General features: G+C 40.3%; 1 protein-coding gene across 2 annotated transcripts; it reads right to left on the reverse strand.

Moving 5' to 3' along the window:
• Positions 1 to 6930: 6930 nt before the first annotated feature.
• On the reverse strand, positions 6931 to 82851 carry LOC124599029 (GDP-mannose 4,6 dehydratase). 2 transcript variants are annotated; one of them, XM_047136043.1, is made up of 7 exons: positions 82582 to 82851; positions 51317 to 51559; positions 51035 to 51227; positions 50701 to 50933; positions 49995 to 50210; positions 27929 to 27997; positions 6931 to 7126 (listed from the first exon to the last, which is right to left on the reverse strand). In XM_047136043.1, the coding sequence occupies exons 1-7, from the start codon at positions 82651 to 82653 to the stop codon at positions 7064 to 7066; spliced, it is 1089 nt and encodes a 362-aa protein (XP_046991999.1). In that variant the 5' UTR covers positions 82654 to 82851; the 3' UTR covers positions 6931 to 7063. The 2 variants fall into 2 exon arrangements, with proteins under 2 accessions (XP_046991999.1, XP_046992000.1); XM_047136044.1 differs by having other exon boundaries at positions 82712 to 82836.
• Between the last annotated feature and the right edge of the window lie 61328 nt (positions 82852 to 144179).

Here is a 144179-nt window from a genome sequence, read left to right on the forward strand (position 1 = left end):
GGATAATTATCTAAAATTGTTCTGGTGTTAAGCACCCGATGGTCACCGCAGAGGCAGAAAGTGTCATCTTTCTTAGGCACCAAATGAATGGGTGACGACCAATTACTAGAAGAAGGGTGAATAGTCTTACTGTCTAAAATTTCCTGAATAATCGCTTTGGCATATTTAAGTTCTCCCATGTTTAAACGCCTAGCCTTTGTGCACCCCGTAGACCTTCCATGGTATTGATTCTGTGAACAGTACCATTGTTGATTGCAAACACTGACAGGGATGATGGACCCGCACCCAATTAAGTATGACTGACCTGTAATGTACACGCTTCTTTGTCGCCAGCCGGTGAAACAGCAGAAGTGACAGTGATTCCCTGATAGTCCTTGACGTGGAGCTCAGTGGGGTACTCGGTGGTGTCAAGAACACAGCTTCTGTTCGGCAGTAGAAAAGTCACGCAGTGTCGACAGCAGGTATGAGGAGGTGGTGCGGGGGCTGAGGGCATGGCTGTGTGTGACAGCTGGGCAACCTGCTTACGAGCAACCGTGAGCTTGGCTTCTATCGTGATGATGCAGAAGCGAATGGCTTTGTTGTTGTCCCAAAGCGCATCGTTGTGTAATTTAAGAGAGAGCACTGTAACGGCGGCGTCAGCTAGCTTGCACAATAGAGTGGCTCTCTCAGATGGGAGGGAAGAAATATTGGAACCGGCGGTATAGTCTACCGAGTTAAAGATTAGTGTACCTCATTGTAGGTTAGGTGAAAGAGCATGGGCTGAGAGAAAATCTACCCCGAGCATGGTTTCATCCACATTGGCAACAACAAAAGTCCATTGTAAGGGAGTGTTAATGTCCAGCAGTCTAAGACAAATTGGTTATGCCATGAGATTGGATCAAGGAATGAATGGTGGCTCGAAGTGGGGGGCAAGGTTGACACCCAAATTTACTACCTGTGGACAAAGGCATGGCACTGACCTCGGTTCCCATGTTGCTTAGGAATGAAAGGCAAGACAGTGCATTTTTCACGTACAAGCGTCCTGTAGCATGAGGTGAAGAAGTATTAAGAGACATACGTCTGTGTGATGCAGTGCGGCCCGTAGCACCTGAGCGGGGTCACGCTATTAGTTTGGAGTTCTGCAGCGTAACTGGCTCGGATGCAGTAGCGGTGTAGCACTTCATGAGACTGTCAGTAGCGCGAAGCACGCAGCATGGTAGACATGGCTGGCTTGACCATGGTCGAGAAATCAATGAGTCCGGTGTTCGTCGGAGTAACGTCAACAGGCGTAGAATGGACCGGCGCAGAAGAGTCAACTGCAGTTGACTGATGTGCGGAAAACAATGGAGTACAGTTTCCGAGCCCCTCCCCTACAGGTGTATTAAAATTGTTAAAATCACCTAACGTTTGCGGAACACATGTGGCAGACATGGCAGGAACACTCAATTTGTACCGCCCCTGACCCAGGTGGAAAGTTCACACTGGCACTTGGGAAACTTACAAACAGAGTCACTAGTGTTTGAGCACATTGTGTTGACCGTTGCTGAGCACTCTGAGCATGTGGAAAGTTCACATTCGACGTAAAAAATTCACATGTGAAGTTCTGTGCACAAAAAATGTTCTGTTGTAGTAGAGGGGTGTTGGGGGCGCACGACAGCAAGGTCTTCAGCGCCCGTGCAGTATCATAGTGAGACGGGTGTCAAGAAAAGAAACCCTCAGAACATTGACATAAAATGGAACATAAAACACGGGGAACAATCATTGAAAAAATGTGCTCACCCACACCGAAGCGTGGGATGAAGCAGGGCGTCAGCAGTAAAACATGGACAACACAGGAAGAAAATGGTAGAGGGAGCTAAAACAATGTAGCAGATGGAAGTGGCTGGCTGACCGCAAGGAAAAAAAGGGGAGGAGTCAGCCACTCTGCAACACACTAAAACCTCCAGCCTAAAAGTTTAGGCCAGAGTCCAGACACATCACAGAACTTAAAAACCCTAGACACACACGTCTCATCGTCAGCTAAAACACAAGGCAGATCCCCATCAACTTGTGCTTCTGCCCTTGCATCACGGTATAAAAGGCAGTCTGTTAAAATGTGCCGGACAGAGATGTGCACACCACAAGCGTCACAAAACGGAGGATCCTCCCGCCGTAATAAATAGCTATGCGTCACAGGACAGTGCCCAATCCGCAGACGTGTGAGGGCCACCTCTTCCCGCCTGAGCAACCGGCAGGAGGAACGCCACGGCCGAGTGGTTGACTTTACCGACCGCAGTTTATTGGCCGACACCGCCAGCCATTCGTCCTCCCACAACTCCATGCACTTCCTGTGGAGTGCAGCGATGACTGACTGCAAGGGGATAGGACACTGGACCACATCATGCTCTCTGCAGGCCTCCTTGGCAGCCCGATCAGCCTGTTCATTGCCCCATATGCCGACATGACCAGGCACCCAGCAGAAGGATACCTCTTTACCCCGCTGTTGGAGCAAGTACAGTTGGCTATGTATCAGCTGGACCATCTCTTCAGTCGGGTACAGGTTCTGCAGCGATTGTAAGGCACTAAGAGAATCGGAGCAGAGAAGAAATCGATCGCCCCCCGAACACGATGCATCTGCTCCAGTGCCGTCAGGATCGCGTGGAGCTCCGCTGCGAAAACGGTATATTCAGCAGGGAGGCGAATCCGGGCAACATGGTCAGGGAACACCACAGAACAGCCAAGGAAATTCTCCTGTTTGGAGCCATCAGTGTAAACCACAGTGAAACCGTGATGCACATCTAAAATGTTAAAAAAAAGTGACTGGAATGTAAAATCTGGCGTGCCATCCTTCTTAAAACGAGTCAAATCTAAAATAAGTTTGGGTCTCCGGAGGAGCCAAGGTGGAGATCTGCTCCAACCACGACGTAAAACACGAAGACCAGCCATAGACATTGCAGCGAGGCAATCCCGTGCGCGAATCCCATAGGGCTGCGTCGCACGTTGCCGGTTATGAAATAACCGTGCCAGAGGAGGCTGAGCAACGGTATGGTATGCAGGTGTGTACGGTGTGGACAAAGTTTTATACGCCCGGCGTACCGTAAGTAGCCGTCGCCGCATATGAAGTGGCGGTTCACCAGCCTCTGCACAGAGGCTTGGTATGGGGCTAGTTCGGAATGCCCCAGTGGCCAACCGCAGCCCTTCATGGTGGACAACGTCCAAAATCTTTAAGTACGAAGGCCTCGCAGACCCATACACCGTGCACCCATAATCGAGCCGAGATCGCACAAACGCCCTGTAAAACTGGAGCAGACAAGTCCTGTCAGCTCCCCATGTACTGTGGCTAAGACATTTTAAAATGCTTAAAGCCTGAAGCGACCGCCGTTTCAGGTCTTTAAGATGAGGTAACCACGTGAGCCTCGAGTCAAAAATGAGCCCCAGAAATCTCACCGTGTCTTTAAAAGAAAGAATAGTGTCCCTCAAGCGCAACTCAGGAAAGGTTAAAATCGAACGAGAACGGTTAAAAAGAACACATACAGACTTCTCGGTGGAAAACTTAAATCCACTCTTCAGCGCCCAGTCATCCAAACGCCTAATCGTAAGTTGCAACTGACGAGTTGTCGTTGCAAGGCTTGAAGAAGAGCAGAACAAAGAGAAATCATCCACAAACAAAGAACACTGGACAGGACTTTTCACCATGGACGTAATGCGATTAATAGCGATGGCAAACAGAGTCACACTTAAAACGCTACCCTGAGGGACACCGTTCTCCTGCTCAAAGCGATCAGACAGGACGTCACCAATTCGGTATCTAAAATATCGTGGCGAGAGGAAAGACTGAATAAAAAGAGGAAGACAACCACGAAAACCCCATTCGTGAAGCTGCTCCAGGATGAGACGCCGCCAAGTGGTATCGTAGGCCTTATCAATGTCGAAAAATACACCTATAAGGTGATGACGGCGTAGGAAAGCTTGTTGGATAGCCGCCTCCAGGAGGGCAAGGTTATCGAAGGTGGAACGAAACCTCCTGAAACCACACTGATAGCGACTAAGTAGTTGCCGGGATTCTAACATCCAGACAAGGCGGCGGTTGACCATCCGCTCCAAGGTCTTCCCTATGCAACTAGTGAGGGCAATACTACGGTAGCTACTTGGGCTCGAGCGGTCTTTCCCAGGTTTTAAAAAAGGGATTAAAACTGCCTCACGCCACGCGTCAGGAAAGTGACCCGACGCCCAAATGGCATTAAAAAGTGCGAGGAGGATTTCTTTGTTGCGCATTGTGAGGTGCCATAGCATACTGTAATGGATCCTGTCGTGACCAGGGAAAGTGTCACGAGCTCCAGACAATGCAGAATCCAGCTCCCACATAGAAAAAGGGCAGTTGTAAACTTCATGAGAGGTGGGCTGGAAGTTCAGACTACACCTCTCAGCAACCACTCTATGGCGCTGGAAACCTGGATCCTGACTGGTTGTGGCAGTAACTGTCGCAAAATATGCTGCCATAGTCTGGGCAATGTCTCGCGGATCTGTGTGGAGAGTGCCGTTATTCATTACAGCAGCTATGGGGCACCTCCCTCCTCTGCCAGAAATTCTCCTAATGGTCTCCCACACAATGGAACTTTTGGTGGAACGATTAATGGTGTTCAGGAACTTTTGCCACGACCTCTTCTTGCTCTCACGAATAATGCGGCGACATCTTGCCCTCGCCACCCGAAAGGCTGCAAGATTCTCAGCAGTCGGCCGACACTTGAACCGCCGCAGAGCCGCACGCCTGGTCCTGATTGCAGAGCGGCATTCGTCACTCCAATGTTCTGTTGGTATGGGACACTCCCACATGACTGCTGACTCATGTACGATAACGAGAAGTTATTGTTTGTGCCTGATGCCGGCACACGTGGCTGTGGGAATGTAGAAGCACTGTCCTGTTGAGCCGGTATGTTCAGAAACTGTGTCAAACTATTGTGAATACAAGGTGGATAATTGGAAAATGATGCCGAAGCATCCGTTGGAAAACCTAGTTGGCAAGTGTGCGGTGTAGTGGGTGGCAAGCAATCCATTGTGTGCTGCTTGACGGAACAAAAGTTTGTTATAGCACTTGCGAATAAATTCGGGGTCACCAGTATGGGTTTCATGTTGCAGGATTGCTGGATCCAATGATGTACACTGTACAACTTGTAATACACACTATTTTACACATTTTGTTGATTCTGGTACACACGCATTTAGTGTATCGCGTGCAACCACAGACTGCTCACAAAGAGCTTGAAAGACAAAGATGTTATATGTGACTTGGTCAGTAGTCGCCACAACTGCAATGAGCAATGTAATCATGTTGACATTGTGTTCCATGTGAACACATCCCCATTTGGCATCATGTGATGTGATATGACATGGTGCGGCATAAAAAGTGAACTGACTCAAAACTCCAAATGAAAGAGATACTAGTCACAAAGATAATTATTGATCTACAACATATTTATTGTGGAATGATCTGACAAACACATATCGTACATCAACTCAGTATATGGTATTACCATATGCACTCTGTTAATACTGACCACAAACTTCACATATGTATGTTTTGCTAACATCTATCAAAATACAACACAGAAATTTTTCTTGTCAGGGTATCATTATTGAACAAACAGTGCAAGATGTCAATGTAAAAGAAAAAAAAAAAAAAAAAGGATGGAAAAGATTTATCACATGAGAAAAAATAACAGGCATTCAATGCTGGTCATTATTTACTAAAAAGACAGACAGCAAGAGAGAGAGAGAGAGAGAGAGAGAGAGAGTCTGACAAATATACAAATTAATATTACAATTGGCATTAACATAATGTAAAAATACCGCTTGCAAGAAATTTTACTTTCACAGCTCCTGCAGAAGATGTCAACTTGTAAATGAAGAAACCCAGGCCTTCCCCGAACGTGAACCCACAAATCCATGGTAATTATTTTCCAATGTGTGTGGCATACAAGTCAATAATCTGATAGTGAAGTAAGAAAAACTAGAAATTTCTAAAACAGTTCAGGAAAAAAAACAGCTTCTAGTCAGAATACCTTAAGCATATTCACATTCAATAACAAGCAGGAATGTCAGGCCTAGGTACAAATGGTTACATTGCCTTGTACACACCAGTCATTATATCTAAGTCCCATAAGGAAATCACTCTTCCAAATGATCATAAACTTCAGTAGCAGTTACCTGACCACCTGCTTATGAAACCTATGAATATTAATTAATGAATTTTTGAGTTCAGCCAAGTTATATGTGGATATATATCAGAATTCTGTGTAAGTAACCAAGGGGAATGGGTACTGAAACTGGTTTTGTAACCAAAACCATTACCATTATATTCTAATCAGAATCATTACAACTACCATAAACAATTTCCTTTCACATTTATAATTCTCTATTGTCCTTCTGTGCACGAAAGTCCATTTTCACAAATGAGGAACAAAGTTTACAAGGTTTTAGAACTTTCTTCTTTCATTATTTTAAAACTATGTAGCCTAATGTGGCTGAACTGGCATTATCTCAAAGGAACATGATGATTATGAAGATTAAATGAACAGGTCCTATTTTAATACCTGAAAAATTTATAGAAAAAGTAATTTTCAAAATGAAAAAATCATGAGATATTATTTTAGGTTGTCAATTGTTTAGTGTGTGATCATAAGATGGTGTCCAGAATAGTAGGTATTTCTGATTGTTCAATGAAGACAGTTCACCTAGTGCAAGGACACCTTTAACTTAGTGAACAAAACACACCACTTACACATGGTGGTTAAGAGTGTTTTCCTGCATCACACAGATATACAATGTATGTGCTAGCAATATAATCCAAGGAATATTTACGGATCAGGAGAAGTGGAAGACAAAATGTAGCTTTGTAATGCTATTGTCTGCATTAAATGTAAAAATAAATGGCACTCAAATGTTTTCCCATGATCAATATTAAATACAGAACTGTTGGTCTTGGCCAATGGTGCTGGAAGATGTGTATTACAAAATATACACAAACAAGCTCTCACTTTTCTTTCAAAAAAAGTGAGTGACATAGGCAGATTACTTAAGGTGCACAACTGTTGAGCTGATTCAAAATTTATGCAGCAGGATTTTTCTTCATCAGCTCTATGTCTGCCTCCATCATATCCTTAACAAGTTCCTATAAAACAAAATACATTTATTAATCATAATGACACTGATTTATATTTAAATGTAGTTGTGTATGGCATACATTTTCCTAAAAATGAGGAAACTTTGTTTATGCAGCAATCCAACCATTTTTAGCACATTGTACTATGTATAGAAGAAACTGGATACAGCAAAGCAACACATCTAAGTCAATACATTGGTTTATTTTGTCCTAGTGGATAAAACCTATACATCACATAGAATAATGTACACAGCATTTAAGTGCACAGAATCACTTTTATTTCTCACGGCACTAAATACACATTTGTCAACAATAAAGGATACCTACACACCAAGAAACAAAGAGAGAGAACTGTGTACCAAAAGCAACATCAGTTATGCCCACGTAGCCCCTTTCCCCAACAATGTGGAGCACCTTGAATGTACAGGAATTGAAACTTAATTTGCCGGCCAGCTTTTGTGCAGACTGCTGGCTGCAATGTTGCTGCAGATGTTGGCTGGGTGATGTTATAGCTTGCTAGCTGATGGAGTGTATGATAGCTGCAGATGGAGTGGGTGGTAACTGCAAGTGAGGACATCAGAGTTGTCTCCTGGAGTCGTGAGGTTTGAAGCATTGGTGTGTTGTCTGGTAAGTATGACGGTACACAATCCACATTGGTTTGACTCACTCAATAAGAGACCCCTGTAACATTGCCATTCTACAAGATCTCCATGGTGTGGCCTCCTAGCCACATTATCAGAAAGGGGCTGGTGTACAATTGCTGGAGTTACGATCTGATGAGATCGGTGCATAGTATGACACGAATACAGTCGTCCAAAGCTTTGAGGATGAAAACAGGGTGTTCGCCTAGCAAGAACAGGCAGTCATTGGATCTTGACTACACAGTCTCAGAGCTGTTCCACCACCTGAGACAGTTCTGCTGGGGATGGCATTGGTATAAGTGCGAGACAGTGTGCCAGAATCCGTAGCAGTTCTCAATACACCATTTCTGCTAACGATGCTCTGATGTTAGCTTGTATGCCACGTAAAGACTAAAAGGACCAACGGAAGGGCCTCCGTCCATTTCTCATGGTGGTACATGAGAGCTGTCTTTAGGGACAGATGCCACCTGTCTGCATCCTGTTGCTGGCAGATAGTAGCTTTTCATATGATATTGGGAACTGCACAATTTGGGAAAGTCTAAAAACAAAACAAATGCGTCGAACTGTACCAAGTGGTCCAGCACTTGTTGCTTGACCATCTCGGAAAAAATTGATATTCGCTGGGTGAATTCCTTTATGTTTGGTGGATTCGAAACTATTTTTAAAGAATTTTTATTGGTTATCATTTCGAAATAGTGGCCGTTTTTGTTTCAGGCCACAAGCATTCTTTTGAATTTACAAGCACCTATGGTTTTTGACTTATTTGGAAATGGGTTGCCCTAGACTTTCAAAGAAGAAGCAGTTCATTCAGCATACAATGGACTATAAATTAAAACTATGATCACTTATCTGAATGTATTCCTTAATACATTTTAAGTGGCTCAATGTTGTTGGTTCCAAATCAAAAAAACTCAATTTTTGAATAGTATTTTTCCAAAGAAGGAATAATTGCTCAGCCTTAATATTTTTCATGCTATTACACTACACAGTCCCCCCATGAACCATGGACCTTGCCGTTGGTGGGGAGGCTTGCGTGCCTCAACGATACAGATAGCCGTACCGTAGGTGAAACCACAACGGAGGGGTATCTGTTGAGGGGCCAGACAAACGTGTGGTTCCTGAAGAGGGGCAGCAGCCTTTTCAGTAGTTGCAGGGGCAACAGTCTGGATGATTGACTGATCTGGGCTTGTAACATCAACCAAAACAGCCTTGCTGTTGTGGTACTGTGAACAGCTGAAAACAAGGGGAAACTACAGCCATAATTTTTCCTGAGGGCTTGCAGCTTCACTGTATGGTTAAATGATGATGGCGTCCTCTTGGGTAAAATATTCCGGAGGTAAAATAGTCCCCCATTCAGATCTCCGGGCGCGGACTACTCAAGAGGACATCGTTATCAGGAGAAAGAAAACTGGCATTCTACGGGTCGGAGCGTGGAATGTCAGATCCCTTAATCGGGCAGGTAGGTTAGAAAATTTAAAAAGGGAAATGGATAGGTTAAAATTAGATATAGTGGGAATTTGTGAAGTTCAGTGGCAGGAGGAACAAGACTTCTGGTCAGGTGAATACAGGGTTATAAATACAAAATCAAATAGGGGTAATGCAGGAGTAGGTTTAATAATGAATAAAAAAATAGGAGTGCAGGTAAGCTACTACAAACAGCATAGTAAACGTATTATTGTGGCCAAGATAGACACAAAGCCCACGCCTACTACAGTAGTACAAGTTTATATGCAAACTAGCTCTGAAGATGACGAAGAAATTGAAGAAATGTATGATGAGATAAAAGAAATTATTCAGGTAGTGAAGGGACACGAAAATTTAATAGTCATGGGTGACTGGAATTCGAGAGTAGGAAAAAGGAGAGAAGGAAACATAGTAGGTGAATATGGATTGGGGCTAAGAAATGAAAGAGGAAGCCGTCTGTTAGAATTTTGCACAGAGCATATCTTAATCATAGCTAACACTTGGTTCAAGAATCATAAAAGAAGGTTGTATACATGGAAGAATCCAGGAGATACTAAAAGGTATCAGATAGATTATATAATGGTAAGACAGAGATTTAGGAACCAGGTTTTAAATTGTAGGACATTTCCAGGGGCAGATGTGGACTCTGACCACAATCTATTGGTTATGAACTGTAGATTAAAACTGAAGAAATTGCAAAAAGGTGGGAATTTAAGGAGATGGGACCTGGGTAAACTGACTAAACCAGAGGTTGTACAGAGTTTCAGGGAGAGCATAAGGGAACAATTGACAGGAATGGGGGAAAGAAATACAGTAGAAGACGAATGGGTAGCTCTGAGGGATGAAGTAGTGAAGGCAGCAGAGATTCAAGCAGGTAAAAAGACGAGGGCTAGTAGAAATCCTTGGGTAACAGAAGAAATATTGAATTTAATTGATGAAAGGAGAAAATATAAAAATGCGGTAAATGAAGCAGGCAAAAAGGAATACAAACGTCTCAAAAATGACATCGACAGGAAGTGCAAAATGGCTAAGCAGGCATGGCTGGAGGACAAATGTAAGGATGTGGAGGCTTATCTCACTAGGGGTAAGATAGATACAGCCTACAGGAAAATTAAAGAGACCTTTGGAGAAAAGAGAGCCACTTGTATGAATATCAAGAGCTCAGATGAAAACCCAGTTCTAAGCAAAGAGGGGAAAGCAGAAAGGTGGAAGGGGTATATAGAGGGTCTATACAAGGGCGATGTACTTGAGGACAATATTATGGAAATGGAAGAGGATGTAGATGAAGATGAAATGGGAGATACGATACCGCGTGAAGAGTTTGACGGAGCACTGAAAGACCTGAGTCGAAACAAAACCCCGGGAGTAGACAGCATTCCATTAGAACTACTGACGGCCTTGGGAGAGCCAGTCCTGACAAAACTCTACCATCTGGTGAGCAAGATGTATGAGACAGGCAAAATACCCTCAGACTTCAAGAAGAATATAATAATTCAAATCCCAAAGAAAGCAGGTGTTGACAGATGTGAAAATTACCGAACTATCAGTTTAATAAGTCACAGCTGCAAAATACTAACACGAATTATTTACAGACGAATGGAAAAAACTGGTAGAAGCCGACCTCGGGGAAGATCAGTTTGGATTCCATAGAAATGTTGGAACACGTGAGGCAATACTGACCTTACGACTTATCTTAGAAGAAAGATTAAGGAAAGGCAAACCTATATTTCTAGCATTTGTAGACTTAGAGAAACCTTTTGACAATGTTGACTGGAATACTCTCTATCAAATTCTAAAGGTGGCGGGGGTAAAATACAGGGAGCGAAAGGCTATTTACAATTTGTACAGGAACCAGATGGCAGTTATAAGAGTCGAGGGGCATGAAAGGGAAGCAGTGGTTGGGAAGGGAGTGAGACAGGGTTGTAGCCTCTCCCCCATGTTATTCAATCTGTATATTGAGCAAGCAGTAAAGGAAACAAAAGAAAAATTTGGAGTAGGTATTAAAATCCTGGAAGAAGAAATAAAAACTTTGAGGTTCGCCGATGACATTGTAATTCTGTCAGAGACAGCAAAGGACTTGGAAGAGCAGTTGAATGGAATGGACAGTGTCTTGAAAGGAGGATATAAGATGAACATCAACAAAAGCAAAACAAGGATAATGGAATGTAGTCGAATTAAGTCGGGTGAGCTGAGGGAATTAGATTAGGAAATGAGACACTTAAAGTAGTAAAGGAGTTTTGCTATTTGGGGAGCAAAATAACTGATGATGGTCGAAGTAGAGAGGATATAAAATGTAGACTGGCAATGGCAAAGAAAGTGTTTCTGAAGAAGAGAAATTTGTTAACATCGAGTATAGATTTAAGTGTCGGGAAGTCGTTTCTGAAAGTATTTGTATGGAGTGTAGCCATGTATGGAAGTGAAACATGGACAATAAATAGTTTGGACAAGAAGAGAATAGAAGCTTTCTAAATGTGGTGCTACAGAAGAATGTTGGAGATTAGGTGGGTAGATCACGTAACTAATGAGGAGGTATTAAATAGGATTGGGGAGAAGAGACGTTTGTGGCACAACTTGACTAGAAGAAGGGATTGGTTGGTAGGACATGTCCTGAGGCATCAAGGGATCACAAATTTAGCATTGGAGGGCAGCGTGGAGGGTAAAAATCGTAGAGGGAGACCAAGAGATGAATACACTAAGCAGATTCTGAAGGTACTGGGAGATGAAGGAGCTTGCACAGGATAGATTGGCATGGAGAGCTACATCAAACCAGTCTCAGGACTGAAGACCACAACAAGAACAACAACAACACATTAAATAGTATAGTTACTTTTTATAGCTTATCAATGATGAGAAGCTTATACTTGAAAAACACACTATTTTAAAAAACAGATTTTTTTTAAATTTTTTCATTCTTTGGCCTGCAATATCTTTGTCAAGGGACCACACAAAAATCCAAAAATTATGCACTTAATAGACTTCAGTATAAATTAATAGACTTTAGTGTAAGTTTCAACTTTGAGATTCAATGGGAAGTTACAAAAAAATTACAAATATGAGTCAAAAATACATTTCTTAATGTCTGCAATATCTGGACTAATGGATAAAGTGTATCAGCGACATAATTTAAAGATATCTGTAAGCACCTCTTTTTAAAGTGAGCCATCGTGTTATATTACCTTGTTCTCACCTTATTTGATTTTACTACGTTGTTCAGTACATTTTTTACAAGTATCAGAACTTTATCCTTTTCAACTTTTTTTAAACAAGATCCTTGCCCAGTGGGTGGTAAAATGTAACATGCATATCTTGATTTTGACAATCAATATTATCAACTTTGGTGATCCAGCAATGTTCACCACAATTACAAGCTACTATGTCTATATTTTGAAGTGTCATTGGTACAAGTTTTTCACATTTAAGAAGTTCATTATCGAGGGATGCTGATATGAACTTACACTTGAGCAAGTTGTGTGACTGAGGTATAAAACAATGAACAGATTGGGTTCCTTTAATCTAAAGATAAGTGTTGAATTTTTCCTCCACGACATCGATGTACAGTTGTTGCCTTTCCCCACATTTTATAACAACGTAGGTAATCCCTTTCACCTGTTCTTGAACATTTCTTGAGTTGTCAAGATGTGATTCTCATAGGTCCACTGCAAATAAGCTTTTGTGACAGCTCACTTTGTTGTACCCCCAATGCCATCACATCCATTCTCCCCATGACACGATGCAACAAAGCGCCATTCTGCATTATGTCCATGGTCTTCCTTCGAAAGGAGATTTGCAACACCATCAGAAGAGTAGATCAGTTTGTGGAAGGATTGTGCTGTTTTATGTAGTTTGTTAATTGCTGCTGAAAAGTGTGCACAGCTATTCAAGGTAGCCACTTATGACAAAAAATCTGTGACACTCTAGTTTAGCTTGATCTTTATAACAGAACACAAATGGATGAAATGTGGCCTGTTTGTCTACCCAGTAGTGCCCCTGTACTTCATCTTGAACATAAAAGGAATGGTTTTCAGAAAAGTCGGCAAGAATTAAGCATTCATCACCTGCTAAGGTTTGCTTTTTGTCTTTCAGAAATTTACCCTGAGCTTTGGCAATAAAATGAGGCATTTCAGGTTTTCAAGGTTAGCTACCAGCACTTCAAAAACTACTACTCATGGCTTTGTAATTGTCACCGTTTCCATTCTATATTGTCACATATCAAATCGTCGTCTTCTGATTTTTCAAGCATGCCAAGTAAAGCTTGTTTGCCTGGACAGTCTTGACATTTTCCCATGATCAAACAATTGGAGCTGTTGATATTGCAAACTTTAATGTCCAACGTATTTATAGTCAACTCCTAAGACTGACCCCATCTATCATCAACTGTATGATGATTGTCTATTTAAAGGACTAAACTAGTGGGTCATCAGTCCCTCGTTATCATGAGAGAAACATGTCAAAAGTGAAAGAAAGGGTGACTTGGCTGCTCAAACTATATAAGCAAATCAAACAGTTTAAAAGGGCATGGCAGTAGTTGTACCACAATAGGTAAAAGAAAAGAGATAACCCAGGCAGCATCTTGCATAAAGGGGAGGGGAGGGGGGCGGGGCTAAAGGCACAACAGAGTAAGGGGGAAAGAAAGTAATCTGTGGTCACTTGGTGGGTACATGCCACAGGAGAGGGAGGGAGTGGAGGGGGGGAGGCTCTCACCCCACAACCACTCTGGAATTAGAAGAGTCGTATAGGTAAAAGAAAATCCACTCTCCTCAGGAAATGCAACACTCTGGTTATGGCTGTCACATCATCTGCAAGCATCTGAGGTAGTGTGGTAGGAAAGCCAAGAGTGTACCGCGGATTGGCCAGCAGGGCACACTCAACAACAATATGTGCTATCATCAGTGGACTATCACAGCTGCAGTGAAGAGTCTCATGTGGCCAATGCATAGTCAGCACAACACAATGGCATCTTTTGGAGACACCTGGAAAGACGTGTGTCACACTTTAGTGGACCCTTTAATTGCTCTCAACTTGTTATGGGCCATAGTAGCCTGCCATTCCAATTCTCGGATCCTCAAAATATGCACCAAAGTTGTAATTTTAAGTCTGGGCCAGGTATCCCAATGTCAAGTTGACCTCCCGTAATTGTGTCTCTAACCTGGAATGCCTATGTGGCTCATTGTCCACATGCAGGTCACAGTTTTTCCAGAGCTGTAGAGGTCAGCTGTAGGTCCTGTATGTTTGCAACTACAAGATTTTTAAGATAGCACAGGGTTATGGATTTTAAGCAACTCACTGAATCGCTACAGGTCAGAAAGTTCGTCATGGTCTAAGAGTTGACATACTGCAAAGCCTGAGAGATGGCAACCAACTCTACAGTGTATAAATTGCAGGCACCCAGCATAGTGTGCTTCTCATGTCCCCTAGCATGTGCAAAGACATAACTGACCCCGTCGTTGACTTTCGATCCATCTGTGTACATGCGTACCGAATTAGAATAATTGTGGTAGATTGAAAGAAACAAGTGTCAGGAGTATAGGACCAGCATCCCTCTTGGGGCCACAAAAGAAGTCCATCTGTATCACAGGACAGGGGATGTCAAGAGGGATCTCTAGGAACACAGGCTAACAGAGGCTGTTGTGCTTCTCATGTCCCCTAGCATGTGCAAAGACATAACTGACCCCGTCGTTGACTTTCGATCCATCTGTGTACATGCGTACCGAATTAGAATAATTGTGGTAGATTGAAAGAAACAAGTGTCAGGAGTATAGGACCAGCATCCCTCTTGGGGCCACAAAAGAAGTCCATCTGTATCACAGGACAGGGGATGTCAAGAGGGATCTCTAGGAACACAGGCTAACAGAGGCTGTTGGAGGTCCTTCAGTAGAATATAGAGTCGGATCCCAGCTGGTCATCCCAGTTTTGGACAATTCACAAACAGTCTGAACTGCTGGTTGTAAAACAGAATTGATTGACATGGGTGGGTAGGCATCTGACAGATTGCGACTGCAGAACTTGCCAGAAGCTGCTGTCATCTAACCGATCAGGAGCTGTCAACAGGACTCGTACGGAAAGCCCCAGTTGCCAACTGTATGCCAGGGTTGTGAACAGAGTCCAACAGATTCAGTACCGATGGTGCTGCCAACTCATAGTCTACACATCCATAGTCCAAGTGGGATAAAATCAGGGCTGTACAAAATCCCAGAAGAACTGTGCAGTATGCGTCACATGAGGAGTAACTAAGAAAACCGGGAGCATTCAGCTCCTTTATGCGAGTTAGCTGCCTTGAGCTGGCAGATATGCAGCAGCCAAGATAGTTTGTGGTCAAATAAAATATCTAAGAGCTTGAAAGTTTCAACAACTTCAAGTAACTGGTCATCTAGATAAATTTCTGCGTGTAGGTGCACAGTCCACAGTCAACAAAAAATGCATAACTCTTGATTTTGCAGGGGAAAATTGATAGCTGTGATTCAGGGCCCAGTCCCGGATTCTCCAGACAGCTCCCTGAAGCAGGCATTCAGTGGTGTGCAGTGATGCAGAGGCGTAGTACAGGCAAAGGTCATCCACATACAGTAATGGAGAGACTTTGGGGCCCATTGCATTTACGATACCACTGATGGCGATAGCGAATAGCATCACACTCAGAACCAATTGCTGAGGGACTCCCGTTTCCTTTAAATAATGGTTGCTTAAAGCTGAACCTATCCAGATCTGAAAAAAATGGGGAGATATGGAAACTCTGGATAACAATGGGTGAACTGCACTGGAAACCAGACTGGTGCAGTGTACTGTAGTATGCCTTCTGTGGGTCAAAGAACACAGCAATCAGGTGTTGGCGATGCACAGAAGCATTGTGCACTGCAGGTTCCAAAAAAACCAGGTATCTGGTTGGTTGGTTGGAAAAAACTACGTGGTCATCAGTCCCTCCGACCTCAGATTAACTAAAACCGGTAAAATCCCACATTAAAAGAGGGAGCTACAACATCCATAAAATGATAACTATTGACAGGGAAGGAAGGAAAAGGACAGAAGATGAGGTGAGGGAAAGAAAGTGACTAATGATAGGGGCATGAAGGAAGAAGCACAGGAAACGAGAGATGCTCAGGACATAACAGACCCCAAGAGGAAAGGAGTGGGAAGGCCAGGGTGAACCACCAAGCCCAGTTAAAGCCAATCCAGTCGGGGTGAAGGGGGGGAGCATGAACACCTGCCATCCCCTCCACTCGCCGATAAGGTGGAAGGCCCCTCCCTTCAATAAAGCGATAAAAACCCCCATCACAAATAAAATGTAAAACGAGATCTGCCACTGAGGCATCATCAGCCAACACCAGGAGTAGCAATTCTGGAAAGCTAAAAGTCCATCATAAGGTGGCTAAGTTGGGGCAGTCCAATAAGATGTGAGCCACAGTCAACATCAATCCACAACAGCAAGGGGGATCCTCACGACGGAGGAGATAACCGTGAGTCAAAAAAGTATGGCCGATGTGGAGCCAGCAGAGGACAACATAAGCCTTACGAGAGACCCGTAAGGAGGACTGCCATGGAGTTGTAATACCTTTAATTGCCCTGAGCTCGTTCGGCAAAGAAAGAGTGCTCCATTCTGCATCCCAAAGGCCCAAAACCTGATGACGTAATGCCGAGCGAAGGTCTATCTCTGGAATGCCAATAGCAAGAGATGGCCTGTTAGTAGCTAATTTAGCCAGTCAATTGGCAAGTTCGTTGCCATGAATCCCAACATGGCCCGGGGTCCAAATGAAAACCACCAAGCATCCACGTTGAGAGAGAAGAGAAAGGGAGGCCTGGATAGCGATGACTAATGGGTGGCGAGGGAAGCACTGGCCGATATCGTGCAAACTGCTCAATGAGTCACTACAGATAGTGAAGGATAGTCCTGAGCAGGAGCGGATATGGTCCTGTGCGTGCAAGATGGCTACCAATTCTGCAATAAAAGCACTACAGCCATCTGGCAAGGAGCAAAGTTCTGTGCATCGCACATAGGTGTAAGCAACACCAGTGCGGCCATCAACCATGGAGCCATCAGTATAGATCACTTCTGAACCCTGAAAGGAACTGAGGAGACAGGAGAACTGGTGGCGAAGAGCCATCGGAGGGACAAAATCCTTTGAATCGATTGAGAGATTAAGACAGAGTTGCGGCCGAGAGACGCACCATGGAGGGGTGTGTGTGTGAGCGGGGAAGAGGGGTGGTAAAGGCAATTGCTGGAGCTCAGAAAAGAGTGACTGAATGCAGACAGCCATGGTAAGCCCACATCATGGCCGCCGCTGTGGCAGGGTGATCTCCGTGTCTGGATAAAGGAGACCATAATTAGGGTGCTTTGGGCTGCAGCGAATGCGGAGCGCATAAGATATCAGCTGTTGCTGGCACAAAACTCACAGTGGCGGAATCCAAACCCCTGCGAGAAAGTTAAGTACGGGGCTAGCCCAGAAGGCACCAGTCGCAAGTCACACCCCTCAGTGGTGGATCGGATCTAGTATCTGCAGTGTCGAAGGTGATGCAGAACCACAGACAGGACTTCCATAGTCGAAACGAGACTAGACCTGCGCTTGATACAATCGCAGGAGAACATAGTGGTCTGCACCCCAGGCGGTATTGCACAGACACCTCAGAACAATGAGATGGGACCAGCAAGTCCTCTTCAGCCGGCAAAGGTGTGGGAGCCATGTCAACCGGGCATCAAAGACCAGACCCAAGAAGCGATGGGTGACCACCACCGCGAGGAGCTGGCCATTGAGGAACAGTTCCAGATAGGGATGGACTGTATAGCGATGGCAGAAATGCATGACACAAGTCTTGACGCTGAAAACTGAAAGCCATGGGAGAGACTCCATGAGTGGGCCTGACAGATTGCCTCCTGTAGACGACATTCTGCAGCGCCCATTACAGAGGAGGCGAGGTAGATACAAAAATCATCAGCATACAAAGAAGGGGACACTGTCGGCCCAACAGCTGTCACTAGACCATTAATGGCTATGAGAAAGAGAGGGACACTCAGCACGGAACCCTGTGGAACCCCATTTTCTTGCCAATGGGGAGAGCTGTAGGAGGAGCCAACCTGGACCCGAAAAGAGCAACAAGAAAGAAAATTACAGATAAAAACGAGCAGAGCACCACAAAGGCCCAATTCGTGGAGGGTCGTGAGGATGTGGTGGCACCAGGTGGTGTCACAGGCTTTATGTATATCAAAGAAGACTGCAAGGAGATGTTGCCGATGGGCAAAAGCCGACCGGATAGCAGACTCTAGGTGTACCAAGTTATCCATCGCAGAGCGGCCACAGCGAAAACCACTTTGATTCGATGACAAAAGGTCGCAGGATTCAAGGATCCAAAACAGCCGCCAACTCATCATGCGTTCAAGGAGCTTGCAGAGGGTGTTAGTAAGTCTAATTGGACGGTAGCTATCCAACTGAAGAGGCGGCTTCCATGGCTTCAACACCGGAACAACAATGCTTTCCTGCCACTGGGCAGGAAATACACCCTCAACCCACAGACAGTTGAAGAAGGTCAATATATGATGGTGGCCAGCCACCGATAAGCGTTGGAGCATTTGATTATGTATCCGATCCAGTCCAGGAGCTGTGTCAGGACAAAGGGCGAGGGTGCTGGCAAATTCCCACTCGCTAAATGGGGCATTATATGGTTCTGAGCAACGAGAAACACTCTTTCAGGAGAAGAAACGTGGGTGGATGCTGAGCCGATGCCGAAGCGTGAGCAAAGTGTTGAGAAAGATTTTCTGGCACAAAGTCCAGATTGGTAATGACAACACCATTCACAGAAATTCCTGCAACCCCGGTGGGAGGACGGTGGCCAAAAATTCGCCGGAGTTTCGCCCTGACTTGTGAAGAGGGGGTGTGGTGTCCTATGGCAGCTACATATCGTTCCCAGCAAATCCGTTTCTGAAATTTGATTAGGTAGCGGGTTCAGGTGCGGAGTCGCTTAAAGACCAGAAGAAGAGCAGTAGAAGGGTGCCGCCTGAAGTGTTGAAGAGCACGGTGGCAGTCTTTTATGACCGCAGCAATTTCCAGAGTCCACCAAGGGACCATCTTCCAGCAGGGGTAACCTGAAGAAGAAGAAGAAGAAGAAGAAGAAGGGATTGCTGAAACAGCTGCTGAAAGGATGGAGGCAGTCAAGGTCTGAGTAGATTTATCAACACTGTCATGTGGCTATACAGGGGGAATGGGAGCAGCGGAGAAGGCACCCCAATCAGCCTTAGATAGGGCCCACCTGGGAAGGTGACGGAGCGAGAGACACTGAAGGAAGGTCAAAACAATTAGGTAATGGTCGCTGTCCGATAAGTCATCATGGACACCCCATTCAATGGAGGGAAGAAGGCCGGATTGCAGATGGAGAGGTCAGTGGTTGAGAAAGTGCCGTGCGCCACACTAAAGTGTGTGGGAGCACCTGTGTTTAGTAAACAAAGGTCAAGCCCTGCCAGAACAGCTTCAACTGTCCTGCCCAGGGCAGTAGTCATATGACTACCCCAAAGAGGGTTCTGAGCATTAAAGCCCCTAATAACAGGAAGGGATTAGTTGAAGAAGGGTGGTGAGGGCATGGGATGTGGGCAGCTTGTCAGGTGGGAGGTAAAGATTACAGACTGTGACTGGAGTGGCCAGATGGACATTGAAAGCAATGGCTTCCAGAGTGGTATGGAGGGGAACCCATTTACTAACAATGTCCTTGCGGACCATGGTGCAAACACCACCAGAAGCCCGCAAGGGGCCAATTCTGTTCAGACAGGAAGCGTGGAACCCACGAAGGGTCGGTGAGTAAGAATTGACAAAATGGGTCTCCTGGAGCGCAATACAAGCGGCAGAGTAGAAGGAAAGAAGAGGCTGCAACTCCGGAACGTGACGCAAATATCAAATACAATTCCACTGGAGGATTCTCAAGCCAGAGTCCAAAGTGGAAGTGATTGTACCAGAGTCGGTCATGCCACCGAGTCACTATCAGTCACCGATAAGGATGGGGTAATATACATATAGGTGGGGTCAGACACCGTTGGTTCATTGACTGTAGGAGAGGAAGGCCGCACCTCAGGGGGTACCACAGAGGCCTTGCCCTTGTTTCTGCTTCTTCTCTTGGGAAGGAAGAGAAGGGCAGACTTCACCGAGGGCAGGCATGGAATTACACCAGGCATCTTGGCGCCCACCAGCCACGGATCACACTGCCGATGTAGAGCAGTAGATCGTCTTTCAGGGGGGTGCTGGGAAGAGGAGTCCTGGGAGGGAGCTCCAGTACCGGTGGCTGCCGAACGAGGGGAGCACTTCTCCGGTGCAGGAGGGGGAGCAGCACCCGAAGGGGTGGGTATGGGTACTGAGGGGGAGGGGAGTGGAAGAGGGTGGAGGGGGAGGGGGGTGGGAAGAGCAGGGGAGGAGGAGGAGGCTGAAGGCATGGGGTGAATGGGGTGGGGCTGGGAAGAGGAGGGGGTAGGAGGGGCAATGGACATAATTGAAGCAAAAGTAGAGGTCACAGACACGGGATGGAGCCGGTCATATTTTTTACGAGCCTCAGTGAAGGTGACTAATGAGGAGGTATTGAATAGGATTGGGGAGTAGGGAAGTTTGTGGCACAACTTGACTAGAAGAAGGGATCGGTTGGTAGGACATGTTTTGAGGCATCAAGGGATCACAAATTTAGCATTGGAGAGCAGCGTGGAGGGTAAAAATCGTAGAGGGAGATCAAGAGATCAATACACTAAGCAGATTCAGAAGGATGTAGGTTGCAGGGGGTACTGTGAGATGAAGAAGCTTGCACAGGATAGAGTAGCATGGAGAGCTGCATCAAACCAGTCTCAGGACTGAAGACCACAACAACAACAACAACAACAACAAGTGTAGGTGAGCCGATCTAAGGTTCTGGACTCTTGGATTCTTCTGCCTTTCACAAACACTGGGCATGTAGGCGAGTGTGGAGAATGCTGTCCATTACAATTTACACACATTGGTGGGGGAGCACAGGCACTCCCCTCATGGAGGGGTGCCCACAGTTGCCACAGAAGGGATCAGTGGTGCAGCGGGAAGACATTTGTCCAAACCTTAAGCATTTAAAGCATCTCATCGGTGGTGGAATATAAGGTTTTACATCACACCGATACACCATCACCTTGACCTTCTCAGGGAGGACATCCCCCTTGAAGGCCGGGATAAAGGCACCTGTAGCGATGCGATTGTTTGGAGGGCCTCGCTGCACATAGCACGGAGCTCCTCGTCAGTTTGCAGAACAAGATCTCAGTGGAAAATAATGCCCTGTACTGAGTTCAAAGATTGGTGGGGCATGACAGAGATTGGGACGTCACTGAGATGGTTACACGCACGCAGGGCATCAGATTGGGCAGCACAAGATGTCTTGATGAGCAATGCACTGGACCGCATTTTACTCATCGATTCAACTTCGCCATACTTATCTTCAATTGTCCCCACGAAAAACAAAGGCTCAGTCATGGGAAAACTACCGCCATCCGTCCTGGTACAAACAAGGTACCAAGGGAAAGATTTCAACCTAAGCCGGCGAGTTTGCCCCTCCTCCCAGGGGGTGGCCAGGGAGGGAAAGCCGAAGGATCAGAAGAAGGAGTGTCACGTCTGCTACCACTCTTAGAGATGGCCACAGAATGACCAGGATGGTAAAGCTTTTGTCACTTCACGTGCATGGCATCCGCCCTAGTACCACCCACTATGATCAGGGGCTCGCCCCGTGGGCACCACCCAGTCACAACGAGGGCCGTCTGGCACAGCGTCCATTGCCAGGACTTCTGGTGCCCCAAAACAATGAGCATCGACTCCTGGGCATACATGAGGCGTTAACAGCTCAGGTACTAGCAGAGTGATTCCTGTGGTTTCAGGGGGCTCAGCCAAGTGGGTACTAAACAGCCCCACCATACGGACTGGCAACCGTGCTGGTGACCAAGCAGGAGGGGGGGGGGGGGGGGGGGGCAGGGTGCAAAGAGAAGGGGAGGGGAGGGGTAGAGGAACCTGCACCATGGAAGCTGGGTAGGGAGATCATCCGCAAATGGCTCACACTGAACGGAAAATTTTTGGAAATGGAGGTCAAACCCCAAGGGGACCACAAATGCCGAAAAGGAGATGGAAACAGCAAACTAAACAATAGCACAGACCAAAAAAAGCCAGGAGGATAGCCAGGTGGACATAAAGAAGTCCACTAAGAGGGAAAAGTGGGGGCAGGGACAAAGGAGCAAGGAGAGGGAGGAAGAGGAACAGGGATGGGATGGTAACGCAGCCTTCAAACAAAGGAAAGGAGACTGCAATAGCTCAGGGCCCCGTGCACGCCACACACATACCCACAAAAGGACTGTGGGACCCCGGAGGGGAAAGGGGGGGGGGGGCAGGTATCTGTGGTGTGGACTAGACAGCCCGAAGGCCACTTTGTGATCATAATATATGCCATCTGGCTTAAAGACACCAACAAAGACAGCAGTTGACCATTTGTTCGAATAGCTTACACAGCCCATTCGTTAGGGAGATTGGCTAGTAGTTAGTTAAAATATATGCGTCGTTTACCGGTTTCAGGACAGGAATAAAAATACCTTCCCGCTGCTGAAAGGGAAATACTCCCTCCTGCCAAATGCGAATAAAAAGCCAGAAGATGTGTTTCATGCTGTTGGCACGAAGATGTTTGAGCATTTGGTTGTGGATTTTGTCAGGTCCAGGGATCAAAGCACTGCAAAGCTCTTATTCATTAAAATGTGCATGGAAAGACAGTGGGTGGCACTCAATAAGGTGTTTCTGGGCCAGGAAATGAGGACGGTAATTACTGCAAGCGGACACCTCAGTGAAGTGTCCCACAAAACATTCGGCAAGTACCATAGGGTCAGTGCAGATGTTGTCATTGACACGGATGCCAGGAACCACCGTGGGTGGTGGATGGCCACAAATGCAGGACAGTTTAGTCCATACTTGGGACGATGGAATGTGGAATCGCATAGTTGAGGCATACTGCTCACATTCCTGCTTCCTTTTTTTTTTTTTTTTTTTTTTTTTTTTTTTTTTTTTTTTTTTTTTTTTTTAAATCATTTTCACGTGGAGTCTCTCGAATGCTATTACATTATCCATAGAAGGATGGTGCTCATGCTGTTGAAGCACCCTGCGGCATTCCCTGATAGCTGTGGCTATGTCTTCAGACCACCATAGCACCGGCAGTCATCAAGATGAACCGGAGGAGTAGGTTATCATTGCTGCTGCAGCATGAGTAATAGTATCAATAGTATTCTGTAACAATGTCGATATCCATCACACAAATAGCTGTCCGCCCCCGGTAGCTGAGTGGTTAGCGTGACAGACTGTCAATCCTAAGGGCCCGGGTTCGATTCCCGGCTGGGTGGGAGATTTTTCTCCGCTCAGGGACTGGGTGTTGTGTTGTCCTAATCATCATCATTTCATCCCCATCGACGCGCAAGTTGCCGAAGTGGCGTCAAATTCAAAGACTTGCACCACGCGAACGGTCTACCGAACGGGAGGCCCTAGACTCAAGACATTACTATACACAAATAGCTGCAAAAGTGGCTGCAGAGGAGAAAGCCTGCCAATCAGCTTTCTGAAGCGACCATCGTGGAGCATCTTTTAGATGTCTGTGAGTGGAGAGGACGAGAACAATAGGAAAATGGTCGCTGTCACAAAGATTGTGGTGCACCACTGAATCAGGGGTAAGATAGTCAGACTGCAACCTGCAAGATCAATAGCTGAAAATGTTCCATGAGCCACACTGAAATGGGTTGCAGCTCCAGTGTTGAAAAGGCAAACGTCCAATTCTGAAAGGAGGTGCTCTAATACTCAGCCTCTGTGAGACTGTGTCGCCACCCCACAGAGGATTATGGGCATTAAAGTCTCCTAGTAAGAGGAAGGGAGCAGGCAGCTGTGTCAGTAACTCTAACAGCTGTCGGTAATGGAAAGGTCCATCTGGGGGTAGATAAACATTACATATTGTCATCCAAACTGACAGTGCAGTGGTAAGGAGCACCAGCTCACTGAAAATATCAGAGTGTATGAAGGTCCAGACACCACCGAACACTCTCTGAACATTAATGTAATTGGTACAGTAGGGCTGGTTGTTTTTTTGAGCAGGGAGATGTGTTGCTGTAAACTGTGTTTCTTGATACGCTATGCCAATTATAGAGTAAGTAGCGATTGAATGACAGAGTTCGGTAAAACAGCAATAGTAGTAATTACAGTTCCATTGAAGGAGCTCAGTTCCATTGAATGAGCTTTGGTGCCAGGTCTGAGAAAGTGTCAAATGGAAAATATGGATGTGATTACCTTCCTACCAGGTCATGGTCCACCTGACTGCGTGCAATCCGTCATCCATGTGCACAGGCTCGACTGCTGCAGGGTTGGAGCAGAACATCCAAAGCCTCAGAAAGTAGTTTACCTTTCTGGTTATCCTTCTTATGCTTTTGAAACTTCAATTTCTGTGATGATTTCCCCACTTTATCTTCTAGGAATGAAGAGAACTGTACTTTTCTTTGGCCTGCAGCTTGTGGCTGCTGGTCCTTGTCTTGAGAGGGGGCATGTTGACAAATGTCCTTGTCCCTGATGCCAGAGGATGACTGGCATCTCTGGCTGCACCGACAGTGTGAGGATGAAGGAGCTGATGCTCTCTCCTCCACCTAGAGGGCAGGCTGTGGAATAAGAACAGGGCCTTGAGGTGTCATTGCATGAAGTGTGGACTGTGACATTACAGTCGCAAAATTGGAGACCATAATTAGTCAGATGAAGTCTTTAAAACTTTTTCCTTGCATATCGATAAGACAGGCGGTCAAGCATTTTAGACTCCTGAAATTTCTTCTCCCTCTTGAACACTAAGCATTGCAGTGAACAAGGGGGATCCAGTTCTGGACAGTTGACACATTGAGGGGGTTGGTCACAAGGGATGCCCTCGTGGAGCGCCCATCCACATGCTCTACAGATAGCCTCATTAGCACAGTTGAAGCACATGTGTCTGAACCTTTGGCACTTAAAACATCTCATTGGAGGAGGAAAATAAGGTCTGAAATGACACCTACAAACCATGACTTCGACCTTCTCAGGCAACATGTTGCCAGTTAAGGCTAGGATAAAAGCTCCAGTGTCTGCTTTGTTATCCTTGAATACCTCCTGCAAGTGGAGAACAAAACTGACTCCACACTGCGCCAAATTAGTAAGCAGCTCTTCATCAGTTAACACCATGATTTCTATTGAGCTTGTTATGGGAAGAAATGACTGGTATATCTCCTAACTTGACACAGGCCTGAAGCATGTGTGATGTTTTGGTCAGCAAAAGATCCATTTCTCATCCTTTCTATTGCTCCAACCTCCTCAAACCGATCTTCACTATTTTCAACAAAAAACATTGGCTTCATTGAAGCGAAAGAGCCACTGTCAGTGTGGGAACAAACCAAGATCTCGGCAAACTGTCCATTTCCATTTCTCCTTGCCCAGCTCTCGTCTTGAGGCATGGACAATGACAGAAATGCCATTGGATTGTAAGCTTCTACATTAAAATCACTGTTCCTGATTAACGAGATGGCTGTGTTGGCATGGCCACCATTAAGTTCAATACTTTTTCATTGCGGATCATGTGCCCCGATGCCACTCACTCCGATCAGAGGCTCTCCCCCTGAGTACCACCTTGCCAAGGCAAAGGCCACCTGGCAGAGTAGCCATTGGCTGAAGTCCCAGTACCCCAAATTGGACAGGCAGTTACTTCTTGGCTAACACATGGAGGTCACAGCTCAGGCATTGGCAGTGCGATCCCTGCATTGTGAAGGTGCTACCAACAAGAGGGTACATGACAATCCCACCACGATGGACTTGCTACCATGCTGGATTTTGGATGCAGAGGTAGATCCATTTGACTGGTAAATGCAAAAGGTAACAGCACACAATGGAGAGGTAGTGCACCACATTAAGGCGCCTTTCACCAAATGGCCTCCACTTCTGTAAAATTTGGAAAGTGGAGGTCGAATCCAAAAAAGTGACCAGAATACAAAAATCCAACGTGTGTGAGGGGGAAAAAGCATTTTAAAAAAGTGAAAAGAGCAAAAACCTTCAAAAGTCCAAAAACAGTCACCCTCGACAACACGAGGAGAATCATCAACTTTACATTCTGATGATACAAACACCATGGGTGGCAGATGCCGCTACAACAACTTGTAAAATTTCGACCTTTCAATTTTAATGTCAGGGTTTTCTTTTTTGAATTCAGTGAATAGTTCATTTAAATTACAGAATATTAAGCTTTTGTTTCTCTAAACCTAGTACCATTTTCTTTCACACAAATACTAATCTTTTTCGCCAGGCATCAAACAATTGTTATTGTCATCTTCATAAAACCTAATAATCTTTTCAATCCTCATATACATTCTCTGTCTATTCCATTTTCTGCTTGTGACATAAGCATATGTACCTCAGCTATTGTCATCAGTTTTGCTTTCCTGTCAGTTCTGACAAGAACAACTCTGTCACTGAACTGTTCACAGTAGCTCACTCTCTGAACCATCTTCTTATTTGTAACTAATACCACTATTGTTATACCATTTTGTGCTACTGTTGATATTACCCTATATTCAACTGACCAGAAAATACTTATCTTCTTTCAATTTCACCTCAATGACTCCCCATTATATCTAAAACCAGCCTTTGAATTTCCTTTTCAGATTTTCTAGTTTTCCTACAACATTCAAATTTATGATATTCCACACTCTTATTCATATAATGTTATTCTTTTATTTGTTAATCAGTCTTTTTCTCATGGTTACCTCCTCCTTCGCAGTACCCTCCTGGAGGTCCGAATGCGGGACAAATCCAGCATATTTTTCCCAATGGAGAAATCATTATGACACTTTTTCAATTACAGGCCACATGTCCTGTGTATACACCTTTTGTTCTTTAATGCAGTTGTTTCCATTACCTACTGCAACCTCAAGCCATTGAACATTATTGATTTTTGTGCCTTTCAGAACAGTTTCCCACCCAAGGGCAAAAAAGTGACTCAAATTTGTGTCTTCTCCTTCACCCTCTTTGAAAAAGTTGTTGGCAGAATGAAGGTGACTCCTTGTATCAAAAGTCTCCAGCTGCCATCGCTTATACAAACATAAGAAAGTTTGCACTGGAGGGACCCATTCTGGTCTCTTGCATTACATTCCTGACATATTTGTATCATGTCTTCAAATGAGAAATAACATAAGCAAAATTAAGTTAATCTGAGAGTCTGGTCAGGTCAAAAATATTTAGAAATTCTGGCCCAATATACTTAGAAAGCCATATTTGTTCAAACTGAACAAGTACATGATTTCAGGTGTGAATCTTAAACAAGGTATGTCAAGAAAAATGTGGAGGGCCTTCACTATCTCTTCCATACCTGCTGGGACACTAATAACAGAAACAACATTTTTAAAAGAATGATTTTATATATTTCATCACATTTCAGTCTACCCTTTCCACAAGTAAAGATATTAGAAAGGACTAGACTACAACGAAGACTGCATGAACTGTATGTTAGGGAGGAAGGAAAATGCTTTGGTAGGAAAGCAATCAGTCTTTTTTACATGATGTGTTAACTGTAATCATTGCTTATGTAGCAAATGTTAAAATGTACCTGGGAAAATCAAACTTTTTATATAAATTATGGCTCACAAAAAAGGTATTTTAGGAATGTTTTCATTGTAACATATAACTATGACAATATGTAAATTTAACAGCTTTAACCTTACTTTGAAAGTGACTTTTGGCTTCCAACCAAATTTCTCTCGAGCTTTACTAGGGTCACCAAGGAGTAAATCCTGTAGGGAAGAACACAAAACACATCTAAAAGTGTTTAGTTTCAAAGTTTTAATGCACTTCTAAATTAGGACAATATCAGGTATATTTAATAAAATGACAAAACAAAACAATATGTCATAAAGATGATATACTACTTCTCGAAGTAACTTAATCTGTGAAAGGAAACTGATCATCACTTGCCAAGCAAAACAATTCACCATTAACATACAGAAAATAAAGCTGTCATCAAATGGGAGGTTGGCTTAAAGATCATAGCTCTTCAAATATAATAAAAGAAATAATTTGTTATGCATCCAGATTTAGATTAATTTGTAAGTGTTTCAATTATTACACTAAAATTTCAACAAATTTATTTCCACAAAATATTTCATGGTGCCACAGAAAAGTTATTCTTAACCAAAATGTGTGTAAAAGTTTTGATGCTCATATATCTGACAAACTGGAGCTTGGTCTGACAAAGATGCCATTCCCATAATGGCAAATAACATATAGTAATCTGGCTAATTACTGATAATATAAATGGTAATGTGAAATCTCTACATTTCAGTTACTTTCATCTTGATGGAGAGTAAATAATAAATATCCATATTTATAGGAAACTATTACACACTGAAACAAATTGCAAAGGTAGAGCAGACAGAAAAATAGTTAACAAAATTCTGCTTCTAAGACAAAATTTTTATTTTCAGGATACAAAAATGAAAAGAAAAAGTTGTTTGAAAAATATGAATGGTGGTGCAGCTAAGATCAAAGCCTGTTTGGGTCATACAGTCTGGAAGGTGAAATCAAGCCTCATCACTCATAAAAATACACTGTATAATAAAGTTCACCAGCCACAATATTTTTAAAGCTTCTCACAATACTTAACTCTCATTTCTTTATCAAATGGAAGTAATGTCTTTCAGATGAAAGAACTGAAGTACAGAAGGATAAGATGTATGTTTAACACCTGACAGTAGTGAAATCTGCCTGATAAGACATTTCTGCAGTAGCAGTAATTTTCTGCAAAATGTTTGCAACCATTTCTAGAGTTTGAAATGAAGATTTACAGTGACACTTAGAATTAGACACATTGCCTCTGGACCACCATTTTGTTATCACTTTCATGCAACAACTAAGGCTCTGATAATTAACCACACCTCCCCCATTATAAGCAGGAAATAGTAAATACACAGCATGATGCTTACAGAGTGGGGCCACTTAGTCTTACAATAAGGAACAGAGCACGTAGCCCAGGGCATCTTGAGTGACATGCAAGGGAACAAAATCAAAAATCTGTTTTATCCTCTTATTTGTATATATATTTGCAACTCATCAACACTAGAGCTTGTACACCACATATAAAAAAATTATACCAAATGACAAAATTTTGTGCTTCTGTGGCCAAAACCAGTTCAAACTATCACAGAGTTCTTCCATTTTGAATTAATTTAAAGTGGGATTCTTTGTTCTGTTGCTGCTGCTGCTGCTGCTGCTGTTGTTGTTGTCTTCAGTACAAACGGTTTGATGCAGCTCACCTGAATCAGTACAGCCTCATCAGTTATTAGATCTACCCATCTAGTCTCATCCTGCCTTAGCACCACATTTCAAAAGCTTCTATTGTCTTCTATAAGGCAGGGGGAGCTCTGGAAGTGTAGAGAAATCCATCCTCCTAGGGGAAAAATCCTGAGAGCAAATCCTGCTAGCCCAGGAGCAGAAACCTGCGCAGTGCCAGTAATGTCACCAGGGGGCATTTATAAATACCAAAAATCTTACAACCATGCCCCAGAAAAGGATGGAAGCTAGACAGGTTAGTTAAGACATCAGCACATAGAATGTTAGAGGTCTGTCAAAATTGCAGTGTCAGAGTTTGAGGAATATCAAGTAGTTGTCTCGGCATTACAAGAAGCTACATGGTGTCGAGAAGGAATATTACAAGAGAATAAAGCAGTAATTTTTTATGGAGGCTGCAGAGAGAATGGAAGGCATGAACATGGAACAGCATTTGTAGTGAGTGACTGTTTGTTAATCAAAGTGAAGAGTTTCAGTGCAAACAGCAAGACTATGTCATGTCTCACTATAGTAGTAGAAATCAGTATAAAGGCATGGTACCACAAAGGCAATAGTACAAAAGCTGAACCACACATGTATCGGATTTGCTATGAAAGTAGTAGATACATATAAGACAAACAATCAAGACAGAATTACATAGTTTCTTTCATAACATGAGTAACTGCATAAGGCATCTGCATTTCCTGGTTGGAAATTGGTATAAAGGCACCCACTGTCCTGTTGTGTTACTGCACTGTTAGCACTTTGTCCAATCTTTCTTCTTGCTAATTATCTCAGCAATTCTATTTGGCATTGATTTTGTTAGAGTCGGTGATGCTTGCAGCAAAATTGTCAGCCTCTCTTTTTGTGTTGTTCTTTTCAGCTCATATACGACCTCAAATTGACTTCCATTGCGATAACACACCTTACTGGTATTCCACAAAGGTTTTGCATGTGGTTCAAATCCAGGCTACGTGCAGGACAGGCCAAGACATCGATATCTTTATCTTCAAACCAGAAACATACACAGATGCCTTATCTTGATAAAACATTAGACTTTCGTCCCCTAAGTCCTCATACATTCTAATCAACTCTGTCTATAGCATCTTATCGTATGTGTCAGAGATGATTCTAGTGTTCAGCCACGGAACTTGTGAATTACTCTATCATAGGAGGCTGCCCAAATCATAACATTTCCACCATCAAAATTTCTTTGACTTCTTACCTGCTGCTCTGTTCTCAGATCATGCCAATAATATTGAAATCCATTCTGACCACCTAAATTAAACTACTTCTCATCACTAAAGATCACTTTATCTCAATGTGAAGTTCATGATGCATGTTTTTCAATACACTCTATTCCAGCCTATTTACGTTTGGGTGTTAGAGTGGGTTTCCGCAGTCATTTGTTGAATGCAAGATGTTTGTCATGAGACAAAATTAGTCATACACATTTGGCAGTTAGTGGCAACATTAAGTCGGTAACAAGTTGAGAAGAATATCAGTTTGTGGCCCTTGCTTTATGCAAAAGTAACCCTTTCTATGCTTCAGATAATTTTCTACTCTGCCCATATTTTCTGTTCTGTCCATATAATGACACCAATCTAACGAAATTATCAATCACTGTACTTGAACAGCTCAACTTCTTGGCAATTTGATGATTAGAAAGTCCTATTTCATTTTACATACCGATTTTTGCTTTTACATCACATGGTAATTGTTTTTCGAATGGCACTGTCACAATTGTGATTTACCCACACACAATATACACTGTCACTAAAGGTGTCTTTTTTTCTATCTGCAGTAAAAGATACATACACATACTAACACCACACAGTCAGAGTCAACTGCCTTCATACTCAGTTCCACCCTCTACCACATGAATCACTGATGTCTTGTTATATAATATACTACTGACATTGTAGTGCTCCGAGAATTTCTGCGTAAATTCTAGAATCACTCGGCCTTCTACCATCTCGAACACATGATACTTTAAATATAAGTGTGAGAGAGCCTGTCTACTGTGAGTCGACTGTCTGTCTGCGCAGGTCCAAAGTGTGTAATAAGAAGACCATAGATATGGCGGTCAAACGGCACCAACAAGTGTTTACTGGTTGCGCCATGGAAGCCTTAGTGAAAGAACAAGGAGTGTTTGTGTATTCTGTGCTGTTTTATAACTTTGACTGTTGTAGTGGAAAAAAAAAGAACAGTTCAAATATTGTTGATTATTGTTCATTTTGGACATGGAGAGAATAAGATGTGTGTTCAGATTCAGAATGAGAATGGACTTGGGTTTTAAGCCAACCTTTTCTTATGTGTAAATGAACTCTGTTTTTTTAACCTTTGGACATGCGAAGAGACTTACTTGATAGTGTTTGTTGATGTGGTGAATGAGTTTTGTAAAAGTTTGATGTTCAAATATATGTCATGAAATGAAGCAAAAGAAACTGGGTACATCTGCTTATTTTTGTAAGTAGAAAGAGTCTTCAGAAATTCCTGTTCCTAGCAGATATACTTCAGAGAAGAAGAGAAAAGGGAGTTGCAGCAGCAAGCTAACCAGCAAGGAACATTGGCTTACCATCTCAAGTAGGTCGTGTCATTAAAGAAGTGGGAGTTTACACACATACTTCACCACTTTAAGTCATCCAATGTGTTAGAACGTGGTGACCTGTGTGAAAGGACAGAAGAAAACAGGAATTCTGAACTGAAAACAAGATAAGAAGATATCAGGTGTTGTCACAGCAACTGAGCATAACAAGACAAAAGAACAAATTCACAGAATTGGATTCAGTCTGAAGCAGATAATGTTGACAAAAAATCTGCCAGTTAAGACCAAACTTAAAAGTCTGAAAGGGTAGTATTGGTGGTGTTATATGGGACAAAAAAGAGAAGAAAATTAAGGGAACCTGCTGATCTTTGAATGGAAAACCATGAGAAAGATCTATGGACCTATCTGCAAAGAGAACACCTGAAGATGAGGAAAGAACCAGAAACTGTATGACAGCAGAAGGGCCTTCAGCAGATGGGTGTGCATTAGCACTGGATCCAAAGTGCATTAGATCATCTATGGATGAACCTAAAATTTCAAAGAGTGTAACCTAGTCAATATTGTCAAAGTTTTCTCCAGATTTACAAATGCTATAAACATAGGTTTGCCATTCTTTTCATTGCATATACCTACATTTCCTTCCTGAGGTCAATTTCCACCAATTTTTCCATTCATCTGTAAGCAATTTATGCCAGTATATTGCATTCGTGAATTATTAAACAGCCTTCTTTGGAATTTTAATTATTCTCTTGTTCTATCACCATTTATTTTCTTGCACTTCTTTTCAGTCTTTAAATAAAATGTATGACATATTCGTGTGATTCATTTATATGCTTGAAATGAGAACAGAGTAGTACACTGGAGATGAAGAGAGATTTGTGAAAACAGTAATGATACACTTAGAATATTATATTTATTTATAACGGAAACATATTCCTTAAATGAGCATGTGATCATTATGTATTTTTGTAAGTAAAATACTATATTACAATCAGTTCATTGCTGCTGGTCTCAATTTTTCTTTCATATACTGACATCTTAGGGACACTTTCATTCATTTGTGTTTACCATGTCCTTGCTTCTTTTCACATGCAGTTATCCAATATCTGATGAAGGGACTGGGTCACATGTGAAATGCTGACACTTAACAATTCATGATGAATGAAAGCAATCATCACAGGGTCTCAGCTTGGACATTAATTATCTGTTGATATCAGATTCCTGTAATAAAATAGTTGTATCCACTCATATAATTTCCAAATCATTCTTGAATCAGAAACATCAAACGAACAAAAGATCCAGTACAAATTGAATGAATAATCAGACAGACAGAAAGAGAGAGAGAGAGAGAGAGAGAGAGAGAGAGAGAGAGAGAGAGAGAGAGGATGAATAGCATGAAGGAGTACGTCAAAATACACTAAATGGATAAAGGAAATATATGCGTCACACCCACAAATGATAGCCGATTTTGACAATATGCTCAAACGAGGAGAGAGTGGTGTTTGGAATCAGAAGAATTCTAAGCCCTTCAAAGAACACAATGTAGAATATATTAAAGCCATTGTATTCTGTCATACGGCGTATTTTTTACAAATAAAATATTTACAACTGCACCTGAATTATCCAGTATCTGAGACTCCGGAGAAAACAGTGAAGACATGTTTTCCTTCATGAAAGATAGATGGTCTTTTTATGGGGAAATGTTATACTATTAGATAAAGCCTAAATTGTGATTATTATGCTACAAAAAAGGGAAACCACAGTACAAGCACAACCCATTACCTGCATTTTCAAAGATATGCAATTTTAATTTTACATCCAGTATTGTCACCTGTTAGTAGTATGCAGAAGCAGTAAAGCCTTAGCACATCTAAATGCGCATTTTCTCTCACCTTTGTCAAGATGTATTTTGTCAGTTCATGACAGTAAAGATGTGAAGTTGTACTGGACAGGGTCTGTATTTAAAATGTCAGGTAAAAGGAAAGATAGTATACCTGTCGAGGGAAAGGTGTGTACGAAGGTCATATTCATTAGAAACAATTTTAGAAGTTTTGGATCACTGTGACAGAAATGAGGGTATTGTTGACATCCAGAGAGCTCTGGGATGTAGTAAATCTTCTGTGCAAACTATTTGTGAGCATGCAGAATCAATTCATAAAACTTCAATTGGCTTCAGTGACAGTACAGTGATCAAATCTTGCTCAGAGGCAATGGAAAGAATATAAAAAATCTAAACCCTTGGATTGAGCACCACAACAAACAGCACAAGCATCTCTCTAGATCTACTATTCAAATTAAAGCTTGTATGCAGATTTAATGAAAGAAGAATACGACCCAGCACCTTTCTTGGGCAGCTCAGATTGGTTTGATCACTTCAAGCATCATTTTTGATTTCACAACTTTAAAATGAGAAGAGGTGGCTGCAGCAGTTAAGGTTGGAGCTGAGGAAATTATGAAGAGGTTCAAAGAAACTAACAGAAAAAGACTATATGGCAAAGTAGGTTTTCAACCTTGGTGAAACAAACTTATTTTAGAAACAAACACCTAGCCGCACTCATTTCTATACAAGACGAAACAGGACCTGTATTTGTGGCTTCCAAGGACTGTTGCACCCTTCTTTTCACTGGAAATGCTGCATCGGATTACAAATTAAAACCCGTTACAACCTATCACTCTCAAAATCCTAGCGCACTATACTACTGTGATAAGAGCAGGCTGGAATGAGAAAGGTTGGATGACATCTGTTATTTTCAGTGACTATTTGTTAATGAACAGAAAATTGAAGACCTACTGTGAGAAAGAAAAAAATCCTTTCAAAATTCTTCTCCTCCTTGATAATGTTCACAGCCACTCACTTTCCATTACTGGTTCAAATAAAAACAATGAAGTCCAGTTTCTGTCATCAAACACTACATCTGTCCTGCAATCCATGGACCTGGGAGTTACTTCTACATTCATTTCACATCACCGTTTCAACGAGAGAAATTGGAGACTTAGCACGGGCAGATTGGATTCATTAATGTTGATGAAGAGGATGTGCGTGACCGCCTCAGTTCTCTATTTGAGGATCTGAGCAAGGAAGATTTGATACGTTTTTCTTCATGGGTCATACACAACTGTTACTCATTGTCAACAATAAAATCTGCTACAGTTGTAAAAATTATTTCTTTCTAAAATGGAAAGCGCTACCAGGTTTTAGGACATATGTCCCATCATTAGGTGCATCTGCAGAATTTTTAAAAGAACAACAATACCTGTATACATGGTTAAAATAGTAAATCTAAAGAGAACCAGCAGAAATACTTTTAAAAAACCCTAGACACACATTAAAATGTAAGTCCACAAAGGCTGCCTAACTAAGGTTAAAACAGATTACAATATATAAAAATGGTGCATCCCTGGTACATGACATGCAAGAAGAGAATATCATCTTCAATCCTAGGTCTGCCAGAAACCCTCTTACAGAGGACGACCTACATAAAAGGATAAAGGTTCCCATTGGAGGAGCAGAAGAGTGGAAACCATTGTTAGATGGAATAAAATATATAAAGAACTCAAGGTAGCTTTCAGTGAAAATTAAGAAGGAACAGAAGTCAAAGAATGTTAGCCTGTTAGAAAGCTGACCAATAACTAAGAGACTTGTGGAGGCCTTCAGAATGATCAATGCTCCAATGACAATTTTTGAAGAACATGATCCTGAAGATGTAAGGAATACAATAGTGAAGCACAAAGTTGTACATTAACTTAAATGTTATAAAGAGTTGTAACGTAAACTGGCAGTGAAGACTACAAGACTGATGAACATTTCTTTACAAAATGAATGCCAAGCACCTAGTGAGAGCACTTTACCTACAAAGGATTTGAATGTACGGAAATTTGACATGGAAACTGAACTGGCTATAGCACCCATAGACTCTTCCCATGTACATGAAAAACAGCCCATTTAGGACATAGGTGGACTTAATGGAAGTGATTGTAGTGTATTGCTGTGTGTCTGACTATTAAATATTTAAGTGTATAAATCTTGTATTAAAATGTGTTTCAGAAATGTTTATTTTTGGTAAACTCTTCTATTTCAAACTTAATAAGTGGATAGATGACAACCTAATCCCATATTTTATATACAAAATGACTCTCAATTTACATAAATTCAGTGGGCACAGCAATTCTGCGTAACGTAATTATCTTTTACAAAGAGATTTACCTGTACAAGCCTGCCATAAAAAGCCTTAATATAATACAGAAAAAGTTAGTTTACTTCATATTCCACATAAACCAACATTTAATAATTATTAAATTGTCGTATATTACTTACATACATTAACAAACAAGATTAGAGTTCTTTAATGCATGATAAACTTTCGTGGACTGAATATTAATGAAGGGACAAACATGTTTACCACACTTAAGCTTGAGCTTGTAAACATTAGCAGATGGTGCAAGATTACACTGTACCATTAACAAGATGGCTGGGCAGAGCTTTCTGCAAATAAGTACAGAGTAAACAGATATGTTTTGAGACTCATGTTCTGATAAAAAGAATTCTACACAGTGAAGTTAATATTTGCCATAAGATGGCTTGTTCATGACACCTTAATAACTCTCAAATTGTTGAAAATTTTTTCTTCTCTGGCAACTGGGTTATAAGGCAAGATGGCATTGACACTTTTTAATACAAAATTCTTTGGTAATATTATTTTCCTACTACAGGTACAAAAAGTGTTAGAAAGCTACTTCCAAATGACGTCAACATGATGGTATGGTTATAATAGAGGGAAACATTCCACGTAGGAAATATATATCTAAAAACAAAGATGATGTGACTTACCAAATGAAAGTGCTGGTTGGTCTTTAAATATGTCTGCTTGTGTCTGTATGTGTGGATGGATATGTGCGTGTGTGCGAGTGTATACCTGTCCTTTTTTCCCCCTAAGGTAAGTCTTTCCGCTCCCGGGATTGGAATGACTCCTTACCCTCTCCTCTAAAACCCACTTCCTTTCGTCTTCCCCTCTCCTTCCCTCTTTCCTGATGAGGCAACAGTTTGTTGCGAAAGCTTGAATTTTTTGTGTGTATGTTTGTGTTTCTGTCGACCTGCCAACATGATGGTATGTTTTATTACCAATGATGACATTCTGTGTAGTTTCTAAGAAAACATGCTACAATGCTAATAGGAGCTTCATTTTATTCAGGATACAACAAAAAGTTTCTTAACCAATGAAAGACATATGACAACATAATGGCCATGTTTCACGACAACAGATTATCTAGAACAACCTAAGTTTTCAATCCGTTGTTAATATCTATACCAACATTTGAAGCTAACTTCGAAATACTTATTATACAGTAACCTTTGTCATAAACTATTATAATGCAGCAGCACAAATATTGAAAACAGTTCCTGATTTTCTCTCTTTTTAATACCTTGCTGGTTTTATGACAAAGAGGAACATTCCTCTGTGTAAAGTGTATGATCTTTTATATTTACGGTAGGAACAATGATTTAAAGTTGTATATGTGGTGAAAATAATGACTGGAAGAACGCATCAACACACTCATTAAGAACAGAATTCTGTCAAGCGAAGTAACATATAAAAAATGGAAAACTGTTTCATGCAGCTGTTAATATTTTGTTCTTCACTGGAGCATAGCGACTATCTAATCAATTTGCGTGTCAACTGAGTGATGCAGTTAATAACAGCGAACAACATATACAAAATTCAGAGCTAATGCACACGTCCTGGTGGGTAATGAATATTGTGATGAAAGTACTTTGAAATCTATGCCACAACAGTGTGTGCGTAAACACCAACCTAACAATAATGACATCATACAATTTTATGAGACATTTAGAGAGAGTTTCAATAAACATTTTCAGACCTGAAAGGAGACACAACCACTGAATGCCTTTTTTGTGCTTAGTATGTTCAGCAATTTAGACATAACAGCAATGACAAATGGTTGTTCTGACCATGATGTTCAAACTCCAAACCAAACAATCCAAAGTTAGGTATAGTTCACAAAAGAAAAATGTTACAACAGAACCATAAACAACAATTCAGTTGCTGTGTTTTGAGAAAACACTGCAGATATAACTCTGAGACAAGGTTTACCAAACTATGCACAACATTTAAATACATTTTGAAAATTTTTATACCATTTTGAATCGGTTCTACTAAATAAATAAGAATGAAAATTATATGCAAACCTGGCCAATGGATAAGTCTTCAGGATAGAAAATACATAAGGAAAATCTGGGTTTACCACTTCATTGACAGTTCGGTCTCAGCATAAGCTAAGGTTGAGGTTCTCACAGGAACCATCCCAGCAATTAACTTCAACATTTTAGATTTTAGGAAAACTACAGAAAATCTAGATCTGGATGGCCTGATGGTTCTGCCCTTTCAAATGGAAGTACTGTGTAGATAATTCAGAGTAAAAACTGCAATCAACAGGTGAAACTTCATTATCATCAGTATTGTAAAATCCTATAGTATTTTATTTAAAAATTTGAAACATTTACTTTCCATACACGAATAAAACACCAAAAAGAAAAAAAGAGAAGAAAGGGAGGGGGGGGGGGGGGGGGGGGAACAAAACCCATGAGGTGAATGAGAGTGAGCTTGTATACAGCAGTAACTGAGGCAGAAATGACAACAAATTGTCATCATTTGCCACTATATTCGATGATTACTTACTGACAGTTGTAACAAATATTGAACCAACTAATAAACAACAAAATGAAAGACACATTAGATTTACTTCAACAGTCACTATATACACCACTGATAGAAATTTTGTTTAAAAAGAAACACACATAAGGAGAGTAAAGAAATAATATGTTTGTTAATAACTACAAATTCTTCTGACAAAGACAATGTTTCTAGCAAAGCATTAAAATCTTATGCTGATTTGATGTGACCACCCTAAAGCAATCTTTGTTATTAGTCAATGGCAATGTTCATTTCTGACGGGCTTAACTACACCATAGTAACACGCTACTACAAAAGTGGAGGTGAGCAAGTCACCCTCCAATTACACTGACATTTGAATCCATCCAGTCTTTTCCTACCAGAACGTGGCCTAAAACAGAAAACTGTTTCAATTTTCTGCATACAATTTGTAAGTTGCATCCAACTTTGCCTTCCATAACTGATTCTCAAAAGCGAAGCCATACGTGAAATCACAAACGACAGTCTGGCACAGCTAAAAAAGATGTTTATCCTCTTGGTACTTTCCGCATCTTGGCAAGGCCCTTTACTTTGAGAACAATAAAAATTCTATTCAATAAACTAAAACGTTAAGGCATCATAGGTATCACTCTCCCAAAAAGTTAACTTCAAAACAAATAGCAGATGGTCATAAGAACAAAATGAACTACACAATTAAAGCCAAATTCAACAAGTGAAAAGCATAAAGTATTCAGTCCAAAATGCTTTGGTACTGAAGCTGCTACTATTCTTCACCTATGTAAATTGCCGTCCAATGACTTTAAACAACTATGCAAGATGTATAATATCTGCTGATTTCACAAGCATATTGTTGATGATCCCAAACAGAACCACCCCAGACAAAAAACTTATGGTAACTGAATAGAGCTGCAACAACAGGTTTTCATTAGAATGGTAACAGTGCAAAGTCAAAAAATAAAAATGCTAAAATACATTAATTAAAAAATATTACAATGATCATATTATCTGTATTACAGTTCCAAGCTGAACCACTTGACCTAGTCATACAGGAGAGTGAAATGTGTCCTGGATATGACCTGCTTTGTTGTTACTTCACAACAACATTTGATTGAAATCTAACTGGCTCTATTTATATAGCATACATACACTCCTTCCGAGCCCAGTGCACATACTTTTAGCAGTCTCCATATTTGCCGAGAGAGACCATTGCTCTTTTGGAAGGTATGTCCAGCAGAAAAGTTTGCTTCCATAACTCCTCTCATTTGTGTTGTGAATCAAACCCACTCATACAAAGATCCACTGAGGTTCTAATACATGCTTTTCAGAACCAAAGTGTCTGAGGAGTGGCTCTATCTAGGATTTCATGTACTGGAAGTAGTTGGCCTGATATTTTCCTGAACTGTTGTACCAATTTTTTTCATCTTCTAAAGAGAGGAGGAGCAATATGCATGACTGTTGGAAGGTGGAACATACACGTGGACTGAGTACAGCTTGTGATGATTTCGACTGTTGAGTTCAGATAGGTGTCAAGTGTTTGTATACGCCTGCCGTGCAGCCACACAGGTGCTGCACACCTTGCTGTTTTGTGGACAATATCTAAAGCTGAGCAGCACAAGCTGTTTGCAATTGTTATCACAGAGTCTATAAGATGACTTTCCTTATGGATACCAACTAAAATGTTGATAAGACATTGATTGAAGATCAAAGACCTATACAGAATAACTTCCATACATTTTGTGGTAAAGTGCGTGTCATTTATGTTGGCGGCCGAGTTTAGGTTAGTTCTGCGCATCTGACGTCACAAAACACAGTCAGCCAATGAACAGAGAACGACGTTGCCAGATCTCGACTGCAGTGCAGAGCACGGACGAGTGTCTTCAGTTTTAGAAATGTTCAGTCATAAATAAAGTAATAGAACAAAAGCAACATCTTGATAGAAGGCTTTCTTTGATAGAAAGTTTGGAAAAAGCATCTTTTATACCAATTGCTTCATATTCTATTAATTAATTAAACCAAACAAGCAATAAGACTCCTAAATCAGGCGATAACAAGGAAAGGTGTTTGTATCAATCTCACGAACCGCTTTTTCGCAATAAAGAACAGCGGTAATTGTTTATTTCCTATTGTACTTCGACGAAGTGTGAGTAATTCATAGTCATACCAACAGTATTTGTCAGTATTTTGCGTGACATGTTAAAGCACTCATGAAGTTACGTTATGAGACGAGCTATGTTAGCGTAATGGTGAAGGTGTTTGGCTACTAAGCAAAAGGCTATGAGTTCAAGCCTTGTGCAGTGCTTAATATTTTCTTTATTTAAAAACAATATCGAAGTGTCTTACTTCACGAATTTTATTCGTTTGTATGCAATTTTTTTGTAATTTCTAGTGCTTTGTCTCTCCATTTACCCTTTCACTGCTGCAGACACGTGCTCCCTGCATTCTGCGCTGTGCGCGATTTTGTCATCACTGCACTGCTCGCCTGTGCAGACACACGGTGTTCCCACTGCTTTGACACATTTATCATTCGATTTCACAAAACCTATTTGGCCCAAAAATTATATTTTTACACATCTTCTTGACCGATACCTTCCCCCCATAAATGACTTAATTTTGTTTCGATGTTCAACGCAGTTATTGTGCAGCATTAAATGTAATAAACCATTGCACGAAATTTTGAAGAGTTTGCAGAGGTAAAAGTCCATAGCGTATACTTTCCGTATAGTCGATTTTAGTTGCCACAATGTTGAGAATGAAATGTTAACAAGATACCTATATTTCATATAAAATTTACTGTATAACAATATCTCATTTAATTTAAGTACCACATAGGTGTCGTATGTAATATTGAGAAATATTCCGTCTTTCGTGACTGTAATAAGAGTTTTATTTACACAGAGCATGTTTGGCTTTATTTTAAAGCACTTCAATCAATGAAAGGTATAGCACATACACAATGGTACTTATGTTCTCTTTCTTGTTTTTGTTCCACAGTCGCAGTTTTACCAATGGTATTGAAATATATTCCTCTTCTACAACTGTAATAAGCGACTTATTTAGACCAGACGCGTTTCTCTCTTTTGAAGCATCTCCAGTGGACAGTATTTTGTCTCCTCCATCGCCAAGTCACCTTTCATAGTTTTGTGCTGCGGTAACAGAATATTCAACGTTTGTGTCGGCTGAACAGTGTTTTAGCAAATAAATGCTGTCTGTGTGTGCCACACACAAAAATTATATTTGACATAGCTCAGAGCACTTCACTGATAGATGGTATATTCAAGTCCTAATGTTTTTGCAAGTCCACAGTTTTGTTTAATGTATTTTGTCTACCTCCTTTTGATTGATTGAAGTGCTTTAAAATAAAGCCAAACGTGCCCAGTGTAAATAAAACTTTTGTTACAGTCGCGAAAGATGGAATATTTCTCAATATTACATACGACACCTATGTGGTACTTAAATTAAATGAGATATTGTTATACAGTGAACTTATATGAAATTTAGGTATCTTGTCCACATTTCATTCTTAACATTGTGGCAACTAAAATCGACTATACGGAAAGTATACGCTACGGACTTTTACCTCTGCAAACTCTTCAAAATTTCTTGCAATGGTTTACTATATTTAATGCTGCACAATAACTGCATTGAACATCAAAACAAAATTAAGTCATTTATGGGTGGAAGGTATCAGTCAAGAAGATGTGTAAAAATATAATTTTTGGGCCAAATAGTTTTTGTGGAATCGAATGATATGAGTGTCCAAGCATTGGAAAACACCATGTGTCTGCACAGGCGAGCAGTGCAGTAACAAAATCGCGCACAGCGCGGAATGCAGGCACGTCTCTGTAGCAGCGAAAGGGTTAATGCGGCCGTGGTGGCTTTACTTCATGAACTGCTCCCCTAAACGTAAGCTTGCGAACTATGCTATACTATGGCGCTGCTTCTCTTGGCGCGTGCGTCGTGTGCAACTGGCAACGCAGCAATCTCCCGCGTCTGGGCGGGCATGCGCGAGCCGCCAAGATAAAAGAATTGAACTATATGATAATGTTAAGAAAAGTATCTTAGAAATTCAGTGGTTAGTAAGTCCACTTGCTATTAAATAAAATGAAATGTTTACGTTCCCAGAGTTCAGAGATCACCACTTAATAATGTTTTCACGGGCTCTTCTATACACGTCATCTGCCTGCTATGTCCATGTTGTCAGCTTAGTCAAACTGTACTGTTGTGGTTTCTGGCCTGTCAGCAACTTACATGTACAGAATGGAGCTTAGAGGCAAGCCTTTCTTCAAATGTCTCACTTTTCCGTTATCGTTGCACACAATCTCTTGAAATAGTATGATGATCAATTTTCAAAAACAGTAAAAAGCAGCAATCAGTCATCGTTTCCATTCTAGATTTATTAGAGCAGATCCAGATTTAAGTAAGTAACTAGCAATTATCAAAACAGTATTTTGGATTTGTTATACATGCTATAGTACATCTACACCTGTTGTTCCGGCTCTTGCCACGGTTAATTAAAGACAAAGGAATAGGTCAGGAAGTTACTGACCAGTTCTACTCCAGAGTGAATGCTACGAATTCTTGAAAAGGGAAGCCAATTTGATGACGTATGTTGACCAGCATATGATTCAATAACTGGGCCAATACCTTATTCGATATAATGTGCAAAAATCTTTAGTCCATGGTTACACATTGCACCATATGGTGCCATTAGATCTACCATGCTGACAATGTTTCAAGGCCTGCTTAAAATTTCCCTTTCATTTAGATGGCAACACACATCTTTGGAGCTATTTCTCACATGGCAGCCAGCTTCGTCAGCTCGATATGATAACAGTACGTTCACTGATCTTCTCATTTATTCTTGCTATAAATACTTTTTCCCAGAATTTATAGCATTCCTTCTGGAGTAGAACTGCTCAATAACTTTGTGCCCTATTCCTTTGCTTTCCAGGCTTAAGACAGCTAAGATCTTTGTCTTTCCAAATAAGTTAGAAATTGGGTCACTATTACACATATCAGAGAAGAAATTAGCAATTAATCTCATTTTACGGGAATCAGTATTAATGTGAAATTCCATATTCTGTCAACTCATGAAGCTTTATTAGTCCTCATTTATTTTCATACCTTGATGCTCTACTTCATTAGAAAGCAGAAATGCTTCAAAAAAACTTACTTTTGAAGTTACTCAACTTGTGTTTTACCTCTATGGGTTCATGAAAGATTTGCCTACATGTAAAACTCCTTGGAGTTTGTCAATACATGAACAAAATTATCTAGAAGCTCAGTTCAGAATGTTATACTTATAAGTATTCCTCATAGTGCTGGCATAAAGATCAGGGCACTGACTTACACGCATGATTTCATTCCCTGATTTATGGAATTATTGACTGGGATAGTGCAGGTGAAGTATAGAAAGTATTTATTCAGTTAAAATGAGTAGTAAGAGGATTGTGTGATGTAGATGACTGTATTTGAAGATAAAAATAAGTTTCAGTGCAATTGTGATTTACACAATCACAATACATGGTTCAAAAATAGGTTCAATGCAGATAGTTCTCCCTCACTTACAGATCATAGTGGGGTTCTATACTTCAGCAGAAAGTTCATCAACAAGGTCCCATTGGAAAAACCAAGGACTGGATAATACCTAAAAGTCTAAAAACTTTTAAAATGTGCTTTATTAATTTAACTATCCACACTCAATCGCTGAGGATCTTGTTATATGGTATACATGAAACTATATTCACCGTTACAAGCATCATTAGTGGGTTTTTTGATAAATATCAATGAGGTCATAAAAATATTACATTAGCAATGAGACATAAACAGCAATTACTTAATATTTAGCAAGGAAATCAGCAGCTGTTTGAATGCAGTGCATTGTTAACATATCTTGCAAGTTTAGTTTCTAACACCAGCTTCTCTTTTGTTAATGAATACATAGACTAAAGATCCTCCTTCACAATGGGCCTTACAGAACACAGTGAGTGAATGAATGAATGAATGAATGAATGAACCAAAGTCATTACAATGACATGTCTTCACATATTCTTCACTGTAAAAATGAAGTCCTTTTACACAAACAGTTTTCCACTGACATAAACAAATACACTCATTCTCTCTCTCTCTCTCTCTCTCTCTCTCTCTCTCTCTCTCTCTCTCACTCTCTCTAAACAACCTTTCCGGACCACAATCCAAGATTAAAAAAAAGACCCACCATGAAGGAATTATCCAAATGGGACAGAAATCAATAGATGTGATGCACATGTATGCACAGACAAATGAATCCAAGATTAAAAAAAAGACCCACCATGAAGGAATTATCCAAATGGGACAGAAATCAATAGATGTGATGCACATGTATGCACAGACAAATGATTACAATTTCAGAAAAATTCGACGATTTGTTAAAGAGAAAGAGTTCCACAAATTGAGCAAGTCAATAATGTGTTGACCCACCTCTGGGCCTTATGCAAGAAGTTATCCAGCTTGGCACTGACTGATAAAATTGTTGGATATCCTCCTGAGGGATATCATGCTAAATTATTTCCAGTTGGTGCTTTATATCAACAAAATCCCTGCCCATAATACTCCAAATGATCTCAATTGAGGAGAGATCCAGAGGCCTTGCTGGCCGAGGTAGGGATTGACAAGCAGTAGAAACTCTCACCATGTACAGGAGGGTATTATTTTACTGAAATGTAAGCCCAGGATGGCTTCCCATGAAGCGCAACTAAAGGGACGAAGAATATTGTTGACATACTGCTGTGCTGCAAGGATGTGGATGACAATCGAAAGGGTCCTGCTATGAAAAGAAATTGCACCCTGGACTATCACTCTTGGTTGTCATCCCTGGAATTTCACTAACTGGAATACAATTGTCTTCAGTGGTGTCCCATTTTGATCTTAGCCCCCACAACCACCGAAGACATGTCTGGAGATGCTCCAAGCAGTGGTAGCTTACCAAACTGTCAATACAGCTAGACAACCACGAGTGATGGTCTAGGATAACATTTCTTCTTAGCAGGACCTCTTTGGTTGTCATCTGTGGCATCTTTACGGCCTTTACGGTACAGTGGTATGTCAACAATATTCTATGCCCTTCTTTGTTTGTAAGCTACCCTGGGCATACATTTCAGCCCATCCACACATGGTGAGAGTTTCTACCAATGGCTTTTGTTCTTAGCTAACTATGTTGGCCAACAAGGTCACTGGATCTCTCCCCAACTGAAAACGTTTGGAGCATTATGGGGAGGGTCCTCCAATCATCTCAGAATTCTGACAATTTAATGCGCCAACTGGACAGCAGTTGTCACGATATCCTCCAGGAGGACATCTTCCAGCTCTATTAATCAATGCCAAGTCAAATAACTGCTTCGATATGGGCCAGAAGTGGACTAACACATTATTGACTTGCTCAATTTGTGGAGCTCTTTTTCTTGAATAAATCACGCAGTTTTCTGTAATTGTAATCGTCTATTTGTATGTACATGTACACCACTTCAACCAGTTTCCATCATCGCATTCAGATAGTTCCTTCGTAGTGCACCTCATTTTTTAGTGTACTTTAACAAAAATAGCTACAATGCTCGAAATTGCCTGTTACTTTGTCAATGGTAGGACTGTGGGGTTATTTCTTAACCAAAATAATTTTGTATTTTTGCAGAGACGGATTTGTGCTAAGCATCAGATATCGAAATATAAACTAGGTCAACAAATTTAATGGTCTTTTACATCTACCATTCCTCCAATCGTGAAAGTGAAGTAGGAGGAGTTAGGCGATACGTATTAAAAAGTCTGTATGAAAGGAAGGCTGTGAGAGCACTACATAACTTGACCAACTCTTCGAACTGTATGAAATTTTTTTGGTATCTGGCAATACATAACTGAGCAAAAACAGAAGCGTCATGTACCTTCATTTATTCACATAAATATTGTAGCTTCATTTTGTTTTTGTATTGGCTGCACTCCTGTTTCCTAAAACGCTGTTAGGGAACCAAAGTCTTTCAGCTATGCTGCTCAGATCTGCATTTATGTGATCATTTTGCTTCTTTAGATGAGTGTTCAACTTTACATTTCTGAGCATAAAGAAGCAGCTGCCACTCTTTACAGAATGCTGAAATCTTGTTAGGGTCCAATTTTATATCAGTCTGTTATAAATAAGTTTTGCATTTACAAAAGTCTAAATTTACGGCTGTACAGCAGGAACACCATCATACACACTACGCTAATGTTCATTCTCCACCCACAATAACATCTCGAGTTCTGCATGTTATCATATCCAGTATGAAATCAGGATAATGTACAGTCTCAGTATTTTGTCTAGTGGGTTAAAACAATACAGAATGAAAACTTTACCAAATGTTACAGCCATGAACTATTGGAATCGTTGAATCCAATACTCCATTCTTGTCGCTTATTGGCTAACCTCTTCATTCCCGCATAACTGCTAAATTCCACATTGTTGTTGATCTGATTTATGTTCTCATATGTAGGCCTGTCTCTGCAATTCATTCATTCACTATCGCTTCAAATATAGTTTCAGCAATGACTCATGACACAAAATGTGCCCAAACATTGATTCATTCTTTATTAGGCACTTTTATGTTTACCTTCAGTAGGATGTTTTCCTACCTTATCCAACCAGGTCAATTGATCTTCAACAGACTCCTGTAGCAACAAATTTCAAATGCTTCACATTGTATCATTTCTGTGCTCCTCACTGATTGTTCTATTTTTTTACACTCTGGTCACAACCCACACAAAGTTTTCCATGAATCTTTTGCTGGAATCAAGTTTATATTTTTTGAGGCAGCTGCTTCTTTTAACAGAAAGATTTATGTAATATCTATTTTACTGTCAAGATAGCACAACTTGTCCACTTCTTTAAAATTTAACCATCCTGTCTGTTCACCTACTGTAGTTTTGTCTCCTTCCCCCCCCCCCCCCCCCCATGCCTGTATTACAGTCCCAACTAGAACATCTTTTGGGTCATTAAGCACCAGACTCAATTCCTATTCACTTTTGGGGACCATTGTTATGTCATCAGCAAACTGTAACATGCTGATCTTCTGTCTGTGACAGACAATTCCCAATTAAAGATAATCCTTCCCTTTCTTCACTGCTTATAAAAAAAAAAAAAAAAGAAATATCAGTGATGGCAGTGAGCAACTCTGGCACAATTTTCATTATTTTTGGTTCTTGTACCATTGCAGTGTCTTTCACATAAAGCTTTTAGAAACAAGTATTTAATCTCCTCAATCGTCTTCTTCTGCATGTACTTACTTTTCATTGGTCTAACTTCTTCTGAAACGTTGTGATTTCTTTTGTCACAGATGGCTTTGGTCATCAAGCAGCCGTTATAGTTCACCACAATGAGTAAGTTGATCATCACTGGGTGATCAGGGCAATCTGTATTTTTAGTTTCTTCAACTTGTCTAGGTTCTAATGTTGCTGTTTCTTCTTCAACATCTCAAATTTCAACTGACATTTCATTAGCACTAAGTAAAGGTCAGCATTATAAGCACTTGACAGCTCTTGCAGACTATCCAGAATTTTTGTTTTACTAAAATACAGTCAATCTGAAGTCTTTGTTGACTGCCAGGCATGTATACTACCTACTGAACGGGTTCTTGAAACGTGTATTTGCAGTGACTAATTGATGGGCAGCACAGCAGTTTGACAAGAGTGAGGAGGCAAGAAGCTGTGTTAGGTCAGATGAAACAAATGAAAGAAACAGGGAGGTTGGGAGTGGAAGGAAGGCTAATGTCTGGAACAGAGAGGAGGGGGGGGGGGGGGGCGGAGGGGCATAGAATGTGGCACCAGAAATCCCTCCCTGACAAAGGTGGAGGATGTTAAATGGGTCACAAAATGATGATGTGATGGAGTAGGTTTGGGGGAGATCAGATAGAACAATAGAACAGAGGATGAGGGAGACAGTGGAGAGAACAGTGTAGGTGCAGATTAATGAAGTGAATATTGAGATATGAGGACATGAGTGTAGGTGGGTGTGGGAGATGGACTAGCAAAGATTGAAGCCAGGGAAACACAGAATGTGTTGTAAGGACAATTCTTATCCATGCAATTCAGATAAGCTGCCATTAGTGGAGAAAGAGAGTGATGATTCAGACAGAGTAGGTTCTGAAGCAGTTGTTGCAACTTATCACATGCTCAGTAACAAACTCTGCTACACGGTTATCAACTTTGCTCTTGGTTACAGCCTGACAAGGCCATTTGTTTGGTTGGACAGCTGGATTGTGTCCACATAGCAGGCTGTGCAAAGGTTACTGTTGCTGACAATAAAAGTAAATATCAGCTAAACCACATTTTACACAATCACAATACAGGCTTTTTTTCCTTTGTAGATTTGCCTCCTTGTCTAGGATATAGGGCGGAATTGTCCTCTGCTGCAAACACTTTCAAAAAGCTCTCACATAGGATGAAGCAAGAAATTGGGAATCCCAATCAATTCAAAAGAAAATTTAAAAAAATGTCTCAATCAGTCCTAAATTGAAGGAATATAAATTTTTGTTAGTTATATGGTAAGCTGATACCTTCATTGTAAAGCTGCATGACAAGTAGTAGTTTATAGTAAATAGGCGTCTTTGTTTACAAGAGTATACAAGTTAACTATTTTCTTTCAAAAACCACCAATGTAATCAAGTAAATATTAAGCTACAAACATGTAAGCAGCAGCTATTTAATATAAATAGGGAAGTAGCAGTTGCACTGAAAGTAGTAACTCTCCATTTTACTAGGTGAAATTTATGGGCATAAGAATATAGTATTAAGTTGTATCGCATAGTTCAATGTTAATGCAGCATAGAGATTAAATTTTTATGATTCACTTGTCTTTTTTTAATGTATGCCTGAAGCTTCTCTCTTGATGGAATCTACAGAACAGAATGAGTGAGTAAGTTAATGCAGTGTTGCTATATGACTGAATGACTTCCATAGATAGTCTTGCCTCTGTTGAGGTAAGTTGTACTTGTGATGGGACTGAAATATGATGTGCTAGCTGGGGTGCATAGGACAGGTCTTGCACTTGAGAGAGGGATACGGCAAATGTGGCATGGGGGGGGGGGGGGTTCAAATCACATAAGAATGGTCTAGGATATTTCACTGACTAGGAATGGTGGGAAGGATGTCCCATATTTCAGGTAACAATGAAAGGAAGTCAAAGTATTGGTGGAAATGTTAAAAATGCAACATTCAAAAGTGTTGACTTACCACTTCTGTAGGGCGGAAGTATTTTGGATTAACTTTCACTCTTATAACACCAGTGTCCTTCTCGCGGCCTACTTCATTTTCTCCTTTTCCTTCCCAAACAATTTCTTTACCAACATGATTGAAAGCAGCTTCTACAAATTCTCTGACACTGTGTGTCTCCCCAGTAGCAATTACATAGTCCTCAGGTTCATTTTGTTGTAACATAAGCCACATAGCCTGTAAAAAGGGTCAAACACAGAAATATAATGAACTGTGTAAAAATGAAAGACTATTAACACACTTCTTAAATCAATACAAGTTCCTCTCATTACAAAGAGTTGCAACAAATCAGTAAGATTTAAGTCAAATGCATCCTACAAACTCAAGGAAAATTTGTATACTATTACAGCACCCATTAGACACATTTTAAATTTTTGCAACAATTCTCAGTAGGTATATATGGCAACTGGGAGGAAGGAACTATAAGGAAGAGGAAACACAACCAACTTGCACACTGGATGAGAAGAGATTGTTTACCGATGGGTGCTGTGGAACGAATGGCGAACAGAGGAAGAAGATACAAGATGGTGGATAGTATAAGGATAGAAAGCAATTATGAGAAAACTAAGAGGGTAGCAAATGACAGGACTGCAAGGAGAGCTGCATGTGAAGACCCACCCTAGGGCAGAAGACTGATGGTGATCTGGCAACTAACTGTAAAGCTTACCTCCACATAATCTTTCGCATGGCCCCAATCTCTCTTTGAATCAAGATTTCCCAGTTCAACACACTCCATCTGCCCAAGATGAATTTTTGCAACTGAACGTGTAATTTTTCTTGTCACAAAATTTTCACCTCTTCTCGGGCTCTCATGATTGAACAATATGCCATTACATGCAAACATTTTATAAGCTTCCCTGTAGTTCACAACAATCCAGTAGCCATACAGCTTAGCACATGCTGGGAACATAAGATGACATCAGCTGACATTGTTGAGCTAAGGATTTACATCAAATATCACACTAGAAATTGTGGAAAACACAAACCACTCTAGAACTTACCATATGGAGATCTAGGATAAAAAGGTGTTGTTTCTTTTTGTGGAATTTCATGTACCTTTCCATACAGTTCTGAAGTTGAAGCCTGATAAAACCTGACAGCCTTTTCTAACCCACATGTCCGGATTGCATCAAGAAGACGCAATGTTCCTAAAGCATCAACTTCAGCTGTGTACTCACTCAGATCAAATGAGACCTGGAGAAAAAAAAACAAGTCTGTAAGCTCATTAAAAAAGCACATACATGTTCTCAATTCACAACACACAGTTTGTATTAGTAAAGTACCTTCACATGACTCTGTGCAGCTAGGTTATAGATTTCACTTGGTCTCACAGAACTAATTATTTTCACAAGGCAACTGCTATCAGTCATATCTCCATAATGTAATTTCATTTTTCCTTGTTTGTGAGATTTTGGATCCGCATACAAATGTTGTATTCGGGCAGTATTGAATGTACTTGCCCGACGAATAATCCCATGTACTTCATAATTCTTGGCAAGCAGAAATTCAGCAAGGTATGACCCATCCTACAAATAAAACAATCCTTAATAACTATGAATAAAATGGAATATGAAGAGCATCAGAATTTTATATAATAATAAGGGATCACAAATACAGGGTGACCTGGAGGAATTCAGTATTCAGGGATATGAAATGTTTTTGCAAACTGCAAATATGATATTACATTAGCTGCATGGTTTATTAGAGACACATGAAAATTTGTGCCGGACCAGGATCTGAACCCAGATTTCCCACTTATTGTGAAGAGTTGTCTTAATCATTTTGATTATTCGTGCACACTTTTTAACTGGTCCAAGCTTCCATGTGTCATAGTATCTACATTCCACAATGCTCTCCTGCACTAGGAGAGAGAATGTTTTTCTTGTCAGTAAGCCTTGCTTTTGCATGAAATACAGTTAGTGCAGTATCTGTATTTAACAGTGCAGGTCTAGTTCAATGCATGTCTGAAGGACATTTGAATCGAACTATACAGACACTGCACTAACTGTACTCACGGATATGACAGAAACAACTGAGTGAAGCAAAAAAGGCTACTAATCATAGCCTCTAAAATGCATACCTTAGGAACTATGAGAACTACCACATCTTCAGTTCTGTGAAACCTCTCGTACTTCAAGCTCTTTGCTTTCCATATTTTGGGCAGAGATAGTAAGGTACAAACCAAGAAAACATGGGCTCTAAAATGGATATGTTAAGAGTTGTCAGCACTTGTTCAGTAGAAGAGGTGTGCTTCACAGTAGCAAAGATGAACAAGTGCTCTGAGCTCGTAAGATGATATGCATTTTTGAGTTGATGTTTATTGGCCTTTTCTGCTTTGATTGATCTTTCCTGTCTTACCTCTGAATATTGACCACAATTCATGGGACACCCTGTATAATCTCTAATAAATACACCACCTGATCGAAAGTATCCAGACACTCATTTTTGGACATACCATTTGCCTTTATGATAGTTTGAACTCTGCTGATGGAACTGTCAAGGAGGTGTCTCAATGCCTTTGGGGGCATGCAGACCATTCTTCCTCAAGAGCCAAAGCCAGAGAATGTAGTGCTGTTGGGCACTGGGATCTGGAGCAAAGTAGACATTCTTACTTACCTGTGTTCCATTGCATTCAGATCAGGACACTGGGCAGGCCAATCAATTCAAGAATGTTATTCTCTGCGAACCATTGCCTCACAGATGCTGTTTTATGACAAGGTGCATTTACAAGCTGATACAAACAAACATCATCTCTGAACTTTTACTCAGTGGTAAACAATACACAGTGCTGCAAAATGTGTTCCTATCCTTCCACATTTTGCATCCTTAAGTACAGTAAGGGGGTCACACCCTACCCACAAAAAGCACCCTCATACCATAACACTACCTCAATCTTATCTCACTGGCAGCACTACATGTTATGCAAGTCAAAATTCTCCACGCAAACACCAACTCCAAATCCTTCCATTGGATTGCCATATGGTACAGCATGATTCATCACTTCAGACCACTCATTTCCGATGATCCTCTGTTCAGTGGCACTGCTCTTTACACTTCCTAAGTAACGCTTAGGACTGACTACAGAAATGTGTGGCTTATTAGAAGCTGGTAGAGTATTATCGTACACCATTCTTTTTAATTCCCTATGCACAGTCACTATACTATCTGCACTGCTGGTAATACTTTGGACCTCATGAATGATTCATTCTCTTGATTTCATGTGATTTTTTACAACCATCCCTCACAATGCACAACAGGACCTCCCCATCAGTATGTAAGATCTATCTGGTCTTGGTTTAGCTGTGGTTGTTCCTTTGTGCTTCCATGACACAATTATATCACCAAAAGTCAACTTGGATAGTTTTAGAAGGATTGAAATGCCCCTGATGGATTTGATACTCATGTAACGTCCAGTCACTGAGCTCTCCTGACCAACATATTCTGCTGTTACTGCTTCTCTACTGACAACACAATACCCCCTGCCTCCTTTTACACTGCCAGGTTCAGCTTTCATAACATCTTGAGGTCAATTCCCCATTGCACAATTGTGTCTTGACACTTTCGATCAGATTGAGTATAAACTAAATATTTTCTTTTAGTAGTGGCTTATGCAGCATAATTTACTTTTGTAATGGCTACAGCAGACATCATCCCTTCCTCCAACTTAATAATCAAGCGAAAACTTGAATCAAAAATTATGAAATATAACAACTATTCACTGAGATCCAGAATGGGCTATAATTATTGTATTACAATGCAGCTTTGTAGATGTGCTAATGCATTAATGCAGAACAGATTTATGCTGGAAAACAAATTAGTTTCAATTTGGCCACCAGGTGCAGATCTGGCACTGTACACTGCTTGTTTGATGGTATGACATCCACAGTCATTTTACAAGCCATAATCTGTGTGAACAGTACATGTGCCAACAAGAGAGACCACGTGCTGTTGGTGAAACTGTTTTATGTGAACTGCAGCAATTGCAGCACTACATTGAGAGAGAATCTCCAGCTGAAAGGTCTGAGGAGAGACCCAATGCCTCAAATGGGTTAAAGAAGATTATAATGAAATTTGAAAACACAAGTGAGCTTGGTGTGGCACCTGGAAGAGGAAGATGTCCTATCCTGCTGGAAGTTATTGACGAGGTTGCTGTTGCTGTAACTGGCCATGCAGCATGTAGCCTGGGTAGTGCTAGTGCTTGTGCAGTGGTCACAAGATTTGTTCACCCCATGATCAACAGTACGGAAATTTTTTGAGTTCCATATTACACCGGTACCCATACAAGATCCAAACAAACTGAAACCTCATGATCAGTAGCAATACTCTTAAATTTGCTCTTTGGTTTTGGCACAGATCAGAGTTGATAACATGTGGCTGGGCAACATTCTGCAGAATGACCAGCCACATTTTACTCTGTAGGATGCAGTGCATACATAGAACTGCCAAATCTGAGGTATTGTCAAACCACGTGTTAAGCAAGAAGAGCCACTGCACTCACCATATGTCACTGTCCTTCTTTGAAGACATTACACCAACAGGGCCGGTCATTATACCATAATGTCTGCATGTCATTGGGACCTTCTTGTATAGCATGTCATTCCCGCTTTGGAAGAGTGCAGCTCTGTGGAAACCACTATTTTCATGCAACACCTCATGTTGCTCACCCACTGAAAGATCTGCTTAATGCCACCTTCCATAAAAACGTTATGTCCAGAGATTTTTTAGATGCATGGCCTCCCAGATCACCTGATCTCAATCCATGTGACTTTTGGTTCTGGGGATAGCTAAAAGAACATGTTTACCAGGCCAGTATACAGGAAAATGTTGCTTGGATTCCACCAGAACTGCTGTGAGCAACAGTCGATCACATCATTTTATGAATGCAGCATTTCACTGATATCTCTGGTGCTCATATTGAACAAATTGTATAAGCAGTGGTTAATAATGAAATCAACATTTTGCCTTTCTCACTGCCTTCTACCTATGTCTTGTTCCTAATCCATTACATTTGGAAACATTTCTGTACGTCTGTCCCGCATTCACAATGCCATATCTGCAGCTGGTGTCCAAAACTGGAATTATTTTTTCCAGCATAAATCTGTTCTGCTTTAACACAGAATACCTATGAAGTTTCACTGTCATGTGATGATCATATCCCATACTGAGCCTCTGTGAGTAGCTCCACCTCAATTATAACCAACCGGTACGAGAAAAAACATAAATTTATGTGACTGCTATTAGTACAAACTAAATTAGAAATAAGCTACAACCAAATCTTCACAAGGCATTATTAGGCATCAGAAAATCAAAGATTAGAACCCTTAATTTTTGAATAGATTGCCCATCAGCTATAATGATTCTTTTCACTTTAAAACATCTCATATCATATATATATTACATCCTTAACATTTTTCTTTGCATACTAGAAATAAATCTCTTTTTATATTGCATAAAACCTGAGGAGATGTACACAAAGGCAAGCTGCATATAAAGAACTACCTGAATGCTGTTTGCAGTGTGAGTCATCAGCAACTGACTCATAGATGGGCCTACTACCCAGTAGTGCACAGTTTTCACTTTCACTTTAATGAAAATACCAATGCTTCCTGATTATACTCCACAAGAAATCAGAAGTATTGAAAAGTTATTGTGATGTTTGATCAATTAATCACTGCCCACAAGTCAGAAATTGGTGAAAACTGGACCCAAGGTTCACAAACGTTAGTTGATCGTATTCTAACTATGCTTCATAGTCAGTAGGTTGCAGATCAGTTAATCAGAGAGGTAAAAGGGTGGATTCAAGCATTCTCATGACTGTGGTGTGTTCTTAAAACATTTTGGTGACATCATGGTGCACTGTTGTACTGAGGGTACAAGCTGACTGCAGCATAACACACAAGACGGTAAAAAAAAATGGAATAACAATGCCGTGGGCGGAGCTTGTGTAGTATGCATTTCTGCTGCTAGGGGTGAATAGCGAAACTCACCCCCAGTTCAGTGCCACTTGTGTTGTTGACCTGGCTTATGGTGTTCATCTATAGTGACTGTTATTGCTAGGGCTGTTTTGTTCTTGTTTTGTTTTTATGATGGCAGATTTAAGTGAACAACAGGCAGCTGTGAAATTTTCTTTTCTATTCGGTAAAAATGCTGCTGCAACTATTTTAATGTTGAAAATACCTTACCAAGATGACACTATGGGAAAAACTCAAGTGTACAGTGGTTTGCTCGCTATAAAAATGGCGACATGTCAACTGATGACAAACATCATTCTGGACATCCATCAACTGCCTGAATCGACAAACATATTGAAAAAAATTCAAGAGCTTGTGCTCACAGACCATCAACAGAAAATTGACCAACTGCCAGAGATTGTACAACAGTGTTCGTCAAAAAATACCCAATTGGTGCCAGACAGGAGAGCAGTTCTTCCACCATGACAATGCACCTGTACACACAGCCATCTCTGTTTGACAGTTTTTAGCTAAAAATAGCACAGTTCCGCCGCCCCGTGCACCTCACTCACTTGAACTGGCTCCGTGCGACTTTTTCTTATTTCCGCACATCAAAGGGAGCATGAAAGGACACCGATTTGACAACACTGAAGAAGTCAAGAAAAAAACAAGGATGGAGCTGTCAGCCATCTCTAAAGATGGCTACAAAAAAAAGTTTCAAGCAGTGGGATAAATGTATTAATTGTAATGGAGAGTATTTTGAAGGGGATAAGGTTGTGTGTTTGTTTTGTTTTAGTGCACAAAAACAACTAGTGTCATACATGCCCATGTCAAAATTGTAAAACATGAAGACAAAGAGAGGAATTAAAAATGACTACATGCCAATCACAATCGGCGGAAGAGAAGGCAGCTAAAAACAGGGAGATGGAGAAAGGTCTATAAAATACACCATACAGAAACGGAGGTCCAGAACAAGAAAATAAATGGCCTTCGCCATATTGCTACGATGGATAAAAAGTACAACGCGGTCAACAGCCTATGTGTCGTTCGCTAAAACTGCCGATAACTCAGACGGCAAACACAAATGGGAATGTAACTGATTAAAAAAATGGCATCCCATAAGGAAATAGTGGACAGTCAAAAGTTGGGTGCAATGTGCACGAAGTAGTGGGGGAGCACCACTCAACAAGTGGCAATGGCTAAAGAGACTGTGCCCAATACACAACCTAGTTAAAATGATCTCCCCATGCCCAGAGGGTTGAGAGGAGGTAATCCAAGCTGCTGGGAGAGGCCTAATAACCCGGAGCTTGTTCCCACAAAGGGAGGACCAGTGGTGATACCAAAGTGACACCACCTGCTGACAGACAGCAACATGGAGATCATTGGAGGGAATATAAGAACTAGTGGACTGAGGTATGAGGACTGCAGCCTTGGTAGCAACATCAATGGCCTCGTTTCCTGTCAAACTAACGTGACCGTGACCAGGAACCTACATAAATATCACAGTGGTTCCATCAAGAGTGAGCAAGTGACATCTTTCCTGGACCCATTGCACTAAGGAATGAATGAAGTGCAGCACACAGAGGCTTTGAAAGGTGCTGAGAGAGTCTGAGAGAAGATGACACAATTGAAAAGCCCATGCCACCAGATGTACTGCATGGCCTGATACAGAGCGAAGAGCTCTGCTGTAAATACTGAGCAGTTTTCTGGAAGCCAATACAAAAAATGTTGGCACCAATGAGGAAGGCACACCCAACACCATGGTCAGTCTGCAAGCCATTGGTGTACACAAAGTTTATCGCGAAATTCCATGTGAAGGTCATGAAAGTGAAAGCAATAGAGAAAGGCTAGAGTAGGGTCCTTAGGAAGTGAATGGAGGCCAACATTAACACAGGCCACTGAACAAAGCCAAGGTGGTGCAGAGTGCGTGAAGTTAAGCTGCCGGAGCAAGAGCCAAAAGCGAACTCCAGGAGGTAACAGAGCAGAGGGATGTGCCCCATACTGGCGATCAAAGGAGTCATTGAAGAAGGAGGCATAGGATGGGTGGCCACACGTGGCAGACGGCATGCATATCTGCTGAGGAGAGAGTCATGGCAGTAGGACAGAGGTAGTTCGGCAGCTTCTGCAACAAATTCTCAACCGAGCTAGTGTAAAAGGTGCTAGCAGCCAAACGGATGCCACCAAGGTGGATAGTATTGAGAAGGCGTAAGAGGGACTGAAGTGCAGATGCATAAACAAAACATCCATAGTCGAGTTTTGAACAGACAAGGAACCAGTACAAATGGAAGAGGGTGGTTCGACCTGCACCGCGGGAAGTACCATTGAGGACATGTGGGACACTGAGGGACAGCATACAGCGCTCTGCCAGGTAAGACGTGGGAGGACCAAGAAATTTTCCTATCGAGCATGAGCTCCATAAATTTCAGTTTCAACAAACAAAAGAGCGACAGGACCAAGATGTAAGGACAGTGGAAGAAACAAATTGCGCCACCAGAAATTTATACAAACAGTTTTGTCAGTGGAAAAATGACAGCCATTGTCAATGCTCCCTGAGTAGCTGGAGAGAGGCCATTAGAGGGTTAATGGCAATAGCACAGAGGACGATGCTCAGGTCGCAACCATGAGGCATACCGTTTTCCTAGATAAAGGTGTCCAACAAGGCAGATCTCACATGCTCCATGAAAACTCGGTCTTTTAAAAATTCTTGAAGGAAGCAGGGCAGGCAGCCATGGAAGCTCCACTTGTGGAGAGTATCGAGAATACCAGTCCTTCGGCAGGTGTAGTAGGCTCTCTCCAAATCGAAAAATGCAGCCACAGTCTGGGATTTCCACAGAAAACCATTCATGACAAGGGTGGACAAAGTGATAAGGTTTTCAACTGCAGAATGGAGCACTCGAAATCCACACTGTGCAGTAGTTAGTAAATTGCAAGACTCAAGCCACCATACCAAATGGGCATGAATAAAACAGTCCATCACCTTGCAAACACAGCTGGTAAGAGCAATGGGGCGGTAACTAGAAGGAAAGTGTTTGTCCTTACCAGGCTTAGGTATGGGTATGACAGTGGCTTCACACCAGCATCTGGAAAACAGGCCCTCTGCCCAGAAGTGGTTGTAGCTATTAAAAAGAAAGTGCTTGCTCACAAGAGAAAGGTGCTGTAACATCTGAATGTGAGCACTGTATGTCCCTGGGGTGGAGGATCGGGACGAAGTGAGAGCCTGATCTAGCTCCCTCATAGTAAAGGCAGCATTGTAGCACTCGTGGTTCTATTCCGAGAAGAGAAGGGTATTGCCGAGCCTCCTCCAGTTGTTTCCGATGGAGGAAGGTAGGGTGATAGTATGAGGAGCTCAAAATCTCCACAAAATGCCACCCCAAGGTGTTGTAGATAGCAATAGGGTCTGCAACTGTCAGGGCAGAAATTGGGAAATGGATTTTGGTCCCAGAGAGCTGTCGGATGTTGGCCCACATGATGGAAAAAGCAGTGGAACTGTTAAAAGATCTAGTGCATGAAAGGCAGCTAGCTTTTTTGCTATCCTGAAGAATGTGATGACACTGCGCACGCATCTGTTTATAATGAATGCAGTTTGCCATCATAGGATGATGGTTAAAAATGCGGAGAGCATGTCTCCGCACGGGATTTGTGTCACGGCATGCCTCAGTCCACCAAGGGACCAGTACAGCACGGTAAAGAGGAATTACAAGGAATGGAAGAGTATGTGGCAGTAAGGATAACATTTGTAAGATATTCCACCTAGTCATCACAACTGGGAAAATGTTCGCTGAAGGTCGCCAGGGAGAGTAAAGCCTCCAGTCAGCCTTAGTAAGCTGCCATTTGGGTGTGTATGGATGATTTGAGGCGAGGGGCATTCAACATTAAGGTCATCAGTGCCCTGGCAAGAAGGCAGCAAGCCAATCTCATGGGTGGGGATGAATGCTGTCCCCACATGTGGAGCAGTTGGTAATGTAGTAAAGTCTGCCATCCTTCCCCACCAATTTAGGGATGTGGCCTGACAGTTCACAAATTTCATCACTCTTTTAACATTGGAATCAGTATCTGCAAGAGTGATGGGCAAATCTCAACTGAGACTGAGGTCCACTCTAATATCAATATATATATGACACACGTTGCCAAAATATGCTGAACTGAAAATGACACACCACAAACTTCACAAAGTGTGGCATTCTCCCAATGAAGGAGGAAGCCATGTGTTAAGGGGCTATGTCCAATGCAGAACCTCCATCCAGCAGTGAGACTGACAAAGTCCGCCATGCCTATGTGGTCAATTTGAGCGGCCGCAGTTTGTTTTCTGTCACCTACAACCATTCAGTCTCACACTGACGCATGATGCGTCTGTCAGAAAATGAGATGATGGTGTGCAACAGGATGGGACATTGATGGACAGCATCACACCGACATGCTTCCTTGGTGGCTTTGTCAGCCATGCTATTTCCCTGTATCCCAATGTGGCTAGGTACCCAGTGAAAGATCACCACGTTGCCATGGTGTTTGAGCCGCTGTAAGGAGTCAGGGTTGAGCTGAATCATCTGGCCTACTGGATACACTTGGTGGTGTGCTTGCAGTGCACTACACGAATCAGAACAGGCAAGATACCTTGTACAGTGATGTTTCTGAATCCTCTACAGTGCCATCATAATGCCATGTAATTCCGCATCATAACTTGTAAATTGTTCAGGAAGATGATGATGGTCATGATGATGGTTTGTGGGGCACTCAACATTGTGGTCACCAGTGCCAATACAAGTTCCCAATCTTTCCAGTTCAAAGTGTTCCAGAAGACACACTGTAAAAGAATTATCAGGGAAAAAGCAGAACAACTGAGGACATTCTCTTGCAGGGATCCATCTGTGTAAGCAATGATAAAACTGTGGTATGTACTTAAAATGGACAAAAACAAAGTTGTAAAAACATAATCTGGAGTACAAGTTTTCTTGTACTGTGTCAAGCTTAAAATCACTTTGGGCCTCTGAAGACACCAAGGCTGTATATTTTGATGCCTGATAGATCCGGATCCTCAAGACAGCCTGTAGCAAATATCCCATATGGCTTGGTCACATGGGACTGATCCAAAGGTGGGTTGAACCACTGCATTAAATGCCAATGACTGAGGTGATGCTGAGATTTTCAGTGCCTTATGAGCCAAAAGGATATGTCACTGAATCCAGAGTGGTGGTTCACCAGCCTCTGAAGACAGACTTGGAATTGGGCTGGCCTGAAACACTCCAGTCGATATCCAAATGCCCTCATGGTGGACAGCGTCTACCATCTCTAAGTACATTAAGGCTGATCCATAGACCACACTACCATAATCTATGCATGATTGAACAAATGCTCTGTAAAACTGCAGGGGGTTGGGCCTGTCAGCTCCCCATGTTTTTCTGCTAAGGCATTTCAAAATATTCAATGACGGGAAGCCCTTTGTTCATAGGTATTTCAGGTGTGGGAACCAAGTCAATTTTGAGGTAAATAATAAACACAAAAAAATGGACAGTTTCTCGAAAACGTAAAATATTGTCCTCCATTGTGAGCACTCATTGGTTAAAACTTTGACAAGCACAGCTGAAATTGACACATGTAGTCTTCTCGGGTGAGAACCAAAAACCAATTGTCCTGGCCCAGGTTTCCAGCCTCCTAATGGTCAGCTGTAGCTGCCTTGTCGCCGTTCTAAGATCAGAGGAAGAGTAGAAGATTGCGAGACATTGCCAATGTGACATCGAAAATGTCAGCCCTTAAGAAAGGACTGGATAAGAAGTGGCAGTCATCGACATAGTCCCCATTCATGAAGCTGGCAATGGATGTTGTACCTCCAAGTAGTGTCATATGCTTTTATGAGGTCAAAAAACACACAAGCCGAATGGTTTCAGCATTAGAAGGACTCCTGCATCACCAACTCCAGTAGAATTAAGTTGTCAAGGGTGGAACAGTAGCACCTGAAACTGCACTGGGAGTGGCACATAGGTAATCTCGTGATTCAAGCAGCCAAACGAGGCGGCAGCTGATCATGCGTTCAAGAGTCTTCCACGTACAACTGGTAAGGGCTACACTCCAGTAACTGTTAGTGGTGATACAGTCCTTGCCTGGTTTCCAGAATGGAATTAATATTGCCTCCTTCCAAGTCACGCGATATGGTCCATAAAACCAGATCTGATTGAAACAAAAGAGGAGCTGTCCTTTTGCTTCAGGGCACAGATGATGAAGCATAGCATAATGGATCTCATTGGGTCCTGGAGCAATGTCTCTGGCTGCAGAAAAAAGCTGATTCCAGCTCCCACATAGCGAATGCAAGCTTGTATAGTTTCTCATTATGCGAGAAGAAATTGAACTTTCTCATCTCGGCAGTCCTACGGAACACCTCAAAAGCAGGAGTTTGTCTGGATGATGTAGTGACAGTAAAAAAGTGTTCAGCTAAAATCTGAACCATGTGTTCTGTCGTGTCCATCAAGACCCCATTACTTGACAAGGTCGTAAGGTGACTTGTGCAGCCCTTGCCTGAAATCCATCTTATTAAGTCAGAAACTTGCACAGTGGAAGTGGGCCGATTAATGGAAGACGTGAATTCCTTCCGGGAAGCCCTCTCCCATTCTTTTATCACTCACCTCGCATGTGCTCTCACAGATCTGAAGGCTTGAAGATTTTCTGTAGCTGGACAGTGTTTGAAGTTCGTAGAGCTGTTGTCTGGCCATGCCAATCGACAGTTGTCATTCCATCAAGGTACAGGCCATTGTCTGAAGTGGTTTCTAGACTGGGAGATGGACTCTGCAGCAGCCTGTTGGATCTCACAAGTGATATGGGCCTCCGTCTCCTGTGCACAAACCTTTTGTTCAAAAATAGCCTACCAACTGTACTTCAACCAATCTGCGCTTTGTAACATCCACTTGCGTGATCTCCTGTTGGCCACTGTCCTAGTTGGCAGATGGATCCACACTAGGAAGTGGTCACTAGAATGTGAATCTGTAGCCATGTTCCACTGAGCTGAGTCTGCAGTAGCTGGGGAACAAAAATGAAGGTCGGTGGCTGAAAAAGACCCTGTACCTGTGAAAAAGTGTGTCACCCAACCCGCGTTCAGAAGGCAGATATTCCCAGAATGGATGAGTCGCTCAATCATCCAACACCTGGACGAAGTGGTAGTGGAGCCTCACAGAACATTGTGTGCATTGAAGTCCCCCCACAAGGAGGAATTGGCGTGGGAGCGCCCAGACGAGTTCTGTCAGAACGTCTGCATCCTCATTAGGTGGAAGATACAAAGAACACCGTGTGATATTAAAGAGTGCTAGAACTTTCATGGCAACTGCTTGTGTGGTCATGGTAAGAGGGACACGAGAGGAGTGGAATCTGTCAACAATGGAAACAGCCAACAAGAGCATGTGCTCGTACTTGAATCTGTGGTCGGAGTTTGTGTGGAGGCATCACTTTTGGCAATTGACGTCTTAAGGACTGATGCAAAAGAAGTAGTAAAAACTGGAGGTTGCATAGCTTTGAAAGGTTTTGTAGTTTCACCATAGGGTATGCATCTCTTGACTTCCAAATCCTGAATTTTCCTTTCTTCATCGTAAACTGCACACTTTCTACCCCACACTGGTAATCCCCAGAGCAGTTTACACATTTCGGAGGAAGTGTACAAGCACTGCCTGATTCATGAGCTGAGCCTCCACAATTGCCACACGTAGCCCTCCCATTAGATCTCATAGTGGTACAGCCAAATCTTTGACATTTGAGAAGCATCACATTGGGTTAGGAACAAATGGACAAACCTTAAGATGGATATAGCCTGCAAGGATATGTTCAGGTAATTTCGGAGTACTAAACGTTAGAATAAATGTTGCCAATTTTTCCAATTTGCCACTGACTCTCCTCATATAGTTCTGCACTTCCATGATGGCCATATTTTTCCATCCTTCGCATAACTCTGCAGGTTCCACCTCCATTATATCGGAGCAAGTACTAAAGTTAAGGGTGTTATGCAACTCAGCCTCGACTGGGTAGTCACCTAAGGCCTCACATCCCAAAAGCTTATGATGTTTGGTTTGAATCAGCAATTTCAACTACAAGCATTCCATTACGAAGTAGTTTGACACTTTTTAGAGGTCCAGCAATACCTTTCAAAGCCTTGTGAATATAGAAAGGTGAGAACTTCTCAAAGGTTCCCCCTGTTCTCTTGATTACAATGAAAGTGTTATGGCGCGCTAATGCCCTGTTACTATGATTCTGAGACTTCTTTTCGGGAGGACTGAACAACTGAGGTCTCTTTGATGAGTGGGTTTAGGTACTACCTGACAGTACACCCGTCCTGTCAAGAGTAGTAGTTTGATGAGACCATTCTATAGGGATCCTATGAGACACTAGGGACACCTCGGTCGACCCAGGCAGAGCCCTGCATGCCTGAGCAAGCCTTATACAACTAGGGTGTGGCAGGTGCCCCAGAGGTTGCCGGCTAGAGACAGTTTTACCTCAACAGCCATTCACATCATCATCACGTAGCACACCTTGAGATTGAGGAGTTTTTTTTATAGAGATGTGTACCTTCCTCGTGGTCCAGGTGGTGAATCCAAGGCCCCCATCCTCCGAAACACTCAACATTCCACTGCTGCACTGCACGGTAGTCACTGAAGGATGGCCAGAGCTTACAGTGACAGAGGGCTGGCGGCACCTACCAGTCCCCATCTCAGGAGCCTGTCGCCAAGCCCATACTCGGCAAATGAGTGGTGAGCCCCTGAGGAGGAGGAGGAGGAGGAGGAGGAGGGGGGGAGGGGGGAAATGGGGGGATGAAGGTGGGGTAGGAGTCAGCAAATGGATAGCACACACAGGAAATGGTGGCTCGAGTATGTGTCAGAGAGAACAGTCCACTCAAGACAATGGGCAAGCTTGGCAGTGCAGAAGGATAGGCCCACATGGGAACAGATGGGTGTGGAGACAAAGGAATGTGGGTGCTCCTACATTAAAGCAGAAGAGGTTAAGTTGATTAAGAAGGTCAGCCAAGAGGGCACCTCTCGGACAGGTTTGAGAGAACCCCAAAGGGGAAGGGGAAGATTGTTTGGCAAACAAGTTGAAAATATATAGCTTTCAAAAAATTACTCTTTTTTTTTTTTTTTTTTTTTTTTTTTGATAACAAGACAATGTGGAGTTGCCAGCCGCAGCCACTCATTCGAGTCTCTGCCAGTATACCTGCTTCCTACACCAAGTCCGTCCACCAGACTTGTTGCCACTGTGTAGCATGCCTGCCAGTCCATTACAACAGCAGCCAGACTGCTGCCAGGAGGAAGTGGGTCAGACCCAGGACACAGCAGCCATCTTCTGATAATGCTGTGGGTGGCTTTCTCGCCACTCACCTTGGTCAGCTGGGTGCGATCATTCATCAAAGAGGGGCTGCCTCTGCAAGATTCCAGTACGTGCCACTAACATTAGTGCTGTGTTTCAAGGAACACAGACATGGGCCCAGCGCAGAGTGCAGGCATCAGCAAAGCAGGGTACCAGGACTTGTTGCAGACAGCTGGATGGACACTAGCCACTAACTGACGGGCTACGGGCCCATTCCTGAGAGGGTACGGCTGTGAACATGCAGTAGCCATCAGAAAGATCGCGGGAGGCCCACATCGGCACGGCACGTCACAGACGGTAATTGCCGCAAGTAGAGTCCCGTCCACCAGAGGGCACGCGAGAATTCGGACGCGACCTCTGCCGACGGAACAACAACAACAACTCAGGCAGCAAGGGCCATGCCCAGTCAGTTCACATCGGGCACGCCTAGGACACAGTCACGGTCTACACTAAGTGAAGTGCGACGTAAAACGTGATCAGTGTTACCACAGGACATCTCCCCACCACACTGCAGAACAATGTATTATTTGTTTAGTTAACACAGTCATGATCATATGTAAGTTGTTACTTTACCTGTGGATGAGCGGTTTCGATCTACAACAGAGATCATCAGATGTACATTATTTGGTGGTAGTAGGAATCCCTGGCTCTACTGAGAACGGCTTTCATAAATGTACAAGCCATACTTTCACAAGAAGATACCAAGACGTTAGTGCAAGAAATAAAACACAAAATATTGATGATTACTTAAATAGACAGAGGACACTGCCTAACGTAGCACTGTCCGTGCAGGCGAGAAGGTTTGTGTGCTCCGGATCTGGAGGGCTATGCCAGCAGTAGCGTAACTACCAGCAGGGTCACCCAAACCGGACAGGCCAAAGGGGAGGAGCCAGACAAAGTGTGTCCCACAATGACCTATCGCTCCCCTTTCCTATCCCAAACCTGTGCTCACCATTTCCTTTTCCTGTCATTCCCTGGTATTCATACAAAAGGGCAGAAAGACCTCTATAGGCATGGAAAAGCCAATCTTTCTACGGCAGAAAATCCCGAATGAAAAATCCTGGTACTCCTGGTTGGGGGTTGGCGGTGGGCTACCAATCCGCCCAGGAAAAAATAATCACTGGTACGAACATCACAGAACGGCCTCGGATAGGACTGACCTCTGTAAAAGAACCTAAGCAAGAACAAGGACTATGGAACGAAATACAACTAGGGACCTGGAATGTCACAAGCCTATTCCAGCCTGCAGCAGCAAAATGCGTAGTAAAGGAAGCAGATAAGTATCAAGTAGATCTACTGGCTCTGCAAGAGACAAGGTGGGCAGAAACCACAGCTACAGATATGGAAAATTATGTCATATTCCATGGAGCCTCACAAGCAAGCCACTCACTAGGAACTGGTTCTGTAGTGAAGAAATCACTTTGTACCACTCTCATAACCCCAGAATCTCATTCCTAACCATAGACACAGGAAAACACAAACTCACATATATAAATTGTTATTCCCCAACCGAAGAAAGCGATGACATCAAAGATGATGTTTTCTACGAGGGATTAGAAATGGTTTTAGACAATGTACCAAGTGAACATTACAAAATTATCCTCGGAGATTTTAATGCGAAAATAGGGAAAGAAGCAGCCTTCATGGGGACCATTGGAAAGCACAGTTTACATAATGTGAGCAGTGATAACGGCACTAGGCTGGTTAGCTTTGTGACTGCAAAAGGCTTGTTTATCACTAGTACTGATTTCGACAGGAAGGGAATATATAAAGAAACCTGGGTGTCTCCAGATGGGAAGACAGTGAATCAAATTGACCACCTACTTGTAGAGATGAGAATAAAGAAGAGGATACAAAATGTCAAAACGGCAAGAGGTGCGGAATGTGGATCAAACCACTTCCTTGTGAGGAGAAGGATGAAAACAATATGGAGAGCCAGGAAGTGCGAAAGAACGCAAAGAGTCACTTAATACAACCAGGAGAGTCTGATTAAAGATAATATAAGAAGAACTTATCAAGATAGCACTGACAAACCGTTTTGAGGCTTTGAATGAAGAGGAAGGAGATACTGTGGTAGATCATAACTGGAAGGTGATTGCAGAGACCATTAAAGAAACAGCCCAAGAAGTAATCCCAAAGCAAACTAAGGGAAAAAGAGTGTGGTTCGATGAGGAGTTGAGGAAGCTATCAGGGAGAGACAACAAGCCAAACTACTGTGAATACAAAGTAATATGCTGGAAGAAGGAAAATCAAAGTTCAAAGAAATACAGCGGCAGACACAAGGTCACATTGAGGGAAGCAAAGAGAAAATATGTAAAAAGCATAATGGAGGAAGCTCAATAAGACTTCCATGGAAATAGGTATAAAGAGCTTTATAGAAAAGTGAAAATTTTAAAGAAGGTACATACCATCATCACAAATTCATAAAAGATGCCAGCAGAAGAATGTTAACAGAAGATCAAAAAATTGGGAGAAGATGGGTGGAATACTTCAGAGAATTACTAAACTCTGATGAACCGACCACACTACTAGAGTTTGATGACCCAGTAACAGTGGACCCTGAATATCCTTCACCCACCATTGAAAAGATAAGGAACCAGATTAAAAACCTTAAGAATGGTAAAAGTCCAGGAGAGGATGGAATTCCCACTGAACTTCTCAACTAAAGCTATGATCGTGTAAGACATTAATAACATTCTCAAACCTGGAGCACTCGAAAACAAGACCTTAACTGACTGCTTACATTTGAAAGGAAGGTCCTCAGGAAAATATTTGGACCAGTCCAATATCAGCCTACTGGAGAATGGAGAAGACGCCTTAACACAGAATTAGAATAGCTGTACAAGGAGCCTAATATCTTAGGAGTGATGAGAAGCGAAAGACTGCAATGGACTGGACATTTAGTTAGAATGGAGGCAACAAGGTGACCTAAAATTGCAATGGACCGTATCCCATCAGGCAGCAGACCAGTGGGAAGACCTAGAAAGAGGTGGATTGATGGAGTGAAAGAACACTTGTTGCAGCTGGGAGTCACGGAAAACTGGAGACAGATAGCAGAAGACAGAGACAGATGGTGCACAGTCCACTGGGCCTGATCGCATGAATGATGACTTAAATAGAACAGGCATTACTCATATGCTACTAAAACTGGGTGGTAGTCGCACAGAGGGCAGACATTATGCCGTCACACAGATGGCTAGATTCTACGCATAGATTGGTGATACTGTGGGTGGACAATCTCCACATACATCAAGGTCAAGAGATTGGAGAGAGAGTTAAATGCACAAAAGATCCATGGAAGTGACAAGGATGGAGGGGTTGGTGAGTTTGCAGCACTATAATATGACTTTGGTGAGACAATGTGCATAACAGTGCAATGTACTGTCAACTTGTGTGCACTTCGTGACTGATGGAAAAAAATATGCAACAAAAATGGACACACATGTTAAGCGACAGATGCTGCAGCTGACAATAGTTACGTACTTGTAACCAAGGAACATTCCTTTAATTGATGTAACTGTATCTGTGACTTTAAGATGGTCATTTGACTTAAGCTGGTTGTTGATAAATAAATACACATTGCAGAAGCTTTTGGTGGTTTCATGATACCATTCTTTAAATAAAAAAATTGATCTTGTATAAACTATTGGGGAGTCATTAGCCAAGTTATACCAGCCGGACACGGGATGCAGATAACATCTTTGATTCACAGAGGTTCTTCATCCTACCTTGGCTCCAACCAACACAATCACAGTCATTTTTTGTATCACTGCTTCTCCTTGAAGAAAAAGGAGTCATATTTTTAGAAGATTTTAGTGGTAGTTGCCATTTCTAAGAAATAAGTAGATTCTCTCAATAATGATTGCATCAGAAATCAGATTCTGGAATACTGATCTCCAGCACACAATGAATCTAGCAATTACTGTCTCTTTTCCCTCTGATTTTTTCTTCTGAAGGAATAATTTGCTTATGAAGTTTTAGATACTTCAAAATAAAATCAATAGCAAAAATAGAACTTCAATAATGCATTAATTCAAAAGAATATTCTGTAAGAACATGTATGGATTTCTAATTACTTTGTGGTCTCTGCCTTTGATAGTGACTTCGCTCTAGTGGACTGTACACATCTCAGTAGATGGTTGGGGTGGCTGTTTCACAATGTGCATCTTGCACTCAGCTGTCACACCAATGAGCACTACTACAAAATATGACGACATTCCAATTTCATGACTCACTGAACTATTCTATTTACCCTAGCGATGAGGGTGCTTTCATTTTCAAACAGCATCTCATTAATGTACACTGTAACAATGGCTGCTCAACTTCAATGTAAACATATTTCTTTTCTGTTTTGTCATGCCTAGCTAATATTGAGTGAATTGTCAGTGGGCAATAAACTGCTTCACATGTGAATGAGTAAAGCTTCACCAAAAGACAGGAAATCGTTAATGGAAAATAATATGGTTAAATAGACAGTATTTACATTGTTCACTATGTCTGTGGTTTTTTTATGTTTGATTTGGGTGATTCTGCGGCAGTAATGATGCCGGGGCTGACCGATTGAGCCACCACATCAATGGCACCCAGAAGAGTGATGCTGTGGCGTTGAAGTCACCCAATAACAGAAAAGGTGGCGGCAATTGGGCTATCAGCGCAGCCAGGACATGCTGCGGGACATCACCATCTGGTGGAAGATAGAGACTGCAGACAGTAACAGCCTGAGGCATCCACACCCGAACAGCGATAGCCTCTAAAGCTATTAGTAGAGGGACAGACTCACTGTAAAGGGAGTCAAGGACATAGATGCAGACACCACCAGATACCCACTCATAAGCTGCCCGGTTCTTATAATAACCCCAATAGCCACGGAGGGCAGGGGTTCGCATCGCCGGAAACCAAGTTTCCTGAAGAGCAATGCAGGGGAAAGGGTGAAGGCTGAGAAGTTGCCGGAGTTCAGCAAGATGGTGGAAAAAACCGCTGCAGTTCCACTGGAGGATGACATTGTCCATGGCCGAGAAAGGCGTGAAGGGACCGAGGAGGCAGATTACGCCACTGGGTCACCTGCTGCCACCAATTGAGTACCTGTGCAAGTGACATCCATTGTGTCTGAGAGTCCAGCGAGATCTAGGTCCTCAGCAGACGCCTGAATCTCTACCTCACCCTCAGAGCTTGTAGGTTGTAGTGGTGTGGATGCCACTGCAACTTCCTTCTTCTTAGAGGTCTTCTTGTTGGACTTTTCTCACTTCTCCTTGGGTTTCACTGGCTGGGAGGGCTTCACTGATTCAGTCTCCAGGATGGAGGAGGATCATGAATCCCTACGATCAGCTGCTTGTGGGCACTTATGCCACTGCCGAGCGTCATCCTTCCCACTTGTGGAAACCTGGAAAGGGAGGGACTCAAGGGACCCCGTGCGAGAGAGAGGAGCCGAAGAAGTTGGACGCTTCTCCAGCTTAGAAGCGGGGATAGACGACCCCGATGGGTGCTGGGGCGGGGGGGGGGGGGGGGGGGGGGAGTGTTGCTCACGATTAGGTGGCGCAGGAGCAACAGGGTGGGTAGTGCCCCCCACGGGCAAGGGGGCATGTGGAGTTGTACGGCTCGGTGAGCCGACTGGAATTCGCTGAACTGATGGGGCTATCATGGCTGTCGTAGTGGTGCCATAAGAGGAAGTCATTCGCACAGGATGGAGTCTTTCATATTTCCTCTTAGCCTCAGTATAGGTCAGTCGGTCCAGGGTCTTATATTCCATGATTTTCCACTCTTTCTGTAAGATCCAGCAGTTTGGCGAGCAAGGGGAATGATGCTCTCTGCAGTTGACACAGATGGAAGGCGGAGCACATGGAGTATTGGGATGTGATGGGCATCCACAATGTCGACATGTGAGGCTGGAAGTACAGCGGGAATACATATGGCCGAACTTCCAGCACTTAAAGCACCACATCGGGGCAGGGATATAGGGCTTGACATCACAGTGGTAGACCATCATGTTGACCTTCTCCGGTAATGTATCACCCTCGAAGGCCAAGATGAAAGCACCGGTGGCAATCTGATTATCCTTCGGACCCCGATGAACGCGCCGGATGAAATGAACACCTTGACACTCTAAATTGGCATGCAGCTCGTCATCAGACTGCAAAAGACGGTCCCTATGGAAAATAATACCCTGGACCATATTTAAACCCCTATGGGGTGTGATGGTAACAAACATCCCCCAACTTGTCACAAGCAAGTAACCTTCGTGACTGGGCAGAGGATGCCGTTTTTATCAATACTGACCCAGAGCCCATTTTGGACAAGCCCTCCACCTTCTCAAACTTGTCCTCTAAATGCTCTATGAAGAACTGAGGCTTCGTTGACACGAAAGACTCTAATCAGCTCTCGGACAAACTAGGAACTGGGGCAAATAAGTGTCACTGCCACGATGTGGCCAGGGAGGGTAACAATTTGGGATTGTATTTCTGAGTGTTGAATTGAACCCAAGAACTCTTAGGGACTGCTGGCGGCTGGCCACCAGCAAGAGATAATGTACCACACTTCATTTTGGGTCATCTGCCCTGATGCCACCCACTCCAACCAAGGGTCCTTCCCACAGGTGCCACACAGCCTCAGCAAGGGCCACCTGGCAGGAGTCCCGATGCCCCAGGGAGATAGGCATCTACTCCTTAGCATACGTGGGGAGTTGATGGCACAGGCATCAGCAGAGCGATCCCTGTGTTGTCAGGGGGCTACAACCAACAGGGTACATGGCAGCCTCACCACAACAGACTGGCTACTGTGCTGGATATTAGGTGGCAAGTGATCCATGGTCATCGTCAGTGCAGAAAGCAACACTGCAGAGTGCATGGCGGAAATCACACCCAGGAATGTATCCTCACCCAAGAGATGGAGAGCGAGCGGGACTGCAATGCAAAGATGAATGAGCTGGCTAAAGGTCTCAACGTGTGATGGACACAATGCACCAGGTAAGGTGCCCTTCCCCAGTTGGCTCGCTCTTTGGAATAATTTTGAAATATGGTGGTCAAACCCAAGAGGGGACCCTCACATAAGGGCCGAAATGTTTGAGACTCCTTTTAGTCACCTCTTACAACAGGCAGGAATACCACGGGCCTATTCTTACCCCCGAACCCACAGGGGGTTACGAATATGTGGTGCATGGTCTCTGTGTCGAGCAGTGATTCCCTCGAGTGTTTCATGTATCATGCATCAACGAGTACTACAATTAGTTGATGCATACTTTGTGTGGTAAGCTTTTGTGTGTATGTATCACGCATCAACGACTACTACAGTTAGTTGACGCATACTTTGTGTGGTAAGCTTTTGTGTGTATCAATAAAACATCTTTGTAACAGAAGGAAGGTTTTTCAATTACAGAGAAAGAAACAAAGGTAAGCAAGGTCTTTGCTTAACATGATTTACACAAGATTGTTGCGTTAGCTAAAGCTATGAACCCATTCTAGGCAATTAAAATGCATACTACTAAACATTGTTGTCAAAGCAGGTACATAAGATCTCCAAATGCTGTATGATCAAAGTGTCCCAAACTCACCCATCTCAAACAGCTATTAAAATGCTTAATGTGAAAAAGCAAAATGGAAAAGTCAGTGTACGCAAAAGTAAAGACAATGGCTTATGTGCGCCATCCCATACTTCATCTGAAAGACTAGCCACGTTTATCAGCTGCGAAACAGAAAGATCTGCTGGCAATGTTGCCATTTCTTCCTCAACAGCATAGGGAGTTCTACACTAAACTTTGCAACATTGATCCCAAGAATGGAGTTGTATGAGAAACAGAAGTCAATATTTAGAGATTTTTTCCTTGAATTTAATTTTGTTATTCGCTTGTACAAATTTAAACGATATGAGAAAGATTTTTACTGTCTACACTTCAAGTAGTTAAGACATTACTGCTGTATTTCTGAATGTGTATTATCACATATAAAATGTAGTTCCTCAGTATTCATTCCTATTTCCAGAAAGCATCAACTTCATTATTCCTGCATGTTGATTTGGGCTCTCTGGACTCCAGTGAGCATACTGTGTTGCTTAGTGTAATGACATTCACCTTTCAATTTAGTGCGTGGGACAGTTTCTGGTTGGTTGGTTGATTTGGTGGAAGGGACCAAACAGCAAGGTCATCAATCCCACTGGGTTAGGGATGGATGGGGAGGGAAGTCGGCTGTGCCCTTTCAAAGGAACCGTCCCGGCATTTGCCTGAAGCGATTAAGGAAAATCAGAGAAATCCTAAATCAGGATGGCTGGATGCAGGTTTGAACTGTTGTCCTCCCAAATGCAAGTCCAGTGTGCTAAAATAGTTTCTGGTCTAGTGAACAATATGGCCCCACTTCGAAGTGTGATGTAAGGTACATAGATTGTATCTGTAATGTTAGCATTTGTACACTCTACTTGTATTAAATAAATGCCGTCGTGCGTTTTGCTATAATAGGTTGTTGAATTCATTTGTGTGTCCTGGATTGGTTTCTGGTTTTTACTAGACCAATAAAGTTGTAAGTGGAGATAGTGTGCCACTGAGAAAAATGACATGAATCATTTTGTATATCAAATCTACACAGGTCTTGTGGAGAGCCATATAAAATCGTTTGTTCAAATTTGATAGTGGTCTCCCTGTCATGAAAGACTGTTATGTAGCATAGCACACGATCTAAGTCATGCAGGAAGTTTCCAATATAATTGTGAGTTGGTGATACCAATGAATGTAACTACAATATAAAGGTTGTGGTAATAGTTTGATCTATAACGCAGCCCAAGGTATACATTCATTTAATGCACTTTTTGTTGTAAATAACTAAAATTGTGATACACATGCACAATAAATTCATAAAATATTTATTACATAGTAGAGAATCTTTCACAAATTTTTATTTGTCCATTTGAATGGCTGATTTCTAATTTGTGCTTTTTCCACCCAAAGCCCAAGTCTCAGAATTTTATGAAACAGCCATTTCTAACACAGAGGAAAATGCTGACCAGAATGCCCCCTTGATGCAGGAAAATTTGTATCAGGTTTCTAATTCTTATGTGTAACTTTTAACTATTCTCTCATAACTACCACTGACATCACGAGCTTCATTTGCCATCAGATCCATCAAGTCACCATCTGTAACCTTAGACAGGAGCCCTCGCAGGAATCTATCATACATAGCCGCCAGATAAAATCTGTCATCACTATTTTGAACAAAACATTACTCCGTCCTGTTCTCCATTCTCAACTGGGTATGAAAATGGGTATGGTGGCATAATAACTTTAGTTTTCATTTTATTGTAATGAAGTGTATTACCTATATCATAATGGCCAACATGATGTAAGAAAACTAGGGAACATTTTAGTCACTGATGCATGTGAAAGATTTAGTTTCAGCTTAAGTTAAGAGAGGAAAGTCACAAACTCAGTGATAGTGTGTCAAGGATACAAATATGATTGCAGACATTTAACTCTCAAGACATCATGATAACTAATAAAAACCTAATTCTGAAGGGTCTCCAATTTGATGTACGAGCAACCTGATGCAAGAAAAGTAGCCATCTGAAGCACAGGGAACCCAGTCAGTTGGTTGCTTGAGAAAGAAAGTGTTTTAATGCCTTTAGCAATTATGAAAAGGGTAGATTGCTACTCACCATAAACATAACATGTTGATTTGCAGACAGGCACACTGAGCTTTTGGCCAAGGCCATCTTCAGGAAAGAAAGGAACAAAACAGCGCGCGCACGCGCACATGCACAAGCAGGCACACCTCATGCACACATGACTGCTATCTCCACCCAACTGTTGTGCGTATGCGTGCATGTGGGTGTTTTGACTTTATGGGAGCTCAAAGCCAAGGTTATCGGCAATCAGTGCCCAGACATATTGTAAAAGAAATGAATGTGGATCAAATCACTAAAATTGTTGCACACATTGGGATGGAACCTACAGAACGATACTCATGCACACACTGCCAACTCACTCACACAATCACGTTCTCACATGCCTTAAGACAATGGAGAAAGGGTGAAAGGTGCTATTCCAGCAATTAAAACACAAGTAAAATGACAGAGGAGCTTAAACAAGAGCATTGGCAAATGTGACTAGCTGACCACTTACCAAAAAAAACACTGGTGAGCCAGTCACCCTGGCAGCAAATTAAGATCATCTCCCTAAAATCTAGGGAAAAATGTTGGACAATTCACAAAACTTCAAAACTCTTACCACATTCATTGGGAAGTCACTTAAAACAGAGTGTAGGTCTGCTGACAAATCTGCTGTTATCCTCTGGTCTGAAAATGACACAGGGATGCAGTTACCCATATGCCATAAGCACCACACACTGAGGCATCCTCTCACCAGAGCAAGCAAGAAGCCACGCATCATAGGGCTGTAGCCTATGTGAAAATAAGTAAGGCGGACCTTGTCCCATCGACGTGGTTTGAAGGAGGTATGCCACAACCGTGTTGTGTGCTTTACTAGACAGAGCTTATTGTCTGTCACTTCCAGCCACTCATCTTCCCATTGACACATGACTCTGCACATCAACAGTGAGGAGACAGCATGCAGGAGGACAGCACCCTGAACTAACTGAGGTTTGTGACTCACCTCTTCGGATGCTACATCTGCACCTTTCATTCCCTGCAATATCCATGTGCCCTGGCATCTACACACACACACACACACACACACACACACACACCTGCAGAAACTGAAAAACCTGTCTTTGAAGCCCACTCCTCAAACTTTTGCAATGTAAGTTAGAACTTGCGAGCCACTGTTGCAACACTGGACGAGGAACAGAAAACAGCAAATCAGCCACAAATAAGGAGCATCGTTCAGGACTCTGTACCACACATGTAATACTTTTTATGGTTATGGCAATGACTGTAACCTTTACAACACTGCTCTGATGGACACCACTCTCCTGCACAAAATGATGTGACAATGCGTCAACAATGAAGAATCTAAAAAACTGCTTACACAAAAAGACCATATGAAGACGGAGAGGTGGCCACTAAAGTCCCACTGATAGAGCTGCAAGAGAGTACTGAGTCTCCAAATGGTATTGTACACCTTACTGACGTTAAAGAAAATACCAAGACAATGATGCTTACATAAGAAAGCCTGCTGAAGAGCCGCCTCTAGCAAGGTTAGGTTGCCCTGAACCCACACTGAGAACAACTAAGAAGTTGCCTGGTCTCTAGCACCCAGACCAGATGACTGTCCAGCATCTTTCCTACACAGCTCGTTAAGGCAATAAGCCAGTAACTGCTGGGACACGTGCGGTCCTTTCCTGGTTTGAAGAGAGGGCTCAAAATTGTCTCTCTCCATGAGCTGGGAAAGTGACCTACCTGCTATATAAAATTAAAACACTAGAGGAGGATTTTCTTTGATGCTGTAGGCAGATGTCGAAACATATAATACCAGATTTTGTTGTGATGAGATGCAGTATTTTGAGTCTCAGACAGTTCCGATTCTAGCTCCCACATGGAGTAACAGGAGCTGTAGAAGCCAGATCTGTTGGATCTGAAGTCCCATTTGCCCCTCTCTGCAGTCACACTGTAGTGGCAAAATGTTGGATTTTGCCTGGCATTGGCAGTAGTTTTTGCAAAATGCTCTGCCATTGTCTGGGCGGTGTTTCCAAACGTTGTTTGAAGACACTCCTGTACAGTACAGGAGCATCTGACACTTTGAAATACGTTTCCCCCAAACACAAGAACACGGGTTGTCCTTGTACTAATAGTTTCAGTTCCTTCATGTGTGTCCTGAACCCATTAATGCTTCGCTGTAATATGGGAGCCATCTACCATAGGGGTTGCACTTTTAGTCTGTCTTTCTGCTGCAGAAGTGAGCTTGAGTGGAGGCTCATTCATGGGGCAAGATCTGTGCCCTACACCAAAATCGAGGTCCATCAGCTCTGTAGATCAGTCATGAGAGATGCCATACAGAGTGATGTCGACATTGACAGACTGCTTGCTTTTCATCTCCATTGTAAGCTGATTTTTCATCTCAGATTTTGGGTTTTTGACTGGGGAGGTTTTGGGGCCACAACTGCAGAGCCGGTAGTGGTTGCATTGGACAACCAGTCTGAACCTGTGGAGGAGCAGGGAGCTTTGCAATGTTGACAACCACAACCTTGTCTGTTGGTCTGGGAAGAAATACAGGCTTCGGAAGAACTGCAGCAGCACAAGTGCACTGACAAACACCGATGCTACTGCTAACACTAGCTACCTCAATTTGTGGAAGAGCGTCAGTCACCTGAGCTCCCTGTTTAAGAGCAGATGCAAAGGAGGTAGCGAACTTTTGGGCCTGCATGTCCCTATAGATCCTTTTGGCCTCAGCACACCAGATATGCTTACAAGGGAACCTCCCCATTGCACCCCTCTCAGATTTAGTTATAAGTTGGCACAGTGGATAGGCCTTAAAAAACTGAACACAGATCAATTGAGAAAACAGGAAGAAGTTGTGTGGAGCTATGAAAAAAATAAGCAAAATATACAAACTGAGTAGTCCATGTGCAAGATACGCAACATCAAGGATAGTGTAAGCTCAGGAGCGTCGTGGTCCTGTGGTTAGCGTCCCAGTGATGCCCTCTAAAACTTTTTGTACGTAGAAAGATGAAACTTTCTCAAAATTGTGAGAGTGTCTCAATTGGATGGTGGTATGAGCTGGGAAATGCATGGTTCAACGTTGTGACTAAGTTGCCTTTGGTTAGAGGGATTAGTGGCAAAGAAGTGTTTCCATTGCAGGGATCGGGAGAGTAGGTCTCTGAAAAGTCCAACATTGTTTAATGAGTGCAGGGCTGAAGATGAGGCTTTTCATCATGGAATACCACCACATACTGGAACAACTGGACTGAACCACATCCTTCGTCAGTTTTGATTATCTATTATCATGCCCTGAAATGAGGCACATCCTACTCAAGATCCTTTCCAAATTTCCTAAAGTGTTATTCCGTTTCTCACTCAACCTCCACAATATCCTACTCCACCCTATGCCACTCCCAATACCAGCCTCTTGCCACAGCGAGCATACCCCTGTGGAAAACCCAGGGGCAAGACCTGCCCAATCTACCCATCTAGCATTTCCTATTCCAGTCCTGTCACAGGTTTACCCTACTCCATCAGAGGCCAGGCCACCTGTGAAAGCAGCCATGACATATACCAGCTCCGCTGAAATTATTGCACAGCTTTTTATATTGGTATGACTACAACCAGCTGTCCACCAGTATGAATGGCCTTCGCCAAACTCAGACAAAGAGCAAGATGGACCACTTCGTGACACAACATGTAGCTGAATATAACATGCTTGATTTCAATGGCTGCTTCACAACCCAAACCATCTGGATCCTCCCCTCCACCAGCAGTTTTTCTGAACTGTGAGGATGGGAGTTATCCTTACAACCCATCCTCCACTCCCAAAATCATCCTGGCTTCAACCTACAATAACCTACTGTCCCCACATCCTCCACCCTATTATTTCTGCACATCTGTCGTGTAAAGTCCTCCCAATTCAAATCCTTTCATCTGCATTGTGTGCTGTTCTGTTCCAAAGCACCTACCAGTCTTTTACCCTTTCTGCTCCCCTCCACCCCACCCCCCCTTGGCCTCCAATGCTGCAAAATGTAGCCTTGTCCTGCCACCTTCTAGTTCCTCCACTTTCCACCAAACAGTGCTCATCTTTCACCTCATCTGTATTTTGCTACCCCTTTCCCTTCCCTGCCCCACTCCACTGCTGCTTTCATTCAACCCAAAAGTTGCAGTCTGGTCAGAGCGGCCAGAGATAGTGATCACGTGTGTGTGAGGTGTGCCTGCTTGTGTGAATGTATGTGTGTTTCCCTTTCTTTTCTGAAGAAGGCTTTGGCCAAAAGCTCACTGTGTAACAGTCTTTTCGTCGTGCCTGTCTGGAACTCAAAGTTCACCTCTATAATGGGGAACAATCTATCCTTTCCGTAATTGCTAATCTGGACTTTCCATTGTTTAACAGTGCATTTATGAAGTGATGTGGTGTGTTATCTTGTAAATGATTTTAGTTTCCTACTCACTGAAACAGTGACCAACATCTCACAACACAGCTGATACCTGACAATGATTTCATCAATGAAATTCATGAAGAAAGCCTGCATACACATACATTCCATGCAAGTCAAAAAGTGAAGCAAATAATGGAAGAGCAGAGAACAAAAAGAAAGGGAGGAGGAGGATATTGGTGTTTAACGTCCCGCCGACAACGAGGTCATTGGAGACGGAGCACAAGCTTGGATTAGGGAAGGATGGGGATGGAAGGCAGCCGTGCCCTTTCAAAGGAACCATCCCGGCATTTGCCTGGCGTGATCTAGGGAAATCACGGAAAACCTAAACCAGGATGGCCGGACGCAGGATTGAACCTTCGTCCTCCCGAATGCGAGTCCAGTGTGCTAACCACTGCGCCGTAAAAGAAAGGGATTAGGGTAATTGGTGAAGCTTTAACCCAAATTTACACAAAATTACAAATAAACCCATATGTAAAATTTATTGAAAACAAATGATTTGAAACAAAGATAACAATCGAAAATAAATTCCCGGTAAGGTAAATAAAGAGATATCTATGAACAACTCTAAGGACATAATTTCCATGTAAACATTGTTCTTGTATAGAATACATGTGACATGTTTAGCACTGCGTGCCAAACCAGTACCACAACCTGAATCCCTACCTTTCTCTGTCAGTGTATTACTCACTGGGCAGTCCAAATGTACCTCAAGTACAGGCTCAAAGCTATAGTATTTTCATCTTGGCAAATTTCCTAAGCCTGAGATTAAGTCAACTCTCTAACTGTTAAATCCATTTTTCTAGAGATGTTAAACCCACAGCGGTGTGCAAACGACCTTGGAATTTTAATGATACACGGAGAATAAATTACAGTAATTTTTGATTGACTTCATGCTGTCTACAATTGTTGATTTTTGTACTATGGTACTGTACAATATCAGCCTTAAGCCATTTTTATGTACCTAGATACACTCTGTTAACAAAACTGCGCAATATTTGCCACTGCAGATATTTTGATGATCAAATGACTTACAAATGTAGCTAGGTACTTGAAAATGGCTCAAGGCAGAAATTGCAAAATAGTCTGAGAATAAACTAGAAGTGGCAGGCAGCACATAGGTATTAACGAATTCATAGAAAACCATCAAACAGTGACAAGTTGGAGCATTAAGTTGACCCATCAGATGTGCTTAAATTTCATGTTTGTAGCACACTGCCCACAGAAGGAAAGGAGTCTCACCTCAGCACGATTTTCATAATGTGTCACTAATGTTCATCACAGTCTATACCATTCTAAACAGTAAATAAGCAACATCTCACTGCCATTGGATTTTCATTAACAACTCAGTCTACACTGAATTTCGAAAACCACTTTTAAAATGGGTTTGTGCTAACTGTGACCTTTCAATAAATATCTCTGACAATGGAGCCTTCATAATGTCACTGACAAAAGTAGAAGACTTCAAATCAAACAAACCAGAGGGCAATGAAATGAAAAAATAGGATTGGGGACAGTGAGGCTGGATCATAGAAGGCTTAGGAAAGTCTAAGAGATGTGAGAAGATTGGTACAAGAATAAAAACAGGATAGGCAAGCAGTGCAGAAGTCACATTACAGTAATAGATGCTGACTAAAGATTAATCACATTAAGATCAGCTCCATACAAATACCAATCAATCCCTCATCATCATGTGTTCTAATGTATAAAATGATTAGTGTCTAAGTGCACATTTACTAAAGTATTCACACATAGAATGAAAATGTTATTAGTTGATCAGAAAGAATGGGAACACAAGTCACTGGAATATATGCATATTACATTTAACTCAATACAATGAAAGTTGAAATGGAAGAAGCCATTACAAATCAATTAATTGTATTCCTTTAAGTGTGCAATTAAGAAAAGTTAGTCAATCTAACATGGACAGAAACAAAGAGTCTTCTTTCATGGGGCAATAGAACAAAAATTTTAGTAAATTAAACTCTTATCAACAAAGTTAGTAAAGAGGGGAGTTGACACTTATGTAAATGAGCTAGAAAGAAATTTAAATCAAGCAACAAAAAACACTGTGCAACAGTTGAGAGGCTTGGGAGGAGTGGAGCTCAAATCCCAGTTTCTCTCTCCTTATGTAGGTCCTTGACAGCTGCCCAAATTACTTCACACAAATATAAACACATCAACCCTGCCCAAAGAGGATGTTATGTGGACTGAACAAGTTTGCATTTGAAGTAAGCATGGTTACTGATAGGTGACATCAGGTAGACAGGCGAAGGTTGTGAATAGGACAAGTGAGTAATGAGAGAAGAAGATGGGAGAATAGCTGTCAAGAGCTAATGTGTTTGGGGATGTAGTTGTGGCAAGAGTGGAGGAGTTGGCAATAAAAGTAGTCATGTAGGTGTACGAGATTCTATAGGACAGTTTGCTTGGGGGATAGGTGGAGTGGAAGGGTGGTGATGGACTCAACAAATGTTCCTTTTTATTCCTCAATTTACAATGCACTCAGAATATTCTGCATTTACTCTTCATCTACTCTCTTCACAGCAACTAATGGCAGAATGATATTGTTTAATTAATTTTCCAGTGCTGCTACTTCCAAATGATCCAAGTCAGCTGTGTAACTATTTTCCAAGTCCCCGGAAGTGCTCCTACACGCTATTCTGTGCGCTCGAGAAAAAAGTATTCCATAGCACAAAAATTTCTTTACATTACAACTGATACAGCCATGCTCAGCTTTGAAGCTCATTTTAACATGCTGTGCAACAGATTGGGGGAAAACTTAACTGCTGTAACAGCAAGCGAACAGAATTCTGCAGAGTGAGCAAGCGAAGATAATAGCCAGCACAAATCAAACAGATATAAAGGAAGTTTGCCTAAAAACGTTTTAGACTGAAGAAAACTCACTATTCTCTCATTAGCTCTGAAAAGAGATAGCTGCACTCGCGAGACCCTCTGCATAAAAAGAAACGGGTTTTTGTTTTGTGACACCTATTATTTTGTGCACAGACAGATTTTTCTATTTCAACGGCTCTCCAAAAAAACATCAGTGTATAATCAGGTGTACATTATCCTAAAATATGAATTATATTGTTTTTTTTTTTTATTGTGCTTGGAATGTCTTGCAGCATAGTCCTGTTGTCATTCTCTAACAGGACATCTATTAATTTCGTGCCATTTCCGATCCAGGACGTTCAAACCGACATCATGACGAAATTTCAATAAATGTTGTTTCTTACAATTAAAACACTATGGTACCTGTCCTGTAATGCCGGTTATCAGCGCAACTTTTCGCTGACAAGCAGCTGCTGCTGAATCGCCAGAGTCCATGTCGCTCTCTTTGGTTTTTAAACAACACTATCCAGCATTCGACGTGGATTTGTCATACCTTTGTCGCCTATCTATTATCTTGTTGCCACGAAGCATCACCCGCCCGCAAGTCAGAGAAAACCACAAACATATATTTGTTTACGTATGTGTGATGCTTTGCTCCAGAAAGACTTACTACACACCCTCTACGCGAGAACTTACACGACACACTATCCCCACCACGTTGTCCCGCGACCAATGAAAATAAAAACTGGACGGCCATCCGAAAGCGCCGTTTCACCCGTGTGCTTATAAAAACAGCTGATTTTTGTTTACTGCTTTAAGTACTGCCGCTTCTTTGAAAATCTGCCTATTTGTGTGAGAAAAGTGTTTCCTCTGAAAATTATATTAATTGCAATAATTGTATTTGTTTGTGAAAATTATGTTCAGTGCTTTTTTCGTGTTACTGTTTTAAAAAGTGAAATTAGAAAACTATTCGTGAATGAACTGAAATGTGAAGAGTTTCGTTCTGAAATGTTTGGTGTAGTTGAACGTTGGCGCTATTGTAAAAAAAACAAGCCCTATTTCGTGAATGCTATCAAAGGGGCGCTAAATAAATTACCTGAAGTGCAATTATATACACAGAGTGTAAACGCATTTATGGAAAATTGGTATTTTTCGTAGCAATGTTTGATACGGTTTTCACACACTGCGTATCTGTCGGTACCGGTTTGAAATACGCGATCGACGGTTTAACATCTGCGTGTGCTTGTAGTCTGAATAAGGGAAGTAGGCTTGTCTCAGCTTGATGTAATAATTTATTAAAGAAACCCTGCGGTCGGAACAGACAATAATACACTGCAATCGATAACTCGTGCGAAGGCGTGAGAAAAGTTCAGTACGGTAAATTTTTCCGTATCTAACACACTTGGATTCACGCTTTCGCTAAGGAGTAGAACGTGGAACAGAAATCAACAATCAAAGAGTAAATCACAGAACAAATGTCGCTTGTGTATAGCGTCTCTTGCGTCCAGCGGGAAAGTTTCGCGGCACCGTACTTTCAGACACTCGCGTGTGTCATGGCGCTGGACGATGACAGAAGACGCCACATATCTGTTGTGCTTTGATGCATTGATATGTTTGGTAAAAAATTATTCTGGTATAAAATATAAGCCTTAGTCACGTAAACTGGACCTTTTATAAGTGCACTCCTTTTCCCTTGTGATTTTCTTGCTGATTCCAGGAAGATAATAGGGAACGTTAATCAAAGAAAGTGGAGTCTGTCTAAAATGATGAAAGCTACTGATGTAGTTACAAAACAGGTGAGTTAGAAGAAAGCCAGTGGACAGTTTAACGTTCCGAAACAACTCATAATTGTATCCAGCAAGAAGTACAGTGCACCTGATGAAGCAACAAAAACAAAAGTTAGACAGAGACGTTTGGCTGAAGATTTTGAAGAAGAGCTGGTTTAGTGTTGGCTTGCTATGGAAGCTTCTTCCTTTATGTTTAATCGCAATGACTTGTGAAGAAGATCTATAAACTATCAGAGAGAAATAACACTGAACAAACAGCCATTCAAAGACGAAAATGTAGGCTAGTTCTTACATGGTACAAAACCAAACTACCAGAATAAATCCAACAAGAACATCCTATAACAGGGCTCTTGGATTCAAACAAAAACAAAGAAATCTGGAAGTTACCTACTTTGAAACTAGATTATGTTTTATCCGATTTAATACCTTCTAATTTTGTTTGGTGTTATTTTGATTAGTTGTACATGGGATCCGATTTTGGTAGCTACTTTTTGAACTATCTAAGTGTAAAGTTTTTTCTTAATAATTTTTCGTTTATTTCCTACTACTAAACTGTAAATGACACACAACATAATAAATATTACATGCTTTTAAAGCACAATCTTTTACTATTTTCTATTTTTTGAATAAAGAACGAAATGAGAATCCGCTTTTAGGCACTTTCCTTAGCAAATGTCACTGCTGCTCGTTCATCAACAACAATTTAAGCTTGCTGCCTACGAAAATTAATAAAAAAAGCAGGATACTTACAACTAGCTTTGAAACTGCGATCTTCGACACTGTAAACTGACGCTTCTAACCACACGACCAGATGGAACTATGGACATGGTGGATTAAAGGTTTTTTTTTCGTACTAGGATCTCCAGATGTCTTTGTCGATGAGTCGATAGTTGATATTTAATTATAAGAAATCCTACCAAGGGTAACATATTTGTTATAAATCTTCAGTGCGCCAAAGAGTAAGAAAACAAGCTCTAACTTTTCATTGGCCACTTCGTTACAACTGGGACAACATGGTGGGGATAGTGTTGTTTCTGTTCTCGCCGTCCCTAGTGCTTAGTAGCGCAACTTTTGTCGCGCCACAAAAAGTTCAACTTGGTTGTGCTTTGTTTTTTTATACCACCACTGCTCCCTGGCGGCAGTGTTGCGAAACGTGAGCATTCTGTTATTGTTATCCTGCAGTAACTGCTGCTGTACTGCATTCGATTCCAGTGTGTTTTTATTTTATTCCTGAAAAAAAAAATAAAAACAATGGTCGGCAGGTACATTTTAGCAGCTTCTAGAACAACAAGAACAGCAACTATGATTTTCTGCAGCAGTGTATGTGTGTGTGTGTGTGTGTGTGTGTGTGTGTGTGTGTGTGTGTGTGTGTGTGTCTTGCTTGCCAATGATATTTACATGTCAGCTGTTGTCAATTTGCCACTGCAGACAGCACTTTCGTCTCTGAGAGTTATTTCTTTTATAAATGTGTTTGTTTTCACTGATTTATTCCTGTGCAAAATCTATTTTCGTATCCAACATTTGGGTTTCGTCTTCCTTCCATTTAACTGTTGCCACAGCTCTAAGGCCATAATGGTGGACCATGACGTCATTACAGCAGGCCACAAACTGTGGCGCTACAGTAGATGTGTGTGTGAACCTGGCTTCAGTTCTGCGATATTTCGACACTGTGCCATGTAAAATCGAACCCATAGGAAGCGAGAACGCTCCCTGCGTCACAAGTAGAAAGCAAGGTACCATACTGTATTTGTCATGTTCAGCAGAAACCCGTATTTGGTGGTTTTTATGTTGAACGTGAAACCCTAGGAATAAATGTCTCGAGAACGAATCGCTATTGAATGATTGAGGGGGAGGTTATGAGAAATCGCTGTTCGTGCGATTTGTTGTAACAAAATGATGGGAAACTTCAAATTGGTTGTTATAACTCTCATGTTATGGAGGAAAGCTGTTTTAAGGCAACGACCCATTGAAGGAAGTTTCATGAAAACGTGTCATTCTTGCTAGGATTTGTTAGAATTAAATATCAATAACATTTCGGTGATTAAAGCTTTTACAACACTGTAATACAAATTCGAGGAGGGATGAAGACGGACGTTTAGCATAGCGCAGTTGTTTGAAGTATTACCACCTGAAGCTGAGGTGTGGGTGCCATTTTTTTTTTAACTTTCGCGTTTTCTATAATTTTGTGGGAGTTTCCTACGAACTTAATAGAATTAATTTCTCTAATTCTTCATGTTATGTAAATGCAAGAGTGCTCTCTGCCAGGGATGAGTTTGTTCGATTTGGTGAACATTTTTAAGCTGATTTCCATCCTGGGTGGAAATGTATCTCATTTTTTATCTTATTATTACACGTCCAGGGATGTTGAAGTTTTTTATTTATGTATGTCACAGACAGAACAACATGACTAGTATTAGAAATTCTATGCGATTCCATTTTCGTGAACAAACTGTATGGTTTGTGAACCAAATAAAGCCGACATCCGCCTCTGGATAGCCCTGAGTGTGCAAAATAACGTTAACAAGCTCGTGGCATGTGCCGACAGTGTTGCGTGACGTGATGTGGGTTATCTCACCTGCATGCACGCCTATGTTTTCTCGTGTCGTGTGCCGATGTCTTTAGGGTATATTTATGCTCCAGCCACGCTGCTGGCACCTCGCTGCTCACAGCTGGCGCATTCCTGTTTGCATGGAGTCTTGTTGCGTTCTTGCTGAGCCTCGCTGCTGGTACATCAATATTCGCTAGTCGCCCAGCACCGTGAAATAAACCTGGTGTAAACAAACATAGACGTGATGATTCATCAGTAGCCATAGCATACGTACACTGGTGTTGTTACACTCTTGGTAATAGGTCATACTTATATATTAGATATATTATTACTAAGTTACATCAAATGAAACTTTAAGATTTCAAGCGTATTAGTAGCCATCAATGTTTTTCTTAATCAAGTTTTAGCTATGTAATTTTTATTTCGAAACGTGTGAACAGTCACAGCCCCTGCAGTGTTGCACCTTGATTGTCATGCTGTTAATGAACAGTATGAAAATGACTGAGGCTGCTTCCTGTTCTGTAGTGAAACACGTGTGTGGAACACTGTTAAAAATGCCGAGAAATAGATTGTTCTCATTGTTATTCACAAATTCACAGAGATAGTCGGCTTTGAAGTTTTCGAAGACGTGTGGTAGAAGCAGTTGAGGCATAAATACACATTGGACGTATAGCGGAATCGGTAACGCAATAGATTGTATGTTGTATGGCAGTTCGTGGTTCGCTGGTTCAAATATCGTCTGTATCATTGTTATTTCTCCTTCAATTTGAAATATCTACATCTCGCAATTGTAAAACTGATGATCATTTTTTATAAATAATGCACGACCTCTAATTAAATACTGCACACGAAATTCCTATATTTATTCCACCTATAAATTCTTAATTATCGATATTTTATGAAAGACTTTTAATAAAAGTTGGTTAAATTAAGGATAAATAACAGTTTAATTTTTAAGGCAAAGATGAAAAACCAAAAGCTCTTTTATTTGGATTATGTCCATCGTTTTATACCACAGATGTTCATAAGTGTTGTAGAAACGTGGAAAACAATCATTTTCACAGCACCAAGCACATTGTAGAAATGCTACATTTTTATTTTTGCCACTGTACCAATGCAATATGAACCCAAGAGAACCGATTTGGAGCCAAGTTAAGGGGTATGGATCGAGAAATAACAAGATTGTTAAGCTGCCCGACATACTAGAACTAACGCACTCTGGTTTTTCATGGGTCAGTGTCGATGTCTGGTGGGATATGGAACGGCTCGTCATAAAAGAAGAGGAGAAAATGCGGCCCCTTGTTGGTTTCGTGGATTCTGTTGTTGATAGGCTCATTATCAATGTAGCAGGTGTATTTTCAAAACTGTATTTCTCCGATTCGGAGAAGGAAGGAGCTAAGAGATTATCAGAAAACTGACTAATTAACACCTTCAGAGACTGCAGTATTCAACAGTACGGTGAAATCCCTGCAGTATTCTTTTGCAGCACACTCAGAAAAATTACTCTGTGTTTAAGTTAGAAATTTTCATCAGTCTTGTTTGTAATTAGAACACTATGTCAGGTGAGAACAAGAGCATTTTATGCTTGCCGTCTGGTCACCTAAGAAGCTGGAAGCAGTGCTGGAGGTTTGCCGAATATTATTTCATTCTCTTTAAAAATTAAATGACATTTGAAGCTATATTGTTTGTTTGCTCATCTCTTTTTATACCTGAACTGCAACTGCTCAAATCATTACAGGTTAGTTGGACTGTTGGCTGGGCGCGCTATCCCATGTTTAATGCGCCGGTAAAGCTGTTGTCTAGCATCATCACTCAGTCTATGTGCACATAACACAGCATAAAACGTATATGTATGACTGTTTTTGACTATACTGGTCACAGATTGGCTTCCACTCCACGTGAAACAAAATCCAATGAGATTGAAGCAGATGTGGAAGAATACATGCCATAGTGTTTAGATTATGTTTATTCTTATGATGTACAGATTATGAGCTTTGGAGTAAAAATTAATTCACAATGGGCATTATGGAACATCAAAGCATTCCACGGCGCATTCTGAACTTGACATTCAAACACAAAACTTCAAGACATTATTAACGTCAACGTCAAGGACTCTGAGAAAGGAAGTTTTGACATTGACTTTGGTGGGGAAAAAGTGGTGCCATCTGCAAACATTGAGAGAAACCATACACTTTCATCGATCACTTGCAGTATAGTGGTGGATAGCATGATTTTCTGCATTATTTGTCCTTATTTTATTGTTTGCTGTCTTTTTGTGGCACATTGTGATAGCTGCAGAAGGACAGGTATATTTTTCCTAGGAGTGTTGTTCTACAGAAGATGCTAAATATATGAAAGCAAGAACTGCTCTAGGTTTTGCATTATCTGGAAAAAGAAAATCTCTACATTGTCCATACATAGAAATGTAAATAGAAGAAACAATTAGACTAAATAAACTTCTTTAACAGTGAAAAATTCGACTCTATAAAAAGAGAAAATAAGTTTTTTTGTTTTATTAGGTACTAGTAAAAAAAATACAATATTTGGATGACATTATACTAATTGTTCCATTTCCCAGCAGAGTTGAAAATTTATCATACATCCTTTCAAGAACATCTATGATGAATTTGGATTTGGTCCTTAAAAATTTCTACTGCAATACTTAGCTAATTAATTATGATACTACAGCCTGATATTTTGTATTACAGATGGTATATCAGGATTCTAATCAATGTTACTGACATAACTCTGTTTGCTGATGACACAAATGTTGCAGTACTATACTTGAAATCAGCCATGTGTTAACAACAGCTCCAAGTATAGTTTCCAAAGACATACAAAACTGGGTTAAAATGAAAATCTTTCAAAAACTAATTATATTTATTACACAAAAGTCACACAATGACTGCAGCCTCAGAATTCAAAGTAGGTGGTTAGGAATGGTAACTGTCATCAAATTTTTAGATGTGCTTATCGTCGAAAATTTGGACCAATAAGTCTGCATCTTTCATTTCACTACAATCTAAACACCCTTTCTATTACTTTACATGTAATTTGCACCATATATATAGTAGACAGTGTAGCAGAATTGTCTACTTCCTATATATCCATCTTCTATCACCTATGGCCTCAACTTTTGGGATCATAAGAAAAACCTGAAAACTAACTATGCTATAAAAACGAGTATCAGAATAAATACTAATGGTTCAAAGCTAACACCCTTAAAATATTTATTTCAAAAGTTAAATATTCTACCCTTTCCATACTTCTATATTCAAAAAAGTATAATTAAGAAAGAAAGGTACATTGACAGTTTCAAAACCATCCAAATTATCATTCTCACAACACTAGAATGTGCAATGTCATTCATAAAGCGTAAACAAGGCTTTAGTATAAACCAAAATGGGTACAAAATTGCAAAACAATTGAAATTAGCAGAGTTCAGATTTCATAAGTAGCAGCTTTATACTGCAAATGAGTATATGTAGTAAACGTCTGGCAAATAACTAGATTCATTTATTGTATGCAAACTGTGCCTTTCATTAAGTGCTTACTTTAATATGATTGAATATCTTTCACAAATGTGTCATAGCTCAGAATTTATTTCTGTGTAAATGTCACCTATATGTATTATGTATAACACAATTTTCTGTGATTTTAAAATTTTGTATGTGGCTGGAGCAACAAACATAGGATGAAATGTTCATGTCTAAATAATAAACTGATTGGATGTTTATTATTCCTACAAGAAGATTTCTGTAATTCATTGCATTTGTATGTGCAAATTTCACTGTTATTATGTGCAGTATACTACCCATCCATGTATTTTTATGCTAGTATTTTCAGACAAAATCCACGCACTATATACTTTTCCTGGTAATATACATCTATATCCACACACATATTTCGCAAGTCACCATATAGTGTATGACTGAGGGTAGCCAGTAGCGCAAATGCTGATTTACTTTCCTCTTCCAGTAGCCAATAGAGTGTGGGAAAAACGACTGTCTATCTGACTCCATATAAGCCCTAATTTCTCTTATCTTTGAGTTTCTTAGATGAAATGTAAGTTAACAGTAGGAGAAACGTTCTGCAGTTAACTTCAGATACCGTTTCTCTCATTTTTCTCAATAGTATTTCGTGAAAAGAACGTCATCTTTCCCTCAGAGGTTCCCTTTTGAGATAAGAAAAACATCTTCATAATACTGGCATGCTGATCGAACCTACTGGTAACAAATCTGAAGTCCACCTCTGAATTGCTCCAATGTCTTCTTTCTATCTGACCTTTTGGGGTCCCTAACACTTGACACGTACTCAAGAATGGGTCACACTAGTGTTCTATACATGGTCTCCTTTATAGATGAACTACACTTTACTAAACCCCCCCCCCCCCCCCCCCCCCAAAAAAATGATGTCGACCATTTGCCTTCCCTACTACCATCCTTTCTAGCCCACTCTATTTCGCATCACTTTGGAACATTAGGCCTAGACATTTAATCGATGTGACTGTGTCAGGCAGCAGAGTACTAATGCTGTATTCGAGCATTATGGGATCGTTTTTCCTACTCACCTGCATTAACGTACATTTTTCTACATTTAGACCAAGCTACAATTCATCACACTAACTAGAAATCCTGTCTAAGTCATCTTGTCTCTTCCTACAGCCACTCAACAATGACATCTTCCCCTACACCACAAAATGGTAGTCATATAAACTACATGATTCGTGAGGTCAAGCACTGTATAAATTGTGTATTATATGGAGAAAACAGTCAATGAGTGTGATTTGCCAACTGTTAAATTATAAATTATTTATTGCAAATGCCTACTCAGTAGATATAATAAGATTCAAAAATGCTGGAATAGTAGTAAGTCTGCAGTTGATATTTACACGTCAGATGTTGATTAGTTTGCCATAGGAAAGAACTTATTTCGTATATAAATGTGTTTGTGTGTACTTATTTATCCCTGAGTGAAATATTTTTTTCCAATCCAACATTGGGTTTCTTCCTCCTTGTATGTATCTCTTGATGCAGCTCTAATGGTATGACCCTGCACAATACCATTAAAGCCAGGTTCACATACACAACAAAATTGTTGCCACAGTTAGTGGCATACTGCAGTTGCAATGTGTTTGCATATGTGAACACCCAGTTCTTAGTGGTACAACTTAAGAGACGCAGCTTTTGTCAGTCAACAAAAAGTTCAACTTGGTTGTACTGTGTACTGTCATTTTCCTTCCACCACTGTTCCCTGGTGGCGGGATTTCGAAACATGAGCATTTGTGGCATTTATCTTGGAGTAATTGCTGCTGTGCTCTATTATGTTTACTGAGTTTTCATGTTATTACTGAAAAACCTGGAAAAAATGGTCGACAGATACACTTTTGCAGCTTCTCAAATCACCTGATGCTAATTTAAAATGTAGCCTATTTCGTAATACCTTTGTGAGTATATTTGAAACCAGTGTCTCTAAGAAAATAGTGAAATGTAATTGTAAGAAACCAACTAAAAAGTCATGGTTTACTAAAGGGATAAAAAAATTGTAAACAGAAAAGCGAAACGTTTCTTATAGCTAGATGGAGCAATTATCCCCAAACAGTTAAGCATTATAAAAACTATTGCACACTATTAAGAAAAGTTATTAAAAAGTACAGAAATATGTGCATTATTTAATTAATTATTTAGAGTCTATTCCACATTACTTATGAAGGTTTCATTCGTTTCAGAGTATTTCTCGAACAAAAAAAGAAGAAAAACGTAACTGAGGTCCAGTTTCTATGTAGTTTAGACGTAGGTTTACATAAAAATTTAAGATGTTTACGTAAGTATTAAGTGTAGAATCTAGGTCGGTTTTGTTACGCATATATTTAGTAGTGTCATGCTTGGGGAATTAAAGGTTTTATTTAAGTACTATCTTTTATTTCTTTTTAAAATGCATGAAGTCCACATCGCGCATATGTGATCTTAGGTTTAATTTTTCCGGTATACAGGTTTTGAGTTTTAACGTTATTTTAAGAGTATTACGTTACTATATTAATAGTTTACACATATATTAGTGTTCCATGTATCCTTAGTGACTCTTGTAATCTGTAGTTAATAGAATATTAGTGTCATAATTTAGATAACTTTTGTAAAAATATCGTGAACAACGATGAATGAGAAATGTTTGAGGTGGCACAGAAAATAGTTCTGGCGTTCTATGCAGCTGTTGTGACAGAATGTTACATTAGGGTGAATGTAGTGGCATGGGAATTGGGGAACTAAATGAATCTCTTCCACAGTTTTGCAGAGTATTTTCAATGGATAGGAAAATAGCTGAACAGGAAGGGGAGATTAAGGCCTGTAAGGCTGAATTGGGTAGTGCTTGGAAGCAATTGATGCGGTTAAGGGGAGAGAATGTTGGAGATAGGTGGGATGTAGTAGCAAGGAACAGGAGCCACAGACAGAGAACAGCATCTGACACTTTCATTAGCGGTACTCACAATAGATTTGCCTTACTGCCTGAGTTAACTAAGGAAGAGGCTCTGGTAGATGTAAGTGAAGTTAACACTCAAGAGACTTTCACCAGGAAACAAACTGATTCAAAAAAAGTAGAAAGTAGGAGGAAAGTTCCATTGTTGGATAATAGCCCTGGAAGAAGTGTTTGCCAGATCTTGCAGGAAAAATTAGGCGACAGGCAGCAGGTCACATGTTTTTTCAAGCCCAGTGCTTGTTTTAGCCAAGTGATAGAGGATGGAGGATCATTGTGCAAAGGTTTTTCAAAGCAGGATCATGTTGTGATGGTGGATGGAGTGAGAAACTGTATTTATAGGGATCAGGGTTAGAATACTGAGAGTGATATGGTAAACATAGCACCTACAACGAACCATACAAATGTTGGCTTGGTTCCTGTTTTTTTTTACGGTATGATATTACTATTGGTGGTTGGAACTTCACAAATCATGGCCTGCACCTCAGAAGGAAAGGAAAGGATAAATTGGCTGGGATGATAGCAAAATCTTTAAAAGCGGCGACACTGAAATTCATGGGAGTACCTCTTTCTTATGCTAATGATTCAATATCGAATGAAATTAAGCTTAATGAGAAACTCAGACAGGCAGGTACTAGAGATGTTCAAGTATCACAAGATTCTGATAAAAGTGCAATGAAAAATGATGTCTGTATGTCACAAGCTTCCGATAAAAATACAGTGAAAAATAATATTCGTATATTGCATCAGAATATCAGCGAATTAACAGACAAAGTAGATGAGCTTCTTGTTTGTTTAGAATATTTAGAAACTGAGGATGAAACAGAGGCACTATGCCTATCTGAACATCATAGAGTCACAGACACGGAAAGGGTAAATGTAGGTGGATAGAAGCTTCCAGCACATGTAAGTAGAGACACTATGGAGAGAGGAATAGTTGCCATGTATGTTCACATTTATCATAGTGTAATAAATTTAGAAACTAAAAATTTTGTGCAGAGCAATGTACACAAGCGTGTGAGCTTAAGTTAAATAATTGTTCTTTTATAATTGTAGCTGTGTGTAGATCTCCTTTCGGAAATTTATAGCTATTTTTGATAAACCTGTGTTCTTTGTTGTGCTATCTGTCAGAGAGAGGCAAGCAAATTAATTTTGTGGGGATTTCAAAGTAGATTTTCTGAAAGAAACCGATAGAAAGCTTGACCTTGAAGTATTATTTGATGCCAATTACTAATTTTCCTGCATGGGTGGTACAGAAAATCAGCACACTGATAGATAATGATTTTGTAGACCAAGATAAATTTAATAAAATATAAACTTTTCCTGTTAAGAATGGCTATCTGATCGTGATGTATAGATAATTACAGTATATGATATAGCTCCACATACTAACACAAAACAGTCCTCCAAAATAGTGTGTATAATTAACGATTTAACAACTGCAAATCTTGGGGAAAGCTTGCAACAGTTAGACTGGGACGAGGTGTACAGAGAACCTGATGCTAATTTAAAATTTAACCTATTTCATGATACCTTTGCGGGTAAATTTGGAAACAGTTTCGCTAAGAAATAGTGAATCATATTTGTAAGGAACCGTATAAAAAGCCATGGCTTACAAAAGGGATAAAAATATCTTGAAAATAGAAAAGGTAAACGTATCTTATAGCTAGGAGGAGGAATGATCCAGAAACAAACATTATTGAAATTACTGCACTGTTGCAAGAAAATCGAGAAGTGTGTGCATTATGGCTGAGATTAGCACCTCTGACAGTAGAATTAAAAAAAAGATTGGAATGTTATTAAAATGGAATCGGGGTCACTGAGAGTACAGGAAGATTGTGTTTCTATCAAACTCAATGAAAAGTTTGCTAACAAAAAGTCAGAAGTAGAAAATATTTCAATAATCATTTTTATTTGTTGTAGAAAAAATAGGATCCAGCTATTCATTACAAAATGCTGAGCTGTATATGGAAGAGGCAATAGGTATGCAATTTGATAAAATTGAAATTAAACCCACCTCTCCTACTGAAATTAGGAAAATAATAAATTCACTCAAAAGTGAAGCTCACATGCAATTGATTGCAGTTTCAACACAGTTCTAGAAGCTTGTTCCCAACATATAAGTAGGATTCGCAGCCACATATGTAGTAGCTCACTGAAATAGAGCATTTTTCCAGGTAGATCTAAATATGCTATTGTTGAACCATTGCATAAAAAGTGGATAGGTGTGATGCTAAAGATTGCTGCCCAATCTCACTTGTGACAGCTTTAACCAAAATTCTTGAAAAAGTAATGTATTCAAGAGTAGCTTCACATGTTTGTAAAATTGAAACGCTAACAAAATGTCAGTTTGTTTTTCAGAAACGCTTTTCAACACAAAATGCTATATGTGCTTTCACTGATCAAATAATAAATGCTCTAATTAACTGAACATCATCCATTGGGATATTTTGTGATCTGTCAAAGGCTTTTGATTGTGTGAATCACGAAATTCTTCTAGATAAGCTTAAGTATTGTGGTATGAGTAGGACAGTGCACAAGTGGTTTAAATCATATTCAACCAGAAGAATGCAGAAAGTTGAAATTAACAGTACAGATAGTCTGCAAAAATCAGCAGAGTTCTCTAATTGAAGGTGTATCAAGAATGATGTTCCACAGGGTTCAGTCTTGGGTCCCTTATTGTTCTTAATATATATTAATAACTTGCTGCTCTATGTTGATGAAGATGCAAGGCTAGCTATTTTTGCTGATGATATAAGTGTAGCAATCATAAAAAATGCGTAATGAAAACTTATGTTAAACTGATATTTTCCACCACATTACAAAATGTCTTATTCATGAACTATGGAACAAGTACTAATGTAATACAATGTAATGTAGAAGAACAGCAACCTATGTTTAATTTTCAGCAGCAGTGAGTGGGCACACTTTTGTATGAATGTGTGTGTGTGTGTGTGTGTGTGTGTGTGTGTGTGTGTGTGTGTGTGTTGACACAAATAAATGACCCATCTCTCAATCTTTAACGATTTTTGGATGAATAAATAAATATACTTAACATATGTAACAAAAAAAGTAAATTGTATAAACTTCATGATCTGTGAGACCAAGCATCTTATAAACTGTGGATTGTATGCAAAAAAATAGCTGCCAAGTTTGGTGTGGTAACTGTTAAACTAAAAGTTAGATATCTGAAGTGCCTATATCAGCTAATACAATAAGATTCTAAAATCTTGGAAGCGTCTCATGAAGATACTTATATGCCAGCTGTTGGTTAGTTTCCACTCCAGACAGCATTTTCGTCTCCTAGCGTCATTTCTTTTATAAATCAGTTTGTGGCCTCTGATTTTTCCCTGTGCCAAATCTATTTTTGGATCCAAAATTTGTCTTTCTTGTATTTAACTTTTTTCACAGCTCCGATACCATAACCTACACTGTACCATCCATTCCCACTGAAATGATTTCAATTGACACAATATTGAAAACAGTGTAACTATGTAGAATTTGTGGTGTTCTGTGTGAGCAGTAGCTTGCGAAGCTATTACACAAGAGCCACTAGCCGTGGCGCCACATACGTTGTGAGTGTGAACCCAGCTTAATATCCGCTCATATGATTCCAATTGCTGCCATATTGGAAACTGTGAAACCACATAGAATTTTTAGCATCCTGTATTAATGGTAGTGGGGTGCCATTAAGGAAAGATACAAGCTGTGGCATCACATTAGTTATGTGTGTGAACCACTGAGCACAATACTAAACTGGAGAGACTACTATATGAAGAAAAGCTATGACACTTGAGGTCACAGTCGCCATGTTAAACCGGGACAATGTGTCACATGTTCTGCTAAACAGAAAAAATACAGTTATCATTTATGTACACCATATAACGTTGTGTGTGTTTAGTTTATAGCTCACTGTTAACTATTGCCTTATACCGTCTAACCATTCCCTGCAAGTGCAATTTCACAGTTATTCTGCTGTGTTCACATACGTATTTTCTATGCTGCCCCTAAAGCTGCTGACAAATTATGATTCTCAAAAATCTTACCTCTGTGCAAAAGATTTTTGCGTTTTATTTCCTGAATGGGGGAACTGTATACAAAATGACCAAAACATTGACATGAAAAAGTTCTTATTATAGTTACCCCATCACATATGTGGAGAACTTTCACACAATAACACACATGATTGAAAGTGTAACGATAAAAGATCTGTACACACCATTAGAAAAAAACTGCTAAACCATTGCTTTGTTGCTAATTTCAGCTGCTGACAGGGGAAATACCTTTAATGTTAACAGGAATCGTTTAACAGACTATGTTAACAATTAACAGGCAAGAATTTTGGGGAAGGCATGAGGTGGTCAAATTAGTAACATGTCAACATCAAATTTTAATTTTAATTTATTGTTTTTCTTCATACTATATATATCCACATGTCATACACTGGCAAAAGTAATTAGCTTCCCCAACCTTTGCCTCATACCAGAATAGTTACCTTGTGCAGCAGCTGTTGGTTTTTTTGTGCATGCCTTTAATCTAATCTGAAGGTGTGCAGTAGCAATATATTGTATTAACTGTGACTCAAACATGTCTTCACAGTCTGTGGCAGCCTAGAATACGTGCTTTGCCACATACATTGGTTGTTCACCAAAGAAACAACGAATAGAATTAATAAGTCTGTCACAAGAATGGTTTAAGTTTAAGGTAAATCTTACTAGAGCAGAAGCATTTTTCTGTATGTTGCACTATTTCAAACACTGCTACAGATGGATGAAGCGAACCACCTCTGTCAACCTTCATAGTAAAGGCAGCTGGATTTGCCGCAGGAGTCTTACAGTAAGTGTGATCAGTTGGTTACATGCAAGGTATAGTAATAAGTTCCTTGCACTCAGCAAATCTAAAAATGTTAGATGTTCTTGTGAGAGTTTGTATGTTAAAAAATACTTTTGACATTCAGTATCCCAAAACACAAACTCTCGTGAGAGGTTTCTAACACCATGTATCCACATCAAAAATCCCAGCACAAATGTTTTTCATGAATGTACTAATGCAGACACACCATCAACCCTTAATGTTTGAAGAAATTTTTCTGTGTGACAAAGAAATTCCGTCCAATAATCTACATTTTCAGATCGCAATGGTTGTCTAAAGCCCTTAGCTTGAACATTCCTAGAGTTACACATCAAAAAGTTTGTCAATAATTCTCATAAATTGTACAGTGGCACAAGCCTCCTGAAAATCTAGGTGCTGGGAACTCTCTAGAAATTAAATGGCATCAGCAACACTGGAACTTATTGTCTGGACTCCTAAAGAGATGTTCCTTTTCTTATTGTAGAAATTCACATGTGAACCAGAGAATAAATTGGAAATTTTTAAAGTTTCACACTCTTGTAAATAATGCAAAGTCTCACTTCACATCCAGCTTAACAGTCAATAATTTTCTTTTCAGCTAAGGTATTACTAAATAATTTCAGCACATGACATGGATCAAGAATTGTGTGAACATTAGGGAAATTGTGTGGATGCTTGAAGAAAGGGTCAAAATTATCCAGATTCAATGAGCACTGAAGACTTTTCAGTGTGTGAATGTTGACAAACTCTCACAATTTCAGTCATTATCTCTGATGATAGTTTATGCACAAAGAAATATGCAATTAGTCACTTAAAACTTTCAGTGCATGACACTATCTGAAAAAGTAAAGCTTCAGTAGCCTGTTGTTCTCAATCTGTATTCACAATGTTGCCAAGATCAACATAGCCTGCAAACACTTTTTTGTACTTGTTCCACGCAAGCTGTTTCCTAATTGACATACTATCAAAAATAATGCACACTCTTTAGGATATTGTTTGTCATGGGTATATTGTTTTAGATAGCGAATAACCGATCGCATTCTTACAGCTTGTTCATTTTCTAAATAGCCACACATAAATTCTAATCTATGCTCTAATGACCGATTAGGAGGAAAACAATGAGAAAATTGATGAAGCGAATCTCGTGGACATATATTATTACTAGAATTCTTGAATGTTTTAAATTTACGCGTTGTGATGTAGAGCTTCTAGTCGAAGTCATCGTGTCACAGAATCGCAAATCACTCATTGTTACATTGTGTTGGTGGCTCCATTTCATAGCTCAGTGCACCATGCTCACTCTTTTCAAGATCTCGGAAATACCATGAATTATTACTGTGTGACTTTTCAGTATTTCTAAATCCCTCTTCCCGTGTTGGAACACGAGTATCTTCTGAAATATGTAATTCTTGTGTCACCTGTGCCAAACTGGTCTCGTAATTCCCGTATTTCTGCTTTGTGTTGCATATTAATTTGTTTTTAACTCTATTTAAATTTCCTAATGTCTCGTACTCCTCTTGTATCATACAAATCATCATCTACCTTAATTGATAAATTTGTTCACTGATCCGAATGTTCGGTTACTTTTTCCGATAATGTACTGATTTCCTCCGTGTGTTTTTCTGAACCAAGATTTAGAGTGTCCATTTGTGCTGTAATCGTATCTACTGTGTCCTTTAAGTTTTCCTGATTTTTTAACAAGTTGTGCGACCATATCAGTAGATGCAACAGAATCAATTTTAGCCTGCAATGTATCGTGATTTTCGTGTACAATGATCTGCAGTTCTTTCGTTGCTTCTTCATTATTCTGTAACGTGTCGTCATGTTGCGATAAAATAGGCTGAAAATGCTCACAAATTTGTGTTTTTACATCTTCTGAAATGTTTTGATATTTCGATTCGATTCTGTATATCTCTGCAGTTGAACATTCACATGTTTGTTCAAGTGTTTGTTTAATTTCGTCAATTATGTCTAACTTTTGAAGTTGTTGCTGGGTTTGTTTCTCTGTTTCATCAAATTTTTTAATTAATTGCAATACCAATGCATTAGTGACTGAAACATGTTTCCTTGTGTTCTTCATCAGCGCGTTTGCACCGGCAATATTAGTATTTTGAAAAGCAGAGAGTGTGTCTTGACTTAAATGAGAAAAGTGTATTGATGCAAAACCTGAATCTACAGTATTTGCAAGATTTTATTCTGTTATTTCGCATTCCTGAGGCGAACTGTTACCGACCGATCGATCGTCAATAGTTCTCTGTTCACTGATTGTTTTAACTTCTACCCCATTATTTACTGTCTGGTCCACGTTTCTATCCACTGATATCAAATTATCGTCTTGAACATTTGTCAGTTCGTTACTAGGTGGTGCTAACAAGTTACACTTGTTGTTGCTGTCATTTCTCAATTTGATTTACAGCATAGTGTTACGCTTTTCACTCGCCATGATTATCACACTATTTTGCACAATCTCACACAAAAACCATTTGAAAAGCAAAAATAATAAGAAACACTAAAATAGCACTGAAAATAATAAATATCTAATTAGTTGCAAAAGAGACTGCAAGATACTTAGTGCAAATTCACATGAACGCCTCAGCCATTTTGCTGATGAGAATAAAGTACAAAAATAAGAAACTACAACTACAAAGGAAATTCCGTACTTACAATTACATGCTAGCCGTAAACAATAACTACTTTCTAATTATTCAGACTACAAGGAAATCAGAAGATTCCAGTGAAGCATCCTTGGCTGAGGATCAGCAGGTGAAACTTAGTCTTTAATTATTTTTATCATTCAAACACTGACCTACAGAATTTTCTTTGACAAAGACAAGTCAAATTTAACCTATTCATTTATTGCATACAATATAAAGAGCAATGTAATCTGATTGCTATACAGTGACAACATGTCTCCCAATAATTAACGCAAATGTGTGTCCCTGAATTCCAAGAAATCCTAACAATAATAAAAATCCAAAACATTTGAAATTAAAGAAATATGAGTATACCTCCAACTCATTTCAGTCACGAATCCCAATAGTGGAAACCCCATTTCTTTGTCAGTTACCTCACAGAAAATCTTCATAGCATAAACTAAAGCAATTACAGTAAGCAGCAACTATAGCCAGGTAAATAAAAAGATTCTAAGTACTATAGACTCTAACTACTAGGAGGCATATTGTTAGCAAAAGTAAGATTTTTATGAAGAACAAACAATGCATTAAGAAACTTTTACCTTATTTCTGTGACATCCAGATCCAAAAATTATATAGCTGCCAATAATTCCACTGCCTAGACATTACCAATCAAGCATATGTCATCATACATATCATCTCACTTTACAATGCATGTCCTACTAACACAGAGGCTCCACTAAGGGAAAAACATGTCCATACTCTTCTCTAACCACTCGCTAACTGCTAGTCTCTCCAACCACAGAATCTCTTGCCATGGGCACAGAGCTTTGTCAGCGATATTAACATTGTCTATAGTGCTGCCAAGATACAAACAGGCTGCTTACATCTTGAAGGAAATTACCCAACTTCCGATTCTCCCAGGAAAAATACCAAACAACAATGCTCTTTAAGCAAATCAAACTACTCTGATTAAGACACTGTCAAGTCTACCCATACAGATATCAGATTGGACTCCATGGGGAACTGGTGTGCTGAACGACTGTTTGATTTGAAATGCAAGGCAGGTATTTACAGCAATCTGTCACACAGGAATCTGGCTTTATTGCAGAAATAGATTTCAGCCATCATAGAGTTAACAATAATGCATTTAGAATGTATCATATTAATTATTACGCAATTTCTTTAGCATACTAATTTGCTTTAAATTCTAGTGGTTATATTTTTTTTAGCCTGACATGCATTTTTATCACTCATTTATGTACATTTATACTTATAATACCTAATGTTTATAATAATTCTACACAATGTAGACTGCAAGTAATGAATTGACTCGCAAGGCTTTTAAAATGTTTTTAAATTCAAGTAATGCACATTTACATCGCTTACATAAGAAAATGACTGACATAACCTATATTAATATTTCACCATAAAAACGTAATTATGTTGATTTTAAGTAGAAACTATTACAACACGCAATAGAGGTGCAAATGACTATACAGTCCTGTGACTTACAGTCTGGCAACAGTATACTAATAACTATCTGTCAGTATACCTGACCAGAGCTATAAATAAATATTCAGCGTCACAAGATACCACTTGCAGTATTCACAATAAACATTTTTTTTAGTGTTGTGTGAAAAAATGAAGCGATATAATAGAGATGACTAGGAAAAACCAGCAATTGAATATGGGAGGTATTATGTGGTGATTTAATTGCCAGTCTCTCTAAAATGTTCGTAATCTGTATTCTTTTTTAAGAAATAATATAAGCAATCTACTATAAATGCTGCAAGCAGTATGCTGTGATGGCAAATATTTATTTTTTATAGACCTCCAAAGTAAAGACTTGTGTGTTCTCCCATATTCAATTGCCAGTTTCTCCTAATAAGATCATTAATCTGCCTTCAGTTTTGCACACAACATTAAGGAAAGCTACAACTGGCTTGTGGCAATGGCTGATATTTTTGTAGTTACTATTCTCTTAAATTGGCCCCTAGATTATCAATAATAATGGGAAATAATACTAACTCAGACAGTGAATCGATATTGTACAATATTAGTGTAATATTTCAGACGTGAAAACATGGTGGACATGAACACCAGCTGTTCTTTGGCTCTTGGGCTGTCTTTGCGCTCACATAAAGAAAATACGAAGTGTAGATGGAAGAAGTAGTGGTAAAGAAGAGAGGAATATTGACACATGAAAATTACTAAGTGATTTGAGATAAGCCAAATGATTATCAAAAATACCTGAGGAGTGGCCCTAGTTCGTTTGATGTACTTTAGTGAATGGTTACATTTATAATTATGATTATATCTCTGTAAGTTTTTCATTTATTTAGATCCAACATTTTTTAAAAAGTTGCAAAAATTTCATGGCATTAAACTGTCAGTGTGTTGGCTCCAGTAGCTCATCAGCAACAGCTTCACATTTTGATGCACTCACATTTCTTTAAAGTTCTCCCTTATAATTCGCCCACAATAGATTTAAATTCTTTCCTAATGGAAGGTTACGTGCTTCCAAGTACATTTCTCTTCATTTGGACAACAACTTATTGTAATTCTCTCTTTTCTTTTGTGAGTACTAAACTCGTTTCATTTAACACACTGTACAGCTGATAAACCACAATTTAGTTATAATAACTCTCAAATGAACAAGAAGGCTGCTGATTTCGAAGCCATTTCCATTTCACAACAAACCAAATCGCGCAAAATAAGTAGTTTAGCAAAAGACACTGAACTGAAAAGATAAACATATGTACAGTATTGGCCAGAGACTGTACAATCTAAGCAATTTGTCCCATTTTCTAGTTTCATTAGATTAAGCAACATATTGCACAGTCTTCAACCTAATCTACAGACGGTCAATAACACTGTGCACTATAAAATATTGCGTAATTTTGTTGACTATCTAGGGTCTACTTAACGTACAACATATCTTTTGGACCCTGTGTCTGAGATGAATTTCTTTTTAAATTAGTTGCTATTGAGGCCTTATTATAATAATTTGAAAACTTAAGAAGGTATATTTCGTTGTGTAGGCAGTTTCAAGTGTAAACTGTGCACACCAAACACGTACAGTAGCTGGATCCGCCTGTGCTCGATTTCTCCGGGAATAATGAACTCCACTGATGTCACTCTTGCTGGCATGACCGATTCTTGAAGCGTCACTATCACTGTCACTGTTGTCATTTAGTGAAATTGTAATCTCCTCCACTGAATTTTCCAAAAGAGTTTCTATCTGCCATGTCCTTTTCATGATGTCCTGCGTATGTTTCATGGCTTTCTACCAGTCTTCAGTGGTGACATTCCTGACAGCTTTACTTGTAAGTGCTTCCACTACAGCGATGGTAACATTATTATTACTCCTGGCAATGTAACACTTTAATTTGACCCATATTACCACCACTGGGTTGAAGTGATGGCAGTAAGGTGATAGCCTACCGACTGTTTGCCAATTTTTTTTTCCAGTTCGTCGATTTCGTACAGGGGATCTGTGGCTTATGGAGAGATGTTTTTTCCATGAGCTCCACCTTTTAAATGTCATCAATCACAACGCCATTATGACACTGAGCCAATGAATCATTTCCTCTTTTCGGTTTGACATGGTAGGTGCCTTATCAACAACAACTGAATGGTAAGGAGCATTATCTACTACAATTGTTGACTTTTTCCAAGATTTGATATTCGTGAATCTTCGAACCACTTTGTAAATGTAACGCAGTTCATTTCTTCATGATAATCTCTTGTTTTCTTTGAGACTGTTTGGGAGAAAACCCTGGAGGTGCCTGCGTGAAGAAGAATAAGTTTGACACCCTTGTCAGAAGGCATTTTCATTGTTGCTTTAGCTGTGTCCTCTGTCCAGCCCTGCTAGACATCGTGACCACAACATTTCGTCAAGTCACACCACTTCGTAGATATTTATGTTATGGATGACCCTCAAAAATTGGCATTGTCATACAGCTATATCCTTTCTCTCCATCAACAGCTTAAGGTCACAGAAATGTCCATAGTGAAAGCCAAGGTTGTGTAAAACTGTGGACAAGGATGTGTGGCTCATTTGAAAAAATCCTGATTCTTTGAGTGTGACCAACAATTTCCTGAACGTCTGATGTTCCTGTGGTAGTAATCATAAACGTGACGACAAATCGTATCCTCTGCAAACGAATCGATATCCGCTTATCCATATGACGTTTTTTCCTTGGTGTGTTCAGTTTCGATGTTCTTGAGTTTCCCTTTCTTTGTTGACCATTTCCTTTCCCATCTTCACAACAGTGTTTTTGTTTATACTCAAAGCTGCAGTAGTTCTGTCAAACACCTTGTTAACGGATAGCAGCCAGCCATCATTAAGTTTTTCATTCTCAAGGTAGGCACATAACACGCAAACCATTTCTCTTGACTGCTCTCATATGGCAACCCCATGGCAAAAAGAACGACGTCGAACTTTTGCATTTACAGCTTTTGACGAACTTCCCACTGACGCCGTTGAGTACCAAGTAACAATAACAATGAATAACAGTAACAACTGCAACAACTTAAAAATGAACACACAGAAAGTCACAGTGCACAAGGATCACACAGGACAGAAAGCTGGCTGCTACTGAAGGCCACAGCAAGGAGGAAGTGTTGTGTGGGGTGAAGGTTTGGCAACTTCAAGAATTTGATGCAAACTGCAGGTAGTGTAGTATTGGCGCAAAGTGGCCAGGGCTTGCTGTGTGGGTTCTCTCGCCCACTCCCCCCCCCCCCCCCCCCCCACGAACACCACCACCATTTCTGTCCTCTCTGTCAATCCTAAAGTAATTTTGGGCAGATTATAGGTGGATGCACTAACCACTACACCACACTGGTACATCAGCTTAGCACAACTGCAGTGACAACCCTAGCAAGCCTCCTCAGTCCAAACTCATATAACGAATAAAATGAATATGAACTAATAGTGCTGAAATTAGAAGTTCTCACAATTCACATGTTAGACAATCCACATCCAGTTAGTAGTAATCGCTCATTACTGGTAATACAAGGTCTATGGGCAGATATGTGAAATGGCATGACATAATATTACAATATGTTGAGACATTAAATCAACAGATTGAGAGTGTCAGTCAACAAACTGCTCAAAATAGTCAGCAAATGAACACTTAGTTTAAAAATCAAGATGAGCAGTTTGATCAAACCAATTGGCAATTTGCTCCAATCAATAAACAATTTGCAGATGTTCGCTCCTTTCAAGTAGATAGTGAATAACCTTCCACACTGACCCACAGGTTTCACACCAACCGAACTTATGTCTCGTGAGAAGGATTAGTTAAACTATAACCCTCGACACCACTTGGCGATGAATCATTAGAGGGAAAGATTTGCCAAACTGTAATAATGTTGATTGTCAAAGCAATTAAGAAAAATCATTTGACAGTCAGTTAAAACGCACCTGCACTTACAATAAAGGAGAGGAAGTTTTATTATGAAGCTACCCTAAATCAACTAAATTAGAACAATTAAACTGTAATGAGCAATTGTTATACTCAGGTCCATTTTTAATTATAGATATCCTACATCCTGGTTGCTTTTTATTAGAGCAGCCCTACTCAGGTAAGTTATATGGCCTATTCCCACATAAAGATCTTCGAAATTATGTATGATAAAACAATTACTCAGTTATGATGGATATAAATCGAACAAAAGATAAAGACATTGGTAACAGAGTTATGACTGTTAACAAGTTTCAGTCATGTCCATAAAATAAAGTCTCCAATTCTTTTCACATGTAAAACATGTTTTCTGGCAATGAATTATACACAGATGGAACGCCTGGACTTGCTGCTATTTTTCAACGTAATTTCTGTTGAAATCGATGCACATTTGCATGAACTGTGGGATTTTTTTTCGTATAGAAGGGAAGGGAAATAAGCAGTAGTGCTGCACCCAAAAATATTTAAATTATCGTATTGTATATAGTAGTTTTGAGACCATATAAATAGCGACAGGGAAATGCCTTTCATATGGAAACTAGCCACTTATGGAAGTTCACACAGTGAATCCTAAGTGAAAACATGTTTAGTATTAAAACTATACCTTAGAGGAATATTTTTCTTTTCGCAAAACCGACTGTAATGTTTCTGAATCACATCACCATAGCTACGTTGATATTTGCAGAGCTGTATGTGTATAGCATACGATTTTATTAGTTTTACTTACAATGTCTTGTACTGTGTAAAGATTCTTTACATCTTACTTTGTTTTCCCCTTGAAGTGTAAGTACAGTACCTATAGGTTTTAATCCTATTGCGGATTGGAAACAATTGGTCGAGATATCGCCTCCATTTCACATAGCATACCATTTGTATAATTATCCACCACTGAAAAGAATATATAACTTACAGTTAAATGAGCAGGAAAGCTACGAGCCATCTACAACCACTTACTACATTACATACAGCTAAAGAAACTAATTATTTACACAGTGAGCTACTTAACTATATACTATATACAAGAAGGAAGAGTATGCATGGCATTACCTAAGGAACTATTTATATGTGAAAGTATATAGAGTTAATGAAAGAACTGCAGCTAAGGTTATTATATGCAAAAACTGCAGGGTCTCAAGGGAATGATGCTGAGACAAAGAAGGTGAACTTAGCGGAAATAACTACAAAAACATAATTACTGCAGGCTACATTAATATCTCTCCAAGAAGAATACATTGAAATACATGTTTATAGAACGATATTTTTGTACCCATTCGTAAAATTCAGTCATATGAATAGATCACCAACTTCTCCTTCTGAAATTAAGAAAAATATACATTTTCTCAAAAAGAAAAGCTCATCCAGTTTTTATGGTGTTTCCTATAGAGTACTTAATATTTATTCCCATATTTTAAGTGTGGTCTTATCTGAAATATGTAATGAATCACTGACTCAAGGCATTTTCGCGGAGAGACTGAAATATGGCTTTCTTAAACTGCTCTTTATGAAAGGTGACAGGAGAGATGTCAATAACTACGAACCTGTTTGACTACTGATATCTTCTTCCAAATCACAGTTTGGGTTTCAGAAGTTTTGCTCTACTGATAATGCCATTTACATGATCACTCACCGAATTTTACAGGCATTAAATAAAAATAGCATCAACTTGTATTTTCTGCAACCTATCTAAGGCATTCATCTAGTATTCTCCTGGATAAATTGAAGTTTTATGGGACTGATAGTATATGCAACCAACAGTAATGTCATATCCAATCAAAACAATGCAGAAAATTTTACTTATTAATTCAACCAATACAATCCCAAGACGTAATTCTGACTGGGAAGAAATCACATATGGCATTCCCAAGACTCAGTCTTACATCCACTTTGTTCCTCATATATGTAAACGATTTCCCATTTCATATACAACAAGCAGAACTAGTTCTTTTTGCAGACGACAGTAGTATTGTTATCAATCCAAACACACACATAGAAACAGAAGAAATTGTGCACAGTATTCTTAAAAGTATCATTGACCGGTTTCCTGTGAAAGGTTTAACCCTCAATTTTGAAAAGACACAACATATTCAGTTCTGCACATCTAGGGGTACTACACCAATGTTACGTGTAAACATGATGAAACAACAAATTAGGTGGGGACTACAATGATTTTAGTCCATACTGATGAGAGTTTAAACTGGACAAAGCAAATTTTGGAGCATCTAAAACAACTTAGTTCAGCCACATTTGTACTTAGAATCATTGCAGATCTTGGGAAGAGACAAATCGGTTGACATATGTTGCACATTTGTATTCAATAATTTCATGTGGAATAATGTTCTGGGTAACACATCAATAAGAAAGAAAGTTTTCATTGCCCACAAATGTGCCATAAAAATAACACATGGTGCTCACCCATGACCATTTGTAGACATCTGTTTAAGGTATTGAGTATTCTGACTACTGCTTCACAGTATATTTATTCCCTTGAGAAGTTTATTTGTAAATAATCCACTGCAGTCCAACAGGAACAATGATCTACATAACTACAACACCAGAAGGAAAAATGATATTAATTACTTCACATTAAAATTGTCTTTAGCACAATAGTGGATGTACAATGCTGCAACAAAAAATTTTGACCCCTTACCCAGTCATATACAATGTCTGACAGACAGCAAAGTGAACTTTGAAAACAAATTGAAAAAGTTTCTCCTTCACATCTACTTCTACTCCACAGAAAATTTCTCTTATTGTAATGAGTAAAAGGTAGTGGGTAGGAATTACTAACATGTGTGTGTATATTGAAAAAAATTAAACTAAATTAAAAACTTGTAAATGTTCAGTATGTACCCATATTTTCAAATTAATTTGTGATGTGAATGTAAAAATTATTCGTTCCACGACATTACACTTTATTACACAAAATGATCTATTGAGCACGAAACTAACTAACCAATGCAATGCAAGAAACAACGTAGGCACTGAATTACATACTGCGTATAGGATCACATCCCACTTACTTGGCTAATAAAGTATAGATATTACATGAACGTGTATTACATAACAGTAAGAGACAATCTCACACTGTGGAAATGTGTATTTGTGCACATTTATTGAAAAATAAGCTAAGTATTTCCTGCAAGTGTAATCAACTAAGTTGTTACACTGGTGTAACAGTAATACAAAGTGGATGTTATTGTCTTTGTATTCATTCAGCTACATGATCAAGTACATTTTACGATGACTGAAAATATGTGTGTATACATACGTGGGGTGAATCATGTAAGACTTAACACCACTTTTATTTTGTGAACAGTTACACATATCGAAACGCAGGTTTCGGAAAACGCAGAAGTGTCGAAAGGCAAGCATTTTTTTGTTTGGTTAATGATTTTAGAGCTGTTATCAACAGAGATATTGAAGTAAGTAGGTATTTTTTAAGGGGAACCATATAATTTTTGCAACTGCATTCGATACCTCTTGAGAAGACCACTACAGTGATATAGCATTTGTTAATGTTGGCATTGAAACCTGTCATAAAAAATCGAGAAATGTCCTAGAATATGAGAGTACATTGGCTGGGATCGGCATTCGCGGTGCAAACACTGCCAAGTAGTGCTCTAGTGCTCAGCTGCATCAGAATGTCAACACATCTGTCTGTTTCGTTATCTGCGCTGTAGGCCATCTATTTCTGCTTCAACATTCGTTGCATGCAGACATGTACACCAATGAGAAGAAGATGGATATAATACTTTTATGTGGGGAATGTAAATGAAATGATGTAAAAGCAGTACAGCGATATAGGGCTGTCTTTCCGGATTTACTATGTCCAATGCGCCAGGAAATTGCACTAATTATTCGGAAGCTAGTGCGGACAGGATGCTTGAACGTCAAAAAGAGGACAAGAAAGAAGACTGCAACTGAAAGAAAGAAGACTGCAACTGACAGAGAACACGAAGAAGCTGTTCTGGCTGTGATGCTAATGAATCTACATAGTGGTACGAAGCATATTGTCAAGGAAGGTGGAATCAGCCAGGCGAGTGTCATTCGCATCCTGTATCAACAGAGTTTCCATCCCCAACACCTGTCGCTACACCTGGCACTGGACGATCGTGATTTCGAACGACGTTCAAAATTTTGTTAGGTTTATCTTCAGCAACTGAGAGACGATCCTTCGTTTTTCCAACGTGTGCTCTTTACCGACCAAGCAATGTTTAATAACCACACTAACGTAAGTTTGCATAACATGCACAAGTGGGGAGCTGAAAATCCCCACTAGCTTCATCAACAGCGGTGGAGCATAAACGTATGGTGCAGAATTCTAGGAAATTACATTGTGCGTACTTATTTCATCTCAAGCGTTCTAACTGGACATTCGTACACACACTTTCTGACGAACATTCTGCCAGTTCTCCTAGAAGAGGTGTCATAGGATTTTCGACAGGGTATGCAGCTGCAACACGACGCTTGTCCAGTTCACTTGTCTCATGTTGCAACGCAAATACGAAATGAGAACTTTTCTGGACGTTGGATACGACACAGTTCTGTTGTCAAATGGCCTGCGAGGTCCCCCAATTAGACTCCATTTGATTTCTTTCTTTGTGGAGCACTGAAAGATGCACTCTAATACGAAGTCCCAACTACTCCAGTGATATGTGTCGTCGAATCCCCAGTGTATGCTGTACCATAGCATCCACATTTGTTCATAATTCTTTCGAAAGGCATTGCAAATGTGCCTTTCAGTCCATGGTCACAATTTGAACACATGCTTCAATAAACGATAAAGTTATCTGTTTGGAAGACAAAATTTATGTTATGTGATCTGGGTGGTTACAAAATCATTGTTAGTAAATTGTTTATTTCATTTATGTGGGTACAAAATTGCATTGCAATGTCAAATAAGTCGACACCATGTATTGCACGTAGCTGCTAACATTGCCATTACGTGTTTACCTTCAGCATTGTTGGCATTCTTCATTAAGAAGAATATTTATTTTGCAGTGTACAGGTGGTCACCAAAGTATTTTTAATAAAATGTTTAATTCATAAAATGTATCCCATATGATATAGTTTCGGGCAGTGTAGGTAGAAACAATTATCTGACAGCATTTATTTTACCTGTAAGAAGTACACAGCCACATATAAGGAAAGATAGGTCAAATATTCCTTCTACATTCAGGTATTTGCCTTTGCGCATGTTAGATCTCTCTATTTTTGAAGAACGACCAATTGATTTCTCTGTTTCAGTGCACATAAATCTGGGAGTTTTTACAAAGTGAAATAGTTTTCCTAGGCTGATTGTGATTCGCTAGATTCTAGCCTGTGTCGTATTTCCATATACATTCGTAGGTGATCCTGCATCTAAGTTTAAGTTGGTCCAGGGGGAAATAAAGCTTTGTTCTCACAGTGTAGTCGTATCTTATAGTATACAACTATGCAGCAAATTCGGAGATGCTTGCTTAGCAGTGTTTGCACCATAAATGCCATTTCTGGCCACCATTATATCACATTCTAGGACATTTCTCGATTGTTTTATGACAGGTTTCAACATAAACAGTAACAAACGCTATATCACTAACTGTCTTCTCAAGAGCTATAGAATGCAGTTATAAAAGTATAAGGATCCAAGCATTTCGATGTGTGTAATCGTTCACGAAATAAAAGGGGTGTTATATCTTACATGACACACCCTTTGTATACAAAGTTGATGTCTTTTGTGACTCCACACAGAAATAAAATTATACACCTTGAAATAGCAAATTCTATGAGCTAGTGCAGGCAATGAATGTTGTGTTGGGAAAGTGATAGCAGTTTTCAAATTCCTACATACTAAAACAGTACATATAGGAAGTGCTACCATTGCATGTAACGATATATCAATACTTTTACTTGAGGTGAGTAAGCTGCAGATAAGCCAATAATAATTATTCTTCATACAAGAAATATGAAGACAGCTGATTTTGGTCAAGAGTCAACTGTCCAACCGCATATTTTTTGTAAATATGAATTAGTAGATAATATGCTCTAAAAGTACTAGGAAATTGAAATTTTTTTAGCATGTAGATTCACACTGTTGCAAGAACATGAAGGATGTGAATATTAATTTGATGAGCTCTACTTCAAGTGGTTCCCTTTCTTCTTTTATGAGTAGCTTGAAATAGTTAGAATTTCTGACTTATGTTGCTAAAACTGAACTTCAACCTAACTATTGAGTAGTAATAGTGATAGTAGTAGTAGTAGCAGCAGTGGTAGATTTTTATTTCAAGTAAACTGCAGTGTAGGCCTATGGTTCAGTCCAGATTGGATCATTCAATTGATTTGGCAGCCTAAGTTGATGCGCTGCATCATATCACATTTGTGGGAACCCAATAAGGAAAAAGAGAATCCAACTTCAAAATACTGGCATAACATTCGTGAGATACATGTGATTAACTTAGAATTTTAAAGGACACAATAAATGTATTAAAATGAGTGTATATATGAAATAAGCATTTAGTAAGACGTTAATTTCTGCATATAAGGAGCTATAGATGGACTATTTTATTAATGTGAAATCTGCTGCTCATAGTGATCATAGACATACAATGTGTGAATGAGTGTACAGTACTCTATCACTAAAATGGAATAGAAACCTAATAGCACAAGCGCAAATGTGTAAAGCTGACACATGAGCTGAGTGGACAAGGATTTTAACCATTGTATAATGAAATGTCGTCTGGTAAGAGTGAAGCTGCAAGCACATCAAGTGTGAAAAATTTCTATGTAACATATGTCACTGTGGGGCCCCTATATGTGTTTTGGTCTCTTCAGTCTCCTAATTCATTGTCAGGTCGTCATAGTTCCATTGGGGATATCACTGACAGAACCAAACATGCTGTGCAGTGAACTACATCTGTTAAGCTGCTTTGACTGGTGGTAACCTAATAAGTGCCCTGTCAATACAGAGTAGCCTACCATTATTATGTCATAATAAATTGTTGGACTATGGAAACACCGCTCATGGGAGTTTCAAAAACTCAACTGGAAAGAAACTGCTTCGAAAAAGGAAAAAAAATTTTTAGACACTGTGGACATTTCGGTGGTTAACTTTTCTTGTAATGATTTCTGTAACAAAATTGTTTATCTTCTAGTGGTAGTTGTAATATATATATATATATATATATATATATATATATATATATATTACAGCTTCCATATGCAAATAAAAACAGTAAATAATTGGCTGACCGAGGAAGCCCAACAAATAAAGGCTATGCCATTTGTGCAGCATAAAGGAAGGCATCCCGCAAATCATGAGGTGATCATGTACTACACGTTGTATGCATATAACATAATACTGCACAAGAAAAGCCCTTTTCTTTTAGAAGTCGCTATTGGTGCATGCCCTGCCTTTAGTGAATGGTAGGGAGACATTGTATCGTCCACAGACTCGCTTGTGAATTGACTCTTGCAGACTGCATAATTAATTCTACGATAAAAATTAAAGTGGACCCCAGATGATCAGTAACACTGTACAATAATTTTGTGCAATATTTTTTGAGTTTCTTCCCTCACTGCTCTATAATACTAGGCAGTAATATTGCTGTTTGGACTGTCGATGATAAAGACACTGCTGCTGTGATTATTACTCTATTTTATTGGAAGCAGAAAAATGTGGATAAAAATGGGGTTAAAGAGAGTTAAAGATCACTCACAAAAACGTCCTGATGGAACTGAGATTGGAAATAAAAAACGATTATCATTACACTTTGTGTTTGATGTTCAAACATTTGATACATCACTGGAAATAGTTACCAACACATTTAGGCATCCCCTTTTTTAGGTATTTTCCCCAATCTCCCTCCCTTTTCGCATCTGATGTATGGTGTTATTATTTGTTTCAAAATTCTTATACAAGTCTAGAACCTGTCACTTAGCCAAATGTGGCACTGCATGGCTGACATTGTTAAGACAACAATATGGCTTCAGCGATTGCTGTATAATTGTTTGTTTGTTGGTATTAGTACAGTACTGAAGTAATGTTCATGTAACAAATACTGACTGAATACCCATCAGTTCTTTAGGAGATAATGTTTTTGTATCAAAACTAACCAATTCTTTGATGTGAAAAATTCCGTTTTAGTGTCCTTCAGCTCCCCCTCACCCCTAGTTCAATTTCCATGGATACTAAGATCCCCATGATCAAAAACCAAAATACTATAATGAGAGGCATATTTCCACCAAGTTAGCGTTTACCTATTATGCTACAACACTTTGGGAATGGCCATTCTTTCAAAGCCTTTAAATTTACAGGTGGAAAGTCAAGTTAGTGTATTTGATAAACAGTTATAGAAATGTGTCATGAAATAATACAATTATTTGTGAGTAGGTAATGTGTGAACATTTACGTGGTCCCACAGGCGTTAGCTGGTATAGATACTGGGGAAAATATCAGACAATGTCTGAAGGCCAATACCGTGAGTATGTGGAAGTTGTGGGGAGTACAGGCTGACACCATTTCTCTAATAAAGGCGTTTTTTAAATTTTACAACTTTATTAACTTGATTTTAAAAATAGTAAGTGAACATTCGTTATCATGAACAGCAAGATCTTCAGTATAGTTTCTTAATGGAACTTCATGAAGCATTATTTAATCAACAGTCTCTTTAATAATAACAGATCAAAAACCAGATTTCAGAGTCAATTTACAGCGTTTAAAAATCAAAATCCTTTTGCAGCAAACGAAAAAAATACGAATTTCATAATGCAAGGTTAAATAAAAGATTCTAAAGCCACATGGCAATACCAAAATTTTCCTAGATATGATCTGTTCAAAATGGCTCTGAGCACTGTAGGACTTAACTTCTGAGGTCATCAGTCCCCTAGAACTTAGAACTACTTAAACCTAACTAACCTCAGGACATCACTAACATCCATGATATCTTCTGTAATCTCTAAATCAACGAAATATTGATCACAAAATGTTAATTATAACAACAACTTAAATGCAATAAAATCTGATTATTATCAACATACACTCAAACCCTGTAGCCTCTACAGTCTGCACCATATCAGATAATAATTTCCTTCCTTTTAAACACTTTACACCATAAGCCTCCCTGCATGTGATGCATAAGACACCCAGATAACTGTGACAAATAATTAAGTATAGATGTTATAATTAACCAGGTATGTAGATCTTTTCCTTTCAATATAAATTTAAGAAATCAACTATTAAGCTCCATGGTTACATCCATTACATAAAATAATATACAATACATGTCCTTTGATTTCGTCATGGTCATGCACTTGTGAGCTAACATCTCAAAGACGTTCAGGCTCACATGCTGTTCCTCTTCGCCGAAATGTCTTGGCTCAAACTCTTTTATGGGTTGAACTGCACATGTCGCATTACACGCCCTATATTAGACACTTGTGACTCTGTGGTTAAATTGTCTGGCTGACGCAAGTTTGCGAAATACAAAGTTAACATAACATATAATAACGGTAACAATAATATCAGGAACTAAATTAACGACCCATAAATGATGTATACCACACAGCTGCGATTTGGTTCGAATTATGTTTATTCAGAAAGCAAACTAATAGCGAAAGTGGTCGTATTTACAGTTACTGTTACACTCGAGCGCATATCCATTTGACAGAGTTCGATCATTCACAATCTCATCGCGAAATACAAGTTATTTACGCGAAATGTTAGAGTTCACATCAAACGCACAGCTGCTCACCACTCAGAGGCTAAGTCCCACAATACCACACAACGCGAAATTTTTTAATTCGTTTCACTTCCTAGCTGCCTAAAGACTGACTGTCCGCTTTTGCGTCTCAGTCCGAACTGTACCTTTTGGTGTCTCCAGCCGAACTGTCACTTTCGCATCTGCACCAGTACTCCCCCTCTTCTCGTCCCCGGCCGCATTTCCCACACAACGAACTTCCTCATTCCACTGACTAGGGCAGTTCCCTTTAGTGAAGCCGTCCATTTGATTGGCTACAGCTTATTCTACACTATTTTACATTTTAGCATATTTAAATAATCAAAGCTTGACCACTTTCACATTCAAAATAAAGTAAAAATAATACCCACTGTTAAATTCTTTTACATAAAACCAGTACAATTTCCTTCTTAACTTTGAATGTCACCAGTGTGCTTTCTGATAAATAAATAAAGAATAAAAGTAACTATTATGCACTTGACTTTATGACAAGTATTATATTACCTAATGATTCAATAAGGTGTCCTGCTGTCAGCGTTTAATGTGTTTTGTGTGGAGCAAATGATGACTTGATGCTTAACTAAAAATACTGATAATTTAAATTGCTACATATTTTAAATAAATAAAGTCACAGATTTGATATTTACAACGTTTATCATTTTACTCATGCTCTTCTATATGAAATATCGATCGTTAAGATCGACCAAAGCGTTCAGACTTTAGCATTCAGGTATTTGTTACAAAAATTGTTAATTTTGCTTTAACAGTAAATCCTAAACTATCATATACCGGGTGATCAAAAAGTAAGTATAAATTTGAAAACTTAATAAACCATGGAATAATGTAGATAGAGAGGTAAAAACTGACACAAATGCTTGGAATGACATGGGGATTTATTAGAACCAAAAAAAAAGTATTCCTAGTCGCGTGAAAGCTCTCTTGCGCGCGTCGTTTGGTGATAATCATGTGCTCAGCCACCACTTTCGTCATGCTTGGCCTCCCAAGTCCCCAGACCTCAGTCCGTGCGATTGTTGGCTGTGGGGTTACCTGAAGTCTCAAGTATATCGTGATCGACCGACATCTCTAGGGATGCTGAAAGACAACATCCGCTGCCAATGCCTCACCATAACTCCAGACATGCTTTACAGTGCTGTTCACAACATTATTCCTCGACTACAGCTATTGTTGAGGAATGATGGTGGATATATTGAGCATTTCCTGTAGAGAACATTATCTTTGCTTTGTATTACTTTATTATGCTAATTATAGTTATTCGGATCAGATGAAGCGCCATCTGTCGAACATTTTTTGCACTTTTGTATTTTTTTGGTTCTAATAAAACCCCATGTCATTCCAAGCATGTGTGTCAATTTGTCAATCTCAGCGTCCATGTTTCTGTCCCATATAGTGCCACACTCCAGGCAAAACGTTTGCCACGCCTTTTCCTTAGGCCTTTCTCTGATTTGCCAAATAATAGTCTCCTCTTGCTGTTGAATGCCTCTTTTGCTATGGCAATTTGACTTTTCACCTCCTGGTAACATCTCAAGTCTTCAGTTATTGTGCTTCCAAGATATTTAAATGCACTTACTTAGCTAATGGTAGCCTGTACTATTTTAATAGTGGACAATCTGTGTCATGCACTGATGACCATACTCTATGTTTTTGCTGTATTTATGTGGATCCCATATTCCACACAAGCTTCATTCAGATCTTTCAGCATGTTATTTACTGTCCACTCACTTTCTGCCACTAATACCACGTCATCAGCAAATCTTATACATTCTGCTCTCTTTCCACCAATACATATTCCTCTTTTCCCATCTAAGCCTTTCGTAATAATCCCATCAAGGTATGCATTAAACAACAGTGTATAAAGGCACATTTGCATGCCGAGCGTGAGTTTCTTCGGAAACGCGAAATATTAATTAAATAAATAATCAGTGACAAATAAATAAAGCCTATGGCACACAACTGCAGCGCTGTGTCGCTGATAAAAAAAAAGCACAATTACGTTACTCTTATGTTTGATTAACAAAGGGAGAGCTCTGGTTGAAGTGGTGCGAGAAGCACGTATTTTTTTTTATTGTCTGGCACACCGCCATATTTCATGTTATAGAAGAATACTGCAAGTTGCAACCACACTAGGCACTCGATTCTGTAAAGAATTTATATTTATAAAATAGACAATCACCTCTGTACGACGTATTGGCATGGCTGGCAAATTATTGAAATATTGAGATTTAGATTATGAGTCCGCACCTACCGCAGCAGTCTTTGGAAACGATTTAATTACGAAGTCCGATTATTCAGTTTTATTTCACGGTCAACTACGAGTAACATTGCCTTTACGAAAAAGCCATTGTCAAGCGTCTGATACCGAATAATTAAACGTCCACGTTCCAGATAAGCAAATACAATTGCAATCACAATCACCATCATACAGATAGAATAATTAATATTTAATTAACAATAACATTTTTTTTTATTTATTTTATATTGGCGACTGCGTGTCGGACTTGTTATTTTGTCATTTGTTACATTGTTCTCTTTGTTTCATGTAAAAAATCAACTTTCTGGACCTGGACGTCAATGTATGAGAGATAATAAAATCTGAAGATATTTTCCAATTCTGAAATTTTGCGGGAAGACGCAATGAAACTTCCAGCAAAATAAGGTAAGACGCAGCATCTTTGCATTGGTAGGCTTGACCAGACGTATAATTCAGTGTATTAGCTTTTCAGTAAATTCTGTAGTGTTTCTTTTCCGCATAACAGTTTCAGTGATAAATTTGATTCTCAGTACTTTTCCTTAAACAATAACGTATGCAACAATACCAATACACGAGTGTACAATATGGCCGACTTCTGTACGATATCATGTAACATGGCCAGCAGCCATTACCAATAATCTCAAATTCAGTTTATATTTTTAAATTAACAGACAGCCATTGTTGCTACGAGCGATTCATGCTCAACTACATTTTATTTTAAAATCAGTGTCAAAAATTTTCTTGAAACATATATCACGTGTGGCATGGTAATAACTAGAAAACAATACGCAAAAATGGAACAGCAAGGACGTACTATTCAGACGCAATCCGACTCGGACGTGAGACAAGTGTTAGAAAATGACTTTACGACAGCAACCGGTAGTGACGATTCATCAAACATTGACGCAAGTGTTGACGAAAATTTTGACAATAGGCCGTCCACTACAAAAATTTCAAAATCTCAATCAGAGCCCATGTTAATGCATGACGTCACGTCTAATGACGCGGCGGGGGCAGAGACCTTGCAAACGGTAAACATTGCCGACATGTTACAAATGCTAATGAAACAAAACGCCGAAAACATGGCAACCTTAAAGGCACAATTAGAGACACAGAATGAACAGTTAAAAACACAAAATGACGAAATCAAATCTGATCTCATAGCAATCAAGATAGGTAATGACACTTTATGTAAGCGTGTGGAACTTATAAACGCCACACTGACCAAACAGATGACCGAACTCAGTACTAAATTTTCCCAGCTCAATACGAGACAAGAAAAGACTACAACTGTCGTAGCACTTTTACAGACACAAGTAAAAATCCTTAATGTCACGTGTAAAGTTCTTACTGAACAAATTCAAACATATCCTTCAGTACATGACAACCTTGAAAAACGAATTACTGACGTACAGAATAAATTTGACAATGTTGAACAACACCTGACTGACGTCTTACAATCAGATGCCACAGCTCATTTTCAAAATATTAATAAAGAATTTCATGATTGGGTTGAGAACAAAGACAAACATTTTGATAGATGCTTACGTGAAAATTTACCAACAATTGTGCACGACTCCGTAGCGCAATACATTACTAATAACAAACAGCTGATCAGTGACGCAGTACAATCCGTCACTGCACCCATGAGACAATTCACCGATCAACTACAGTCTGAATGTAACGAAAATATCAGTCAAAATGTACAGTTCAGAAACCAATATACATTCGAGTATGATACACACGTTCCGCACACGACAAATACACAAGAACAAAACACACCATGACTACAACACATACCACGATGTGGAAACACAAACACAAGCTATTATCATGGTAAACCACAGCAACATTATCGTAATTACTCGCCAGCTGAACATACCAGTAATTACAGTGGAATAAATCCATATCACAATGCGAAGGAAGATGAAAGTTTAATGAAACACAGGCAATTTCAGATTTTTATCCCAGAAAAACGAACCATTCATCCGGTGATTTTTCTTAAATCTTTTAGTAACGCATTTCCACGCACTTGGAGTGACCGGAAAAAGATTTCATATATTGTCGGTTACATCCAAGGCGATGCAGCTGTCTGGGCATACAGTCAAGCTGACGTATGTACCACGTACAGTGAGTTTGAGCCTGCTTTTCTGAACAAATTCTGGTCGCAATCCGTCCAGGAGCGACTCAGAAGACAAATTTTAGAACCTGAAACTTTTAACAGTAAAAATGGTAACTTACGCAGATATTTTGAAAAATACTTGAACATGGGACATTTTTTAGACGAACCAGTCGCAACGCGTGATATACTCCGAGCGTTGAAGGCCAAATTGCCTTTCAACATTAAGGAAAAACTTCTACATATCCCGGATGACGATTCAGATTATTTTTTAACAGCTTTAGATTCGGTTGACATGTTACTTGAAGATCAGCGCTTCGCGCGGCAAAACAGCAGCCACAATGTTTACACTAGTGGTATGCAAAACATGCAGGCTAGCCAACACAATTCTGGCGCGCCCACAGTTGGATACGCGGTACAACAAAAACAGCAAACTCACATGCCGTCTCAGTACGGAAATCAAAATCAACACGCGTATCCCAATACAAACAATAGTTACAACAGTAATAACATTTCATGCGGCAATCCATACAAAAGGCACCGCGGTAATAACTACAACGGTAACAACGGATACAAAGGTAATAACAAAAACACAAACAGAAATAGAAATAATAATAACTACGAGCCAAGACAGCATCAAGGTTGGACTCGTAACGATCAGTACTTTCATTCAAACTCTGCTTTACCACAGCAGCCACCAGGACAAAATTGGAGCATACCTTACGACCGACAGGTAAGTTATAATTCGCAACAGCAACAACAACCGCAAAAGTTTGGAGATCATAATAGGCAATATCCGAATGTGAATATAATAGAAATGACACCTGATGCACAACCTCAATCTGTGTCAGTACCTAGTACAAATGATAATCCAACAAACTAGAAACAGTCACTACTTTGCCCCAGGTCGTGGCTGAAGAATTCTTGGGGGGCGACTTCAATGTTAATCAGTTATTTGACACCACACTTGAACAACAGAATAATGATATGCCGAGTAATTCTAAACAAAAACTACCTGTTTTATTTATAAGATACAACCACAATAACAATATATCAGAGGAACTTTTACAAGACAGTACACAATGTCGTTTAAACACAAATGAAATTGTTTTAGCATCTACTACTGGTGTAGTAGGTGGGATTCCAACTACTATTATCCTAGATACAGGTGCAGCTGTGAGCGTTTTGTCTTTTAATTTCTATAAAAAGATGTGTGAATTGGAACCTGTACCTGAGTTTCCTGCCCAAAACTGTAAAATAACTACTGCACTAGGTAATAAGTCATGTAGGGTTACGAAGCAAGTTTTTGTAAACGTTAAAATAGGTAATGGAACCGTACAATGGCCATTCCTGGTTGTACAAAACCTTGTGACAAATTGCATATTAGGAATAGATATTATGAGCGAGAAGGACTGCATTATAGACTTCTCCAAAGGTAAATGTATTTTAAATGATAAAGGCAGTGTAATTATTATTGATTTGGACAGGAGAACTCTAAAGCATGACAAACACTGTACAGGGTACAAGGTTCAGTTAGTACTTGACAATGACATTCAAGACATGCAAACACACTCATCTGACACAGAGCTAATGGACTTGAAAACATTGCTTGATCATAAGATAAGTGAAGCTACAGCTCTCAGTGTACATGAACGTATAAAACTACAGGAAGTGTTATCCAAATATTTACAAGTTTTTACCAAACGATTAGGTGTTATCAACACATATGTGTACAAGATTGAAGTTAAGCCTCACAAGATCTTCTACCATAAGACATGTAACGTACCGTTATCTCAACGACCTGCTGTGTGGCAAGAATTAAAACAAATGTTAGACTGGAAGGTCATTGAACCATCCACCTCACCTTATTGTAGTCCTCTACTTGTTGTCAAAAAATCAAATGGAGGCATTAGGTTAGTGTTAGACGCACGAGCTATTAATGAAATAATTTTACCGGTTCACACAAAACCTGAAAATTTAGAAGAGCAATTACAGAAATTTCTAGATGCAAAATATTTTTCCACAATAGATCTCGCTAATTCGTTTTGGCAGGTGGGTATCACTCCTGATTCTCGGAAATATACTGCATTTATGTTCGGGGGGCGAACCTATCAGTTTTGTGTTCTACCCTTCGGACTGAATGTCAGCTCTGGGGTATTCATTACAGCCCTGGATACCGTGCTTGGCGACGATTTAGTTGAGACAGTCACACACTATGTAGATGATATACTGATAGCTACACAATCTTGGAATGAACACGTTGACACTCTTCAAAGAATTTTAGAAAAATTTGCACAAGCTGGAGTCACAGCCAACCTAAGAAAATCAAAATTTGGTTGCAGTGAGATAAAGTATTTAGGACATATCATTAATTCACAGGGCATACGTCCGGATCCCAGTAAATTAGATGCTATCAGAAACTTTCCTAGCCCTCGAACTAAAAAGCAGTTAAAATCATTCCTTGGGCTATGTTCATTTTTCAGACGTTTTTTGCCACAACCACTTTTGAACAGTAAACATCTGCTAAATCTACTCAGAAAGAATCAAGTCTGGATCTGGTCGGAACAGTGCCAGAATGACTTTAATACAATTAAACATGCTTTAGTGAATGCTAACATTTTGAGCCATCCAGATTTCAATTTAGATTTTTGTATGACTTGTGACGCTTCACGTACTGGCTTGGGCTGTTGCTTATTTCAAGTTGTAAAGAATAAAGAGGAGGAACAGATAAGAATTATTGGGTTTGCGAGTCGCACTCTAACTCAATGTGAGCGTACATACTCCACTACTGAGTTAGAAACACTTTCCATAGTATGGGCATTCAAGAAATTCAATTATTATTTATTTGGAAAACATACAGTAATTTACACCGATCACCAGGCCCTGACATTTTTGTTAACTTGTAAACTTGTACATCCTAGACTATCACGATGGGCAGTTACACTTCAGAACTACTCTTTTGAAATTAAGTACATAAGAGGTAAGGACAACACCATTGCAGACACTTTGTCTAGACTTCCACAAGGTATGAATGATACCAACAGTGACTTAGAAAATATAAATGACTACAGGATTCTCTTAATGCAAGACAAGCAGTATCACCAATATTATATTGATATGTGCAGAAACATGGCTGGATTACAAAAATCTGATCCTCACTGGTATAAGATAATAACATTACTGGTAGAAAAACACTATCATCCTTTGACTAAGTATTACAAGTTACACAATGATGTGTTATTTTACCACCGACATCCAAATGCTACTAACTGGTGTGTATGCATTCCCAAAGAGTCTGAACGTAATCTAATTTGGCACACACACTTAGTTTGGGGTCATTATGGGACGAAAAAGTGTTTGGCAAAGCTCAGCACATACTGTTATTTTAGCAATATGAGAAGAAAAATTTACGGGGAACTGAAAACATGTGTCATATGTCAAAAATCAAAACCTCAGAATTTATCCACAAAAACAGATTTACATTCTATTTTACCCAGTAAAACCCTGGAAATTCTGTGTACTGACATCAGTGGACCGCATCCAGCAAGCTCTGGAGGCGTCAAATATATCTTAGCTTTTTACGATATATTTTCTAAACATGTAAAACTTTATGCTTTAAAATCCGCCACTGCAAATGCTATAATACGAAGATTCTCAAGTGATTACCTGACGCACGTGGGAAAACCTAAAGCAATTCTATCAGATAATGCAGCATACTACTCTGGGTACAAATGGAGAAATTTCTTGAAGGACAATAACATTAAAAGTATATTTATTTCGAGGTTTAGTCCACAATGTAACGCGACTGAGAGACTTTTCCGAGAATTAAATCGATTCATGAGGACCTATATTTCATCAAAACATACTAATTGGGTGTCCTACCTAAGTCTTTTTGAAGACGTACACAATAACTTAAATATTTACGATACGAATTACACACCTAACGAGATCATGTTCAATTGCAAACAGAACGATCAGTGGATAGAACCATTACCTAAGTTGTCAGACAAGGAAATCACACCTGAACAGAAAATAAAAGAAGTATTGACTACATTGACACATCACGCACAAATACGAAACAAACATCACAGAAACATAATAAAAAGAAAACAAAAATTCGAGGTAGGAATGCTTGTACTACTTCGTACTCATCATAAATCTGTAGCACTCAAACGACGCATCGCTAAGTGGCGTCTGCTATATGAAGGACCTTATATAATTGTTAACATACCGCATCCTGGTGCGTATCTGTTACAACATCCTAGAACTAACAAAATTATTGGGCTATAAGCACACCGAGATCTTAGAGCATTTCATGCTGAATAATGTCAAGGTCATACCCATCAAAATATTGCTAAGCAACTAGAAAAACTCTGTTGTTGCAACACAGATAATAAGTAGTATAGAAATTTTCATTTCAGCGGTTCCAGTGACGCAGTTGAAGACAGAAGAACTCTTCTTTCAGCGCGCGCCTCCACCTGAAAGACGGAATATTAAAGTAAAATTTATGATTACGTAGCAGTGGATGACATATTAATTTTTCACAGAACATTTGTTACTGAAGGTACCACTGACTTGGTGTGACACCTGACGAACTGACAGACGTCATCTGTGAAGCGATCTTTTACTTTGAGAAATAGATTAGACGCACATCTCTCAACACGAAAAGCATCTATCAGTAGTCAAGGCCACACAGACACTCTACACACACGCACAAAACGCGAGGAATCGAACATTTTCTCTCTCTTACTATTTTGAATATTTATTGAGTAGTAAAAACGCCTGGTCTTGCCTACTGATGTAATGAATGTTGTGTCTAACCTATCTTAATTTCAGATGACATCACAAAAAAAAAAACATCGATAATATCCCAGCAAAACCGCTAAAGAGGATGTAAATATCTGCAATTCATGTAATCAAATGTGACACAATGTAATAACCTATAGCGATGTAATGATGATGTAAACATGTTTATGTGCAACTATATTATGTTTATGCTAAGAAAATATGTGACGTGTGTATGTATAATTACTTATTTTTTTAACTGATGTATAGTGTAACTGTTACTATGTAAAAATTTGAACAAAACGAGTGCCAAAAAGACATTGCATAGTGAACCACTGTTCACGGACATTAACGAACATTACTAACTCTGCAACTACGCGGAAACCTATGTGAAAGAAACTGTTAATGCCATTCATTATGCAGCGTATCTATGTGAACGCGATGAACGATTTCCTTGATTAATAACTATGAACATTTAGGTGAGCTATATTCAGCAAAGAACTGAAAATGTGAAGTGCATAATTCGTGCATCGTCTAGTGACATTACTACAGTACCCAACTTCAAGATGTTAACTGGATTAAATGGACACAAAGTGCCTGTCCAGAAAACAACACGACGGGTGGAAGAATTTTGGTTGGAACTTCAGGGAATGAAATGTTCTCGAAATGTGACGGACACTCTTACCTGGACTGTCCAAGGGTCGACGCCAGCTATGTGCCGTCCGAGGTTCTGCAACCAAGCTTCCACGGAATGTAAAAAACGAACTGCACGTGGACCAATTACTCGACGGGTCACGTCTGATCTGTAATAAGCAATGCTTTTAGTCACAACGAACTGCATCACTACGACTATAATGGAAATGAGAAATGGACACGCTTATGTATTAATCACGTTGTTATACAACGATGTTACTGTGATCAAAAAACTTTACCACGACGATACTAACCTGTAAAAAATTATTGTGCAGCGGATGAATATGAACTGTAATAACGACACGATGTGTATAGGTCAACGCACCTGAAAAATATGGACATTTTTCTTTGAAGTATTTCAAAACAATACTATGTAACTAAGAACATTCAACAATCTAAGTTGTATTGTGTTATAACAAATATTGTAAATTTAAAACTAAGTTACCTGTCATAGAATGTAGTCTTCCTATGTAATCTTGGTTGAATATTTTCTTTGTGCAACGACTGAAAAACGCGCGCACACGAACAATATGATCTGCAATACTGTGCCGCGTGATCTAACTGTATGATATAACAGCAATGCCGCAGTTACACAGACGCTTCTGCGCATGCGCGCACTCTATCTGCCAACATTAGAACTTTTACGGCGCACCCGCGTCATTCAAACTTTGTATATAATGTGTATAATGTGTAATGTAAGTCATGTAAATAGTTGTAGATAACTTAGATTTTCTTGTGCCTTTAGGTGAATTGCTCGCCTGCAGGTGTGTTCTTTCGCCTCGCAATTCAGGGGGCAATATAAAGGCACATTTGCATGCCGAGCGTGAGTTTCTTCGGAAACGCGAAATATTAATTAAATAAATAATCAGTGACAAATAAATAAAGCCTATGGCACACAACTGCAGCGCTGTGTCGCTGATCAAAAAAAAGCACAATTACGTTACTCTTATGTTTGATTAACAAAGGGAGAGCTCTGGTTGAAGTGGTGCGAGAAGCACGTATTTTTTTTTTATTGTCTGGCACACCGCCATATTTCATGTTATAGAAGAATACTGCGAGTTGCAACCACACTAGTCACTCGATTCTGTAAAGAATTTATATTTATAAAATAGACAATCACCTCTGTACGACGTATTGGCATGGCTGGCAAATTATTGAAATATTGAGATTTAGATTATGAGTCCGCACCTACCGCAGCAGTCTTTGGAAACGATTTAATTACGAAGTCCGATTATTCAGTTTTATTTCACGGTCAACTACGAGTAACATTGCCTTTACGAAAAAGCCGTTGTCAAGCGTCTGATACCGAATAATTAAACGTCCACGTTCCAGATAAGCAAATACAATTGCAATCACAATCACCATCATACAGATAGAATAATTAATATTTAATTAACAATAACATTTTTTTTATTTATTTTATAAGTGGGAAAAGGCAAAAACTTTGTCTAACTTCTCGTCCAATACTGCTTCCGCCTGGCATTTCATTTCCGATCCTTATCTTACTTTCTGGTGTAAATATAGACTGTGTATCAGCCATCTCTCTTTCCAATCTACTCCTTTCCTTTTCAAAATATCCATCATCTTGTTCCACTGAACTTTGTCAAAAGCCTTTTCTAAAGCTATAAAAACAGCAAAGATATTTCCCCTATAGTTCTTAACAGACCAGTAGCATCTCTTGTTCCTTTTCCCCTGCTAACTCCGAACTGCTCCTCTGCAAACCCTCTGTCCAGGTTGCCATATAGCCTTCTATTCAACACTCTCAGCAACACTTTAGCTGCGCAAGAAATTAGACTGATGGTCCTACCTCTTCAAATTTTTGTGTTTCTTTCTTTCTATATTGGTACCATAACTGCTGCAAGGAAGTCCTCAGGCCATACCCCTTTGTCATATATCTCATTACAGAGGTAGGCTATTTCTTTTCTTGCCTTGTTTCCCAGACTCTTCAACAGTTTTGCTGGCAAATCATCAATTCCACATGTCTTCCTATTCTTCATCTCCTTCAACGCCTTTTCTATTTCTGCTTCCAATGTGGTGAATCCCTTTCCATCTTCCAGCATATATTGACCCTCTTCAACCTTAATTTCGCTTTGTATTTCATCCCCCTTATACAGACATTCAATATATTCTTACCATCTGTTCAAAACGTCCTGTGATTCTTCTGCTCGAGTACTGTCCGCCATTTCTATTTCCATATTACTCCTCTTTCTTTCACGTTCAAAAACTATCTCACTGTCCAGTCTATACATCATTTCATACAATCTTTCTTTCTCCATTTTCTCTATTTCATCGCATTTCTGTTTCGTCCATTTTTGCCTTGCTTCTTCAGTTTCTCTTCTTAATTCATTATTCAGTTTCCTGTACCTCTTTTTGCCTTCTTCAGTTTCTAAATTTTTCACTTTCTCTGCTCTTCCATCTTTTTCAACATATTTTCTGTTATCCATTCTTCCCTGGTACTTTGGAATACTCTAATTCCTACAACTTCTTTGACAGAGTCCATGAGTCCTTCCCTCATTTTTATCCATTTGACATTAACACTTTCATCAATGCTACCTCTTTCCCATTTTTCCATAAATCTGTTTTCCAGATCTGATGCCTTTCCTATCCCTTAGAGTCTTTCTATGTTAAGTCTTTCATTTTCTTTACCTATCCAGACTTTTTTCAACTTCACTTGTATTTCTCCCACTACTAGGTTGTGGTCTGAAATTACATACCCTCCTGGATAAGTTATGGCATTCTTCAAACAGTCCCTAAACCTTTTTTGTATCAGGATGTTGTCCAGCTGATATCTTTCCCTATTCAAATTTGATATCCATGTGTAATGCCTCCTTTTGTGGTGTTCTAATAAAGTGTTACCCACTGCTAATGAATTTTCTTTACAGAAACTAATTCATCTCTTCCTTCACCCACCACTGCACTCCAGTCTCCCATGATGATAATGCAGGCACCTATTTTCATTCACGATGAGTTCTTGTATTTTATCATAAAATTCTTCCACTTCCTCATCTCTATGATGGCTGGTTGGCATACATATCTGTATTAACATAAAATCTTTTGAACTACCCTTCAGCCATATCATCATCAGTCTTCCATCAGTACATTGTACTTTCATTACCTTATTTTTCAGCTTTTGGCCTATCAATATTCCTACTCTGTTTTCACCACTTTTGATTTCCATTGAGTAAAAGAGATTATAATCTCCACCTTCTATCTCCCCATTCTCTTCCCATCTCATTTGACACAAACCAAAGGCATCTAATCTGTTCCTTTTCGTCCCCTGTTTTTCATTCTCTAGCTTTCGTACTTGCAGTAGTGTCCTCATATTCCATGTTCCAATCTTTCCTTCCTCCATTGTCCCTTTCTTCCTTTCAAATGTGTCTACTCTCAATGTGTTCCGCTCCCAGAGATCCAAATGAGGGAAGTTTTAACTCCGGAATCTTTCACATGGAGAGACATACCATGTACTGCTTGGGAATGTAATGTGATAGTTTCCCGTTACTGACCACTTAGGTAGAAGGTTGCCCAGCCTAAAATCAGCCACTCACTATGAGACGCTGTCTGTAGCCGCCCCTTTGGGGTACAGTCGCTATTTGTACTCTTTTTGTACCCAAAGAGAAAAGGTGCCTCTTCCGCTAGATTCACCCTTCTGAAAGACTCTTTCTCTGCTGTCGCTGCTGTTGAGGTCTTGTACATATAACAAGAAATGACAGGAAAAAGACATGTTGAGGACATGTTTTGGATAGGAAAGGGGGAGTGATAGGCCACTGTGGGACAAACTTTATCGGGCTCCTCCCCTTTGGCCTGTCCAACCTGAGTGACCCATCTGCTAGCTAAGCTGCCACCAGCAGAGCCCTCTGGATCTACAGCATGCAAACCTCTTTGTGCACGGACAGTGTAACCCTGAGGCGGTCTCATACATCAAACATCTATTTTTACATCTCCATCTACATGTGTACTCTGAAAACTAAAGTGAAGTGCATAGGAGAGCGTGCATACCTTACATTAAGGTATGCACCATGGGAGAAAGGACTTCTGAAATGTCACTGTGCAAGCTGTTATTAGATTAATCTTACCTTTGCCATTACTGATAGAGCTGTAGGAAGCTGTCGTATATTCCTACATTCCTCATTTAATACTGGCACTTGAAACGTTATAAGTATTATATTAAGAGAGAGTTTGTGTGTAACTTTTCAGTGTCTTACCAATGCAGCCAACATACATAGACAGTAATGTTGTGAGAACTATAAGTAACGATTTTTAAGCAGGAACTTATTCCAGCTGTTTTTGGACATGGAGCTATTTGGAATGAGAGGCATACAGATCATCATAACTACTTCACGATGGATAATATTAGATGTAATAATTTTTTATAATTAGTGCCCCTGTTTGACTTAATTTGTCGTCTTTTTTTCGTTAGAATATCGGCCCAAAAATCTAAAAGTGGCAGATGTGGTGTATGAAGCAGATATGGATAAAAACTAACGAATTACTACTGCAGAGCGAGTAGGCCCACGAGTCGCTCTTCAACAGAAATTATGCTAATAATTTTAGGTCTAATCTACAGATCTTAAATTATTCTTAGTCAATAATATTTAAAATGTACTGGAAAATGTGTTACAGCATGTGTAACTAGCTGAAAACATGTTCTAGGTATTTTTGAGCTGTTGTTAGAACCCGTGAAACTATCTGCCATGTGGACGATCTACATTGAAAGGCTGCATTCATAACATTTCTTCTTTCTCGTTTTCAGTAATCAAACTGTGGGCGTCAACGAAACTATATTACTGTCGTCAGATGAGGCATAGGAAATACACTGCAAGTAATCCACCCAACTAGCGATGTGAGCAACTGCAGGATTAAGATTCCTAGCAGGAAAGAGAGATGCTGTGTGACCAGCAAGTAGTGATGCGCTAGCAGTGAGGCTGTGGGTAAGTGCAACAAAACTCCCTGCTAGCAGCAAGATGTGATGCGCCAGCTATGAGCAGTGAGGTACCATTAATGTGGCTGCAGTATAAATGTATCCTAAAGCCATCACCAAACGGGACGAGAAAGTTAACGTTGGCATGCATGCAGACATACAACGACATCGGCACGCACGACGAAACTTGTTAATGTGTTTCTACGCTCTTAGCACTATCCAGTGCCAAATGTCAGTTTCATTTGGCTCTCAAAACCATGCAGTTAGTTCAACGAAAACGGATGTTCATAGAATTCCTAATGCTTGTCATGTTGTTCTGTCTGTGATATACATAAATAAAAAATTCCAACATACCTGAACATGTAATAAGACAAAAATGTAACATACATGGCCACTCAGGAAGGACATCAGCTTAAAAAAGTTTATCAAATCGAACAAACTCACCCCTGACAGAGTGCGCACTTACATTTCCATAACATCAAGAATTAAAGAAATTAATTCTATTAATTTCATAGGAAAGTCCCACAACCTTATAGAAAAGGCAAAAATAGAAAAAAGGCGCGAACCTAATAGTCACCCACACTTTGGTTTCAGATGGTAGCACTTCAACCAACTATGCTATGCTAAACGTCAGCCTCAAGCCTCCTCGCATTTAGCCGGTCGGGGTGACCGAGCAGTTCTCTGCGCTACAGACTGGAACCGCGCGACCGCTACGGTCCCAGGTTCGAATCCTACCTCGGGCATGGATGTGTGTGATGTCCTTAGGTTAGTTAGGTTTAAGTAGTTCTAAGTTCTAGGGGACTGATGACCTTAGAAGTTAAGTCCCATTGTGCTCAGAGCCTCGCATTTTTGTGTTCAATGTTGTAAAGGCGAAATGTTGTTAATATTTAATTATAACGAATCCCTGAAAAATGACACGTTTTCATGAACTCTCCATCAATGGGTGGTTGCCTTAAAACGGGATTTCTCCCATAACATGAGAGCTATAACGCGAAAATAACTACATACGGAAATTCTTCAACTACCTATACGACGTTTCCCGTCATTTTATTACAACAAATCGTACGAATAACGATTTCCCATGACCCCCTCAATCAATCAATTAGTCTACAGAGATCTGTTCTAGTGACAGTCCATGTGCTGGCGCTTACATCCAAACTTCCCAGATGTCACACACACACATCAGTACCAAATGTTGTATGTTGACAGAGTATCAAGGAAACACCGATTTATTTTGAGCTCCTGCAGTAGAACATCTGTAAACGGTAATTAATAGTGACGCCAGAACTACAAAGCACAGGAAAAGCATGTTTGTGTGCAATTGATTTGCAGATCTTGTGTAGATGAGTTGGTAGAGCGCCATGTCGTCTACAAAAGGTCATGTGTTAAAACCCCACTGATGACAATATTTTTTCAACTGTTTATGCATGAAACTGTTATGTAGGCGAACATTTTCTGACATGTAAAAGGACTTTTCGGAGTTTGTAGCAATGTTCTCCTGGCAGTCTGCTTTCGCTTCGTTAGTTTAAAGTAGCAAACCTACAGAGTTTGTTTTTTATAGACAGGTGTGGTGTTCTGTTGCACATGTCCAACAGAACACCACACCCATCTATACAAATGTACTCTATAAGGTTTGCTACCTTCAACTTAAGAAGTGAAAGGAGACTGCCAATAGAACATTGCTACAAACTCGGAACAGCCCTTTTACATGTCAGAAAATGTTCTCCTACATAACAGTTTCATGCATACACAGTTAAAAAGAAATTGTTGTCAGCAGGGTTTGAACACATCACCTTTCGTACAACCATCTCACATTGTACCAACTCCCCAAGGGAGGTTTTCGAAACAATTACTCACAGATATGCCTTTCCTGTACTCTGTAGTCCTGATGGTATTTTTAATTAGCATTTACGTATTTTCTACTGGATGACAACACACAGCACGAACTAAATCAGTGTTTTGGTTAATATTCCAGCAACATACGAGGCTCACTCCAAAAGAAATGCACACTATTTTTTTAAATCCCTCTTTTATTCTACATGTTTGAAAGTGTTACAGTGTGTAGATACACCCTTTAGGAACAATATTGTCATTTATCCACATAATTTCCATCCCCCTTAACTGCCTTACGCCATCTTGGAACCAGCGCCTGTATACCCACAAGGTAAAATTCTGGACCAACCTGTTGGAGCCATTGTTTGGCAGCATGCACAAGGGAGTCTTCATCTTCAAACCTTGTACCACGAAGAGAGTCTTTCAGTCACATGGAGCCAGGTCAGGTCTGTAAGGCGGGTGTTTCAGTGTTGTCCATCCGAGTTTTGTGATCGCTTCCATGGTTTTTTGACTGACATTTGAATGTTTTTTTTTCTTGGGTGAACTTGCATGATGCCATTCCATTGATTGCCTCTTCGTCTCTGGTGAAAAATGATGGAGCCATGTTTCATCACCTGCCACAATTCTTCCAAGAAATTCATCTCCACCATTCTCGTACTGCTTCGAAAGTTCGCTGCATAACGTTTTTCTTGTTTCTCTGGGAGCCACTGTCAACATCCTGGGAACCCACCTGGCATAAACCTTTTTTAATACCAACACTTTCAGTATTCTGCAAACACTTCCTTCCCCTGTCACAGTGTAGCGCGACAATTCGTTGACAGTGATGCGTCTGGCAGCAGTCACCAATTCGTTAACTCTCTGCATATTGTCTGGAGTGTGTGCAGTACGAGGCCTGCTGCTGTGAGGACAATCCTCAATATTGCCGTGCCCACTTTCATCACGTAACCTGCTTGCCCACCGACTAACTGTACTGCGATCAACAGCAGCATCTCCATTCACCTTTTTCAACTTCTTGTGGATGTTTCACACTGTCTCGTTTTCACAGCGCAGGAATTCTATGACAGCACATTGCTTGTGACGAACGTCAAATGTAGCAGTCACCTTGAAGACATGCTGTGACGGCGCCACTCACGGGAACAGGTTGAAATAAATTTGAAAACAAGCGGGAAGGATGTATCTACACACTGTACAACTTAACACATGCAGAATGAAAACTGTATTTTTACAAAAATAGTGTGCATTTCTTTTGGAGTGACCCACGTACAACGTTTGGTACCGATCTGAGTGTCTGACATCTGGAGGTTTGGGTGTTAGAGACAGTTTGTATTCATAGTATTTAACATATAACATAAACCCGCCGAATACGGGCTTCTACTGAACATGACAAAAACAGTATGGCGCCTTGCTTTCTGCTTATTACACAAAGAGCGTTCTCGCTTTCTATGGGTTCTACTTTACGTGGCATGTTGCGAAATATTGAAAAACTTAAGCCACCTTCACACATACACATCGAATGTTGTGCCACGGCTTGTGGCTTGCTGTAATGGCATCAGGAGCTACCTTCACACAAGACGCCATTGATTCTACAAAGCTGCACAGCTTTCAGTATGGCATCGGTTGAGATCATATGGGAGAATATGAATAATTTATGGCCTTAGAGATGTGACAAGAGTTAAATACAAGGAAGACGAGACCCAAATGCTGGACCCAAAAATAGATTTCGCAAAGGAATAAATCAAGAGAAACGAACACATTTAAAAAAGAAAGAAAACTCAGAGACGAAAATGCTGTCTGCAATGGCAAACTAACCAACAGCTGGCATGTAAATATCATCAGCAGACATGCCACTCTTCCAAGATTTTAGAATCTGATTATATTCGTTGATATAGGCATTTTCAATAAATAATTTTCAGTTTAACAGCTGCCACATCACACTATGGAGCTCTTTCCTGCATATAATCAACAATTTATACAATTCTTGGTCTCACAATTTATGCACTTTTTACAACTCGCTTCTTTGATTATATATATTACGTTTACTTATTTATTCCTTCTTGGGATGATACTCCACACACACACACACACACACACACACACACACACACACACACACACCTGCTGCTATTCTCCTAGTTCTAGAGGCAGTGTACTTACTGGCCATTGTTTTCATTTTTTTCAGAAATGAAATAAAATCGCACTGAAATTAAATGTTGTACAGCAGTAATTACTGCGTGATAACCACGAAAGAATGCTCGTGTTTCACAATATTTCCGCCAGGGAGCTGTGGTGATAGGGAAGGGCACAACAAAGTACAACCAAGCTGAACTTTTTTTGGCGTGACAACACTTGCATCTCTTAAGTTGCACCATTAAACGTGGGAATTTTAATATGCAACTCCAATGTTATTGCAGTATGCTACTATCTGTGGTGACACTTTTGCGCATGCTAACCCACTTTAATATGTCGAAATCGTGTTCTTGTTTGCGTTGATTCGTGCATGAAACACGTCAGGAGGCAGGGAATAGCGTAGTTGTTGGTGAGAACAGAAACACCACTATTCACAACACATCTTCCCAGTTCTAACCAAGTGACCAATGAAAAGTAGAACCAGAAGACCAATTGGCAAGCGCTATGTTTCCCTTATATGCAGGTGGTATTTGTTTTCTTACAAAAATTGTTTTGGGCGCACTGAAGTTTTATCACAACCGTGTTACCCTTGGTAGGATTTCTTATAATTAAATATCAACTAACAACAGAGTCATCAGGAGATCTAAATATGAAAAAAACTTTACTCCAGTGTTTCCATCGTTACGTTTGGTCGTGTGATTAGAAGTATCAGATTACCATGTCGAAGGTAACAGTTTCAAAGCTTGTTGTAACTAAACTGTTTCTTCTTTTTTTATCTTCGAGTATGTGATGGATTCTGAGACCAGCAGTGATAGTTATATTCTTACTTATTATAAATATTTGACGGTTTTTCTCGATTATGTCGCTATTTCTGTGGGTGTGGTTACACAACAAGCTTAAGTTGCTGTGAGCCAACAAGCAGCATTGACATTTGAGGGGGAAAGTGCATAGAAGCGGACTCCTATTTCATTTTTTATTTAAAAAAATAGAAAATAATAAAAAAGTGTGCATTAAAAGAGCGCAATATTTAACTGTAATGTTATGTGATATTTACATTTTGTGTTTCACATGATGAAATCTCTACTCAACGAGAAATAGTGGGAAGTGACTCCAGAAAACTCTTAGAGCGCCACATCAATGTTAGATAACCCATGCCATGTGCCGATGGCTTTTGACTGGTGGTGAAGGATGCACATGTAAAGGGTACTGCACAAAATGTTGATGGGATGAGGTAGGTACTGACGGTTTGTGCAACATATTGATGAAGAGTGCAGAGCTTTAAAAATACTGTGCAGCATACTATACCACGTAAGAGTCGTATCGTGCAAAGCATGACAGTTTCTGCTGAGATTGACAGAAAGTCAGTTCAACACAAACAAAATTCTAAAAAGAGTTGAGAAAAGTAAATAACAAAAGATCAGGAAGTGGCCTGGAAGATGTACATAAAAGAAGCTTGTGGTGCTTTGAGAAATGAAATAGCTGATTGATCGGGAAATGCCAGATATGTCTTTGTCCACAGTAAAGGAAACTGAAAACCACTGTGTCATGACATTAACCAGGAATGTTTATTCTGCTTGTATCTGTTCCAAGTCGAACACCCGTGGTCTAGGGGTGCCAGCACAGTACCTCAGTGTGTTCGTTCAGAGAGCTGAGTGGTCTCTGTACTAAAAAAACTGAGTGAAAGGATCCACAAAGAACTTCCAATGTACGTCATGTGTCGTCTGCCACAATGAACACTAACGAACAAAATGCAAAAAAAGGATGGGTAGTGTCTTTGATTAACAATGAAAACGTCTTCGGTTCCAGGTTTGAATCCCGCCACTGCTTAAATTTTGATTAATAATGAGCATTGGCGGCCCAAGACTTCCGGCGTAAGAAGTCACCCCTCATTCTGCCAAAGGCTTTGTCAAAGAGAGTGGAGGAGCAGACAGAGGTTCAGGGCAATTTCTTGTCCTTGGGGTGGGAAACTGCCCCTAGAGACAGGAGAATCAGTATTGATCAACAGCTTGAGGATGCAGAAAGCAATGGAAACCACTGCATTAAAGACATGTAACGTATATCCAAAGGACTTGTCACCTGTAATTGAAGAAGTGTCATGATGATCTCTCCATTGGCAAAACATTCTGGAATAGTCCGCATTCAGATCTCCAGGAGGGGACTGCCAAGGGGAAGGTTACCATGAGAAAAAGATTGAATAATCAACGGAAGGGTAACATTGTACGAGCCGGGACGTCGAATGCCAGAAGCTTGAATGAGGTAGGGAAACTATAAAATCTGAAAAGGGAACTGCAAAGGCTCAGTCTAGATATAGTAGGAGTCAGTGAAGTAAAGTGGAAAGAAGACAAGTATTTCTGGTCAGATGAGTGCAGGGTAATATCAACAGCAGCAGAAAATGGTATAACGGGAGTATGATTTGTTATGAATAGTAAGGTAGGGCATAGAGTGTGTTACCATGAACAGTTCAGCGAAAGGGTTGTTCTTATCAGAATCGACAGCATACCTACACCGACGAAGATACTTCAGGTATACATGCCGACGTCACAAGCTGAAGATGATGAGATAGAGAGAGTGTATGGGAATACTGAAAGGGTAATACAGTACATAAAATGGATATGAAAATCTCATAGTCATGGGAGACTGGAATGCAGTTGTAGGGGAAGGAGTAGAAGAGAAGGTTACAAGAGAATATGGGCTCGGTCAAAGCAGTGACAGAGGAGAAAAACTAATTGAGTTCTGAAACAAGTTTCAGCTAGTAACAGCGAATAGTCTGTTCAAAAATCACAAGAGAAGGAGCTATACTTGGAGAAGGCTGGGTGATATGGGAAGATTTCAGTTGGATTACATCATGGTCGGACAGAGATTCCGAAATCAGGTACTGGATTGTAAGGTGTACCCAGGAGAAGATATAGACTCAAATCACAGTATCATAACGATGAAGAGAAGGCTGAAGTTTAAGACACTAGTCAGGACGAATCAATACACAAATACGTAGGATACAGAAGTACTAAGGAATGACGAGATACGGTTGAAATTCTCTAAGGCTATAGATACGGCGATATATAATAGTCCAGTAGGAAGTACAGTTGAAGAGGAATGGACGTCTCTAAAAAGAGCAGTCACAGAAGCTGGAAAGAAAAATATAGGTACAAAGAAGATAACTGCGAAGAAACCTTGGGTAACAGAAGAAATACTACAGCTGATCGATGAAAGAAGGAAGTATAAAACTGTTCCGGGAAACTCAGGAATGGAGAAATACAAGTCACTGAGGAATGAAGTAAGTAGGAAGTGCAGGGAAGCTAAGACGAAATGGCTGCAGGGAAAATGTCAAGGCATCGAAAAAGAAATGATTGTCGGAAGAACAGTCTCAGCTTACAGGAAAGTCAAAACATCCTTTGGTGACACTAAAAGCAAGGGTGATAACATTAAGAGTGCAATGGGAATTCCACTGTTAAATGCAGAGGAGAGGGCGGATTGGTGGAAAGAATACATTGAAAGCCTCTTTGAGGCGGAAGATTTGTCTGATGTGATAGAAGAAGAAACAAGAGTCGATTTGGAAGAGACAGAGGATCCAGCATTTGAATTAGAATTTAAAAGAGCTTTGGAGAACTTAAGATTAAATAAGACAGAAAGGATAGATAACATTCCATCAGAATTTCTAAAATCATTGGGGAAAGTGGCAACAAAACGACTATTCACATTGGTGTGTAGAATGTATAAGTCTGGTGACATACCATCTGACTTTTGGAAAACCATCATCCACACAATTCCGAAGACAGCATGAGCTGACAAGTGCGAGAATTATCGCACAATCAGCTTAATAGCTCATGCATCCAATTTGCTTACAAGAATAACATACAGAATAATGGAAAAAATGAGGATGCGCTAGATGACGATTAGTTTGGCTTTAGGAAAGGCAGAGGCACGAGAGAGGCAATTCTGACACTGTGGTTAATAATGGAAGCAAGACTCAAGAAAAATCAAGACTCGTTCATAGGATTTGACGACCTGGAAAAAGCATTCGACAGTGTAAAATGGTGCAAAATATAGGTACAAAGAAGGTAACTGCGAAGAAACCATGGGTAACAAAAGAAATACTACAGCTGATAGATGAAAGAAGGAAGTACAAAAATGTTCTGGGAAAGCAGGGGTAAGCTATAGGAAGCGATGGGTCATATACAGTATGTACAACAGACAAGAAGGGATAATAAGAGTGGATGACCAAGAACGAAGTGCTCAGATTAAAAAGGGTGTACTGTTCAATCTGTACATCGAAGAAGCAATGATGGAAAGAAAAGAAAGGTTCAGGAGTGGAATTAAAATTCAAGGTGCAAGGATATCAGTGATACAATTCGCTGATGACATTGCTGCCTTGAGTGAAAGTGAAGTAGAATTACATGATCTGCTGAATGGAATGAACAGTTTAATGAGTACAGAGTATGGATTGATAGTAAATCGAAGAAGGATGAAGGTAATGAGAAGTAGTAGAAACGAGAACAGCGAGAAACTTAACACTAGGATTGATGGTTACGAAGTAGATGAAGTTAAGGAATTCTGCTACCTAGGCAGTAAAATAACCAATGACGGACCGAGCAAGGAGGACACCAAAAGCAAACTAGCAATGGCAAAAAGGGCATTCCTTGCCAAGAGAAGTCTACTCTTATCAAATATCGGCCTCAATTTGATGAAGAAATTTCTAGGAATGTACATGTTAAGTACAGCATTGTATGCTAGTGTAACATGGAGTGTGGGAAAACTGGAACAGAAGAGAATCAAAGCGTTTGAGATGTGGTGCTACAGACGATTGAAAATTAGGTGGACTGATAAGGTAAGGAATGAGGTGGTTCTGCACAGAATCTTAGAGGAAAGGAACATGTGGAAAACACTGATAAGGAGAAGGGCCAGGATGATAGGACATCTGTTAAAACATGAGGGATGACTTCCACGGTACTGGAGGGAGCTGAAGAGGGGAAAAACTGTAGAGGAAGACAAGGATTGGAATACATCCAGCAAATACACTCCAGGAAATTGAAATAAGAACACTGTGAATTCATTGTCCCAGGAAGGGGAAACTTTATTGACACATTCCTGGGGTCAGATACATCACATGATCACACTGACAGAACCACAGGCACATAGACACAGGCAACAGAGCATGCACAATGTCGGCACTAGTACAGTGTATATCCACCTTTCGCAGCAATGCAGGCTGCTATTCTCCCATGGAGACGATCGTAGAGATGCTGGATGTAGACCTGTGGAACGGCTTGCCATGCCATTTCCACCTGGCGCCTCAGTTGGACCAGCGTTCGTGCTGGACGTGCAGACCGCGTGAGACGACGCTTCATCCAGTCCCAAACATGCTCAATGGGGGACAGATCCGGAGATCTTGCTGGCCAGGGTAGTTGACTTACACCTTCTAGAGCACGTTGGGTGGCACGGGATACATGCGGACGTGCATTGTCCTGTTGGAACAGCAAGTTCCCTTGCCGGTCTAGGAATGGTAGAACGATGGGTTCGATGACGGTTTGGATGTACCGTGCACTATTCAGTGTCCCCTCGACGATCACCAGTGGTGTACGGCCAGTGTAGGAGATCGCTCCCCACACCATGATGCCGGGTGTTGGCCCTGTGTGCCTCGGTCGTATGCAGTCCTGATTGTGGCGCTCACCTGCACGGCGCCAAACACGCATACGACCATCATTGGCACCAAGGCAGAAGCGACTCTCATCGCTGAAGACGACACGTCTCCATTCGTCCCTCCATTCACGCCTGTCGCGACACCACTGGAGGCGGGCTGCACGATGTTGGGGCGTGAGCGGAAGACGGCCTAACGGTGTGCGGGACCGTAGCCCAGCTTCATGGAGACGGTTGCGAATGGTCCTCGCCGATACCTCAGGAGCAACAGTGTCCCTAATTTGCTGGGAAGTGGCGGTGCGGTCCCCTACGGCACTGCGTAGGATCCTACGGTCTTGGCGTGCATCCGTGCGTCGCTGCAGTCCGGTCCCAGGTCGACGGGCACGTGCACCTACCGCCGACCACTGGCGACAACATCGATGTATTGTGGAGACCTCACGCCCCACGTGTTGAGCAATTCGGCGGTACGTCCACCCGGCCTCCCGCATGCCCACTATACGCCCTCGCTCAAAGTCCGTCAACTGCACATACGGTTCACATCCACGCTGTCGCGGCATGCTACCAGTGTTAAAGGCTGCGATGGAGCTCCGTATGCCACGGCAAACTGGCTGACACTGACGGCGGCGGTGCACAAATGCTGCGCAGCTAGCGCCATTCGACGGCCAACACCGCGGTTCCTGGTGTGTCCGCTGTGCCGTGCGTGTGATCATTGCTTGTACAGCCCTCTCGCAGTGTCCGGAGCAAGTATGGTGGGTCTGACACACCGGTGTCAATGTGTTCTTTTTTCCATTTCCAGGAGTGTAATTGAGGACGTAGGTTGCAAGTGCTACCTCAAGATGGTGGTGGGCCACATCAAACCAGTCAGAAGACTGATGAAATCCCATACTGCATGACAGAGCATAGGAAATGATGCAAGAGACCCGCACCACCGTACTAAGCAAGGTCCTAGTGGAGGTGGTTTGCCATTGCCTTTCTCCGACCATAATGGGGATGAATAATGATGATGAAGACGACACAACAACACCCAGTCATCGCGAGGCAGATGAAAATCCATGACCCCACCGGGAATCGAACCTGGGACCCTGTGGTCAGGAAGCGAGAACGCTACTTCGAGACCACGAGCTGCAGACAGTCAGAAGACTGATGAAAAAAGAAAAGAAAAGAAAAGATGTTCCAAGAAGCGACACATAAGGTCAGGTCAGCAATCCAGTGTGCATAAATGTTCATCTCTTGCAATAGTTTCACATCACAGACATAAGGCAATGAAATATTTCAGCTACTGGTTAGTAAATAATAATTTGTTTTATTTCGTTTGGAACAGTTGCTATGGCAAAGAAATTCCATTACCTCCACGAGAAATACATAGAAAGCAGAACCTGTACTCAACAAATTACACATTTCACTTGTTTGATTTGTAATCAGTTGTTGTAATTATCGAATCTATGCTGCCTTGAATGAGATCCTGCTCCACTTAAATGTTCGCTGGAAGCTTTCCAGACATTTTTCGCACATTATGCTTGTGTTTTGTAAGGCAGTCAAGCAACACAATTGCAGAGCACGTGAGTTCTACATCCTCGAGCGTCGATGAAGGTAGAGTTCTGACGCTTTCGAGATAGAAATATGGCATACTATTACTGTGTTCTTGCCCTTGCACTTCTTCCTCAGGAGGCCTTGCACCTACGCAACAGAGATACCAGATTAACTTCAAACCAATCATAATTATTAGCACATGCATCCTTATCCAGATCGTTGTATTCCTTGTACTTTACTTTCAGCAAACGTGAGTGACTCCTAAATTTAAGAATGAACTGACACATACTAACCATTTTAGAGTTCGGTGTGCACATACAGATAAAGCTTGGTTCACACACACACAACAAAAGTCTCGCCACAGCTGGTGGAGTACTGCAGTTGCATTGCAGCTACATTTGTGAAGTCACAGTTTTTAGTGGTGCAACTTAAGAGGCACAAGCTTTTGTTACGACTCAAGAAGTTCAGCTTGGCTGTACTTTGTTGCGCACTTTGCTACCACCACTGCTGTCTGGCGGCAGCAATTCGAAACACGAGCATTCTGTCGCAGTTATCGTGAAGTAATTGCTACTGTACTGCATTCGATTTCAGTGTTTTTTTAAAGTTATTTCTGAAAAAAAGTGAAAACAATGTTCGGCGTGTACACTTTCGCAGCTTTTAGAACTACAGTAACAGCAAACTGTGTTTGATTTCTGCAGCAGTGTGTGTTGTGAGTGTGCGTGTGTGTGGGGGGGGGGGGGGGGGGGAGGTGGGTGCTCACAATATTTGCAAACTAACGACATAACTCACTGTCTTAAAAGATTTTTGAGTGAATAAAGAAACTTAAGATATGTAATCAGAAAAGCGAATTCTGTAAAATTTGTAATTTGTGAGACTAAGCATCATATGAACTGTGCATTATATACAGGAAATAGCTCCAGACTGTGATGTGGCAGCTGTTAAACTATAGATTAGTTATTCAATATGCCTGTATCAACGAATACAATAAGATTCTAAAATGTTGGGAGAGTGACTATCCTACCAATGATATTTACATGCCAACTGTTGGTTAGTTTGCCATTTCAGACAGCATTTTCTCCTCCTAGTGTTATTTCTTTTATAAATGTATTTATTTCCCCTGATTTATCACTGTGCAATATCTATTTTTGGATGCAACATTTGGGTTTCGTCTTCCTTTATTTAAGAAGTCAGAACACTTACGCCAGTTGCACACACGCAACAAAAATGTTACTACAGCTAGTGGCATACTATTGTTGCATTGTAGTTGCATGTATGAACTCCTAGTTTTTAGTGGCGCAACTTAAGAGAAGCAACTTTTGTTACCACACATAAAGTTAGGCTTGCTTGTACTTTTCTTTGTTACGCCATTTTCCTATCATAACAGCTCCCTTGTGGCAGTATTTCTAAACAAGAGCATTCCATCGCAGTTATCGTGATGTAACTGCTGCTTTACACCATTCGATTTCAGTGTCGGTTTTATTTTATTTCTAAAAAAGTGAAAACAGTGGTCGGCAGCTACATTTTTGCAGCTTCTACACAGGCTCATCCAAGAATTGCGCCCGGCGGACGCAGCACGCAAGGCAGTGTAGCTCAGCATCCCGTCCGCGACCGTGTGTTGCTAGTGTCGGCAAAGGAGCAAGAGAGACTGCTGCAGAGTGAGTGAGACCGCAACAGCACTGCTCTGCATTGGACTGTCCTTCGGTCAGATCCAGTGTGAACAAAATAACAGAGGAAGTGCACCTCTGTAAAAGAGGTCGTTGAGTGGTAAAAAAAGCAAACCATTTACTTTTTAGGCAACAACTAGTGTTCGTTTGGCAGAATTACTACACAAAGCTTTAGAAAACAATATCCAAAACAAGAATCGAAGAACAACTTAGTAGTTTTCTGACCCACAAGTTGATTCTATTAGTACTGCACATGCACACTCGTCATATGCACAATAGGCGTTCTCTGAAAAATATATCGTTTCTTAAATGAGCTATAGATAAATATTCTGTTTTAGAGATAAATTTATGTAAGGGATATAGAGTCTCATTCTTACTGTTAGCAGTTACAAGTAAATATTTTTTGTTATACTTCATGCTACAGCTTTTTGTATCCCTTTTCGGAGTTTAGAAGTCGGATCCTCAGCTTGCTGTTTTGTACATAATAATTTTAACTGACCAACGTTGAAAACTTATTAAAAAATAGAATTAAGGTTATAAAGCTCTTTAATTCTTACAGCCAACATTGTCAAAGAAGACAAGTAACATTTTACACTTTTTCCTTTTTCGTGGAAACGATTTTGTCTAGGTTTGGTACATTATTCCGTGAGCCTGATAACCTCAAAGAATCAGCCAAATTTTTATTGCCAAGTAATGAACGGTTGTTGGTTTTAGCAAGCTTTAAAAGAGAGAAAAAGCGCTCACAAATATACATGGAACCAAACATTGAGAGAACTTCAGCCATGTGCTTATGCAAAAGAGGACATTTCTCTCATGGAAGACAGCTGTAAAAGTCATCCAAAGTTTTACACATAAGCAAGCGGTTCTCCAGGCGGACATCACACTGCAGGTCAATCAGCTCTAGTTGAAGCACTTGTGAGACGTCCGCTGCCCGAAGGGAAAACGGGCGAAGAAATATATCTAATGCCATATGAA

This window comes from Schistocerca americana, chromosome 1 (assembly GCF_021461395.2).
Source record: "Schistocerca americana isolate TAMUIC-IGC-003095 chromosome 1, iqSchAmer2.1, whole genome shotgun sequence".
NCBI lineage: Eukaryota > Metazoa > Arthropoda > Insecta > Orthoptera > Acrididae > Schistocerca > Schistocerca americana.

Excerpts from the sequence above, each read along its gene's own strand:
- LOC124599029 (XM_047136043.1), bottom strand. The coding sequence starts at position 82,653 with ATGGACTCTGGCGATTCAGCAGCAGCTGCTTGTCAGCGAAAAGTTGCG. Across the intron at positions 51,560-82,581 it reads TAACCGGCATTACAGGACAG|GATGGGTCATACCTTGCTGA; the intron begins GTACCATAGTGT and ends TTTTATTTGTAG. Across the intron at positions 27,998-49,994 it reads ACTTCCGCCCTACAGAAGTG|GATTTACTCCTTGGTGACCC; the intron begins GTAAGTCAACAC and ends TCTTCCCTACAG.